Genomic DNA, 131,418 nt, shown 5'->3' with positions numbered 1-131,418 from the left:
TTTCCCCCCCTATCCTAACAATAAGTCTCCCTTTTGTTGGCTAAAGGATCTTAGCCAAAATGTTACCATCTCGCGCGACTGCAATCAATCTCAGTCTCGTTGTTTTGCGCGCCGTTGCAATATTGCGAAGATTAATTAATTTGTATTAACATACACACAAGCACACACACACCATCTCCTCCACATAGTGCGCAATAACTGATGTTCGACTATAATTAATCAAATGAATTACATGAGCGAAGGACCCCTCACGGGGCAATAATCATATGCGTAACAACAGTAACAACAACAACGAGAGGAACATGGAAATCAAATCAGAGGCCAGGGAATGCGTTTGCATGTCAATTACATCTGGCGTCGCACATTCACCTCCTCCCCACCCCCCCGGAAAAGTCCTTCCCCTAAACTGATTTCCCGGACCCAGCTAATATTCAAAGTCAATCGGTTAGAGCAGGCTCATGAACTTGATGAGCGCGCAAGCGGAGGGGATTCCCCAATTATTCATGCCCGACGATTGTATGCAAATCGAATTGCCAAATTCATAATTGGAGGGCAGGAGAGTAGCTTTAGCTCCCTTTCTGCCAATTTCATGGCAAGCATGTTGCCATTTGCTTTTAATAGTTGATAAGCCTGAAAAAAGAAAACGAAGAAATTGAATTTGCAACGAATTGAAATTTGGAATGGATTTGAAGATACATATGTCTTTAGGTTTTGTATTTTGGTTCTTTGTACAAGTTCTTGGGGGAAATACATCTCTAAATGCAGCAGCTGTGTTTATTTTTTGAATTAAAATTTATATGTTTTAAATTCATCTATTTTTTTATGCAATAAAATGGTTTTAGAATATTTTTTGTATGGGACGTTTGGGAATATTTTTAAGACTGAAGTGTATATAATTTCTTATCAGGAACATTTCTAATCAGCCTATAGAATTTATGGGAAGATGTTTACCAATTCAATTATAGTATAATTTCATAAACTGCGTTTTTCTATTCTAGCTTCTATATATAATTTCCTACATTTCAAGATTTATTCTATATATCTTTTTAAAAATTAAATGTCAAGGTTAAATTATATAGCTAGAATCAACAATTTCCAGACTCATATACTTGTTTAATTTAACAAAACAAGTCTATAATTAATTTAGACAATTTTATATATTTTTTTAAAGGTTTTATCTTAGTTTTTCTTTCAATTATTCTCTTTTTTTTTGCTATTAATACTTGATAAGCTTGCATAAAGAAATTGAATTTGCAGCGAATTGAATTTTGGATTGGCTTTATCTCCTCTCTTTTCTTTTTTAGAAAAATTTTCCTAACTGTTGGGTTTTGGTAGATTTATGCACACGCAGCTGTGTGTTGTAATTTTTAGCATTCAGATTCATTTCTAGTTTCATTTTTTTTTTTTGGCTGGTTTTGCAAAACCCCCTCACACCCCCCCACGATTTATTGGTCGCGATTTTTTCTATCTTTTTCGAGTGGACGAGAGAGAGCGCGCATTGAAAACGAATCACGTGAAATCTAAATAGCATCATAAATCAGAAAATGGCGGCAGGTTGGAATTCGACTCGCCTCGAGTCAGTTTTTAGTATTCCCGAATTTTGGTTTTCTTTTTTTGTTGGCCAGGGGTTTGGGGCGTTTCTTTCTGGCCAGACAATGATATATGTTGGGCCGAAATGGGCGAAACGCGTCGCACTCTAAGCGCCACTCGCATGTGTATATGAAAATGGCCAAAAGTCCTAAAAAAAAAAAAGAAAATCCCGATAGACGGCGTTTGATTGCGTTCCCAGTTCCCAGGACCACTCAACTCCACAGCTTTTCCGAAAGAGAGACACAAGAGGTAACCACCGTGGGTCATTTGCCCAGCCTGCGACCCGGTGGCAACGGTGGAAAATGTAAATTTCCATTCCCCCCAACTACTCACATTTGGCCCATAAATAAATGTTTGAGGCAAGAGTGGATTGGTTGGACTTCTAGCGGATAGTTTTAGTGTCCTTGGAGACCATTCTGGCCATACCTTATACGCCTCCTTTTTGTTTATTTATTGACGCCACCGTGGTTGCCAAAAAAAAATGTCTATATAACTTATGAGAGCTCAGGTCCTTCCACCATGCGATTGAGATACTTTTTTTTTTCTTCCAAGCCAATTGATTTATGACAAATGCGGTGATTGCCAAAAGGAAAATGGAGATCACTGAGTGTGTCATAAAAATTGAAAAGATTTAAATACATTATTTGATATAATAATATTTAAATTAATTTAAGGAAGTATGCCTAAAATATGTGCATTCCTTAAATCTGTATTTAGCTATTTTGAAATGATTATTCTTGTCAGAAATCAAAGCTTTAGGATCTCGTAAATTAAGTAACAAAAATAAGTCATCTTAAAGATTTTCTGGGCTTATCATTAGGTTTATAAATCCGATAAGGAAATCTGAAATATATTTTAATAAAAGAAATATGACTTAATTATTTGCATTCTTTTAATTGATATTTATCCATATTTTTAAATAGTAATTTTTTCAAAATTAAAACTATATAACAATTTTCAATAAAGTAACGAAAAGCAGTCATATCAAAGGTTCTCTGGTATTCTATTTATTATTTTAATAAATCTGCATACTGAATTTTAAATATTAAATTACTCAATGGTGTACATTTTTGAATATTTTAATTATGTTATTCCTTTTAAACTATTAAAAAATTCTCTAAACTTAAATTGTTAATTATTAGCACCCTCTTAACCCCCCAAAATTGAACAAAACAATTTCCATTACAACCATTTGCCGGTCATGATTTACAACCCGCAACTGCTGTTGCTGTTTCTACCAAAAACTGGGCCTCGCATAAAACTAAATTGTTTTATTAATATGGAGGAGTATTACGAGGCTATTACTTAGTCACACTCGACCCCCCCCCCCACCTAAAATATTCCCCTGACCCGGGGGCTTCATAAGCAGATTAATTATGCGACTTTTGACTGCAAATGTGGCAGAGAGAGAGAGAGAGAGAGAGCTCGGAAGTGGTCACATGTGGCTGGCAATCTTGATATGGTCGTGGTTCCTAATTAAACGATAAACACAAGTTGACCCCAAAAAGCCGGAATCGTTGGCAATGTTATTAATACATAAATCTGAATATTAATTCTTTTGCTAAATGGCCAGGGTTCTGGGTGGATCGAATGGATTATGAAGTGAGGCCATTTATAAGGCTTTTCAGTAGCTGGCAGTCTTTGTTCGTTTATTGTTCGTAATTAGAATTAGAAATTTTGTGTGTGCGTTGCAATTTCCACTGCCAGCACACACACACACATGTGTGTGTAATCAGAAAATTAAACATTGCCAGCCAACATAATGGTTAATATTGAGCCATATTTGACTTTGACTTTGACTGGCCATATTTCCGCCTTATGTGACGACCATTAAAATGGCTTATGGGCAGCCAGCAAAAATTAATTGTAAAAGTGGCTAGCGAAATTGCATTAATTGCTTAATGTAGAAATTTATATTTAAAAAATACAAAAATGTAAGAAATTGTATTCCCATTATAATATTTGTTAACATGTTTAGTAATTTATGTACTATTTACCTTTTTGGCCAACAAAATTACCAAAAAGTTTCTCCTTTTGTCGCCACAAGAAAACAAACAGCTCAACCCGAATGCTAACCTTCTTGGTATCTCATGAACTCTTTTGCCCAGAAACTAATTGCAATTAGAATCTGATTTAGTTAATTTGTTTACTTTGCGGTTACATTCTCTCTTTCCTGTTGGGATAGAAATGGAGACATGAGAGAAATGAGAGAAAGAAACATGTTGGCCAAGTTGAGATTTATGGATGTGGCTTATTTTGGCATATTTTTTGGCTAACGAAAACTTTAGACATTTGCGGTTACGGTTTTGTTGGATTTTTGCAGAAAGAATTCACACTTGGCAAGCGTAAAAATAATTCGAGATTTATAGCTAATGTAGATGGTGATTAGGCAACGTGGATAAAGTAATTAGCTAATTGATTGGGTTTACTTATTGTACTTAGAAGTACGTAGTTAATGTGTTGACTTGACAAATATATTTTTTACAGATATATTGAAATTATAAACCAATTTTTTTGCAAATCAAACTAATATTGAAATTCTTATAGTAAGTTTTCGTAGTTAAAAATATGACATATGATATTGGTAATCCAAAACTTAAAAAGATACCTGGTTAAGATACAATAATAACAATTATAAAAAATATAAAAATAAGACTTTATTTGTAAATTTATTACTGACACATTCGGTAAAGAAATTTTGAACTTGTAACCTAGCCTTAAATGTAAATTCAATTAATGTTTACTATACAATATTAATTCTTTAATTAAATACTTGAGTAATACCTTTAAACTTCCTTTATTTTCTGCTATTAATCACCATCTTTTCGAATACTTTTCAAACCGATACACTTGATTTATAGCAACTTGCGTGTTTGTCACATCTCGACTACTAAATTACGCTGCTTTTGGCGCACAGATCTAAGTAGGAACATATATCAGGGCCCGGCTTCAAAGTGACGTACCCGGGGTATTACCACAAAGTTGCCGTGGCCAAGCCGGCAAGTTGACAAAGCTTTTAGTGTCAGCTGGGAGGAATCTTCTTTCCTCCTTACCAGACTTTTTATGCAGCCAAGGGACAGTAAAAGGTGCTTTAAACGGATGTTTTTGTTACTGTATGGTGCCGAATATATTATATTTAAAGTACTTAGTTCCTTCTTTATATAAAAAATATATTTTCTAGATAATATTAGCTGTTTTTTAAATACTATATAACATTAGGAACTTGTCTTCTTAAAATGCATTCGATATTCCCTCCTTCAGCGCTCAGCCCTAAAAAGTAGGCAATACTTTTCACAAGACAAGACAGACATTGGGGATCCTCCTTTCAAAGGCGTTTAAAAGCTATAAAAGGTTAATAATGATACAGAAATAAATATATTAAAATTTTAAAAGCTTATTTTAAGTAATTTTAATTATTTTAAAAGTGTTCACACGCATAGAGTCTCCACCGTACTCCCCGCAATGCGGGCCAAGTGATAATTGAATTAGAATATGGCGTCGCATACACGGACACAGACAAACAAAGCTATAACTTGGGTGGAGCAAAAAATTTCAACACATGTGCGATGTCATTTAGGGGTTGGAGGGGGTTGGGAGTTCGGGGTTAGGGGTTAGGCAGGGGTTTTCCTGGGTTTGGGCTTTTGGTTTTTGGGAGTTGAGTTGAGCTCCTCCAAAGAAATATTATGCTTTTAACAATTTTAGCATTTTCTCCATTTACATACATCTTAATTATTTCTCAAGATGGTTTTCCCCACCACTGTGTGTGTGTGCGTGTGTGTAACGGATTATACTCGCACACATGCTTACGCTCCAAAGGGGGTTGTTAAATTTTACTGGTAGAGATTCGTTGTCGTCATTTTTACATTTGCATTTCCAGCTAATTTGGTTAAATGTTTTTAGGTGCTCCCTCTGGTAATAATAATAACTTGCTACTGTCTTCTGCCTTTGGCTGAGCATATTTTTATGGTTTCGTTTTGCAGATTACAAGAAAAGTGAGGGGATTTTGCTAATTACTTTCACCCCACACACTCACACATATGTATGTATGTAGTCTGGTCTTGGGGATTTAATTAGAGCTTACACATTAGCGTCGAGTCTTCATTTTCATTTTCATTTCCATGTGCGGCACTTTCAGCCAATTATTAATTACAATTTAAATGCAAATGCCAAAAATGGGGGGCGCCATCTTGTCGCAGTTTAGTTTTATTCGAATCGATTTGAGTGTGGCCGCGTTAATGATATATAGTATAATTTTCTCTTCCTCCGATCCTTTTCTGCAATTTCACAGAATATCAAAAAGTCGCCTCGTTTCAATTACGGGAATGACAACAAGAACTTCAGATCGGAAACAACCCCTAATTATGTGCTTAACTTACCCTAAATATGATCGGTTAATGATATAGCCAGATATATCACTCGGTAGGGGAATGGTAGGAAAGAAGGGCTGTTCCAGAGGATCAACCCCCTAGTTGACTTTTGGTTCCGGCGAAAAAGTCAATTGGGAAAAATTAATTTGCCGAAAATCCCATTGTATTTCACAGTCAAGCCGAGTGTTTTGCCACGATTTGATGAGGGACTGACAGTGGCACTGAAAAGTAATTTGTGCACTAATAATGTAGCCATTTAAAGGGGAGGAGAGAGTGTGCACTGAGAGAAATAGGGTTTGGGTATAACAAGAAAATCAGTTAACTTTGGAAAATCCCATTTTTGAAATCCTTGAAGTTTCGATAGATCATAACTTGGCCAAAAATGCATTAATTTTAAATCGGAAAGCAGTTTTGTGCTAGTTTTTACAAGGTAACAAAAATCTACATCATTAATTTTAAATGTTAAAAAATTAAATTTTTTGTAAATTTTTTACCATTTTAACGATGTAACCCCTTATAAAAATTTTAAAAATTTGGTAACATTTTTTTTCTGTAGAAACATTACCAGTTCGACTCGGCTGTTTATGCTGATCAAGAATATATATACTTTATAGGATCGGAAATGAATCCTTCACTGTTTTTCTGTCTTCTGACTAAAATTATAATACCCTGAGATGGTATAAAAATACTACCGAAAACTGATACAGTATTGATCATTATAGGTATTTTAGGTAATGTTTTAATAAATTGTTTAAAGTTTGAAATTAAATTATAAGAATGAAATATTTGGGAGCTTGTTTAATTTATATTTCAAATAAACAATATTAGTATTCGCAAAAAACTCTCAAGAGTCGAAAACTCCTATCAGAAAACTGTACTAAAAGCATTTTTGTTAACTGCATTTAACATTAACATTCAGATCTTTTATCACTCTTTTTGAAATCCCTATTTCTGACAGTGTAAAATTCAGTATGTCACTGCGAAATACACCAAACATTTGATACCCTCACGAACTCATATACATAATCGCATTTACACTAATTGGGTGATGGTGATCAATCAAATAACATAAAGCCGTGTCTCCTCTGAAAGATGCAACAGCGGAGTTTGGAGAATGAAGAACGGAACGTTGCTCATCTTAAATGCTCTGCCTCTCTCTCTATCCTCGAAACTGAACCGATTTCCGGTTGTGGCATTGTGCGAGCGATACCTGAATTAGATTGTCCATTTGGTGGAAATCATCCCCTTGTCAAAAACGGAAGCAGTTCAGCAGTCCTGCGCAGCTGAAGTTATTTTTTGGGCTGTGCCACGACCCCTAGAAACGAGATTGCCCGGGTTCGTTCGTCGTGTGTTGTCACCGCTGCCATTATCCTTGCTAATTTCGCAGCTCAATGGGTCTTTTGGAAAAAGGCTATATGGCATTCTCTTTATTCTATTCTATTTTTTTCCCTGGGTGATCTTTAATTGCGCAGCTTGGCCAGCGAATTACAAGCAGCGAACCGCTTAAAGTGTGATAAATGTGTTTTTGAAAGTCCACAGAATCGGGTTGATTGTCTCCTTATATTCCCTTCTTCATATATTTGTACCTTTTGAGCATAATTAGTCAGGATTCTGTTTTGTTGCTTTTTAATTGGATTTTCTAGGTGATCTATGATATGTTTACCCAGGAAGATGTGTGAATATTTTGTAAGGAATATTTGTAGATATCTAATTAATCAGGATATTGTCTTGTTTATTTAAATGCTGCACAAATATGCATTCTTAATAAAAGTTCACAAAGAACGTTCTTAAAGAAATATTAAAGAAATGTACTTAAAGAAAGTCGACATTAACATATTAATATTTATTTAAAAATATAAAAATGTGTTTTAAACATTTTCTGTAAAGAACATTAACATTATCCACCATTTTATATTTTCTTTATGCTTTTAAATAACCCGTATGTGATCCATACATTATCTCATGAGTGAAAGCAAATCAAATCGCCTGGAAAAAATGTTTCAAAAATGTTCTTTGCCAATCTACCCAAAAAAAAAATAAAATCATAACATCTGCAATTAATCCGAGACAAAGCCAAAAATCCCATTTAAGGTCGAAACTGTCGCGTGAACACAAATTGATTTTTATAGATATTTATAGATTAAAAATTTTCCACATAAGCACCCAGAAAAAAAAGAGAATACCATTTGCTGGATAAATGTATGCCATTATTCGATTCTTTTCTTCCTTTTTTTCCGGCTGATGCTCTGCTCTTATTTTTTTTGCTTTCTCTGCTTCGATTTCCATTGGATTTGCAACCCTCATGTGTGATAGATTATATGAACTCGGAAATTGCAACAGTGGCAAATAGCAAAGAGCAGGCAATACCCTTCCATCTCATGTGGGTCTGACTTGCTCGAGGGGGCCCAGCCCAGCCCATTAAATTAAAAGGCCATAAATTATGGGATGGCTTTAATGTCAGTCGAAGATTTTCCAAGAGCAGTGTCAATTGCATCTATCGATTGTCTGTCCCTCAGTACTCTATTCAGTGCCTCTCGTCCTTTCGTCCTTTGTTCTGCAGTTCATTGAGTTGGATAACTATTTTATGGTTGTATCATTGAATATGAAGTGAGGTAGGAAAAGAGGTTGAAGGGTTAAAAATAGGAAACATTTTAAACAAAAAATTAAATTAATATAAATAATTATAGCTTCAGAATAAATGTTGAAAATAAATAAATAAGAAATCTTGTAAAGAAAACTAATTAAATCGTAGTTCTCTTCTTTTCAATTTACATGACATTATAGTTCACAACTTATAAAATATAACTTCCTTTATCTTTATGGCTTCACGCTTTTTTTTTTGTAAATTTTAATGTATTCTGCATTCAGATTTAGTTCTCAAACTGCATCCCTCATCCCAGGCTCATTAATTTTGTTACGTTTTTCATTCACAAAAACAGGGGAAATCCCCAATTAGTTACAGTTTGGCATGCATATTAAGAGTAAAGAAAAATTGGTACCCAGAATATTGAATGTCAATTATCCACTGATTTGGGTCTCGTTTATAAAAATGGACAATTAATAAACTGCCGACCGTGGAGGTGACAAACGTTTAAACAATAGAAATTGATGAGATAGCGTGACGCATGCATTATATGACAAATTAATTGCAATTTGACGCTGCCCAAAATGTCAATCAAAGAGCAATAAATTCCCCAAACACGATGAGAAAAGAAGAGAGCGAGCAGAGCTTAAGGCAAACAAGAGACTAAATATGTACATAGTTGTAATAAAGAAGAGAGAGTATGGGAATGTACACAAAGGAAAATTATATAAAGTAACAAAGGTTCTAAATACGAATAATATTGTTAATTACATACATATGCAAAAGGGTCTTATTGAAATACTTTTGCTTAATAATTTATTACAAAATGAATACCTAATAAATAGAATTCTATAAATTTCTATAGTTTATCTCATTTTCTCTCTCTGTACAACGAAAATAACCTCTTTTTACGGATGACAGAGATAGCCCTAAGCTTAAGCCGAGTAACTAGCGAGCATCAAAGCAATTACTAAAAAAAAAAGAGACACAACTACCGCACACACAAGCAAAGAGAGAGAAAGAGTGGAGAGAGCGACTAACATACACACACAAAGATACAGGCTTACGTTTATACATATATAAAATGTTCAAATCATCAAACAATAAACTCAAAATGGACTCCATCGCTTGTCGCACGTTTCATGCTCATTTTCATGTCGAGCGCGTTAAAAACATGGGGCTAACCCCCCCCCGCACCTTTTCCCCATCTCTCTCTCTCTCTCTCGGACGGACGCTCCATCTCTGTTGCACACATTAGGGGAAACGGAAACGGTATGGGAACGGAACACTGGCCATCTTGCGCATGTCGCAAGGGGCGTGGCCTCCTCCCTGCCAACGTTTCACTCAAAACTCAGACTCAAACCTTCTGTGGTGAAGATAATGAGCTCCGTTCCCTGCGATCCGATTCTTCTTACTGTTTACTGACTGCCCCAACTTGATTACGTTTTGACCTTCTCGTTTGCCGCTTTGTTTTTTTCCTTTGTTCTGTTTGTATATTTCTTTTTTACTCTCTTGTGTGTTTCTTTGTCCGTTTGTTTGCCTCAATGTTGCGACGTGTTTGTTGCATATTTGATAGGCTACTGTACCGTGCGACCCTCGTTTCGGCCAGCTCATTAACAGTCTCCGTTTCCCTTGATTTGGCTTTTGGGTTTTTAATTAAAAAATGTTGGGGATTTCTTGGTTTTTGGTGTTTTTATATTTAGAAGTAGAAGGAAGGGTGTGATTAGAAGTGGGTTTTAGCTTGGAGAGTAAGTTTGGAATGCCAGGGAAATGTAAATTTGTAGAAATATTGTATTATTAGTGAAGAGAAATAAAATGAATATTTTGGAAAAGCAATTAAGAATTAGAAATTATTATTATTTAATTTAATAACAGTCGAACTATTTTAGTCAGTAGCAAGTTTTATTGTATTTTTTTCTTTCTTTTTGTAATACTAATAAATACTAATATTGAATTAAATTTATCAAAAACTTATTTTTATAAACAATTTAAACAGTTTAATTTATCACAAAATTATTATTTCGGATTTTAAAAATTAAACCTATATAGTATTTTAATGCTCTAATTTATTTAAATTAAAATTAATTTAGTTGCTAAAAAAGTCAAATAATAAAGGAAAAACATTTCTTTCACTTTTCTACATAAAACTTATGAATACCTTTTTTACATTATTCTTAAAACACCATAATAAATACTTTAAGTTACATTAAATAGAACTTCCTAATCGCTTTCTCAAAAGACATCGTTTTTTAGGGCCCTCATGGCGTATACGTAATATGCCCTGCTTGAGGCAAAAAACTGTCCCCCAAAACTTGTCCATCTTTTAATAGGCATCCCTCTTGCCTCGTTTCCCCATCTGTGATATCTCCTCCTATTTTATATAAATAGATTGCCCCTACAATGATCATTAAAAACGCATACTCTGACATTGTTTTGCTATAAACATAAACAATAATTCAATTCGCTGCGGAGGATGACAACGACAACGGCATCGGAATAAGGGCAGAAACAGAAGAAAAACACGGCATAATCAATGTCGATGTCTGCCTACAAAGGACTTTGCCGCTTGCCGTTTGGAAACACACCCACTCACAGATACAGATACAGAGACAAGCGATACAGAGATACAGAGTGTGCCAGGGACATCGTATATTACCCGCTCGCAGATAGATATAGAGAGACATCCCCAGGAAAATAGACAGGACATGGGCGAGAGGAAGCGCTCTCGACTCTCGTACATCAGCATTGGAATCCACCCGGCAAAACCCCAGCAGCGAAAACAATTTGGTAAGTTTTCGAATATTTGCCGAAAGTGCGAGCGAGTGAGCGAGAGAATGCTTCTAATCCGGTGCAAGCAGGATAGCTATACTGTGGCCCTCCCTTTCCGGCCCGGAAAAGTGGGGGAGTTGGAGGCGAGGAGTGGAAAAGTGGACTGGAGAGTGGAGAGTCCATGTACAAAGCTTAGAAATAGACAGACAATAAAAGCTTCATGAAGCGACATTGCCGACGCCATCATTTGAGTGAGTGTGCGAGCGAGAGGGCGCACGGTAAAAGGCAGAGCAAGTGAGATGGCAACAGGGACGAGAAGAGCATCCATGAAGTTTCTGTTGATTTTTATCATTTATCGATTTCGAATTTGTGTCGAGGGACAATTTAGTGGAGCGCCCAATCCTGCTCTAGTTAGAGCACTTTAAAAAATATAGATTACTAATACGATTTCTAGTTAAAATTAGTTGGGAATTATAAGAAATATATTGGAATATGATCGATTTATAAGAGTTATTTCTTAAAACGTTATAGATTTATTTTATAGTTTTTAGTTTAGTTTTTATTCTATTCTAATCGATTTTTATCTTTATTTTGTTGAGATAAAGTTTACAAAATATTTTGTTTTGAAAATTTGGGATATATATTTTTGAATTTATAAACATTACTCCCATACATATAATAACAAATTCTTGTGTTCATATATAATTGTGCTTTTTAAGGCGAATTTTTCTATTTCAAAAAACACATTTTTTTAAATTCACGTTCTATTCTGGTAATTATGTACCTTATTTTCTAGATATCTTTGCACATTTTTGTTTAGTGAAATGGTCTATGTTTTGTCTCCCATTTTTGCCTCCACTCCATGGACATTCATGAGGTGTCACCCCGAAATCCGCTGTCCGAAAGGGGTGATGGCCAAGCTCCACAAACTCCACACTTCCCGTTCCCAACTCCAAAAAACTCCGGCCTGTCATTGTCAGGCTAAACTGCTGCCGACTGGAGTACATTTTTGGCCAGCAATCCCGGCGAGAAGCCCTTGTTGGCTGGCTATTTATGGCCAGCACACATTCGAATGCGAATACATAGCAGCCCATCCTGGTAATTCCCCCGAAAAGGGAATTCTCCCCCCTTTCAGTGGGTGCTGCGCCTCCAAACTCGTTATTTTATCGATTTTCTAGGAGTGCTCCTTTAAGGCTGTGCCGTCCTTTTTAACTTTCTTGAAAGAAATCAGAGGAAACGGTGCACTTTTCCTTCTTTAAATTGTGTGGGAATAATGCTGAGTACAAATTTAAATACAGCACAGTTAGTAGATTTTTGTTTATTAAATATTCACAAGAAATATGCTTTAGTTTTAGTTAAATGGTTGTTAGGAAATGAAAGAGTCATTTCCGACCCTATAAATCATATATATTCTTAATCAGCATCAACAGGCGAGTAAACTAGAACTGTTTGTAAAGAAAAAAAATTGACAAATTTTTTCAACATTTTTTAAGGGGTTACATCGTTAAAAATTTTAAAAATTGTCAAAAATTTGATTTTTGTTAAATGTTTTATTCAGTATGCAGATTTATTAAACTGACAAAAACTTACAAAGGACCGCTTTCTGAATTGAAATTAATGGATTTTTGGCTTAGTTGTAGCTATTTAGAATTTGATTTTTCCACAAAAATACTATCGATAAATATCGATTTCAAGAAAGGGTTTAATCAGTTGATATACATTAAAATTGGAAAGAAACTAACTTTGGTAAAGCAATATTAGTTTCCTTTATAGTTTAAATATATATTTACTGACTAAAGACTTAAGGGTATCTATGTATATATAAAATTAAACAAGAATGTTGCTTCCTGAACATGTATTAACTGGATTAAAAAATTAACAACTACAAAATCAACAGGCTCTAAAATTCGCATCCCTTTAAAATCCGATCCAGATCAAGAACTAAGCCGGGTAACACTTAAAATCCATTTAAGTGTATAATTTTAGTGCTCTATAATCTTATGCAAGGCCAAAATTGCTGTTGAGCATTCCTCCTAAAATCCTCAAAAACAATAAAGCAATTAATCAAATTATATTTGACACGAGGAGAACACAAACAAACCGAATTGGCAAGCCCCTCTCATGTTCTGGAACTCGGTTTTGCAATATTTCAGCAAGGAGATTAACACAGGCCTGAGGCCCTAAGTCAAATTGTCCTCCTGGGACACGTTCGCACACTGGCACAGTTTATTGTGTTTGCTTTCTTTTTGCCCGAAATTCTATTAACCTCAGCGTCAATAAGCGGCTTAGATGGGATTTACCTGAAACCCATACGAACCGATCCGAAATTGATCCTCATCCGAAAGAAAACCAGAGACGAGCACGTTCGCAGGACGCCTGCGCAGCTGGCAAAAAAGTATAGGGAGAAAGAAGAAAAACTAAACCTGATCTGAAATGGCAAATTCAAAGGCAATTCACACTTGGACGTCAATTGCTGGAAGTTGACTTTGGGCGCGTACCCAACACAAAAGGTGATAGAAAAACTCACCGGAACTGTGCGGAAGTTCATCCAATTGAAGGGGGAAACGTGCCAGGTTCAATAGGTTCCATGAGTTTGCAGAATTCGCACAGAAGAAGCCGCCTGTCCCCCATTCTTTTCGTTTTTGATTTGAAATTCGAAATACTCCAAGACTCTCTTCCTATGAATATCACGTAATACGGCTGCTGTTTACCGAGTTTGCCGCTAATGGCTCTCCTAGGTAATTATCGACGGTATGCTAATGGCGTTTTGAATCGAAACGAACCGAGTTTGAGGCTCAATCCCCTCAACCCAATGAAAATACAGAGAAGAGTTACGATTGTTTGCCATTGCATTCGCTGTTAAAGCATGATTAATGTGGGTGCTCCATTAGATGCGAGTCAACAATGGCAGTTCGGTAGTTGCAACAGTCAGTGCCAGTGCCCGGGGAGTCATTAGCCAGTTTCAGTTCAATGAGTCCGCGGATAGGCCAAGCCTCACTCTTTTTCTATTCGAGATGGGTGCGTGAGATTCGTTAGTGGTATAGAGGAGTTTTTCCCTCAGAAAGAGGTCAAGGAATATACTTTTAAAGCCTTTTAGATCTCGAGATATCTTACTTCCTGAGGATTTGTACATTTCTAGCATACATTTCTTCTTTATATTTAAAGTTTACCTTATTACCTTAGTCACACTCTTATTTCCTTAAGCACGATTTCATCCTTGACTTCTCATCATTACTATATCAGCTTGTTGCATTCCGATTTCAATTTTTCCCATTATTACCACCTTGGAAGGGCGGCATTCATAATTTAATGATATTTATTGTTATTTCGCCCCGTATCGCCTTCTCGAATTGAACCTGCTTCGATTCCATTCATTCATTCATTCATTGGGTTGTCCAATGTCTTCTACTCATATGCTCACTTGATTGACAGTTAATCAATCTTATGGTTTTAGTTTGATTCTTTTCACACATTTCCCTTACACTCCGGTGACGTTCATTCATACATTTTTTCCTGTTTTCGGTTTTTGTCTGCACCTTGTTGGTCCGAAAGAAATACTTTCGAGTTAATCCTTTTGACTTTGTCCGTTTGACGGATTGTCGTTTGACTGACTGCACAGACCGGATTGACTGCAAGGGAGGAGTGCCTAAAGCAGATTTCCGGTTTGTAATTGTTATGAGTTTTAAGCCATCTGAAGAATCACTTCTTAATTCTGTTGTAGGAGTTGGCTGATCGGATTTAGTCGTAATTCTTGCTCTCCGTTGCACCTTACAATATTTTTTGTAGAGGTGTTAAAGGTTTAAACTAATCCTGATTTGAATAATTATATAAATCGGTGGAGGACTCTGGAGTTTGTATATTATAGTTACAGATTTAATAAGTAACTTGTCATAGTAATAGTTATACTTCTTCACAAATACCTTCAGCACAACACTCTAAAAACCATAAATTGATGTCTATTTACTTTTCCCACCATAAAAAATCACCATTCACATTAATTTTTAATATTTTTCTTTGCATTTTATTTTGTTTTTATCAATTCGAAATAATTAAAATTACAATTTAATTTAATTTAAGTACATTTTACATATTATTATTTACTGCAATAGTTAATCAATCGTCTTTCGCGTTCAGTATCATCATCATCATCATCATCAATATTGTGAATATTGTGTGGCGCAATCTCAGTTAGCATAGTTAATCGTTAATAGTTTTTATATATATATTTATATTTTAAATGTATGAACTAAGGTCGGTTCTAATGCACGAAATTACATTAAAGTTAGGGGATTAGAAACTAAACATACAATATGTAATAAATTCAGTTTAATTTTTGTTTGTGCTTGTGCCTTACCAATTAGCGACGTTAATTAAGCTTTATATTAAAGGTAATTGTTTTTTATTTTTTATAAAATTAACATAAATATTTACACACCTAATAAACAAAGAGATAGACAGAGGGAGGAGGAAAATGAAGTCTTCAGAAGACGGTAAAGTGGCAAAACCTTAAAACTCAAACCCAAATAATTTAGCTGCAATTGTGTTTAGCTGCTGCTGCTGCTGCTTTTGTGGCTGCTGGGTTCTCTAGCTAATTAGCTGGCGCTTTTGAAATTTATTTTAAGTGTATTCCATTCCATTTCATTGCGAGTTTCGTCCGTAGTTTGTAAATTCGTTTTAATGGCGATAATTATCCTGCTGCTGCTGCTGTTGCTGCTGCGAGGAGCCGGAGCTATTGCTGCGACATCTCTTGCTCTGGGCGGGGGATTCCCCCAAGTCGATGCTTTCGTTATCGCTGTCCATGGTCTCGCTGCAATCGCCATCGTTATCGCCACCCATGTCATCCTGTTTCCTCTTCGCGGTGGCCATTTCCGCCGCATGCCGCTTGCGCCATTTGGTGCGACGATTCTGGAACCAAACCTGCAAAACGAAATATAGAAATTTCAACTTAGTAGGGGTTTCCAGCAAATTCAAGAAATTGAGATGAACAAATATAGAGGACAAATCAAACTATCGAAAAGAAGCGGGTTGTTTACCGATAACATCGTTTGGCCTTAAGTTTTGACAAGGAAAAATTTGGATATTTAAAAGAGAGGTTTATCCCTAGCATTAGTATTATTTTATATAGTTTTTCTTAACAAAAGATCTTTATTTTTTCAACAAAATAAAGAGATTATTGAAAATATCAAACATCGATTAATTTTCAGAGTTACAATATTGTTAACATCTTGGAAACATAATCGAAAATCCTAATTTATACATTTCGGTCGATAGGTTAATCGATAAATCAAAGTATATTTCGATTTCTATAAAAAGTTTTGTTATTTAATGAATAAATATATGAATTGATTAGTTAGGTAAATAATATATTCCTTTTGAATAGATACACAGGTCTATCTGAATTTTAAATATCAATATTTCCATAGACCATCCCTAGCTCAAAACTGAAGTTTTAAGTTAGAAAGCTCTCTGCATGTGTAATTAGGCAAGTCACATTGTCAAAGTCATTAAGTGGCCAAGGGGAAGGGATCGAGGGCGTGGGCATGTGGGCCCATAAGTCGCATCATCAACGCCGGTTAACCCTCAATTAAGACAATATTAAGCCCTGGGCATCCAAATGGGCGAAATGTTGCCCGGCAGCAGCAACAGCAACTGTTTCAGCGGCAAAAACTATGCACAAAACCATGACTAACGTCTTTTAGCTGCGCTTCATTTTGCCCCGGCCTCGTTTTCCTCGCTCTGTGGCAACATATGTTGGCCAAAAACCCGTCTCATTTTCCTCCCCTTCCTCTCACTCTCTCTACATCTTCTGGCTGTTTTAAAAGGGGGATTCACCCACCACCCAAGTTCCAGGCACGTTCTGCAGCTTGTTCCTCGTTCCTCGAAAGCGTGTGCTGCCTCAAAATCGGCATAATTTCTACATTTGCCTGATGATGGAGCAGATTTTTGGTAGCTGTTTGCAGTTAGAATCATTAACAAAGCCTATAAATGGCCACTTAGTGTTGGAGTTCTTGTTCTGATTTGGAATTTTTGAATTTAAATGGAAGAATTTGATTTTGATTTTGAAAGAAAGACTTTCTCAGTGATTACAATATCCATAATATTTTATCACAACTATATTCTTCAAGAGTTCCTGCAAATTTCAGTTAATTTCCATTATGTTAATTACCTCGCCCAGACTATGGTCATAACCATTTTTGTTAAACATTTCCCTGCCCTCTCCTAGAACCCATATCCTTAACGAAATCAACGCCGAGAAACAGCCGCCCAAAGGTGCAATTAAACCAGATACAGGATAATTTACAACTTCATTTGCACATTTGTGTAATTATTATTTGCAACATTATGCGAAATAAAAATACAATTAATATTTTCCGTGTGTTACAAGCCGCAGTGGAAAGCAGACAGGCAGTGCCAGTGTTGTGTCTTGGTTTTCCTTTTTTGGGAGGAAAACAACAGACAGCCAACACGGCGGCAACAACAACAGTAACAACAACATTAGCCAGCATCATTAAGGCTGCTTTTCATGGTCATTATTTTTTGGTAACATCTGTGTCCATGTTGTTACGGGATTTGCCACTGAGCCATGGGTAAAAACGGAAAATTGAGCAAATTTGGGGGCAAGTGTTGGTTGGTTGGGCTTCCTCTAGCATTTTCCTTTGGCTTTTCCCTTGGCTTTTTTCCCCACCGCCTCTTTTCATATTTTGTCGTCATCATATTGCGAATGGTGAGTGCGTCATCTAGCACCCACTAAAGCATAGTTGATGTTGCCTTTGGTTGACTGAGATTCACTGACAACAGATTGCTGATGGTTTTTAGGGCAACAAATATTGAATGTTGTGAAGCTAAAGAATTGGGTTTAAATTTAAGATACTTTGAAAAAGGTCCAGGCTATGGAATTGCTTTTAAATAAAATGTTTTTGAAATATTTGTATATATGAGAATATATTAAAATTAAAAATAAGTAGCTCTTAAAAGGACCTGAATTTCGATTTAAGGAATTCAACAAATGTTTTGAAATGCAACTTAACTTCTCTTTTCCTTAAATCACTATACAATCTTATTTACAGTTTTATCTATTTTTTCTTTATTTAAATTCCTTAAATGTAGTTAAATGTTTCCTCAAGAAGTTCTACTAATTTTAAGTAGCCTTTTTTGATACCTTGGGTGTTCTAAAACCTATAATCCTTGACTGAAATTTCACAAATACTTGCCACAAATATTTATAACCACTAAAAATGGTAAAGATCAGCAACTGAACCTTTGGCAGGTACAACCAGGTATAGTTAGCCAATATTCAGGCGGTTTCAGGGCAATGGTCAAAGAAACAGATACACAATTTATGACAGCCAACATGTCAAAGTCAATCAAATATTGTGGCAATCAATTTGACTTGGTCACGTTACGTTACTTTACGTTACGCTTCCCAATTCGTATTGGGATTTATTTATGGCGGCACAGGATCGGGATAGCACCTCCTCCGACAAAAAAGGAAAAAGGATGTTATAAAACATATTCGATTTTGGCACCACAGCGGGAGAGGAGTTTTGGAGTCAGAGTCCGAAGAGTAGGAGGTCCTTTTGTGCCTTTTGTTTCTCTGGTCCCATCATCCGTCAGGTGGGCACCACAGATAAGGATAAAAAAGTGTTATGTAAATTTTCGTAGGAACGGACCAGAGGGGTATGTCAAAACCAAAACCGAAAAAAAAGAAACCCTCGGCATCGAAATATATATGACTCTTTTGGGCAAATTGGAAATTTATTTGTTTACGCGTCCTGTGCGGGGAAGGATACTTAAAAGTCATGAAAATTTACAACATGGCCAATGCCTTTTTGGGTAACATCGACCCTGACAAGTTGGCTCCTACCTCGTTCACCTTTTTCCCGTCTCTCTCCTGTGTTTCTTTTTTTTATATTTTTTATTTGCTCCTATTGGTCCACAGAATTTTTTATTTATTTATTTGAGTATCTGAGTGTATGTGTGCTTTGTAGTTCTGGATCGTAAATTTTCGAATTCGTATGGCCGACTCGCCCTCGCTCCTTATATGGTCCACGCTTTCCGTATTTATGTGAGTTTGTGATTTATTTGATTTTGTATTTTTGTAGCCATAAACTTGAAGCCAACTCACGGTTTGAGCTCTGCCATAAAAATGTATTTGATTTCTGTTGCTGTTACCTTTTTTTTCGGAGTTTTTTCTTGGTATATTTGACTAATTGTTGGGCAACCCTAGAAAATCGTCTTCAAATATGTAAATTCCAAACGTAACCCCCATTCATTAACACACAATCAAATCCATTAGTCGGCCACAATGGAATTCTTTGCTGGTCCGTGGAGGAAAATCAATTAGAGATTATTTCAAATTTCTGTTATGTTTTTTTTTTTTTTGTTTATGAACTCGTCCCCTGTCACTTCACGTCGTCCATTGTCATTGCCAAAACTGTCACTTTTGACAGTTGCCTCGAGTTCGGTTCCATAAGCTTTCATTATTCTGGTGCTAATTATGCGGTCCGCTCTTTGTCTCATCAAGAGTAACAGATCGTAAAGAGGCATTTTAGCCATAATAAAATATTGTTGGCCATCTACGACCGATATCACTTAGCCAGATTCCTGAAAAAGTATTCATTTATGGCAGCCTGAATGGCTTCCTAGAAATGTTGAATAGAATCTTGATTTGCTTTATATATTTGAAAAATGTTTATGCTAAAAGGTTTATGAAAACCACAAAGTGTTTATTTGACAGATTTAACTCATTTCAAAGTTGATTTCACGAAGAGTTAAATCGGTTTATAAATAGTATTTAATTGTTTGAATAAATTTGTTTTAAGAATGAGCTAAGCTAAGTTAAATGTAGACTTTTTGGAGAAATTTGAATTATTTTAGTGACTGAATTTGACCATATTTGTATTTAAGGAATTATTTTTTAACTAAACTAGTTCAAAAATTTGTATTTAAAGGGAACAGAATTTTAGAAAACAAAAGTTTTCCTATCCTACTCTTCCTCCTACTGATTATTTCATTCTATTATAATTTCCAGCTATGCTTGCTCATTCCTCTTATTTAATTAATTCCCCAAAATTATCTTTTGCTTTTGAGCCAATTACACATAATGGCAGCAGACCCTCTCTCCTTCCTGGCCATTATTCCCAAACCACCTTTCTGTGTACTATTTGCAAAACAAAACCCAATCCCAAAGTATTTACATACATTGACTGAACAATCAGGGGGAATCCCAACCCAAAAATGCCATTACATTTATGCAAAACAACAGTTGAGAGCGGGCAAAAATCACGAAAAAGCTATAACAACAAAGCATGCAATAATTTTATTACTCGGACAGGACCTCTTCCTAACTATACCCTCACCCACACACACCACACACACCATACACACACACATGGTATGTCATTAATAATGGCCACAGACGCTATAATTCACTGGGCGGCGGAAGGAAGAGTTCGGAGCGGGAGGAAACAGCTTCGGATTGGGGCTTCCTCTCATAAGAGCGTACAAAATGGCGACCATTTGCATTAAATGATTGCTAAAACGAAAGGACGAAAGGAGTTCGTACTCGCCCCCTTCCTCTGGCTGTGTCCAAAAACGGTTTTAATTATGATAACAGCGCAATTATTCTTGTCAAGATCATTTGGCCAACCGCCCACGTCCATATGCAGACACTGCAAGAAATTATCTTGAAATTCTGTAAACTTTGTTAAAAATTATCTTATGAATTTAAGAAATCAGAAAGAACATGTTATGGCATACAAAAGAATATAATATTGCCTTTTTTATATAAATAATATAAATTCTGCTGTTTTGGATATGATATTAATTGAAATTATTTCTCAATTGAAACCTTTAATTAAGGTGTTAATATTGTAATTTATAAAAAGTTTTTTACCAATAGCTTAAGATGACATAGGAATATATTTTTTTTATATATTTTAATGCTATGAATTCAATTCAAATATATTTAAAGTTGTAAACACAAAGATATTTAAATTAAATGAAAATATATTCGCACAATATTTAGATTACTTATGAATGATTTTTAAATATATATATTTTTTAAATTTACTTATTCATTTTAAGAATTGAAATAGAAACTCGTAGCTTTAAATAAAGATTCTTCTAAATCATATTTTAAATTTTGTATTGTGATTAAAAGTGAGACTTCTGAATTTTATATTTTTTTTACCGAATACGAAACATAGGCTTCTTTGACTTATTATGAATTTCTTCAAGCCCAAAGACGACTCAAATTTCTCTCAGTGCTTTCGGCCACTTTGCATTTTGTCTGTCTGTCATAATTTGCCTTGGCTTTTTGGGGAGGGGCGGCTGTTGTCCGGCTTGTGCCTTTTTGTTTGTCAATTTGCATACTATCATCGTCATGGCTGCTTTTCATACCACTCTCTCTGGCTCTGACTCTCTGCTTCTGGCCAACACAGACACACATACACACACATGGACACACACTAATTGAATATGTATGAAGCTAGCAGGATGTGCTGGCCATCATGGATCTACCATGTTCCCCTTGTGCATTTCGTGCCATCCAGGACCCATCGGGGTCCAGAATTTAATTTACACTCACCCAAAAGTCATGCAGTCATTTGGCATGTCTATCAGGGTGACGAGACGAGGCGAGTTGAGACAGCGCGAAGAGGAAGCGTGGGAGGGGGGAGGGAGGAGGAAAATGTGTGTGGGGGGGAGGGAAAATTGAGAGCCGAAATTCAACCCGAAATCCTGCAGTTTCCATCCATCTCACTGTCCATTTGTACTCGTCATCAGCGCATTCTCCTTTTCCCCCCCTGTTTAGTCCTTAGCACAAAATGACGCATATTTAGCTGCAGCTCAAGCCATCAATCCTGAATGTTCATCTATCTATCTCTATTTCTGTCCCTGTTGCTGTCTCTTTCTTTGTCTATAGCGCTCTCTCTCTCTTACTCTTTCTACGCTGTGCCTCATTCTTTGGCAATTAATCATTTTTCCTCATCATAAACGTGATTTCTTTTCCACTCCTGAACTGCGCCCAGTTGTGTGGCGAGAAAAGGATTTCCCTTTTTTGGGAGGGGGAGAGGAAAATGGGAAATCTGGGGAGGGGGGGAGGAAATGTCGCCCAAATGAGGCAATCATGTCCTTCTAATCAGAAAATCTGATTGGGTAAAGCACGGTCAATAATGGTCAAGTGATTTTGAAGAAGTAAGAGTTATTACAGGGTTTCAGATTGCATTTTTGTTTAGAGGTATTTTTCTGGGAGAAATCTAAAAAGTTTCTATCTTTTTAAAGCTTCAAAAATGAAGCGCCTTTTTATTACCTTTTTATACAAAATATATATAGTTCTAAATATATATAGTTTAATATATAAATATTCCCGAGTTTTTAACTTCTTCTTTCTGTTTACATAAGTTTAAAAACTCTTTGGAACCCAATTAACTTGACCGGCTTACAACTAATTCAAAATTACGAGACCAGCGTGAAGGAAACCACCGCTCAGATACAGATACAGATACAGTTGTAGATACAGATACGAATACGCGGTGTAAGATACAAAATCCCATACGACACACGCGACAGAGACCACGGATGGAAAAACCATGACACGTGCGTTTCCCGGGGTCGGATTACAACAAAAGTTGATGACAACAAATTTGACGACACAAAGGATTTATTTGTTGATAACATTTTCCTCGTTTTTTTCCACAACAATAACAACAACAACAAAAAAAGGGGAAACTTTAAAACGGTGTTTCGAGCGACACATTGCACTAAGCCTTTGGGACGAGGTCGTCCTTCCCGTGGGGGGAGGGAAAATAGGCACCATCGAGACCCATTGGCGCCATTTTGTATTTTTCGGAAATCCACGAGATTTGCCTTTCAATAAAAATGCAAATTTTTTGTGAGAAAAGTCAGGGGGGAAAATAAGCGGAGTTTGTCTTTACTCCTGTCTACCTTTTTTTTTATTTTTGGGAGTCAGTTTCTCTTTTTTTGGGTTCGGTTTCGAGGCAATCAACCCGCCATTTTTATGAGTTTTTAATTTGCATTTGCCAGGGTTTAGGATGGAGTCTCTCTGTTAGGGATAATTCTAAGAATTATATATGTTTTGCTTACCTTAACCTGCGACTCGGACATTCCTAAGGCATAAGCGAGCTTGGCACGCTCTGGTCCGGCCAGATATTTGGTTTGCTCGAATGTCTTCTCCAGGGCAAAGATCTGTTGACCACTGAATGTTGGGCGGGTGTGTTTCTTCTTACCATCCTTGTCATTGGAAGGATGATGCTGATGAGACTGGGACAGATTGGCGGACACTGGAAAGGAGATAAAGAAATATTCATTATAATAAAAGAAGATTTTTAAAGGAAATATATAACTTCAAAGTCAGAAAATGATTAAAAAACTGCAAGTTTAGAGCAGTGAAGTATATTAAATCTTACTTATGAAATAATATATGCTATATATAAGATTCAGTTACTTCTCAGTTCATTAAATCCCATTAAAACCCCTTTAATATTCCCATTCAGCTAGCGCCTACCTTTTTCACTTTCAATATCCATAAAACTTTTCATATTTCCACAATTGAAACACTTTGAGTACCTTGTTTACAAGCATTTCTCCAAAATGTGTACACTTTATGCTGCCGTCTTCTCCCCCTCAAAAAATTTGTAATTATGAATTGTTAAATAATGTCGCATCGTAAAGATGTGGACAAAGTTGTTAGCGCATCCTAAGGGTTGGTTGCAAATCGGTTTCCTTGTTGCGGCACAAAAGTTTTCCCTGACATTTATTAATTGTTTACGAGGCGACAGCTGCTAATTTGAGAAGAAGAAAGTTTTTTTTTTGTTTTGGGGAGACACTGAAAAAGGTGTTTAGGGGTTTTTAAATAATACGAAATGAAGCCCCAAATAATATGTTAAATAATAACCAAAATGATTTCTAAAATGATGCCTAAAATTATATCTAAAATGATTTAAAATATATTTTTGAATTAGAACCTTTGCTTGTATTAATTTTTTTTTTTTATTTTATTAAACAGTAACTCTTTTCTATTATCATTTTACTGTAGTAATTCCTGAACTCCTTATTCTAAATGTTATTAAAGTTTCCCTAAAGTTTTATATCATTCTCTTCTCCTTGCAAATATTATTTTCCTTGAGAATAATAATTGCACACTAATTAATTGAATACAAAATATATTTTCCTCCCAATGAGAGCCGAGAAAAAATCCCTATGCACACGTTTGCCCAATTAACAAACCGAAATTGACCGCAGCAATTTATGGTAGGACGACAAGACGAGGATGAGGGCCAAAAACTTTGCCGTCGTCATCGTCGGGAGCCTTCATTAAAATCAATTAGCCAAAGCGACGACGACGACGACGACCCCGTCGACGGTGGCAGCAGCAAAAGGCCAATAAAAGCGAGGCAAGTGGGCCAAAAACAGACCACGCCCACTCCTCCAGAGGGGTATTATTCAGTGGCGCCGGAAGGGGGGGCCAGCTACGTGCCCCGTTTGGCTCGTAAAGTCAGTCAAGTGGACAGGGGCGTAGAAGGAGGAGGAGGAGGAGGGTGGTCATAAAATTAAACGGTAGCCGTGGGAATGGGCAGTGCAAGAGGGGGTGGCTACTGGTGGGTGGTGGTGGGTTGTCTCTGTGTGTGTGCTTTCAATTAATGTCACCCCATTATTAAATGATCCCTAATTATGTGAAATGATTTAACTAAATATGCACGACGCAAGGGGAACCCAAACCCGGCGGGGAAATGAGTTCCGGTGAAAAAGGTAAAGCCACAGACAGCCGTTGTCCTCAATGCAAAAAATAAGGGAGAGGAGGAGGGTGTTGGGTGTGTGTGTGTTCTGGGTCTGAAACTTTGTGTCCCTTTATGATACTTTGGTGCCATTTGCTCAGAATTATTAATTTAAATTGTTATTTCTAACAGCTTTCATATAGATAAGGTTACTTTTTTTATTGTTGCTAAAAACCATTCACTATGAAAAATTGCTCAAAAAGGGTTGCAAGAGTGTTTTGGTTAGGGAAAAGGTATTGTAATTTAAGAACATATTAAAGTTATTAGTTAAAAAAGAGTTAAACTAAAGTCAGGAAATTAGGGAAAATTTAAAAATTAGCCAGGGGTTTTTTTAAATATTTTTTTAATAATGTTTAAATGAAATAATTTAAGAAGAATATCAGAAAACTATATACTTGTTGAACTATCTTGTTGGGTATATATTTTAAAGTATTAAATATAGAAAGTTACTATCCATATTATGTTAAAGTTATTAAACGGACCCAATTAAGGGATTGCGATTCAATACAAGTTTAATTATTATATATTTTCTATACCCCTCAAAAAATAAAAAACATCTTTTATCCCTCTAATTTTATTATTAAATTTAATTGCTTTCCAAAAATAAGCACGACTTTTCCATTTTCCTGTCAGCTGCTACTCTGTCCCAGTTTGATTGTCCTTCTCGTCGAATTATGAAAACAAAATGCTCGCTTCAAATAAAAATGTGTGTGACATTAAATATATACGTCAGGTTTTATTTTGTTTGGTTTTTTTCCTATATATATATATATTTTTTTAGCTTTTCGCAGACAATTCTGGAGCTTAACAAGTCTTGTCAATAAAGGGGGAATGTTCCAAGGGTAGCTCCCTTTTGGCTGTGGGGGGTCCACTCTGTCCACCAACATTCACATTGTAACAAGCGTAATCCCTTGCAAGAAAAATTGTAGCAGTGATAATTTTTTTTATTCTCTTTCACAAGAGCTCGCAGCTCAGCGGTTGGCAGCTGCGTCCTGCAAGGACCCTCATAAATAACCGACAAATATGAAGCGTTTATTTGCTCATGTCACGGCCCTCAAAAGCAATGCTGCAATGAAAATGGAAATGGAAATGTGTCCTCCTCCTTGTCCCCTTTTTATCTGCTGAACGCCCCGGTTTTTCCGCCGGTTGATTCAGCCAGCAGCGGCAGTTGTCTATAATCGCATAAGTCACCCTGTTGGCATCGCTGCATTTGCACTTTTTCCTCTCGATTTCAATGAGTTTTCTGTATTTTTTTTATATCCTTGCAGGGTATTTTGACTTTAGTTGGAAGCTTGTAACGCTGTCAAGGAGTCATTTCCGACCCTATAATTCATATCCATGATCAGGATCAACAGCCAAATCGATCTAGCCATGTCCGGTCAAAAAATAAATTTTCATAATTTTTTTTCACAATATTATGTGTAGTTTTATCGCTAAAATTTTGAATAATTTGAATTTTTTGAAATGTTAAATTAAGTTTTATTAACCTATTAAAAACGTACATAGGAAAGCTTTCCGAATTAAAATGAGTGCCTATTTAGCTTAGTTATGAGTATTTAAATTTATTATATATCGATAAATATTTAGTTAAAGATATATAATCATTATTTTAGTAATAACAAATAATTAATTTACTCTTTTAAGGAAGCTGGATGAAGTTCATGACAATGGAAATTGGAATTTGAAAAATCAATCTTCACTTTATGTTTTTGTGTAAATTATTTCAAGCACAAAAGTCCTTATTTCAAAACGGGGTAAGTGTATTTTAAATTCGTTTTACTGCACTGATCCTTCCTTTCCTCATTGATTTCCTCTCTAAAGCCAATAATTTTATCGGCATTAATATTTTTTTGTTTTGGGGTGGTAAACTGAAGTCAAGGTGGGCGTGTGCTGTTTTGTGTAAATGTTTCCCTTATTGAAAATATTAAAATGTCATTTATTATCGGTCGTTATGGCAAGAAAATTAAGGAAGGCGTTCATATAACATCATGAGGAATGGGTGTATTTTCTGCCTCAAAGCGGAGACAATTGTTAACAATAAATGTTAATAGAAAAGGAATTCTATGTACAAATTCAGAAACATTGGGAAGAAATTGAGATAGGATTTACATTCGTCTTGAATTTATAAGTTTCTGGATACTAAAATACATTTTAACACTTTGAAATAAAGTTAAAGTCTTGGGGTGTTATAAAACACTTTACTTGGAATTTTAGTAAGCAAATTTAAACACAAATCAAAGCAACTAGCTTCTAGCTTATTTTAAATTTAAACCAGCATAAATAATTTCAACATTCGTTAAAAATTCAACAATAAACTTTTCGAAATTACCAGCCAATTAAAATGTATGTCCTTGTAATAAATCAATGTGAAAAAGGAAGACTCCTTGTGGCAGCCAGAACCTTAATCATTTTCCCGCCTCTTCTCACGTTGATATAACAATCTTGTAAAATCTTAATGCCAATCTGGTTGCTGAGCAGTAAAATTCCACACTCCAACGTACAAGTTGGTGGGGCGGATAATCTGCACCTTTTTATACACATCCCAGGTAAGGGATATATACATATATATATGCGAAATACAGGTGGTCTGAAGCTGGCTCATTAAGTGCCACTGTTGCCGTCTCTGTCTGCAAATGCCTTGTACAATGTTTTATGGCCTGTTTTATGCCCGATTATATGCTTAAAGCACAAGTTTCACCGGGTCCGAGGGAGGGGAAATTCCAGAAGGGGATGACACAGAAAATGCCACTTGAATTTTAATTAAAACGCAACAGCTAGACAGAAGGCTCGTGCCATCTCTTTCTCTACTGTCTTCATTAAGCTTAATGAATTGTGTCAAACGGCGACTGCGGTTGATGTTGCCATCCTGCTCTCCAGCTCCTCCCTCTCTCTCTGTCTCTCCCACACACGGCCCCTGTATTTACTTTTTATGTTTAAGTTAATTATTTCATTAGCAGAATGTGGTTGCCTCGCTTTATTTTAATTTTGTTTTTAATGAATAAAAGGGAAGCTTATGGGTAGTAAAGAGAGAGAGAGAAAGAGACTGTTGTTTTTATAACAAATTGTGGCAGGAATATATAAACAAATGTTGGAGTACACCAAGAAAATTAAGGGAATTTAAGTTAAGCCAAATGTAAATATAATTTACTCTTCTAAAAGTATTTCTACTTATGAAATATTTTGATATATAAAGCCTATGGTTTACCATTAACCCATAACTATTAAAATTATATTACCTATGCTGACTCATTTAATATATAATCAATATTTCCATAATGATAACTAACCTACCCTCTTTTATTAATAATCTCTGATAAGCCTCATTGGGCCAAAACTAACCATTTCAACCAGGGTGTAAGCCAACTTAATCCATTTCAATCATTATGAGTATGAGAATATTTCGCAATGAACTTGCATAAATTGAAAGCCCATAAATTATCATTAATGAATTGCCTGGCAAATATTGATAATAAACAATCAAAAATAATCGCAACGATAACAATAAACAGGTGGAAATAAGCCATGCAATTGCAACCAAATGTAATGAAAAATTCCGTGGCTTAATCAAAGAGTAAATAATGCCGCAAAAAAGCTAATCAAATGCAATTGCATTATTAATAACAAATAAAATGTGTTGACAAAAAAAAAAACCGAAAAAGAGTAGGGCAAAATAAAATCGTAGCACACTTTCGAGGGCAGGCATGCAAATATTCAAATATTCCACGGCCATGTTTGTTAGCAGAAGGAGGTGTGTGTGTGTAGGTTATGCGCACACGCTGGAAAAGCTTTCTTTTTCCTTGTTAACATGACAGCCTACAAGCATATAAACACACACATACACACACAGGGGGAGACCTATATGTTGCTCCATTTCGGGATAGAAAAAGGAGCAGGACCAAAAAAAAAGCGGAATAAAATAAAGCAAAAGCAAACCACCCCATCGTCGTCGTCGTCGTCGTCTTTTGCCAGATAATAATGTGGCAACATATTCTCACAGCGTCTGTGTCTGCCCTTATCTTTCTATATACATTATATATAAACAAAAAATATATATATATTTGTATATATACAGTCAGTCTGCCTTAACATTTCGCTTTCGGCTAAAAGCTTGGAAAACTTCTTTCCGTCTGGACCCAACAGCTGTCGCATCTTTGCAGCCATAAATATGTATATATACAAATAAATAAAAAATAGATATATGTATATATAAGACAAGGAATAGATGTTTATGTAAATAGGGTAAGGCGAGAATGTTTTACGTGGCCAAAGTTAACCAAAACAAAAATGATGTGGAAACAATGAGCCGGTCGCAACATGACAATTGAAACATGTTTTTCAAATTCTATTTTATTTTTATGGCTTGTTATGGTCTCAGTTGGGAATCTCTAAATACATAAAGATATTGATTTTTATGTGAAGCGAAGAAAAGTATAAGATTTAACTGAGAAGCTTTAAGGATAGTCATTCAATTCTGTGAATTATACTTGTTTTTCAAGATGATATTTATTTTCAAAGTGCTTGCTTCACTACTCCTTTTATTTATTTTATAAATAGCCACCTATATATATATCCCAGAACATGAGCTCCTTCTTTTTACACTCCTTTTTCTTCACCTTAAAGTATATCAACCAACCTGATGGCTGCTCTGTTTAGCAAATCAATTAAATCAATATTTGCTTTATGCTACCACAAGCATGAAAATTCCACAACACCTAACGACACACTTCAGAAATCAAATCGAACACAAGATAAACATAAACATGGATCTCTCCAGTCTCTCCCCCTCTCTCTTTTCCTCTGCAAGAAAATTATGAACGATTTCCGAGTTTTTGGGGCCAAGACGACCTTTTCTGCCGAGTCATGGCCGCAATTAAAAGGCAAACAGCAGCAGTAGCCCACAGCACTAAATCAAATCAATTGCCAATGCGAACCAGAAGGCGATCATGACGATCGGAGAGACCGAACTCACTGCCTTCCCCCTTTAAACAAATAAATAAATAAAGAAAAAAGAAATAAGAAAAACGAGTTCCAAACTGGTGGCACATTACTTAATGAGCTTAGCGCGCTCTCTTCGCCTATAAATAGATGTAATAATGAAGTAACCAGATCAGAAAATCAGAAATCAACGTTCAGTAGTAGTAAATTAATTTTTCATATGTGCCCGCTGTTGGTGCCATCATTATCGACTTTTGTGTGGAGTCATTCTGCCAGAGAGATCTCCCTCTGCCTGATCGTGTTAAAGTGATTCCTCAACACTTATTAATGAGTTGGACAATGGGACGGACCTGCCTCTGCAGCCTGCCCCCGTTGTAAGCCATATTGGTAATCACTTGAGATCAGGCCTCGTGATCATTAGTTGGGCATTCGATGCGCTTTGTTAACGGTTTCCCCGATCGCAGTTCAATACCCATTCCAAATCTTTCCCCCCTTTATTTTTGAGCAGGAAGTCCAAATCGCAACGAGGCGTGGCATCTGCTAACAATTGTAACCAAATTACGCGCTCGATTCAACGGTTTCTGATTGCATTGATTTCCGATCGATCCCCCCTGATCAATTGCAAATTAATGTTTGTCAAGTGACTATTGGCATTTCTTTTTTTTAACAATTTTATACGGGAAAGAATACTAATAGGAATACAGAGAAAATTATATATTTGATGTGGAAGAAAATAATCTTCAACTTCAGAAAAGAAAATAAATGGTGAAACTCTTCAACTAATAAAATAATATTGAGAAGTATAAAAATATTCAAAATAGATTTAACAAGAAAGGAAGCTAACTTCGGCACGCCGAAGTTTATATACCCTTGCAGATAGAACTTCTATCAATAAAAAACCATACAATAGAAATGATATATATTTGTGTTAAAAAACAGTGAAGTAATACCTGCTTTCATTGTATTCACCTATACATATTATATTTGCAGTTTTACATTCAAAGACTTGCATTTTTCCTCTACATCAAACGATCGTTTGTATGGCACCTATATGATATAATAGTCCGATTTTCATGAAATTTGACACAAAATTTAAGACTAATATAAAATGCCTATACCTAAAATTTGATGAAAATCAGTTGAAAACTGAAAAGGTTATAAATTTAATTGTATTAATTTCTCGATCGTTCCTATGGGAGCTATATGATATAGTAGTCCGATTTTCATAAAATTTTATGCAAAATTGTAGAGTATAGTAAAATGGCTATATCTCAAATTTGATCCAATTCTATTGAAAACTGAAAAAGTTAAACATTTTTTTGTAAAAATTTTCCGATCATTCCTATGGCAGCTATATGATATAGTCGTCCGATCCGGCCCGTTCCGACATATATACGAGTGAGAGTATATAGAAGGCTAACTACAAAGTTTCATTCAGATAGCTTCAAAACTGAGAGACTAGTTTGCGTAGAAACGGACAGACGGACAGACGGACAGACGGACAGACGGACAGAAGGACAGACGGACAGACGGACAGACGGACAGACGGACAGACGGACATGGCTAGATCGACTCGGCTGTTAATCCTGATCAAGAATATATATACTTTATATAATCGGAGGTGTCTCCTTCACTGCGTTGCAAACTTCTGACTGAAATTATAATACCCTGCAAGGGTATAAAAATTCGAGAGTTAAGCGTTGAAAGAATAAACCTTCACCAAATTTTAATTCTTTCTGAGAAAATAAAGTCATTTACAATCTTTAATTAAATAATTTTAAATACCCATTCAATTGTATAGAAAATTCTGGTATTCAATCCTAAAGTTAAATTCAATATACTAAAATAAGTTTTAAAATATTTGATATTAAATAGTATACCAGTTTTTGCTATTATTTATAAGCTCACTTTTTGATTTTCCATGGGAAAATAAAATTTGGTATGTGTAATACAATTTATTTAAAAATTGAAGTTCTTTTTATATATACTTATGTATAGATTTTCCTCATTTTTTTCTGTGTTCTATATATAATGTTCCTCTGTTACTCACTTGTATTGGAAAGTCTCTCTCGCCACGCTATTGGATTGGCCACCAATCCCTGCAATCCTGGCCAATACAGGTGCGTGCGATCCACAATGTGGCCAGCATGGGTCTTTAGAGGAGCACCTTGGCTCTGAGACAGATACTGGGCCATGCCCGCGGCGGCGGCGGCAATTGAGAAGCGGGGAATCCCAGCTATATAGGATATAGAGAAATAAAAGGGAAAGTTTAATAATGAGTAAACAAATCAATAAGCAACAGATATATAAGTCTACAGTTTATCATATTCTTGATATCTATATTATATTATAAGATGCTAAAAGAATTATGTTGAGCTATTCATATAAATAATCCATATAATTATAATAAGGTTTTTTTTCTGTAAAATCAAATAAATCTTGAAGAATAAACACTACAGAATATATACTCTCAAAAACTTTATAACAATTGCTATTGTCAGCATAAATTGCTCCACTTCATGATCTGTTATATAATCACTATCAAGCCATTAACTAATCCTCAAAAAAAAAGAGGTTTGAGTTTCCCTTTCATGATGATTTTCGCTCAATTTGTTCTCAGCTGGCCAAATATTTGTGCCCACTCATGCTGAACTCACACACACAATCCGGATTTTCAGTTCGAATTAATTAAAAGCCATTAAATAATTTGTCATAAAAAGAATGAGAAACATTTTTGGTGACCAAAAAAAGGAAACTATTGACGAATCAAATCACATAAACGCCCTCGTTAAAAATAATTAAAAATGTTATGGCAAATTGTCAGCACCCTGTCGTTGGCCGCCCCCCTTAGCCCTCTTTTTGTTCATGGCTTACAATTGGTTCACATTTAACTGTCGAAAAATCCGGAGACCAAAAAGATAGAAAAAACAAAAATCATTTTAGTCACAAATACACGTAAAATCTGTCGTAGATTGCCCACGTTTTTCGTGTGTCATTTTGATTTAATTACAAACAATTTGACAACTAATTGCTGCAACATTTAACGTTAAAACGCGTATCTCATTACGTTTTGTGGTAATTTTGCAATTGGATATTATAACCAATTTTTGGGGGGCTGTACCCAATATCTAAAATCTGGCCTGATTAGGTAAAAGGGGTTTTTTGTGAGGGGGGAGCAGCAGCAGTGGCACATAATGACCGAGGGTTGTGATGGGGAATCGGAATTGAAATTGCCTTTATTGAATCATATGGAATCATGCCAAAACCGGATTCGTAAACAAAACACACACATTTTCTTTTATTTGATTTTTTTTTTGTTTGGTTTGCGAAACGAGTTTTTGAAGCATTTAAAATATTTCGCTATTTTTTTTTATAGTGATTGTGTGTGATATCTATTGATTCGTTTATAATATATATATATTTTAATGTTGCATAACAATTTGGTGAATTGAATTGGGTTTTATTGCAGTTAATTGTAAGAGGTTTGAGGAGTTGTTAGCTGATAACATTTGCTAAGGGGTTAAGATGTCCTTAGACACGTTATTTGAAAGGATTATATAATATAATATGATCTTAACAATATCGTGGTTAGTAAAGGGTCCTAGGGAACTATACCATATATATTTATAAAGGTATTAGTTGAGTCAAAAGATTTGTTACAGCCCTCTTTGGTGTGGAGTAAAGTCGTTTGCTTATTTAAAAGAATTCTTATAAGAGTTGTCTTTACATAGACTTCTAAAAATCATATATATGTGTGGTTTTAACAACTTAGGAGTATCGAAAAATATCTAAATGATACATAAAGTTAGCTTTTAATGTTAGTAAAGAAAGTTTTTTTGAATGAGTGAATAAGTAGCAAGTTTCTTTCATATTTTTGAAGATTTTTTTCTTATACGATCGAACAAGGTTATCACTTTTCGAATCTTTTACAATGCAAAACTTAATACAATTATTTATATAAATATAAATGATAATATATATATAATATATATATGTATATAAATATAAATAATAGTTTTATAAACCATCACTCACCTCCTGTTAAAGCACTTAGACCCGCCGATGTAACTGGCGGTGGTTTTGATAGGATCGTATCGATGCCATGTGGGTTGGCCGCTCCCTGGCTATTCGTGGTGGTGGCCGTGGTCGATGAGGATGAGGAGCTGCCTCCCGAACCTCGATCACTGATCAGATGTGAGTTGGGACTGTGGCCGTAGGACAAACCATTTCCCGATCCACCTACACCACCGACACCACCCTGACCGCCCTTCATTTCCGTGGTCATGGAGTGGAGAGCGGCCAGTGGGGGACCAAGGAAACTCAATGGTAGCTTATGATCCAAACTACTGCTATTGTTGTTGTTGTTGTTGTTGCTGAGATGGAGGTGATGGTGTCCAGGATTCCCACTATGATGGGCCAGCGGATTACCGCCATGATGATGATGCTGGAACTTGTTCCGCTGACTGCTAAGATTCTCGGGACTAAAGTCACCCGCTGCCTGAGGCGGCGGACTGGCAGACTCACTGTTCTGGCCAGGATCCTCACCTCCACTGCTCCTTTGACTCAGGGCATACGACTTGGCACTGTCCACACCGGGACTAGAGTTGTGCTCATACCGTGGCGATGGCGAGGAGTCGGAATGGAGACGGGAGGAGGCTAACGGCGGCGGTGTCGTAGATGGTGAATCTGTGTCCTTGCCATGTGCCGCCTTTAGCAGCATCAGTGGACTGCTATTATTGTTGTGACTACTATTATTATTATTATTGTTGTTATTGTTGTTATTATTATTATTATTGGCATACACTGCCGCAGCGGCTGCTGCACTATGATAGTCAGCCAATTGCTGTTGGTAATCCGCCGCCGCCATGGCATGGGCATGGACATCGGCGAATCCGTTGCTCATGGCCGCCGCCAAATGGTGATGACGTTGCGCCGCCGACGGTGGACTACCCTGGGCGGCAGCCGCGAAACTATGATGCCGCATATACGGATTGATTAGGTCCATCTCGGGCGGCGTGTCGTGGTTACTATATTCCAAACACTCTGGTAACTGCGGCGGAAGCTGTATTTGCTGCTGAAGCTGCGGTAATTGCTGCGGTAACTGTCTGTAGAAGCTCGGCGGCAGGGCCAAGTTAAAGGCCGAGTTGGCGGACAGCTGGAAGCTTTGGGCCAGCTGCTTGGCCGCCACCTTGGCGTCCAAAGAGGCCGCTGGAGGCGTAGACGTGGGCGAGGGCGAGGGATTGCTGCTGCTCCCACCCGCCGGCGTTAGGTTCAGGTATGGACTACCCAGCTTGGGATCGGTTGGGGAATAAGCGATATATATCTGAATTTAAGATTAAGTCCTCTGGGTTTTCTAATGCTACTATTTCGGCCAGATAAACCTTAAATAGATTGCAGTTTTATAGTTTTATTTGATCATTCGTTGAATCTGTAGGTGGTTTTCCGAACTTAAATCCCAGATTTGTAGTATATTTATATTAATTTTCAATATTCCGTATTATATTCCGCAATATTTGATCATTTTCCAACATCTGTAGTCATTAAATTTGTTTTATGTTATTTTTTTTTTAGTGGTTTCAAGTATAAGATTACTGGTTTACAATTTCCGTTCGCTTCTTCTAAGATTTTCAAAAGTTTTTTAAAGAGTTTCTAATTTATTTTTAGTATTTCCAGTTTGGAAATTATCCCTTGCAGCTTGGGAAGAATTTTTCAGTTTTGGAACTTCAATTTATTCGCATTTTTCCATAATGAAGAATAGAGTTATATATGATCTTAACATGGGCACTTTTAAGTCTTGCAAGTTAAAGCTTTTTTTTGGTTTTGAGTCTATAATAACCGATCAAAATAGTTTTAAAAGATCACAAAAACTCAAGTTCATATTTCACAAGCACTTTTCAAAAACGATTTCCGATTTCACGTTCAGTTCGTAACTTTAGTTTCCACACTGCAGAAATCCACCGATCAGATTCTCGTTTTGGTATTCCCTTTATTTTTGGAAAAGCGCCGGAAAAGTCGGCTTGAAGACCCCGCGTGTGTTTAGGCCTACTAGAAAATTTCGACTGACTGGCCAAGCGGGCGAATGATTTCGAAATTGACTCAGTCGCACAATCTGGGCATCGTTTCAATCGTTTCCAACCCCTCGCAGCATCGCTATTCGCAAGAGTGCGAGTGAGATGGCTGGATGGGCAACCATCCTGCTCCCACTCTCTGGTGAGTAAATCAGAGCATCGCTCTCTCACTCTCTAGCCACCGCAGGCAGTGTGAACAAGCGGAATGCAGACGGGGAACGTTGGCATTGGCACAAAACGAATGGGAATTTTATTATGTACATCATTAAAATCAACTATTTCGGATTCGGATTGGAGCCTGGGACTGAAACGCCACTGATCCCGGCACTGGCTGTCTCTTTCTCTCTTTCGCGCCCTCTCCCTCTCTGAGTGCATTTTCATGGGTTTTTCCGTGAGTTTCTCTTGCTTTTCCCTGGGATTTTGTGGGTGGCCTTTTTGCCAGCGAACTGCGAACTCTGTTTATTTGTTTAAAAAGCTATAAATATTGAGAACGGTCTCTGTTGATTTTTTTTCGTATGGGTTTTTATTCATTTAAATAATTAAATATTGCGCTGGCAATAAATGAGAGTAATAAATGTTGAAGGAAAATTTAATTTGTGGGTAGTATAAATTGGTTATTAAATATTGAGTGCTGTTAGTCAAAAGGGGTTTTATAATATTTAATATTTAAGGTGAATAATAGGGTTTACAAGTCAAACTGTAAATCATTTTGGAAATAAATAATAAAAGATATTTAAAAATTCTTAGCTATAATAACATATTTTTTCCTATTTTCAACAGAGTTAAGCTTTAGATACTTTAATTTGTAGGATTAATTTATTTCTAAAGTATTTCTTATAATTACTATTTTAACTTATTCAAATAGTTAAAGTTAATACCTCAAAATATACATTTTAAAATCCCTTTCCGGTTCTTTCAACGCCGAACTGAATTAATACGCTAATTAACATTTTAATATTATCATGTGCCTTATGTCTGCGGGTTGGCCTTCAAGAGGGGTAAACGCTTAACCCACCGACGGCCCACGATTTATTTTATGTTTATCTATATAAAAATGCCGCTGTTGCTCACAATTTCCACACATATACACCAACACTAGCAACCGGACAGACAGACGGACATTCAGTTGGTCCACATACAAATACAAAAATGCGCTTCATTTAATAATAAACTACACAAAAATTTTAATTTACTCTGTCGAAGCGGCAAGCGGCCATAGGAACGAAACGGTAAATGGAACCATCAACGGAAGCCACTCCCACAAGAGCGAGAGAGAGCAAGCCGACCATTAACCGTTGAAGCCGCCATTGTTGAATGAGTGCAGCAATGTGGGTGTGAGTGCGAGTGAAATAATGGAAACTCAACGCTTGAGTGAGTTTCTCCACTCACAAAAACACGTAAATTTCCACCACAGCTTGTTGATTTTCGAATGTGTTCCCTATTTAATTGACTTGGCTGCTTTCATAAAAATGTTAACTGCTAAAATTTTAAATCAACTAGAGAATGTCCCACCTTTTCCACTATTTTCCACTATTTATGTGTTTTCTAAGCAGCCCGCATCTTACGCTTTGATCTAAACAATTCAATATAAATTTATGCATGGCACAAAACATGTCATGGAATTTTTCTTTTATCGCACTTAACAGATCTCAAAAAGAAAATAGGGGAAAAAATTTACACTAACAATTATTGGAGGGATTAAAAATATTTTCAGCTATTTTAATGTTTATTATACTTTTATAATCGAATTAAAACAATAACAATTCAAATTTACAATTGTAATATTAAATAAACATAAATTGCTTGTAAAAATAACAATGTTTAATAATAATTAACAAGGGTTTTAGTTCTGTTTTTACACCATAAGAACTTTGGCATTATTTAATGTTTAATGTTAATATTTATTACTATAATATTGTAGTGATTTAATATTCATATTAATGTCAAATTTTATCCAGTGTTTTTACAAGGCCTTTTATAAATTTGAGCCCCACAAAAAAAATCTAGCAAGACACTAAAAACTTGGTTAAAGATAACAAAAAACACAACACACAGTTCTAACTGTGATTGATTTATTGTTTTATTGTGCCAAAAAAAAAGAAGAAGCAAAGATAGGAAACCAGAAAGAGGCTGGAGAGTAGAAGAAATTACAATTTACAATAGCGATAAGCAGAGAATTGAAAATACTACTTCTTGGGGTCTACAGTTTGGCTTTAACCTTTGAGCAAACTCGACTTCAGCGAGGTTGTGTGTCGGGGTAATTAATAAATAATTTGTGAGATTTTTATTTTCTTTCACATGTTGGCCCTAAAAGATCGTAGCTCGTCCGAAGCGAACTGAAAAGTAAATAGCCATGGCTAATGTCAGGGATTGGGCCTTATAGGTGGACGGGAAAGAGGCTTGAAATGGGACACAGTTCATTAAACCGTATATAGAGGAACGAGTTTACTTTTTGAGCAGCTCAAATCTTTATGATTTCATTGTTGCATGTTTCAAGGTGGACAATGGCTACTGGGCATTGTAAAACTCCAAAAAGATGGGTTTAAAAAAAAAACAAATTTCAAATAGTATTGGAAAATTGAATGGAAGTTACGTTAAAACTATTAGGAAGTTGGAAAATTTAAAGAACTTCACTGGAAATAGAAGATCAATATACATCATTATTAAAATATATTAAACAATTGCTTAAAGACATCTAAATGCTTTATTAATTTCTTTATAATGCCCTTTAAAATGGCTATTATTTCTTATAATTATATGAGATAAATAATACCTTAATATAGATTAAATTTTACCTTAAACAATACCGCTTTCGAAACACAACCACCCAAAAGTCTCAATCTCTAGACTTGACCAATCTAAACAAAAATCCAAGCCATCTTCCTCCCCCTACAAATGTAGCCAATATTTGGTCAATAATCCTTTTCCAAATTTGAATTTCCCATTGGCCACATAACATCTGTGACTTTGTAGCACTTTTAACCCAAATCCTCCCATCCCCCGCCCGAAGTCCGAGACCAACTGCTGACCAATCTCTATCTATACACAACAGAATTTTCATTTCACACCTATTTGAAATTTGCTGTCATCTTTGCTTACTGTTATTATTATTATTATGATTATAATGCGATTCGGGAATGAAATTGGGGCAACCGCAGGGGAGAGAGACGAAGACAGGATACGCAGCTGGGACATACACACATGTGTATGTGTTATATATATATATATTCGAATTCTTTTATACTCTGGTTTGGTCAGCAAAACAAATCTCAACATTTTGGCATACAATTTGCATTGTTTGAGATTGTTTTTTCAGCCCCCCTCCAGTTTTGTTTTGTTTTTCTATTTTATTTTTTCGTGCAAAGTTAAGTCGGGTTGATGTATGTCAAAGTTACGTGCGCGTGTTAAAATCCTGTCTAATTTAATATCTATAAATCCCCCGGCTATGACAGCAGAGGGGCCCACGGGGCAAAGGGATAAAAAAAAGGGTTATCATCGTTGGAGGGTTGCTTATCAACGTGGCAAATTGATTTGCGCTCGTTATGCGGTCACTTGGGGTACATTTTTGTTGGTCAAAATTGTAAAACCGAAATTGGCCAAACGTGCGTTACAAATTAATGTTTGTTCGGGATTTTGTTTCTCTCCTTTCACTGCGCTATTATTATATTTATTTATATATGTATTTTTTATTATTGGTTTTTGTTTCCCTTTCTGTTTTTTTGCAAACACGCCATAAACCCTTTTATACTTCAACAGGATGTGCACAGGATGTGCCGCCTGATGCCGAGTTATGTGGTGCAAATGCCTTTGTGGGTGCAGTTCCTTGTCCAGGGGTTGGTCAGGCAATCAATATGGTATTAGTTGGGCTTGTCATTCAATGACATCGATATGGCTTATTGATATTGATAGGAAATCGAGGGGTTAGCTTGTCCACTGGGCACACATGGAAGCGTGCTGTATATACATATAGTAATTGTTATGGGAAATCAATCAATGGAGTTGGAAAGTATTATTTAAAAAAAAAAAATTTGCTGATTTTCTGATAATAATTCGAATTTTTGTAGATTATTATCTTAAGAGTAGTTCAATTTTTAGTTGTAAATATTAAATTTAAATAGGTTTTTCTGGTGTTATCTTGGTTTTAAGTAAACATATCTATTTTTATACACCTGCAGGGTATTATAATTTTCAAGCAGAAGTTCGTATTATATAGCTGCCATCGGAACGATCGAGAAATTTATTTAAAAATTTTAGAACACAAATTATAACTTCTCCACTTTTCAATATATTTCCATTAAATTTCAAATTTGGCTATTTCGTATTATATTATATTTTCGGTATTAATTTTATTGAGATCGGACGACTATATAATAAAGCTACCATAAAAACGATCGTTAAATGTAAGTGAAAATGCAAAACCCTCACTCCCTCTCGCTCTCTTTCGGTATGCCTCTCCCTCTTGCTCTCACTGCATATCGCTTGAGTTATCACTTGCTCTCTCGCTCACACTTTCTCTGTTCTCTTTGCTCGGGGAGTATAAATAGAGGCATTGCAGGCCTGCCGAGCTCAGTCTGTCCGTGGCCTCCCACCTGTTTACATCGTTAGTGATCGTGGCAGTGATAGTGATTCCCCTACGACCCCAGAACTATCATGTGACCAATGCAATACATCTGCATTTATTAATTATCTTATTTCCATGTACCCAAGATCTTAATTTTAATGTAAAGTGATTCAGCAATTTTTATGAAAGATATCTATATTCAACGTTTACAGCCTAACTTTATAATTAATTGTTCATGAATAGTGATTTCTTATTCCTACGATAGTTTCAAATCTGATCCTGACTTTGCGTATATATATATATATTCTTGATCAGCATAAACAGCTGAATCGATCTAACCAAGTTTTATAGAAGTTATGTTTCCTTATTGATTTAGCTTCCCAAATACATATATATTTTTATAATTTATATAAATAAATGGCCTCTTATAGCGTTCTAATCATTTATAATTTATTTCTGTACTTGTTTATTATGAATTCAATTCAAAATCTTCTAAAATAAACATTTCCTGTTCTCCCCCCAGCCTTTAACCTCATTTTAGTACAATGTGAACACTTCTTTAGCAACAATTTTTATGTGCAATCATATTATTCGATATGATACTCTCTGTGACTGTGCCACTTCCGCTTCCGGCACCCTTATGCCATAGCGCTCTCTCGCGTCTCTTTGGCAGACTCATCATCTTTTTATAGCATACTTTTGTGCGCACTCACGTTAGGTTAGAAAATGTCGCCTCTGATTGTTTTCTTATTTGTTTACACATCCGGGCTATTGACACACGCCAAAAGTACAGGAAACAGTGGCAGGCAGATGGAGATGGAGACTGAGACTGAGATGGTGGAGGCTGGCATATAGAACGTGCATGGCATATCAAAAAATTGAAAATGCCCGGACACATGTTTCAATCATTTTCCATTTTTATTTATTGTCAGCATTTATTCTGCTGACACTTTTCTATCTCCATCTCTTTTTCTCTGGCGTTTTCCTGTCTTTGTTTGTGTGTGTGCTTAGAAAACAATTTGCAAATTGGTTGAAAAATCTGCCTTATGCCAAGTGGAAATCTTTGCATGAATCACTAAAACTAAATGGAAATTTATCTGACTGCTGAAATAAATGGTTTATATGGATATTTTTCTGCCGCAGTAATTAAACAAAAATTTTTGCCAACTGTTAATCAGTTTAAGAAACTGGCAGCTGCTGCAGATTTAATTTCTTAAACATGGCTCATAAATTCTCTTTCTACAGCTGGTTTTGGGGGAGGTTGGGTAACAGGAAAAACGTATTGAAATCCATAAAAAGTCAAGGAAGTAAACAGAATGAAATTGGAAAGAATTGGAAATATTGCAAGGGGGTATGTTAACTTTTTCAGAGTGTTTGAGCTGGATAGAAGTTGTGGAAATTTAATTAAATTAAAATATGATAGATAAGGTATTGTTATGTTTAGAAGATTTAGTTATGTATCGTGATTTATTTGTTTTTGTATTATTATAATTTATTTTCAAAGCGTTTATATATTTTGTATCCTATTGAAAACTTTCCACTTCTACAGCTTATACTTTAAACGGAATTAAATCCTTACTGTTTTGCCCCGAAAGAGTAACATGATTTATTAACAAGAAATGGTAATTATATCTCTAGAACTTTGCCCTCAACTGATTACAAGAAATAAAGATATGCTACAATATATATTTTATTTTTCTTACTTCAAAATACCCTTTTATTATTTACTATAAATGTTTTTATTTAAATGTAGTGTATAGTTCTCTTCCATTTTCTTCTTAATTTTTCCCTCCACTTCCATTGCAGTGTTACCAATTTATGTGTAAAGTAAGCAAACGGCGGCTGATTGGGGGTTTGGTCTGTCCACTGGCTTGGCTCGTCTCCATTTTGGCAGAGCCACTCCACCCGGTTTTCCACCAATTTCCCCATCCGACTCCCGGGCCCCAAACAGTTTTTCTTTAGCCACCGCACATTGTTGCTCATGCAATTTCAATTACGTTTGCTGTCGATTTTCGAATACGTTTCGGCGTTTCAATTCGATTTGCAATCCACCCCGGCAATCAACCTTCCTTCCCCCTACACAATTTTCACAGCCCCCCTTTGCCACTTGATTTCAATTAAACTGAGTTGCCATTGGCGCTGACGCTTTTCGACGTGTCGCAAATGCTGCATTCAGTTTTCGCTTTTCCGCTTTTCCATGGCCTCCCAACCTCCGCCTTTTTCCGCCGAAAATTTTCCAAGTTTATTCGCTTGTTTTGCTGCTGTCGACTTCTGGCTGCCGCTGCTTCTTGCCATTTAATTGTTTTTCTTCGTTTTTCATTTCGTGATTTTCTCTTTCGCCTTCGAACTCCTCCACTTGACCACTTGCATTTTATGGCGACGCGGAAAAGCTGTTTTTCGGCCTTCGGTGGAAAGTAGAGCGAGGCGAAGGAGGAAAAGCCATGTATTTGATGATGTTAAGTTGGTATTGGTTGGGTGGGGCAAAAGTACAGTGGATATTATTGATATGGGAGCATAGTTGAATCTGAATTTTGTACTTCTTTTCAATGTATATATATTTAATGATCTGCTAAATTAATTAATAAAGCTAGTCAGAGGTACTAAAGTTCATAACTAGGGATTTCTTAATCATTTAGCACCCTAAATAATATTATTTCTATGCTATAGCATCACAAAAAATAATACTTTTAAATTAAATCGAACTTAAAAATGTCTATTTTTCATCTGAAGTATTTCCTAGCTTCTTTTCACTTATCAATATTATCTATTTACCTTTCAATTATATTTATTATAAAGAATAATATTTATTCTTTATATATTTCCCCAAAAATATACCCATTCTATGCCATAGTACCTCCAGAACCCCATCTAGTTGTCCGAAAATCGCAGCCAATCGGGCGCTTTCCAATCGCCAATCGAGCGTCACAAATAAAAAGCAATGCGCTGCTTGTTTAAAACAAAGAAAATTGCCATTGTAAATAAAATAAAACGAATAATACAAAAACGAGCAAAAGGCGATATCAAAGAATGAGCAAATGGAGAGAAGTAGGAGGAATTGAACACCAAAGAGCCAAGAATAAAGTTTTTCAAAAGCGATAAAAACGAAATGTCGCATATTTTTATGACAAGCAGAGGGAGAAATTTTTGGGGAGGGGTGTAGAAATCGAGGTGAGAGGAAATTCATAAGCACATTGACGCAAATTGAATTTGTTGAACGAAAAACAAGGGTAACTTAACAAATAAAACAATAATATGAATAAACACGTTTAAAGAAAATTTAAAAATACAATATTAAAATATTCATTAAAAAGCTTTGAAAATTGATTATAAGTATATTTATTAGTTTTACTGGACTTATTTTATATTTCATTAGTGTTTTGATTAAATGGTCAATGCAAATATATTCTTGTTTTATGACATTTAAGGATGTTACCCTAATAAAATTATGAAAAAAAAATATCTAAAGTGCATATAATACGAGTACATTATATATGCAGTTATTTCTGTTTAAAAATTATCATTATTGCTTTTATATAGATTTGTTACCAAACAGACTTAAAAATTCTTTAAATATTAATATATTCGTATCACAATTTATTAATAAATAAAACTACAAATAGGTATAATTTGTAGCGTGTTCAGCTCATTGTTTATTAATTTTAGCCAGGTACGCTGGGCATTAGTTGTAATCCCCAGACAGTCACTCCTTCTATAATTATTTCTTATCTATTAACCCACATATATCATTATCAAATTGCTTTCATTGCCGCTCTGGCACTTGTGGTCTAAAGGAAACTTTGCCAACTATTCCAAGTTCCTTGACTTGGCATAATTCACAACCACATATATGTACAGATATATCCATATATACTGAGTATATGGATGCTATAACTCACTCAGTTCGCTCAGTTCAAGTATCCACACCCGAGCACAAATCATAATCCTGATGGCCTCAGATAGAGATAAAGTAATGCGGCTGCCTTCGCTCGCTAAATGGATTTCCCAAAACATTTGCCAAGTTTATGAAAAATAATCACAGAAACAGTGGGCGGAAAAGAGGGGGAAAATGGTGAAGGAACTGGCGGCCTGATCTATATCTATATCATGCAGCGTGTGGCTGGCGTATAAAGTGCTTTTAAAAACATCCCAACGATGTCGAGTTCTGGCCAAAAAGTTTTTGGCCAAGCTTCCAGCTTTGGGGGGGAAATGGGTATGGGATGAGTGAGAGTTCTTGCCTTTGGTGGAAAAGTGTTTTTCATAAGCAATAATAATAATTTCGAGGCCGAATTTTAATTGCACCCAATGGACTCGTTGAAAAAAGGGGACGGGTCAGAGAGAAGCTTCACAATAAATGGCAATATAAAGTGAACCATGAAGTGGAGAAACAAAAATGGGTTAGTTGATTCTATAAGGAATTCTTACCGGGGAAATTTGTTTGGAAATTTTAACTATATAAAAACAATTGTCAAATTTATATTTATTTTAAAAAATATGGATTAAAAAGATATGTTGGGTATGGTTTAGTTGATGCTAAGGTGGGAAATGCTTTGGAAATTTGATACTAATTTCTAAAATGTGTTTTATATGATTTCTTATCAAGATTATAGAAGTTGTCTCATTAAAATTAGATCAAACAAAGTATTTAAGACTACTGTATGAAATTCTACCTTTACACAAAATTTAATTGAGAAGTCTCTTTATTTTTAAAGAATCTAATACCATAATAAAATGCTTTCTGTATTTTTTTAATTTAATTTCTCCTAAATATATCTAATTTAAAAATATCTAAGCACTCACCTTACCCTCGCAAACAATTATTATCCTTGAAAAAGGCTTTTTCATCAATCACATTGGGGATTTCCACCGCTTTTCCTTATGTCTACCAAACACAAATCCATTAAAATACAACGAAATTAATTATTATGTAGGTCTGTCTCGTTGTGCGTCAGGTGGATGGCATGGGTTAAATGGGTTAAAGGGTTCGTTTCGCCTTGTTGTTGTTGTTGTTGTTGCTGTTTTTATGGCCACGTCTATTGCCTTGTCGCGTTTATTTCAACGGCGCCAACTTTCATGCTCAATTAAAACGTTTGTTTAATGAAAACAAATGCGCTTAATTAATAAACACGCATTTTGTGGTTCTCCTTCCGCATTACGGGGCTGTAAAAGCGGAAGCGGATTGTGTAAAAAGGGGTTTTCCCTTCTATAGAAATATCCTTTGAATGTTTTTGGTAATGCAAAAATGTCGAAAACTGTCGCAGCTGTTTACGCCGCGGTTGTTTGTTATAATGGTTGCCTTTGGTTGATATTGTTTAATTACATTTTGTTTTACTTTTATTCCTGCGGTTCTTGTTGCTGAGATTAATAAAAATTAAGTGCCAGCCATCAGTAGGAATAATTTTTAAGCATTTTGGACGGAAGAACACCCTGTTTTAAGGGAAAATCTTTATTTAAAATATCAAATGCATACCTTGAGGCGGCTATGGAAAATCGATTTAGTTCGAAAAATAAACGTTATGATGGTCAGGCGCTAGAGAGGGTCTTGGATCTGAAAGCTAAGGTATTTTTATAGTTTTACAGGGTATTATAGTTTTAGTCAAAAGTGTAAAACTCAATGAAGGAGGCATTTGCGACCCTATAAATCATATACATTTATGATCAGCATCAACAGGCGAGTCAAACTAGCCATGTTTTTGAAGAAACAAATTTTTAGCAATTTTTGTCAAAATTTTATAAGGGGTTAATATCGTTAAAAAAATGAAAAAAAATGGATTTTTTTATTATTAAATTAAGTATGCAGATTTATTAACCTTATAAAAACTAACACACAGAAGCTTTCCGAACTGAAATCAATGGTTTTTTGGCCGAGTTTTATTTATTTTAAACTTTGATTTATATAAAAAATTTGCATATAAAAATATGTTTTTATTATTGATTATTTTATTTAGATTTGTATTCTCTTTATAAACCTAGATACTTATTTTTACATACATAACTCCCTTTAAACTAGTTTGCTTTACTTCCTTCCCTTTGCAACAGTTCTATTAATACTTGTAAATTAATAAACCAGCAGACCCCTTTTATTTTTTCTAGGACTTAGTGTCCGTGTTTTATTCGATGCATAATGCATTTCCGGAACTCTATATCTCCCCTATTTTTGCCCAATTTGCGAACTAGACGAGGCCTAGGCTATGACTTTGGCTTTGATTGCGAATGCGACTGTCGAGTCGATGGAATGGAATCGCTTGGGCAAGGGCTACTCATATTTATTCGTATTTTATTTTATTTTATTTTACCCACTCTGCAGTTGACACATTTGTCGCTCGACTATCGCTCAACTTTCCCAGACTTTCTCACATAGGTCATCAGAAACGATTGCAAAATATATATTCGGTGAATGTCTAGGTGGAAACTTCGATAACATCTCGTATTACCCGGAGCTTATTGCCAACCCCGCTTCGGTCTCTTTTTGTCTACAATTTCAGTGGCGCTATTTTAATTGTCTTTTTTTAGTTTTATTGCCATTTATATTTTTTGTTGGGGTTATTTGGGTTTTTTGTCGTTGTCGGTTTTTTGCAATTGGTGCTTTTTTAATGAAAATTTTGTCATAGGCCCGCACACGTGTCTTATAGGTGATAAAAGTTGGCGGGCCAACAGTGCGTATGCATAATTGATTGTGACTTATTGGGGGTGCATTCTATCATTGCAAAAATATATTTAATTATATTTATGACTATAAATAAACAAAGAATAAATAATATACGTATTTAATTTGACAAAAACAGGTCCGAATTTTGTTGTTTACTCTTGTATATATACCTTCAATCTTAATCATTTTAACACCTATTAAAAAGTCATGTAAACAGCACCGAAAAATTCATATTTTTAGACTTATCATCTTGAATAATATCACCCACAGTCCCCGCAGATCTCTCTTGGCTGTTTCCGTTACTCATTAAACGAAAAGCTCCGAAGTCCAATTAAAATTCATTAAATTGTAAGACGTATTTTCATGTCTTATCAGGGCATTAAATGCCAATGCGATCTGTAGGCAAGGTGTTGAAAAAAAAAATGCTTAATGCGCAAAAAAAAGAAGAAACTAAAAACTGTGAATGAATCGAGGAGTAAACAATATGTATTTTACTTTACAGCAGCCCCATGGAGATCCCACTCAGACCACTGATTAATTATAGTGAGCACTTGTGCATATAGTACTCGTTACTATAAGCATGATAAAGCAAATAAAGAGTGAAGGAGAGAGAGGGAGAGCACAAGGAGAGATTGTGGCAATAAAGGGCAGATCGTCTTGGGTGCCACAGCTGTGGATGCTGCTGCTGCTGCTGGTGGGTCAAGTTCAAGGACAGGCGGTCTGTACATTCAACAATAATAAATGGAAATGAATGGAGGAGGAGGAGGTGCAGCTTTCAGAAATGAGGGTAAGGGGTAATGGGAGCATGTGTACAGGGAGAGAAAAATATATTACAAACAAGTTAGGGAACTTTTAGTAACGGAATATAATTTATATATTTTGTATACTAAAAAGCATTTAAAATTGTATTTTGTTAAATATTTACCTATCTTTCTAATAGAAATAAAAGTAAACCTATTGATAGGTAAACAATTCATTAATTTAAAGCTGGATTATAGATTAAAAATTAGTTTATAAAACTCTATAAATTGATTAAGACCTCTGATCTATTTAATTTCACTTTTATTTCATCCATCTCTTTCCAGTTCTCTCTCTCTCCCTCTCCCCTATCTATCCCTGTCCTGTCTGCCTTGTTATCTTTGGGAAGACCGCGCCCTTTGTAGATCATTGGGTCACTATGTGTGCCGATCCGTCCCTCAGCGTCACTTTACCGCTTGCAACTGGAACACAAGCAAAGGCGGCAAAAAGGAAAATAAAAAAAATAAAAAACAACATGAAAGGAAGCTAACAGCGGTAAGTCGAAGTTTGTATACACTTACAGTATAAAATTTATATTGAAAACAAAAAAGTCAAAAAAGCATTCATAACTCAATAATTAGGATTTTAATTTCTAATTATAATATATATGATTCTTGGCAATCTTATGCCTTTGAGAAGAACATAAATATTCTGATTCTTTAAAAGGATAGTTATTGATATTTTTATACGATATTTTTTGAACAAATCAATGTTTTAAAAATATCATAACTGAGACAAAAATATAAACTTTAAATCGTATATTCTTGTGTTAGTTTTTATTAAGTTAATAAATCTGCAATCTCAATTTAGAATTTAAAAAAATCAAAATTTTTTTAAAATTCTAAGGATGTAAACCCTTATAAAACTTTCGGAAATTTTCGGAAAATTAATTTTTTATGTCTAGATAGATTCTCCTCTTGATGCTGATCAAGAATATATATAATTTATAGGGTCACAAATGACTCCTTCACTGACTAAAATTTATAAAACTCCCTGCAAGGGTATACAAAAAGTGGCAAAAAAAAGAGAATAATAAAAGAATACTGACCACAAGAGGGGCACCCGAAGGCTGTCTTCTTCTGTCTTCTTCCCCGATTCTGCGAAGAAAGGAGGCGCAGAAATGAATTTGCAGCCTCGTGGGGTAATCAAGTGAGGCAACAACTGGTAACGATGCCACTTGTGCTTGTGCGCTCACTCAGACAGCGTGGAGCTTCTTCCATTGTGAACGGTGTCGATGTGTTGTTCTGCATTGGCGCTGCTCCTTGTACCCTATAAGTAGGGAAAATAGACATATGACAGGTGCCCCTAGGGAGATATTTAAATATATTTCAATATTTTATATTTAAATATAAAATAACATGCTTATTTCCCTGTCAAGTATTGAACTCCTTCTTTTAAAGTCTTCCCAAGTATTAGACATTTTTCAAGTTATATTTTTACAGAGCATTTAGGGTACTTCCTAGCTTTTAGGAGGAGCTTCTTGCTCCCGTCTTCTGCCGTAAGCCTCACTTTGGAGTATTCTTAGTTGTTATCAATTGTTGTTGTTGCCTCCACCTCACCTCTCTACCTTCACTCCCCCCTCGCCCCAGTTTGTTGTTGTTATTGCATTTAAGTGCAGCTTGTTAATGCTCATTAAATGTTAAGGGAGCTGTGAGCTGTGAGCTGGCTCTGAGCCGAACCGAGGCGAGACTCTCCAGCTCAGCTCCATGGCACTTGTCAGAGCCTGAGCCCTGCCACAAATTGTGGCAGAGTTGGATCCCCGGAGCTGTGGGCTTTAGTTTCATAAAATGAAGCGAGCCAGAAAGTCGCGGCGGGCGCGTTAAAAAGGAAAACAACTTGGCCTTTCGGCACTAAAATAGTCGGAAAACACCCGAAAAACGATCGATGACACTGTGAATAAAAGTTTCAGCTATAAAATCTATAAGGAAACTAAAAACTTAAACCCAAAATAAGCAAAGGAAAAACTTAAATGTAAATTGAAATATCAAAACAAGTGATACACAGAGGAAAATAATCTCAGTAAAAGATTTTCGCAAATAATTAATCCATATTGTTGACAAAATGAAACCCATCTTCTTAGTGTAACATTTTTAATAGGGTTTAGCTTTTATAACTTCCTGTATCTTCAAGATTGTTAAAAGAAAATGCTCTCATAGCTGTGTTTTCGGTCCTATTTCGGTCCTTGGAAATGTGATTTCAATGCCTATATTTTAAATCCTTTACCCTTTACCTATGGAAAACCCACAGAGTTTTCCAACATTTTGATTTATTCTCCGTGTATCACTTCATCATCGTGATCAGTTCATCATTATTGTGATCATCAACATTGTTGTCGTCGCGTGAAAAACCTGTTCACTTGGGAAAAAGGCTTCGTGTTGTTATTATTATTGTTGTTGTGGCTATGTGAAGCTAATTGAAAAGAAGTATTAACAACGCTGCCTTTTGTTTTTATACCTTTTGATGATTGACTGACCGACCGACCAACCAACACGAAGGAGTCGCACGAGCAACAGGGGGAAGTCTAGAGAGTCTTCTTGTATCTGGCATGGCATAATTGTGGGATCAACCGGCAGCAGAACCAAGTCAGTTAATTAGTAATGCAAAGCCAATGCCTACTCAGTCAGTCACTCAGCCAGGCAGTCATTCAGTCATTCAGTCACTCAGCCATTCAGTCACTCAGTCAGTCATTCAGGCAATTGCTTAGAAATTCGATTTGTATTTCCACTGATCGACAGGATAAGAATTCATCCGTCTCGGAGGAGAGCGTGTGAATCCCCCAACCAGAGATGAAGATACGCGGGAATCGTATCTAATGTGACAGCTGAGGGTAGCTAGATAAGTATCTACAAGATAATAAGAGGCGGTAGGATGTCCAAAAGGATTTATTTATTGGGGATGGAATGGGAAATTGATTTGACAGTAGGTGATGTAGGTAATCTTTTTATGAGTTTAATTTAATAAACTGGATTTATTGGTATTAAAAAAAATAAGAAAAACATACATTTGTTTAGTTATTTAATTCACTGCCTTTATTGAATATCTTAAATAATTCTTATAAATATTTCAATACAAAAAAAAAAGCAAACTAAATACCTTCCTATTATTCAGTTTAACCTTAAGAGTTCCATTTTGTTCCCATTTTAATAAGGAATTATTTAAGTTTTGAATAATAATTATCTTTATGATCTATATTCACTAGAACTCAAAGCAAAAGTAAAATGTTAGGGATTCTATTAAATAAATTAAAGCTTTGTATTAGGAACTCATATTTTCACATTAAATAAGCTCTTTAAAATGAATAGGTTTCAGAATATTTAAATTCTACAAAACATAAACAGCGACTTTCATTATTTTATTAAGGAAAACTCCGAATACTTTCAATATCCCAAGTATTTCCTTAAAGTCCTAAAAAGAAGATTGATTGTGTACCAACAACCGATTGGTCTGTAAACAAACATATCTACATATATCTTTGTGAATGAGATACATCTATTTCCATCTTCCTGCATCTTGTATCTATATATCCTCAACCGATCCAGACGAGCGTGCACACATGCGCATTGTTTGGCTTTAAAACAACACGACCACAACTCTAATTCGCATTAATTTAAAACTCAATCAAGGCAATTAGCGCGCACACTGGAGCGACACTCACGATCGCTTCGGCTCCCACCGGCCCCCTTCTGGTGTTCCTGTGCCCCCTCTTTAATCTTCACCGCGCCACGTCCCTGCCCACACACCGCACACGCATGCGAAGGATTGATGTGTTAATAGAGGATGGGGTGTTAGGGCTATGGGATATCCTGGCAGCTTACTTATAGTTATAAGTTAAAAATTGGTATTAAGTTTTTCATTTTTAAAGTGTTATTTAAAAGTTAAATTATTTCATTTACTATATCCTAAATTATACAAATTAAAGCTTAAAAATATTGTAAGCAAGCTAAGGCCATTATAACATGACCATGTTCTTTCTGAAAAAAAGATAGCATACCTTTTGGCGCATTTTACCGAAATATGTTTAACAGGTTAACTTCAACCTAAATTTTAAATACTTTTTATATAAATTTCTTAGACTTTTGTGAAAGTATTTCGTAAACGGGGATAAGCATATTTAAATATTTATCAAATCTATTATGTTTAAAATAAACTTTAACAGATTTTAAGATTGTTTTAGGGGAACTACCAATAAAGTGTCCTTCAAATTCCAATTTTGACCAAACAAATTCTCCGATTGATTTAAATGTTGGGATGTAAAGAGATATACAAATTAATCATATATGCTGATCAGCCAAATATAAATATCTTTAAAACTATACCTTTAGCATCAAATCAGGAAAATATCATAAACCACTTAATCCGCTCCACAATCACTTCCATCCTCCTTGTCACACACACTGCCCCATCATACCCCATAGCTCCACGACTAATCGAGGGTATCTTACATAAATCTCAGCCAGTGGCAACATTGTAACATAGTCGACTCTGTTGGATCAGACGGAGCGACATCCGGACAGCCGGTCGCACAGCTGATTCCGATTCTCGAGACTCGCTCGCCGCCTGGGCGAACCAGTTATATCGCACTATACTCTATATATGCTATATATGTTATATGGAGTGCAACCTACCTCACGCTGACACGAACACACGCGAACACCGAACACCCCTCACTCTCTCATACCACACAAACACACACTCGTGTACGTACAGCTGTCGTGTGTGTGTGTGGTTGTTGTGTTGCATAAATTTGCCAGAAGTAAACATTTCAATAAGCCTTGGAGGCATTGTTTCTTGGCAAACTTTCATTGAGATTCTATATGCGAAAAAAAGAAGAAGAATAATCGACAAAGATTACGCGCACACATGGGTTCTTATCAGCGGCATGGGGAATACGAGGAAGAGGAAGAAGCACCGGGAGAGCAAGTGTACACAGAGAGCGAGAGTGATCGGGATACAGTGGAGATTCTATAATTGAAATTAAAGAGGAGTTAATATATGAAATTAATCGATTTTATAAATATATATTAATTTTTATTATATTTAAAAGTCACAGAAAATTATTTATATAAATTTCTTTATTATTAGTATAATACCTTTTAAGTTCTTTGATATTGTTTTATTATATTCAATTGTTTTTCTTAAGGAAAAAAAGTTATATTATTCTAAAATCATTACAGAAATCTCTGCTTAAGTTCCCTCCACTAAGGGCATCTAAATGAAATTTGTATCAACAATTTATTTTTAATTATAATTTATACCTTAAGTCAAAAAAGGGTTAACTTTTTTTTTAACTACATAATAAATATTTATTTTAAATTGCAATATATATCTTAACTCAAAGAAAGTCTTAATTAATTTTCAATAAATATTAAAGTATAAATACTTTGCTTTCCAAAATTGAAAGAATTTTATTAGTTTCCATAAAATCATATAATGTTAGAGCAGATTCAATTAAAATTTAAAATATATTACTTTCTTAAGTCTTACTCCAATTATATACATTTCTATTGATCCTAAAAAACCCTATAGTTGCGTGCTCTTTAGGGAAGTTCCCCTGTAAATCTCTCACACAGCGACAGAACATCAGGGGAAGCCGGTGAGCGGGAGCAGCAGGCCCGAAGAACCTTACTCACTGCAAACGGATTCGAACAGCTGGTCCGAAGATCGGTTCGAGATCGGCCACAGATCGATCTATTGATTCGATGGATGGATCGGATCGATCAGCGGAGGCACTGGCACTGGCACTTGTTGCGTGGTTCGGGTCCGGTATCGGTTCTCTATTAAATCACCTCGGACATCGTGAGCGCCCGATCGCAATCGCGATCGTTTTTGGGCTCGGGAAATGTGTGATTGTGTGCGAGTGCCGAGTGATCTTAGTATCTGTGTGTGTGTGTGTGTGTGTGTGCCTGCGTTGGGCTCGGCTCGGCTCAGCTCAGAATTTCCCCCATTCATAGTCAGTCTTTGACTAAGCGTAGCTGTCGTCGCAACCAAGTGATCGTGGAGGAGCCAGGTGGAGATCGGAGATCGCGCTCGGATTGGGATATTGATCGGGATTGGGTACCAGGATTAGGGAGTCATCTCTTTTTGGGGCTTGGAAAGGTGCCACGGTTTATAATGTTTAATATCAAATAGTATTCCAATTAACAATTATGATCGATCAACGAAAACAACAGAGTCCAAAAGTGCAATGTCTGTCTGTGATTAGAAGTTTCTATTGTGTTTTCCTCACCACTCCAGAAACTGCGATTAAAGGTTGCTTTAAATAATAACAACAATCCATATAAATGTGCAATATAACAACTGAAAGTGATGTTAAAATATTTCTAAAATATTTGCAATGTTCTAAATTAAAAAATCAAAGTGATAAGCCAAGCATTAGAGATGCAGTGCAATTAGAAATGTTTACAAATCGGATCTAGCCGGTATAAGGATATAACTTATTGGATTTAAAACGAAAACACCTTAAAGCGGTAAGTGTGATTTGGAAGGTGTAAAAATAAATAGTTATCTGGGATGTAAGATATAGATTTCATAGCGAGAATTTATAATATAGACAATACTTCACCCATTTCCTTCTAAATTACCTAACTCGTGACAGTCACCGAATATCATTATCCATCCATTTCCACATCATAAAAAATTCCGTGAAATAACAAATAAATTTATTAAATATTTACACAACCGCAGTAGTTAATCATAAAATTCAATATGTATAAAATAACATCGAATTCAACTTCAACAAAATATTTAATAAATATATATAACTTTGTGTGTATATATCTTGGAAAATAAATCGTGTTATACTTCGGCAAACAAACGCATTAAATTGCAATTAGCCGCCTCTCAGCTCCAGTTCTCTCTCTTCGCTGCCTCCAAACTCTTCTCACGGCTGTCTCGGGGCTCCATTTATTTATTTATTAATTTTTTCCCCCCATTATTATTTCATATTTATCACCGAGCACGAGCGTTTTCAAGTGTAACGCAATAAGAAGAAATAATAATAATAATAATTTTTTGATGATTTTCTTTTGTTATCAATTATGTGAGAGAGCCTCAAGTTCATTATCATCGTAAAAAAAATACAAACAAAAAAAATCCCCATCAGCTGGAGCCTCTCGTTTTTTGTTGTTATTTCATCTGGTTTGGAGGGAAAAAAACGGATTGTAAATTCATAAAATATCTCCTCTTTCCAAAGTGAATGCCAGTCGATTACGTTTTTATTTGAATTTCTTATATTTTTTGTTTTGGTTCGGATTAATTTTTGTATTTTTGTTTGGTACAAATTGCGAATGCAACGTGCATTGACCGAGGGATTATAATTATTTTGGGGTCGATGTCGATGATGATACATTTGCCTGAGGGTTGGGTCGTTGAGGGGAAACAGTGGGTGGAGGTTATGGGGTTTACATTTACAAATCACAAAAAATCACAATCCACAATCCCTTTAATAATGCATTCTCTTACCTCGTAACCTTTATATTTATGGATTAATAATTCAAAAAATCTGAATATTAAGTACATTTTATTCACTTTTCATTGGCCTGGTTCTACTGTATCGAGTCACACGCCTTCTTACCTTGTTCGGGTGTTATATAAATATCCCTCCTGTTTTTTTGTCCGAAACTCCACACGAATTCCGCGACATTGTTCTGCGGTCATTTTTCACCTTCCTTTTTCGATTGGATTTCGATCGACACGCATTTTGCTGAGGCATCAAAGAACCCAGCTCGGGTGTTGGGCCAAAAATTATTCCTCAAAATATTCAACCTTTGGTGGCGACAGGCTGTCCAAAAAGGCACCTGCAAATAAGTTAAAAAAAAATAAAGACTTTCCAGTTAACAATATAATTAAAACGTAAGTGCGACGTTGCCAAAAAAAAATGTAGAAGAAATAACAAAAAAACCACGCGACGACAGGCCACAAAATGTGACACAAAAACGGAAAACTGAAATAATTTCTACCAAACATTTTTGCAAAATAAACAAGTTTATGTTTTCATCAGAATTTACATACATCTATATATAAATCCGTAATATATATGCCGATTGATTCTTAATTCGGCATTTATCCGTGGCTATTTTTATTGGCACATTTTTCACATTTATGCAAATCGATAATCGAATCGAGAACCCAACGTTTTGGGCCGCTGCGCAGTTACAGAAGACCCGAGCTCAACTCAAACGCTTAAACCGATCCGCGATTCGCAATCCGGAGACCCGACATCAGCAGATTATGTCACTATATATATAGTATACATAAATATATATAGACGTACATATATAGAGTGCACACCGAACTCCGAAAGCCGCACGCCAAGATATCGGCCGCGATATGCTGGCTTATGGCTCATGGTCACGGCCACCGTCGACAAACGGGAAACTTGGCTTAACAATTTCTTTCCTCGGTCAGCTGTTCCCACCAACGTCTCCTGCTCTTGCCAAAAACTGAAAAATACAAGAACAACAAATACTTGGGCGAAAAGAGTTAACAGAGAGTGGTCTAAACAGGGAGAAATAAGGAGAGAGATCTATTAAGAATTATCTATTATTTGAATCTTAATTTATAAGGAAGGGTTGAGGCTTGATATATAAAAGTAAAGTTAGAAAATTAAATTATTATAATATAATTATATATAATTAAATTAATTCTTCATGTATTAAATCAATTTCAGATTGTTTTATTTCCCTTTAAAAAAAATCTTAAAGCCATTCTTACTTTTTGTTTAAATGGGATTCTCTTTCCCAGCTTATCCATTATTATAATAACTATATTTCCGGCATTCCTAGATCCATCTATTATTGAATAACCCCAAATATTTCTAAATATTTCTATTCATCTAAGTCTTATTTATATATAATATTCTCCATGTGTCTACCATTATCAAGACTTTGGCTTAAGCCAGGTTCAATGTACGAACCAACGACGTGCCAAAGCCACAGCGACAAAGTAAGCCTCGCAAATAGAAATAGAGAAATTTTCTCATTAGATTTTTTGCCGTTTTTGCCGCTTCTATTTCTTTTTTACTCTTTTACAAAAAGCCTCGTTCCAAACAACAACGAAACTTGCTTTCCATCCTAGAACCCGACGAAGAACCAAGTTTGGCTCAAAAGCTGGCCTCGTACGTTAGAAAGGCATTAGAAGTTGCCTTTGGCTAAAGAAAAGTGAAAGAACAAGTGAGAGATATAAGATATAAAAGTCAGAGAATTAATAATAATATCTTCATTACTCTGTTAAAATAATATTAAAAACTTGATTAAATAATAAAGAGTATTTTAGAACCTGTAAGATTTATAAGAAAGTGTTTGAGGAACCTGATAAAAACCTTTTTTTTAACTTACAAAGGAAAGAATCTTTTCAAAGATTTTTAATTTTTTTTTTTTTTTTGGCCCTAGACAATATATTTTGAAAGTCTTTCACATTACCAAATATCCAAGACCGATTCGATAATGCCCCATCATTCTTAAAACCATAAACTTCGTTTTCTTTCATATCATTATTTGTGTTGTGGTAAACAAAAAGCCAAATTAATGACTGCAGAACCATCCGGAATAATCAATAAGAAAGCATGAAAACAAAATACAAATAAAAAAAATCGAAATTTTTATTTGCGTCTTAACCTAATTAGGAGAACCTGGCCAGGTATTGTGAAATTCCAAGATCAAAACAGAGTGAAGAAAAAAAAACAAAATACGAGAAAGAACTTTCCCATCGATTCTCGCTTTACATAATAATCGGTTACATAATATGCTTTCTACCCACCGCTGGGTGCTTTCTTTCTCCTTCTTCTTCTTCTTTTGGCCTGGAGCTGGTAGCTGGTTTCCAAGCCGGTTTTGGCCAGATGCTTCCTCCTACCTTTGCTTCTTCTAACACAACTCTAACGATGAGAATGGAGAATGGAGCTGAGCTGAGCTGGCTGGTGGATCCATCTGCATATTAATCAGAGAGCTAGCCAGAGCGAAGAGAAGAAGGGAATTCGCAAGAATTCTTATTAAAAAGCGAGTTTGCGGCTTTGTTGTTCTAACCACGTTGGAAAAGTGAGAATCGCAAAGAACGGCGCACGCGTCGCGCTGAGAAGCGATCTGATGATGAGATGAGGAAGTGATTAGGCCCCCAAGAAGGAAGTGCTTGACGCAGATGTCTATGATTTGTATTTCCAGTTTATATTCTTCCTTCTGTGTTCTCCATATATCTTTTTTTTTATTTTTTGCACAGGCCTATAAACGAATTTGCATTAATAGCCATGGATTTGCCACACCTTTTCCCGCCCAAAAAAATAAAGAGAATCCATGTGAGTGGCGTCACGTAGATAAAGACATCAGTTACCTGACTTCTTATCTGGTTCTTTTGCAAATACTAGGCACTGCTACCAGTTTTATTATTTTTTTTGGTAGCCCAAAGTCACCATGAGGTTTTCTTTTTCGTATTCCGTATATATTATTTGCCCAGCGATCGTGTGTCTATGTGGCCCGGACAAATATTAGAATCGATCATCTACCTATGGTTTACTCAATCAGTTTTTTTCTTATTCATTAATCACTGCGAGCAGGTAACCCCCTCGAGCTATAAATTGGTTACCAGCATATTTATTTAGTTTCTTTTTATATCCGGTTGGCAATAGGAAAATACAGAAAAAAGGTCTCGGAGTCTAATAGGAAAGGGGAGAACCTTTTCTCCTTTAGTCTTTACAAATCCAATAAGAAATATAAACTAGAAGGTTTTATTTACCTTGAATTTCTGGAAAGGAAATGGAAAGAAATAGGGGTTTAATTTAATTTATTTTTGGGCATAAAGTAGTTAAGATTAAGATAGGCCTATATCAAATGACTTTTTGATAATATAGTTTTTGTACAAATACGGGTTTCTTATAATTATTTCTATTTGAAATTCGGTTTATTCCTGTCTCTATATTTAACCTCTTATTATTTATTTAAGAAGTTATTCTATATATTAATTTGTATACTTTTAATATTAATATTTTTAAACAAAGCTTATACCATGCCTTCTCAGTTCATTTATTTGTTTATACCCTTAAGACCTTGTGGCATTTCGGGCTTATTATTATTATTCCAGACATCTAAAGCCAACCCCCTATAAACATTGTATTATATAGACTTTTGCAATCTGACGAAATTCGCAACAGAATCATTACACAAATTTTTCGGCTATTAACCTTGAACTTTATCACACCTGCTGGCTGGGCTTTTTATCTTATCTTGGTGTGGAAACCACGCATAAAGCTTGTTTCTCTTTTTTTTTTTGCTGCCTTGCAGAATAGCCAAGTATTGGGAACCGAGAACAAAAGTGTTATCGCTAGCCTGTGTTGGCAATTATAATGCAAAATCGATGATCAACCAGAAAAAAACAAAAAATGTGTATATAAAGCCAAATACAAATTAGTCGACCGGTTGTCTGGCATCGGGCCGAAACGTTCCAAAACTTAAGGCCAAACTTCAATTAAAAGGCCTAGAATTTGCTGGGGCAACAATTAGCATAAGTCTGGGTCAAGTGGATTAAGCCAATAAGACCCCTCCCAACTTCTATTTATTATATGTTGCAGCGCCCCCATGGTAATGGCCGTGATACTGTTGCTGGCCCTGGCACTGGTACTCGGCTGCTACTGTGTGCTCCATCGTCAGAAGCTGGCCGAGATCTATCTCCGACCACTGCTGAAGGACACGCCACTGGAGGACTGTTACCATGCTGCGCCAATTGAGTCGCCGGAGGCCACGAAAAGAAGACGACGCCGTGGCATCTGGGATATTCCAGGACCCCAAAGGATACCCTTTCTGGGCACCAAGTGGATCTTTCTTGTCTTCTTCAGGCGCTACAAGATGACCAAACTGCATGAGGTGTATGCAGGTGAGTTCAGTTAACAAGAATTTCTTGGTATTTAATATATAATAAATAGAATGGGATAGGAATAAAATAAGCACTTAAACCATATCAATTCTTAGTTGGCTGTTAAAGTTAATTAGTATAATTTAGTTGTACTTAAAAATCACTCAAGAAATAACTCAAGAACTATATAATTCCAGATCTCAATAGGCAATATGGCGACATAGTCCTTGAGGTGATGCCCTCCAATGTGCCCATTGTTCACTTGTACAATCGCGAGGATCTGGAGAAGGTTCTGAAGTATCCCAGCAAGTATCCTTTCCGACCGCCCACCGAGATCATTGTGATGTACCGTCAATCCCGACCGGATCGTTATGCCAGTGTGGGCATTGTTAATGAGCAAGGACCTATGTGGCAGCGCCTTAGATCCTCGCTAACTTCCAGCATCACTTCGCCAAGGATTCTGCAGAACTTTCTGCCGGCCCTAAATGCGGTCTGTGATGACTTTATTGAGTTGCTCAGAGCCCGAAGGGATCCGGAGTCCTTGGTGGTTCCGAATTTCGAGGAGCTGGCCAATCTGATGGGTCTCGAGGCTGTTTGCACCTTGATGCTGGGTCGCAGGATGGGCTTCCTGGCGGTGGACACCAAGCAACCGCAGAAAATTAGCCAACTGGCAGCTGCTGTCAAACAGCTGTTCATCTCGCAAAGGGACTCCTACTATGGATTGGGTCTTTGGAAGTATTTTCCCACCAAAACCTATCGAGAGTTTGCCCGGGCCGAGGACTTGATCTATGAGTAGGTATACACACCTTAACTTGGGCTTCTATAATATTTCCCCTTGAATCTAATCTTTAATTCCCACTAAACTTTAGTGTGATCTCCGAGATCATTGATCATGAGCTGGAGGAGCACAAAAAGTCGGCGGCTTGCGAGGATGAGGAGACGGCGGGCCTGCGCAGTGTCTTTCTTAATATACTGGAGCTTAAGGATCTGGATATAAGGGACAAGAAGTCGGCCATTATAGACTTTATAGCTGCAGGGATTGAAACGGTGCGTATTGGATCTTAATTATAATTTATATATTTTTATATATTTATATATATTTGTTATACTTTTCAGTTAGCTAATACATTGCTTTTCGTACTAAGCTCTGTCACTGGCGATTCGGAGGCCATGCCTCGCATCCTTAGTGAATTCTGCGAATATAGGGATACGAATATCCTGCAGGATGCACTCACAAATGCCACATATACAAAGGCCTGCATACAGGAATCCTATAGACTGAGGCCCACGGCCTTTTGCCTGGCCAGGATCTTGGAGGAGGATATGGAGCTGTCGGGTTACTCGCTTAATGCCGGGGTGAGTTATAATATCAACAATTTAATTCTTTAAGTTTTCTGTCCATCTAATCAATTTTCCTTAAGTTAATGATTTATTAAATTAATATTTTCTTTATAAATTTGTACATATTTCATTCCCAGACCGTGGTGCTTTGCCAGAATATGATTGCCTGCCACAAGGACAGCAATTTCCAGGAGGCCAAACAATTCTGTCCAGAGCGTTGGATTGATCCTGCCACAGAGAACTTTACGGTCAATGTAGATAGTGCCAGTATTGTGGTTCCTTTCGGTGTGGGTCGCAGGACATGTCCTGGCAAGCGATTTGTGGAAATGGAGGTAGTCCTGCTGCTGGCCAAGGTAAGTGGGAACCTTAATTCGTCAAGATCATTATGTTAGATAGCTTGTAATATCCTTTAAGATGGTCCTGGCCTTCGAGGTGAGCTTCGTGAAACCCCTGGAAACGGAATTCGAGTTCCTGCTGGCCCCAAAGACCCCGCTTAGCTTAAGGCTCAGCGATCGGGTCTTTTGATGATCGCAGAGCTGAGGCTGATCTGTCCCAAAACATTGCCTAACCTCGGGCGTTAAAAAATATCTAGGAACTGAACCCACTAAGTGAAGTATAGTGTAAAATATGCATAGAAAAAACCTATATCCCTTATATATCCTTGATGAGCCCAGCATCAGCAGCAGCCTAGTCCTGTGAAGCAATCTAAAGCAATTAATTAAACGCAATCAATATACATTTACATATTTATGCTGACTGGATGTATAGTTCTGTATATGTTTGTTTTTAATAATTACATACAATTATTTTAGTTATTGTTAGAGCTTAAGTAGCAGCAATTGTTTTTGAAAGACTGTTTTTAAGTTTTGTGTTTTGATATCAACAAAGTTCTCTAAATGCTTATATTTCCTGTATATAGTCTTGCAAATTTTTCATTCTATTTGTATGTGTGTACAGCTTAATTTTAATCGTATTTATTCAAGTGTTTATTCTATTGCTATTATTTCGTCTCTATATCTGTGAATATATTTTTGTTAAAAAGAGAGAACTAATATTCATATGAAATGAATTGAAATTATAAGAAATCAAAAGTTAAAAACGAAATATCAAAATGTCTTGTCTTTTCTATGGGATTTATTTAACAAATAAATAAATTATTAATAACGATGTACAGTAAAGTCAATTTTGGTTTAAGAATAAACTATTTATGTAAATTCCTGGGATTTATTTGCTGACTAAACTGCTGACAACTTTGGCTTGAATTTACCCCTTAATTTTCACAGTATATTTGGTTCTTTATTTCACTAAAATCCCCATGTACTGTAATTTCTTAATTAATTAATTAATCATCAACATAAATATCAAGATTTACAAATTTTATTGAAAAATATAAATCAAAACGTAGTCGTAAAACGTAATTAACAGTTTTAATATTTTCTTTTATTTATTTTTTAAATTAAAACCTACTTTTATTTGGTTGAAGTCTTTACTATTAAGGGGAATTTCATATATTTTTTGTACAGTCGTTTACCCAGTTTTGGTACAGTCGTGTCCCCATATTTTGTACAGTAGTGTCCCAGAAGCCACGCTACTTCTTTATTTAGTGGGTTAATACATTTAGTGTTTTAGAAAGTATTTATTACAAAATTTAAACAAAAAATATATAAAAGTCACCCTTTTGATTCTTCTAAATATTCTCTTAATATTCTTTTTTCTTATATTTTGTTCTGGTATTCACTATTAATACAGGGAATTTGCATATATATGCACAGTCGCTTCTCACTTTTAAACTTCATTGAGAAATATTTAATTTTAGTTTCGGTAAAGTTTAAAAAAAAAACCCGCAAATTATTTGGTTTATTTGCGTGACTTTCAGGTGTTAATTTGTAGTGTCGCCGTAAAATTATTCAATATTTGTTTAGCTCTTTAAATCAGAATAGTTACACAGACAAAAATATATGAAGCAAATATTTAAAACTTGATTTTATAGATTAATTTTTCAGTCCTAAATATGTATTTATTATTTAAAGACCATTCCGGTTTCATTTACAATGTTTCTTGAATTTTAAAGCCTCAAACCTGATTAAAATTGGTAGTAAAATAGGCTCAAATAAGGGTTACTTTATTCCGAACTCTTTTTTCCGTGTACGTTTACTCTCTTTGCTTAACTTAAATTCTCTTTCGTGCGCTCAATTTGCTCTTTTTTCTTGGGCTGTGGCTGGGGCTTGTTTGGCGGGCTTTGGAGATTCAGTTTTGGGCTTTCAGTTCCAATAGTTGTTGGCGTGTCGTCGGTTTCAGAGCGTTTCGAAAACCCAATTTCCGTTCCGAGACGCAGTTGAAACTAAAAACTTAGAAATTACTATTTAACGCGCGCGTAAAATACTTCAGTTTGTGCAATTTTAGTGACGGGATAAATAACTCAAAAGCTAACCCCTTTCAAACCATTAGCTGCACTTGTGTTTGCACCTCTAAACGAATATATTCTGAATTTCTGAAAAAATGTAATAAAACAGTAACCCAAATTTTAAAACACAAAAACGAAAAAAGAGAAAAACTAAAACCAGTTTGTCATTTGCTCAGCAGTAACTAATTTTTGTAGTAGAGTTGGAAATGCACTGAACCTCTCGCCGAAAGGGAATTAATCATCTTCAGTGTCGATCTGGAGATCTGCGGAGTCTGTGAGATCGCAGGGCCCCACCCAGAGCTAATTGTACAATAAACAAGGGACAAACAAAAAAAAAAAAACTATATACATCAGAAAGACGATCGCAGCACTTTTGTTGCTGTTGTTTTTCTTTTTGTTAGACATGCTAATTTTGCACAAATTACACAGACACTGGCTAACACACAAATTAGTTTGTTTAATGTGACTGACTCACTCACAATTTTCTCACCGTCAATACGGGCCCCTCCCCTTCAGATGCGATGTGACTTTAATTAGTTGACAAATACTCGGGGTTATTGCAGTAGATATATAAACATATATATTTGATGATGGCATTTAAAAATATATTTAAGAAAAGTTAAGATCTTAGAACTTTATTTGGAAGATTAGAAAAAAAGAAAAATCATAAATAATATATGTATAGGAATAAAAGCAAGACTTTATAATTATTTAAAAGGGAAGCTCTTTGAGCTTAATAGGTGATATTTTAAAAATCATTAGGATTGTTTCTAGTAAACAATTTTTTACCCCAAGTTCATCAAACAACGAATAATTACGATTCAATTGTTATTATTATTCTCTTTTTAATAATATTAAAAGCATATTTATGTTATATTTCACAAACCAATATTAGTTCGCTTAACACTCAATTAAGGGACCTATCTCCGCCTTGGGAATTGAACCCCTTTCAATCCTTTGCCAATTCGCTTTATGGACACTGACCTTCAATGACAGCCCCCCTCCCCCCCCCCCCAGGTGAACCCATGACACTAAGGTAACAACAAAAGCGAAACAAAACAATACGAGTGACAATAACCCCAGTGTACCTGTTAGTGCCTGTAGTAAATCCCGACCAGCCTTGGCCAATTGCTTTGGCATTGAATTCGCCAGTAGCAACCCCCGAGAGAAACTCCCTCGAACGGGTAGCCACCCCCTAAAAAGGGGTAGGGACCCATTCCGCCCACATCGCAAATGTTGCATGTTCACAGCTAAAACAAAGCTCAAGTCGGTGGCTAAAAAGCGGTGTGGGCCTGAATGAGGTCAAAAGCAACAACACTAGCCCGGAGCCACTATTGGCAAGAATATGTATGGTAAAACCATTGCAAAAAAAAGTGCAACCTGAGATTGCTAATTAGACTATGACACTTTGAGATACCCTTTTTGAAGGAAGAAAATTACGAATGACGAAAAATATTAATGTAGGTTTATACATTTTTTTTTTAAATTTAATTTGGTTAAGAGGAATTATTGGTTTTAATATAAAATCATAATGTAGCTCTGATATGTATTATATACATGTTATTTAAGTCAAACTCTGTGAAGGAGTCATTTCCGACCACATAAATCATATATATTCTGGTTTAGCATTAAAATCCGAGTTGATCTAGCCAGGTTCCGGTCAAAAATTATTTTTTCAAAAATTTTCAAAAATTTTTAAATTCTATAAGGGGATACATCGTTGAAATTTTCAAAAATTGACAAAATTTTTAATTTATATTTAATTTAAAATGTAGTATGCAGATTTATTAACCTTCTGAAAACTAACACAAAATTAATGATTTTGTGACTTAGTTATGGTCATTTTAAATTTGGATTTCTCCTAAAAATTATCATATAAAATATATCGATTGAGTGAATAATATGTCTAAAAGCCCGTTGTAGCTAAACGTTTTACATATTTAAATTTGTAATTAAGCTCTTTATTAAATATTAATTAATTATTGAGAACAAATATTACTAAAATGTTAACAAGTTTTTGAAAATTTTAAATTTGTCGAAAATAGATACAAATTTTAATTTAGCATTCAGATTTATTTAACAAATAAAAAGAATTCAAATTAGGGCAAGGGTAAACAAAGTTTGGCTTACCAAAGCTGGCTGCTATTCTTATCTTCAGTTTTAAGTAGGCTTAAACTTTTCTCAGCTGAACCAAATTACCAATTTACTTACCAATAGAACTACCCCTTGGTGAAAGGGTATTTTCCTTGTTTTTGGAAAATGCAGCTGGAAAAATCGCAAAGCAACGCGGCTGCCCTTTCGATGGGAGAGAAAACTTGGGCGCTGGGATGGATGACCAAAGGCAGAGCCAAAGTCAGAGCCCAGAGCCCAGAGCCCAAGTACAGTAGGCGCCTTAACATGTGTACGTGTGCTTCTCGCGGCTGTGCAACCAGTTCTCCGTGTTGTGCATATCAATGCGAGAGTGTGTGAGGGGGAGGCAAACGCAGAAGGCGGACTGGAAAACAAGTTTTGTTGCATTTTTCAATTGCGATTGAGCGCCGAGATATACATATATTCTCAGATCTCACTCTGTAGTTGGCAGGAAATTGCAAATGAGGCTTAATTAAAATGAAAAGCTCCTCCGAGAAGGCAGGAACCAAAACAAAACCAAGAACCGAGCTGTTGGCCAAGTCATTGACCCAAAAGTCGGACGCAGACAGACCAGTTATAGGGCTGCTTTAGATCGGAACAAAAGGAAAAACGAGAACAAGAGTTCCTCCTTTCGAAACGAGGTTAATTCACACTGATGGCCAAAAAGTTAGGCATACCTTTTCCGTTCACAGAAAATCCTCTCTGAGGGCGCGCAGACTCAGTGCAGGTGTGGCTAGTGTTCAAACCTCTCTAAGTCTCTTTCTAACTCTCTTTGATCCTCTCTCTCTTAGGCAAGTTCTCTTTTGGTTTTCCAAATAAAAAACCTGTTCTTCTTGGCCAATACAAATTTGTTTACATTTTTTTTGTGCTTCGTGGCTTGTTGCGTGTGTTTTGTTTGTTTTCTGCCTTTTTTTTAGGCTTTCTTCTTCTAAGCGCCGCCGAAAGAAACTTGTTTTTTTTTCTTGTATTATTTTTCTCTGTTGGTTTTTTGGTTCAGGGGGAGGGTGGTGGTGGTGACTTGAGTGTGGGCCAAAACGTGAAACATTCGTTAGCAACAACACGACACACACATACCAGTTAACACGCAAGCAGTTAAGAGCTGGAATTCCAATCTTTGAGAGCTGCAAACCCGAAAATTAGTGAGGAGTTTTAGTTTCGAGTTTTTATGGTATATGGTATATAGTAGTTTATTTTTAAATATTTTCTTAAATGGTAGAGAATATTTTTGAGCTATAATAAAACTAAACTTTATAAGGTATAATAGACAGAATTTGTCAAGCTTATACATAATGAAAATTATTTTAAAAAATCTATGATTAAATCAAATTTTCAAACCTCTTCAGGGTACTATAATTTTAGTCAAAAGCTTGTAAAATGTAAAGAAGTTATTTCCGACCCTACAAATCATATATATTCTTGATCAGAATCAACAGCCGAATAGATCTAGACGTGTCCGGTCAAAAAATAATTTTTGAATTTTTCTCAAAATTTTATAAGGGGTTACATCGTCAAAAATTTTAAAAAAATGTCAAAAATTTTAATTTTGAAATTAAGTATCCAGATTTATTAACCTCATAAAAACTAGCACAGAAATGCTTTCCATACTCGAATAAATGAATTTTTAGCTAAGTTATGAGATTTTTAAACTTTGATTTTTCAACAAATTCTCATAGAAAAATATCGCTATGAAATATGGTTATTTAAACTTTAGCTTTCCTATGTTAGTTTCCCTTCTTGTTCCCAATTACATTGTCTTTAATGGTTTGAAAAAATTTTTATAAAACAGAGAAAATAAAAACAAACCTCCTTACTTTTGTATTTTGTAACCTTTTTTATAAATAAATAATTACTTAACATTATCTTTTTAACTAATCCGAACAGTAGTATTCTCCGTAATCAATTATTGTTTACCTTTTGGCAACCAGAACCTAGACACTAAAATGTTTATTAACTTTCGAACCCTAAGTTTATTGACAGGGAGTGTCTGTCTTGTCCTCATTTCTTCCTTCCCTATCCCAATTTGTGGGTATATCTTTCCCTTTTCGAACTTTACTACCGACTTTTTACGCAGTGAAAGTTATGCGTGACCCTTTTTTAGGGTTTGAGTTTGTTGGTTTCCAGTTTCATTTCAGGTTTGACTTATATTTTTCTGGTTTTCTGGTTGCATTTTAATTGTTATTTATGGGGTTATACAACGCGGGGTTAACTAGCATAACAGAGTCGTCTCCACCTCCGCACGGTTATTGTACGTGCCTCTGGCTAATTTCTGGCATATTTTTTTTATACTTTGTTCTTTATGTTGCAATTAGCTTCAATCAATGAGAGGGGGACCCAGTGACGACCCAAAACCATGGAGTGATTCCATTGTTGGTTATGAAGTGCTTGAACAACCAGTTCTTCCCCCTAAAATACACAGAGAAAATCATTTGTTATTCTTTGCATGGGTATAAATATAATGGTTTTATGATAGTTTAAAATATGGGTAATATAAAAATATAGGTAGAACGCCTGTCGAAATTTTTAAATTTTCTAAAAAATAAATCCAATGTTGATCTGCTAAATTAAACAAATTTATTTAAATTTATGTACTATTATTATTTCCTCTCTGTACAATTAAACTACACATGTCAAGCCCGTAGTAACGGTGTTCCATAGAAAACCAAAAGAGGTGACAATTGAGGTACACAACTATTGTATCCATTGTGCTTTGGCCTTTAATTAATAAATGAATTGTAATGGAATTATAGATTAAGGTGTCACAGGCCTGCAATCATAGGTGGTCTTAAATATTCATAAGATTTTTGCTATAGAAAAAAACAAGTCGATTGCTCGCATTCCCAGCTCAAATTTGGTATGCATCTCACAACCTTACCACCTCTATGGTATCGAGGGTAGGATAGAATAAACCCCACCCAAAAATTCCCACACATCCGATCGATCCAATGAGATCATCGCTCATATATAGTATATAGTATATATGCCCTTAATCAGTTTGGGCTGCACTTCTAATGCCAGAAGTGGATGTGGGAGACCTTCGGTGATCAATTGACACAAATCCACAACAGAATGTAGTTTTATTTTATTTTATTGCACGCTCCACCGAGCATCCAATAACACACATCCGATAACCCAGAGACGGTGGCCAAATAAGGTCATTCATTTAAGCCCGGACTCTAAAATTCCACCAAAAGAATAAATAATTAAATGTTCCAAAACTGAAGATGCCGTTTCCTTTGTAGGTCGAAAGTGTTTCCCAAAAGAACAACAGAATGAGTTACTTGCGATCGATAGGTACATAAAAACACAGCATATCCGGGAGCAAATGTCAAAGTGAACCAAAATTCAATTGAATTAATGGTGTTATTTAATTAATTAATTAATTAATTGTTTAATAATTATTTTGTGCAGAAATCTCAAGGGTGGAAATGTCGCCGGCAGATGATAATTCCTTTGCCACAACGAATGGCAACAAGAAGGCCACCTACACTTTGATATGTATTAAAATTGTGGAATTGGTAATAGTTATTCCTTAGATATATTATTTTTAAATTAATTATAATATTATTTTATTATTTTACAGTGCCTGCTAATATGCTGCCTGGGCTTGATCGACGAACCGGCCACCAACTCGCACCTGCGAGTGTTCATCACTCCGCGGGTGATGGCTCTGTGCTATGTGACCTTTGGTGCCTTGGTCATCTATACAGCGATCTATCTGATAATGGCACTCTTTGGTGATTTGTGAGTACTACTTAATATTTATTTATTATTTTATTAACAATTAAAAATTTAAAATATTTGGGGGAACCAAAAGAACTCCCTGGCGTACAGCTACTCTATGGTCCCTGGTGGGTTTCATTCTCTTTGTGGCCGTGACCGCTCTGTTGTTCCGGGACTGGAGCACCACCAAGGATCGCAACTACTGGCACCCGAATATGCATCGTCTGGATCTGGTGATGGGTTCCGCTTCGATTTCCTTGGTCACCTCACTGGTCTTCTTGCTGGACATCCTTCTCACCATTCGCTTTGGCGTCCATGGAGATCTGGAATGACATGGACGGACATGGCGTGGACTGTAATATTTATAGCTCCAGCTTAGGTGTAAGGACACACATTCCCCCCAGTCTCCCAGCTAATTAGAATCCCACAAAAACAAAAAAAAAAAAAAAAAACAAGAATTGCCATCATCGAATTGAAAAATGTACAAAAAAGACGACGTCCATGGAGAGAGTTTAAAGTTTTCTACGCATCGCCTGCCCTGTTTTTATGTTTTTCTTTTATTATTTAGCTTATTAAAAAAAGCATCACGAACGTTTTATCTAAACCAATTAATAAGTAAGAATCCAACACGAGTAAAATTTGCTACTATTTAATGTCCAAAATGAAAAACAAACTGCAACTGCATATATTTTCTTAATGTTTTATTGATAAATTACTTATTATTATATACAAAATTGAAACATTAACGATAAAAAAAAGATTTTTTAACTTTTTTAACAAGGCGATAAACACTATTCGTTGTGTGTCATAAAGTCACTTGGATTCAATGAAATATTTCTCAATATCCTGATCATTGTTGATCATCTGCAAGCCATGGAAGGTCTCCTTGATGTAGCATTTACCAGCATCTCCGTCTCCTGGAATAATAATTGATTTAATTTATTTTTCTTAGAAAAAGATTATAGTTTATAACATACCTAAGCTGCCTTCACAAATCCGCTGAGTTAGCAATTTTGCCAAGGCTTTAAATAGCTCCTTGGTGGCTATCTTTCGTTTATAGTAGGGATTCAGCCATTGAACTACGTTTTTACTCACATCGTTCTTATGCTGATTTTTCTCTGGTTTTTTCTTTAAATTGGATGGGTCTTTCTCTTCCGAGGATGAGTCCTTCGAAGGTTTCTTTTCTAATACAGAGTCCTTCGAAGGTCTCTTTTCTGATGAAGAGTCTTTCGAAGCTTTCCTTTCTGCCGAAGAGTCTTTAGAAGCTTTCCTTTCTGCGGACGATGAGTCCTTGGCGGTTGATTCTTTCTCTCTTTTGTAGTCTGCTCCCTCCTTGCCATCTTTTCTGCGGGATCCAGAATCCTTTAAATGCTTTTCTGATTCACTGGAGTCCCTGCCCTTATCCTTGCTAGATCTTGACTCTTTTTGGGAACTCCTATCCTTGTCTAGACACTTTGCATCCTTACTTTCTAACTTATTAGGCTTAACGTCCTTATTATCCAAACTTTCTTCCTTAAGTTTGTTGTTTTCCAACAGTTCTCGGGCTGAAATGAAACCCAGGGTTTCAGTTTTGTAATTTGACTTTTCGAGCTTTTCGTCGTTTTTGAGTTTGTTTTTCTCCAACATTTCTCGGGCTGAAATGAAGCCTATATCCTCGGAGGATTCCTTGCTTTTGTCTTCCTTTGATTTTTGATTGCTTTCTGATTTTGCCTCTTTTTCTTCCAGCATTTGTCGAGCGGTTTTGAAACCAATTGAAGGCTGTTGATCCTGCTCCTCATCGGATTCACTTTTAAAGGAACCAAAGAGATGCTGCATGGTGCTCTTGGCCTTCGTCTTGGGTTCGTGTTGATGGGACACTCTTTTCCGCCGATGAGTGTCATAGCTGCCATCGCCATTCGCCATCAGTTTGTACTTTCTCTCACCAATTATACTGTCGGGCAGGGGATCGAGTTCGGCATCAGCTTCAGGACTATCTTCATCCATAGGTTCATCTTTGACATGATCGGAAGGCGGGTCTTCAGGAGTTTTATTCCCTACATCCTTTTCAGCTTCTTCAGGTTCCTCTTCATTCGAGGAACCCGATGTTGGTTCCTCCTTCAACTCTTTTTTGAAGAATGAGGAAATGGAAGTTTGCTTACTGTTGCTGCTGTCCTGCTTGAAACCCTTTCTCTCCTTTAAAGCTTTTGGCACTTCCTTGAGACTCTGCGGTCTCTGTTCCTCCAGTTCTTTGAGTTTCCGCTCAAAATAGGCCACACTGCCTCCCGTCCAGACGCCCTTTGCACTCGTTTCCGGTTTGGGAATATAATCAGCCAGCAGAGGCATCAGTTGCAACTTTCCTGTGAGTTGTTTAATAATGGAAATCTGCTTGGCTAAGGCATGGCGGTACATATTGGCCACTTTCTGTTGGCGGAACACCTCGTACTCCATGTCCACGGCAATGGCTTCGTAGTCATTGTATTTTAGGACACTCTTCGGCTGCTGTTCTGGTTCATCCTTGCACTTGTCCACATTAGCTTTCAGAGTATCAATAATGGCCGTTAGATACTTCTCCCTGTGAGTGGCCTGGAGACCAGCTATTTTCTTTTCCGTGGCCTCCGCCTGTCGGATGCGAGAGATTTGGGCCGCCGTATCCTGTTCCAGCTGACGGGCAGCGCTAATTTGCTTGCGCAACTTGAACTGTTGCTTAATGAAATCTTCACTTTCCTTTTTGGCCTTCTTTGCCATCGAGGAGTGGGAGCCGGCGCCTTCAGAGTCAGAATCCCCAGATGCATATTCCTGGGCAGCACGCTTTTGGCCAGGGCGTCCACCTTCGTATAGATCCGCACAATCCTGCAGCGAGATATGGGACTTGAAGGTGTCATCCATGCACAAACGGTGGAACATTTCCAGTGCCTTCTCCGCTTTCTGGGGTCGCCGGCAGACATCACACTGGCCGCTGCAGTCGGGCGCCGGATCCCCAAAGAAGTCGGAAAAGAGTTTGTGCCGGCACGTTGTTCGCTCGCAGAATTCGGTGATCTTTTCAAACTGTTTGATGGCTCTCGCCGTAAGCATTTCCTTATCGCCACGACCTCGCGCCCTGTTTGCATCGTTCTGCAGCAGAAATCGTATACTCCGCACATCTTCACGGCCGTAATATAATCTACAAAACGAGGGCAAGCCGTCGCGACCAGCGCGACCCGATTCCTGGTAATAGGCAGCCACATTCTGTGGCACATCCCAATGGATAACGAAGCGCACACTCGCCTTGTCCACGCCCATGCCAAAGCTGTTGGTGGCGCATATAATGGGCTGATCTCCCCGCATCCATGCCTCCTGCACCTCTGTGCGTTCCCCTGTTTTGAGGCCAGCATGATAGGCAACGGCTCCGATACCCTGCTTGGTAACGCCGATCGCCATGCGCTCCACTTGCTCGCGGGTGCGACAGTAGACAATGCCGCAGCCACGCTGGGCTTTCGGTTGCTCTTTGAACTCCTTGGGATCGCCCAGGCAATGCCTGGCAAAGTCCGCCAAGTGCTGGAAGTCATCCTCTATGGAATTCTTGTATACAATGTCGTAGAAGAGGTTCTTTCGAAAGCTGGGTGTGCAGAATTGGGCCACCGGCTGATGCAAATGCAATTGCTTGTATATATCCTCCTTGACCTCCTTGGAGGCTGTGGCCGTTAATGCCAGCCAGGTGATGTCTGGATATTTGGAACGTAGGTCGCCCAGCTTAAGGTAATCGGGCCGGAAGTCGTGTCCCCACTGGCTGACGCAATGGGCCTCGTCCACCGCAAAGTAGGCTAATTTCTTGTGCTTGTGCAGAGTCTGCAGCAGCTCCTGGAAGAACTTGGTGGCCGCCTGCTCCGGTGTGATGTACAGGAACCTCAGACTGGTCTTCACCGCCCGCAGATCCATAATGACCCGGTCACGCTCCTTGGTGCTCATTTTGGAGTTCAGCGAGTCCGCCGGCACTTTCAGTTTGGTCAAATGGTCAATCTGATCCTTGATTAAGGCGAGGAGCGGCGAAAAGACAATGGTTATCTGGTTCTCGGACATCAGGCCTGGCAGCTGGAAGCACAGGGATTTACCCGATCCAGTAGGCATCGAAACATATACGTCTTGCTTTTCTGAAAGTCAAAATGTTCAGGGTTTATTATTATTTTCGAGATATTGGGTAAGACTTCATGTCCCCATATTCACTTTTCACAGCACATCTCACGGCTCGCTCCTGTAGCTCGGACTTGAACTTTGAATGGCCAAAATGCTTCTTTAGCGCCTCGTTGACCGCGCTCTCCTGGATCATTTTGTTTGTTGTTTATTCCTTAACTGCGTTGTATTTCAAATAAACAAAAAATCGGCACAAGAACTCGTTGCCGCCAAAACAGCTGGTCGGCGGTAGGACAATATGACCAGAGAACGGAAGCGTCAAAAATACTTAATATACTAAAATACTGATATACTAATTGATGAACCGCGATGTGGACAGCAATCAACGATTGTCATTGTTTTGAATTAACTAATTAGTAATAATCATTAATCATTTTGTTATTAATGAAATGTTCAAACTTTAAAAAACAACAACACCAATACGAATTTGGGCTTTTCTATTCGATAGTATTCATATTTGGCGCGCATTAATACCAAGTGTTACCGTAGGTAATAATAAAAATCCCTAATTTTGCCAGATCTTGATAGTCTGGCAGCACTGTCCTCGGTCTTTGCCTATATATAGGCTGCCTCCATAACTCTCTGTTTTCTTCGTCAAAAACTTTCATCGCGTAAGCACCTTCTGTGCTGCTTCCTCCGCGGTCTCTGCTTTTCGCGCTTCGCTTTCAATTCGCTTTTCGTCGCGGAGTGTGTGCGTGTGAGTGAGTGTGCGGTGTGTGCTTGTGCCGCTATTTGTTTATTAAATCTACCGCGAAAGCCATGTTGCACTTTAATTGTTACCAAGCTCAAGATGCACACTGAAAAACAACACCAACAACAACAGCAATAATGCCGGCAAACAGCAACAAAGCGGCTTATTAGTGTGTGGACGACCACCGGTGCGTGTTTGTGAGGGTGACGAAAATATTTACCGCAAAAAGGCAACAAACATAACCAAACAACAGCAACAACCAGCCGGCGTAAATTTTATCTCGCTCTCCTCTCTCTCTGTCTTGATCGCTAAAACAAGTGAGTTTCGGTGGTTCTCAAAATGCAACAACAAATGCAACAGCAACAACGCCTGCACTGCAGAAGAAAAGTGACGAAAACGACGGCAACAACAACAACAGCAACCGCCTGCCTTGTGATATGTAGCAGTTATTTACTTCTGCTCGCCACCCACTTTCCGCTTAGCGTGCAAGCGGACGATGGCTCCCACTCCCTCCTGCCCTCAGTTGGCTATCTGGCCGCCCCCAATCCGGCGGGGGGTGGTGGAGGTGTATCCTCGATCATCGATCAATTCAGTCCGAACTGCAGTGCCGTTACGCATATTTTCCAGGCGAGAGGAATCGATGCAAGCGAAATACCACCAAAGCCCAGTAACGGTAAGTGGAGTAAATAATAATACTTGAATTTCTTAATGCAATTAATTTTAGGGGTTGAGTTGTTGTAATCAGTTAATTAAATTGGAAGTAAAATAAAAAATTACGAATGAATAGATTATCATATTTGAAAAATATTTAAAAGAACAAGATAACAAAGACTGTGTTATGATGTTTCTGTTTGTTTACCTTTAAGTTAAATAAATATTAAATAAAAATTTAAAATCCTTTCTTTGTTACTACTTAATTTAAAGAAGTTTACTAGAAGTTTAGCTAGTTATCTCTTATTGCTGACTCTTATAGTTGTCAATAAAATAGTACACATTTTAATTTAAACAGATAAGAAACGAGGTCTTTGCATTGATCAAAGTGCAAAAATATTTGAAGCGGTTGTCAGTTATAGGAAAGAGTATGAAATCATAAATTAAACGAATGATAAGTTTAATCAGGGCCACTGAAAATTGTTTTTCAGCAAATATAAAAAAGATATAAAAAATTGTTCATGTTATATTACAAATCCAAGTTAATTTGGCGTTCTCTCAAAATATCCCTAAAAACTAACCCTTTTTGAAACATGATAATGATATGATGATAAGAATTTATTTTCTCATAAATTCCTAATATTTCATAATATTGCAAAATCTTCAGAGATAACAAACCAGTCTGAATCACTACGAAACAAAGGGAACTCTCGCTCAGATTGGCAGATTCCATGATTCATGCCGCTCCTTCATCTTGAGCTCTTTTATTTTTTGTTTGGTGTGTTTCTTTTTGTGCCAACTGCCCTTTTACGCCTTACGCCCCTGGAAGGAAATAAAATTCCAGGCAAATCAACTCAAAGATGCGAATGAGAAGCAGCCAAAGGTAGGCTCTAAATAAAAGAGAGTCCATCGCCGAGAGCGTGTCCATCCAAGAGATCTTGGCGCATGCGTCTGTTGCTCATCCGAATCCCAGGCTCCTTGCCCCCTCTGCGTCCTATCTCTGTCCAGCATCAAAGGGTTCCAGTTTCCAAGACCAGTCCAAAAGGCAGAAGCAGAGGCAACGAAAAATCTCAAGAAATTCCTTTTTGATGAACAAAAAAAAAGGGAAATAAAACGAGAAGAGAGCAGATATGCATACAGTTGAGCCTCGTTAATGTTGACTACTTTACTGCAGAATTTTGGAATATTTAATGATATAGAAATGGAGTTCTAATCATATTTCATTTTATATTTGCAAATGTTTTATGAAGTTTTAATAATTTTTAATTTAATATTTTATATTCGGTTTTATCCCATTGAATTTTATATATTCAAAATCTAAATGAATTTAATTCCATTATTTTATAAGTTTTTAATTTAAAATTCTTGCAATTTAAGTTGATTTTAATATGAATTTATTTTGAGCAGTTTTCCAAAAATTACAAAAATATCTTCTCAAGATCCTTGTCTTTACTGTAGACTCTATAAGGATGTTGGACTGTAGGACACACTCACAAAAAGGCTCTTTTGGCTGGTGCAAGAGCAAAAATGTTGTCACACCGCTTTTACACACTGTGCTCCGTAGGGTCAAGGGGGCGTTCAAAGGGGTGGGACGGTACCTAGTCTCGGCCTCGATCGGTCCACGGTTTTAGTTAATTTGTATAAATCCTGAATTAATCACGCTTAATTGCAATAAGTTGCTCGCTCGCTTGCTCCCTTCTCTGTTGCCCTTTCGGTCTCTCTGTTTATCGTTCTCCTCGTTGCCTCTCTTTGGCTCTTTGTTTGATTTGTTGCCAGGTAAACTGTTGTTGTTGTTGTTGCAGCCTCTGCCTTTTGGCCGCTCTCCCTTTTCCCCTTGGCCCTTTACCTGCGCCTTACCTTTGTTTATTTTTGGTTTTCAACGTTGCTTGATTGGTTTTCTTCTCTTTCGCTCTCGCACATCTTTCCCATATTCTTTATCTTTTTTATAAACATTTTTTTTTTTGGGCAAATGCATTGCGCACTGCGTTTCGTTCATAATTTCATGGAAATGCAGAGGGGGGTAGGGGTACGGGGTATGGTGGAGATGGGGCACACACACACGGATAGGTAGAGTGGTCAGTTCTCGAGTTCTCTTTTGTGTTGTCTTTGATATTAATCAAGGTGTCATTGAAATCGTTTAAATTATGCAGTTCAGGATTTTTATTCTCTGTCGGCATTTTTATGTGAACCTTTTACTTCCCGATCCGATCCGATCCGATCCTCTATATGCCTTCTCTCTCGTTCACACACACAGTAGTGTGCAACATGTGCACTTGAAATAATAATCCTTAATCCTTGAATTATTAAGTAAAACTAATAGGAAAATTGGATAGCCTTGATAAAGCCATCATTAAATTATACCTAAAACTAAATTTATTTATTTTTATTTATATAGTATTACATACAAGATTGACTTTTATTTTGAAGATAGATTTTATAATGATCTATTTAACCAGAAACTTAAAAAATATATATTTTTCACACATTAAAAAAAAACATTTATGTAGTTTATTAGTCATAAAAATAATTTGTAAATACCTCAATTATTCAAAACATTTTTAAAATTTTAAAATGTTACAAATAAGCTACTATTACAATTGTTTAAATAATTTCTCCGAGTGCCCAGAATCTTTCTTTCTCTTTCGCCGTGTGAGTCATAAATTCTTCTCTTCTCATTTGCTTCTTCCCATACTCATTCTCATTTCCAAACCGATTCTCAAACCCATTTCCCCTGCCCCGTTTTGATTCCAATTCCCTTTCTCCTTTTCATTCACCTGACCCCCCGCTGGCCTCGCCCCTGCCCCTTGCCACCTTGTCCGCCTGATAAGCGCCAGCATTTAGATAAAGTATCCGACCTGTGTTCCTGTTCCCACAAACATTTTCGAATTGCTTAACCGGGAACTACCTTTCGGCAATAGGTGTTTATAGGGTTCTCTGTATCAGTGCTTTGTCGGTTATATATATATATATTTATGTAGGTTAGCTAAGGTGAGGCTGTGGCTGTCTGATAAAGCTCAATTTCCAATTCAGATAACGTTTTCAAAGAATAACCTGACGTAAGCAAATAGAGAGCAAAAGAGTTTTTTCCGATGATAACCAGACTTTTTGGGGCCCTCATATTGTCTAAGGGAAGTTATGAGACTTTTCTTGGTTTACATTTGTTAGAAGAAGAATTGTTTTCAAAGCAAAAATCCTACTAACAGTAAAAACAAATTTAGCTAAATAAGATTCGAAACCATCACCATGTCTATTACTTCTACTCAAAGTGAAATTTCGATCAGTCACGATAAAGTGTTTTTTTCCCAACACATTCATCTTCACATCTTTAGGCGAATTCCTTTCATTGAACCATGAAAAACACCAAACATTGAACCCAAAAAATAAGAAAAAAGCTACGAAAAAACAAAAGACAGGAGATACCTTCCGTGCTGCAAGAGCAACTACAACAACAGCTGGCACTTAAACGCTTCATTAAAGTTGCACTTCCTGTGCCACATCAAAAAGCTGTGTGCGAAGCCCACTTTAACCCCTGCCTCGACTTGACCATCATCATCATCAACATGGTTGGTAGGCAGGCACTTAGCTGAAATTGTTTGCACAATTTAAACAGTTCACAAAACATTAAATCGTTAAAAATAATATCAGAGAGTCAGGCCAAGAGAGAGAGAGACTCAATGGAAAAGCCAGTTTTTGAATGCAATGATCGCCGGGTGAAATACTCTTACCAATTGATCAGAAAAATCTACACTTCCTATAAGGTTTTAAGGTAGAGAAAAATTTTAAAATTCTTATCTATTCGAATTTTTATTAGGCCTTGTTTATCCATTCATATTTATATTTGATTAATGCAGAGTATCTACAGAAAAAAGTATCTTTATCGCAAATTCGATGCAACCAACCGACCATTTCTCACACAGAAAACATTCAACGTTGCTTCCTCTGATTCTCTATCTCCCTCGGTCAGGTTTACCCATCTTTGTCTGTCTTTTGCCAAAAGAAATTTACAGCAGAGCTGATTTTTCATCGGCTGCTGTGGTTGCTGTTTCTGTGCACAGTAAGAAATTGAGATACTTTTGGGATATTTTAGAATGAAAAGTATTGATAACAAATCATTTAAAGATTTTGTAAGGTATAAGCCAAGATTAATAAATATTTTTTAAACTAAATATATAATCAAGTTACGATACATTTCAAAATAAAAAGACTGTATCTTAAAATCACATTTATATCTCGATTTGATTTCTGTTCACTGTTGCTCCACTTTGTTGGCGTCTCCACTGGCGGCAGTGCATCCGCCGCTCCTGTCCCTGATCTCCTCTTACCTTGGCAAACCACCGCATGACTATTAATCATTTTCCAGCAACCAATACTAAATGTTACCATCTCTCTTACTCTCAGTTGGCCCTTTTTTTTCGTCGTTTTATTATTATTTTTTGTGTTTTTTTGTTTTTTGCATTGTCGCATTCCTTGGCCGTGTAAAAAGAAGAAACGAGGCGATCGGTTTATATGGCACTATATCATCATCATCTTCATCGGCGTCGTCGGCGTGTGATCATGTGATATATACTTCTGCAATTGTTGACCATTGTACGGAGGCTGGGTTTTGGGTTTCGATTGGAATGCAGATTAGATGGGGGATCCTTTGGGGTATATAAAGAAAACGAGTAGGAGTAGTTTGCTGTCCTAAGTTATTTTATGAGCTTGTAAAAAGGATAAATGGTAGCCTGTTTAAGATAGGAGATAAAGCATTCCTTAAATCATATTAGAAGGGAGATAAATATGGTTAGGAAAGTACTGAACATTTCTTTAGAAGTACTTTAGTATAAATTAAGAGATTAACAACCACTGATGATCCAATAAACCAAATCGTCTAGCACATGGCCTAACCTAAGGCCCATGATCATGATCAATATCGAACTATTTTGCCATTAATGCGCCATAACAATTACTCGGTGTCTTGGGGCTGCTTTTTAGAACCTATCAAGATCATCAGCGTCTGGCCAGAATGATCTTGAAACCAGCTGTGTGCTGCTATCTGATCCATGGATCGTTTCAAGCATCCCAGACATTTCGCCTACAAAGTCAACACTTGGCAAAGATTTCTCGCACCAGCGAATCCCGAGGAAAGCGGAGGAGATCTGGGTAATTTCGCGTAATTAGCTGACGATGCTGACAGAAATGGGATCTCCCAGGCTGTGACAACAAAAGGCTGCGATCTCAGCAAATTTTCTAAGAATGAATCCTGAGGATTGTGGAGGGGATGTTGGAAATGAAAACGAAACCAAAGCGGAGAGGAGCTGGTGAGCTGAGCGATCCAATCCAACGACTTAATTGCCGGGCAAGTGTCGGAGGAGGATACCAAAAATAGGTAGAGAAGAGAATCCCAGACTCTCGGCCCAGACTCTTGGCCAGCATTCCCAGTCATCCCGTGAGCAGGTCAAACGTGGCCACTTTATGGAGCGAGATAACATTTTGCCTGTGTGGTCTCACCTCCTGTCTCTGTCTGTGCCCCTGTCTCTGTCTCTGTCTCTGTCCCTGTCTCTGTCTCTGGATTTCAACTCCTTAAACAAGTTCTCGGCGCATGCATTCCGAATCCATTTCGTGGCTTCATTCCATCGGAACAGTTGAAGCAATGACTTTCATATATGGCCAACGTTGAAATACCTTTTTCGGGAGTGCAGCCAACCAAGAGAAAAAAAAATTAAAGAAAAATGTAAAAAAAAGGAAGAGATATACGACCTGGCAAAAGCTTGCATTTTGTTTGTTAATTTATTTTTGTGGTTTCCTTGGTCCAACATTGCCTTAACACCTCATTGTAAAGATGGACAAAATGCCTTTCAAGGATATTCCATGGTTTGGCAGATATTTCAAAAATCTTGTAAGATTTTCTCACGCTCTGATTTTGGTTTTAAAACCGAAACCAGTAATTAGTAACTTTAAAAAGGAATTTAAAGTAACTTCTCTATTTATTTCTTTCTTTTACAAAATATGCAATATATTAAATATATTCATACTTATTTAGAAGTTTCTCACGCTTTGATTTTCGTGTTTAAAACCAAAAATTACTTGGTAAACGCTTTGGTAATTACGCAAACCAAAAGCCCAATAATTAGAAACGCCCCAAAAAATAAAACGGCAGCTCTGAATAACAATTACATTTAACATGTTTATTAATAAGCCAGAGGATGGCGGGAAGGGGAAGCTCCTCTTTAACCATTTGGCGGCTTCATTTGACCAAAAAAGATAATTAAGCAGTTAACCAGCTAAGAGCTTGAGAGATGTGAAGCTGTGGCCGGGTCTCAACTACCTTGTTTGGAGGGGAAAAAACTCCCAACTCCGAGTCTTGTCGTAAATCTCCAACCTTTTTAGCTTCACCCACTTTTGAGGCTCGAGCAAATGAAGCATTAAATCGTGCAAACAAACAAGCGAAACAAACTTACAACTACAACACAAAGTTATAAATGCCGACTCTAGATAATAATAGTAGGTAAAGTGCAGGAGAGGCGATGCCAGTGAGCAGGGGGAGTGGCTCCAGGAAGGAGCAGGCGGCGGAGCATTTACATAATGAGCATGTTGTGGGTTAAGACTCTTCCCCAAGTTCTCTTCAGTTCTCCGGACTAGAAATGCCAAGAAAGCAAAGTTTGCAAAAGATTATGGCGTTCTGGAACTGGGAAAACTAAGAGTCTGGAGGTTGGGAGCGGGGTAAAGGCAGTGGGAGGGTTCTTGAAAAAAAAAAACAACATCTCAACTTGGGAAAAAGTTTAAAACAGCAAGCAGCAGACGTAAATTAAATGAGTGGAACAACGATTCTTGGGAAAATTCTCTTGCAAACTAATAACCAGAGAAATGCAAGCAAATAGGGTTTAAGTACTTCAGACATTCATTAAAAATTTAGTTTACTTTAACGCATTTTAAATACAATGTTTGAATAATGGAATTTAAATATAAAATTTTAGTTAAATGTTCAAAGACTATCTTGATTGTATTATTAAATTGTATGAGTGTTATTTATATTTTTGTGTGGGTTTTAAGAGCTTTGTTTATACCTGTATTATTCATTTTGTGAGCAGGTTGCTTTGATATTTATCTTTATGGACATTCTAAAAAAAAGTCTGTAAAACTTATGATGTTGAAATAAGTGTTTATATGAGCAATAATTGTAAATCTGTTTTTATCTGATAACATATAATTAAATCCTTTGACCACATCATTATTAATTACAAAATTTTAGTTATTTTATTAATAGTTATTTTATTTAAAGTTCTTTAAATACTGTATCATAAATATATATATATATTCTGAATACCCATAAAAGCCCGCTTTCTGCACTTGATCTAGAAAATAAACCCTTGAATTAGTTCTCTGTGGCAAATCACTGGCATCTCCTTTAGTGATCCTCATTACCCATTTCGATGCACTGACTCCCTCATCAACCTTTCCTTGGCCTTAACCGAAGAACAGATGCCAAAGCTTCCCATGGAGCAGTGCACTGTAAAAAAAGTGTTAAAATTATACAGTAGTGCCTGCTTTCATTTCATTCACCTATACATTTTATATTTACAGTTTTACATTCACCGTTTTGCATTTTCCTCTATTTTTACAGTTTTTTGTATGACAGCTATTATAATTGTTTTTCTTAAAATTTTCCGATTGTTCCTATCGCAGATATATATATGTATATATACATATAGTCCACCGATTCGCCATGCTCCGATTTATATACTAGTAAAATTATATAGAAGAAAAACTCCATAGTTTCATTCAAATAGCTTGCTCTTAAATTTGTTCCAAAACAAAACTCGCACATCTGGACATATGATTCTCAACTGGTTCTAACATCCCCGGAACGAAGTGACTGCTGCCGGCCAAGTCTCAGAAATGTGTTGTGTTACAAAAGTTGCAAGTCATTGTTTATTAGTGTTTAAAGTTAGTAACTGATACTGGTCATAAATACTTAATGATCATGGTTACTTAATGATCATAGTAACTTAATGATCATAGTCACTTACTGGTCATAGATACTTACTCTTTAGAGTTACTTACTGCTCATAGTTTATTACTGATCATAGTTACTTAATGTTCATTGATACTTACTGATCATAGTTATTGGTTATACAAATCTCGCACATCCGTATATGTATATGATTCCCAACTGGTTCTAACATCCCCGGAACGAAGTGCCTTCTACCGGCCAAGTATCAGATATATGTTGTGTTCCAAAAGTTGCAAGTCATTGTTTATTAGTGTTCAAAGTTAGTAACTGCTCATAGATACTTCCTGCTCATTGTTAATTACTGATCATAGTTACTTACTGGTCATAGATACTTAATTTCTTATGATTATGATTATGATTTTTCAAAAATGACTCTTTCCCAGTGTTACAAGCTGCTGACTAAAACTAAAATACCCTTGCAAAGGTATACACATGGATTTCAAGTTATAAAGATATTTTTTTGCAGTGCATATCCCATTATCCAGACATCGGCGAGGAGTGCCTTTGGTTATTTTCATTGCCTGGCGAGCATGACGAATGCCAAATTGCCGGGGCCAGCGGCTGGCAAGAACCGAAAGCCCAGCTCGAGTTGATTTAATTGGGTCACATGAAAGATTTGTTAATTTGCGCCACCTACTTTGATGGCGCGTTTGCAGATAACACACTGCCCCGGCAAATGGATGCGGATGCTACGCCGGGGAATGCCTCGTCTTGGAATATCAAGATCCAAACCCGAACTCCGACATTGAGTCTGTAATTAATGCCGGGCCACTACGTGCGTGCCTAAAAGTTCATTAAAGACCTCGGGTCCGAGGAAGGGCTTTGCTGTTATCCGCAGGCCCAAGACTCAAGACCCAAGACCCTCGACTCCATCTCCATCAAAGGTCGTTTCCCAGCTCTGTGATCTGGTTTTAGTGTTTTGCAATTACAATAAAATGCAATTGCCTGGCCTGGCCTGGCTTCTGGCCAGCTTCTGCTTCTGCTTTTGCTTCGGTTTCAATTTCCTACAGTTCGTTAAGGGTTCCGTTCCATCTCCATGCAAATCCGCTCCTAACCTTGCCCATTTGTTATGCGTTGTCCTAATCTGGCAAATAATGGTATTCAATTAGTTTTGGTCCAGTTTCTGTTTATTCTTCTTCTTGTGCTCGAGCTCAAGTGGAGGAGATGAATGTGTGTGCTGTGTGTATCGAGGGCAGATTACCCTGGATCAACTCAAGGAGATTGCTTTTGTAAAGGAAATAAGACTCCTTAAGCGGTTTCTTCTGTGCTCTTCTCTTTTCCTCACACTCACTGCGACACGCCATTAAATCTGTTGACAATTTCATTATGACCCCAAAAACCCACCTCCAAGCCAAACACATTAAACGGCCGTTAAAAAAAACATACCCACAAAAAAAAAAATGTTGAGAAAATTAATTTTTGTATATAAAATATTTTACAACGAACAAACCACCGGCGATGAGTCGCACACAGTATTATTCAGAGGTCATAAATTTGTGGGTTTTATTGACCAAAAGCTACCGGAAACCCGTCTATCTCCTTCCACCAAAAAAAAGGCATAGGTGCTGATAATAAAATGAAAACTAATTTTGACAAAGGCAAGGTAACAAAGAGGTAAAAAAAAAACAAAATTATTATAAAAAGGCGAAACCTCAAATAAAAATCAAAACATAAATGCGTAGAAGTCGAAAACGATGAGCGATAAATTTCAGAGACAACAACCCACATGAAGATGAGCTCGAAAAAGACTTGAAATTCGAATCCGGCGGCGCTTGGAATTATAGTTTGAGTTGTTGAACCGAAACGGGTTTTTGAAATCCATCCTACCCACGCATCTACAAAAATGAATGCGGAGATTGTTATATCTCCTTCTGTGGCTGAGATTTTGCATAAGGAAGCCGTCAAAATAATAATCAAGTTATAAAAGTAAATATTTAAAATTCTTATAAACGGCTGTTGCTACCAGGCGGTATTTGTCCTGGGTTAAAAATTGATATAGCTTAATAATAAGTGAACAGCTAAAGATTACGGAATATATAGATAAGTAAACTAGGAAATTTAGAAAAGTTTTAAGTTGTATTTGTATAAATATATCTTTCAAAGTAATCTTACATAAAATCTAGAACCTACAGTATCTGTGTCTCTTAAAGCCTTTTAATAAACTTTCAATTGAGCTTGTTGGATAACTAAAAGGATATAATAAAGTAGGAAGTAAATCCCATAAGCAGAATGACACATAAATTAGACAAACGACTACCCAGTGGTCTTGGTATTGAATTCAAAGGCAAATAAAGACATTTCCGGCATCCTTAGAGGAGAAAGGAGAAAGAACCCAAGATAGAGGATATTAACTATATAGAAAAAGTTGCTGACAAATGGTTTACAATTACAACGCAAACAACGGAAAAAATTCCCGCAAAGGAAGAAATTGTCCTTTTTTTTTTTGTCCTATTGATTTTGGTATTAGGCAAACTAAAGTATCAGTTGTCTTCCCTCTCTCAATTTCTAGATACAAATTGCATTTTGGTTGTTTCTTTTTATCAGCTATTTGTTTTGGCTGTTTGCAACATTCTGCGGCCGTTCATTGAAATCAAATGAAAGAACTGAATCTCTTCTTTCTCCTCAATGCAAACACACAAAACCCAGGCTCGAACTCAAACTCAAAACTCAAATCGCAACTCGAACGCGACTCGACTCGATTCCTTTTTGTAGTTTTACCGACGTCTGCTCGTATGTCCGCATCCTGTCCGTCCGTCGCCCTCCTTCGGGTTACCTGTTTCACAGTTGAGTGGCCTTCCATAGTGTTTGGGATTCTTTATGGTCCCAGGGACCAGAGATTTCAGTCAGAGAAAGAGAGGCGCATATCTTTTGTCGGCATCATCCATCGTTGTAACTCATTTCCATTCATTTTTTTTGCCTTGTAAATTGCACAAAAAGGATAGCGACTCATAAAAGGATATATTGTGCAGGACGAGAGAGAGAGAGAAATAAATAGAGAAAGCTTTAATGTTGATTTGGTTTCTTGATATAAAAGTATTTGAAGGATCTGATAGAAAGAATATGAATGAATGTGATATGTTAAAAATATTTTTAATATTTTATGAAGGATACTTTGTATAGAGATTAGATCAGAGTCTTGTAAATGATGTATAAATGTAATAACTATGGTTTATCAAGCGTAGTTATAGGGTTTAAAAAGTAATCTTTCTTTACCATCTTGAGATGAAAAATATGATCAAAAATTAGTATAACATTGTGTGCCCTCTTAGCTCTTTACACTCCACTGTTGTACCCCCAAAAAAATCAGCTTAAATCTCTCCCCAACTTGGCTTTGATTATTTGGTAATTCAGGCAGCCAAAATTGCGGTTAATAAGCGAGTTCGGGGAGGGGAAAACGAAACTGAATGAAAACAATTCAAAAGGAGATATTTTTTAAGTAAACTGCTCACGCTCACGAGGCGATCGAAGAGTTGGCAAGATATGGCATTAAAGGCCTCCAAAAGATTGGTCTGAAGAATCGTTGTAATGGAGGCTCACCCAAGTCGACTCTGGGACTCTGAGGCGTTCGCCAGGAACTCAACCTGAATTTATGTGTTTCATTAAAACCGTTATAAGACGCGTGTTTTGCGGCCATTAAGGATCGCAGAGAGCCAGGTGAAATAAAAGCAAGACACCACAAAAAAAATGTATATTGAGTAAAAAATGGGAAGCGACATTACAATGTAATGATGTGGCTCCTCTTGTCGGCATTTTACAGATTTTCTTTGAGGTTTTGGCCATTGCTTAAATGCCGGCTCTTGGCCCAGTTTCACTTTTGGGGTTTCAATTAACTGAGATTGTTTTTATCAGAGTTTTTGTTTAAATATATAGAATTTAGCCAATGAAAGATTACTTAAAATCACTTTAAGTAAGTCCTATATATTACCATTAAAATAATATATTTTTCCTGCTATAGATACAATTTCTTCTATATTAACCTTGGGATATTCCCACACAATTTGTTATTCGATTTGCGGTAGGCTCCTCCTCGTCTTGACTTCCTCTATTAGCAGTTCCTCTTACAGATGCCCCAAAAGGTTGTCGGCTTCTACAAGGAGTATAGTTTTTTACCTTATTTATTTTTTTTTAAGGGACAAACATTCATGTTAATTTCATACAAGACTCGGCAATGTCAGGAGTTTTGGATTTTGAGAGTCAGACACGGCAGCAGTCAATTGACGCTTTGTTTTATAACTTCCAAGACGTAAGACAATAAACAACAGTCAGTATCTCAACGCTTACCGCAGCCACTCCCCCACCTGTGCTGCTCCTCTCTCCTCTCCCTCTTCTCCTTTCCCTAGAGAAGGGTTTCTCCAGATATATATATACATATATGTATACCTATCCCCTGTCTATATCTCGCTTATTTTTTGGGCTGCTTAGGTAGTTTTCTGGTGAGTCGGAGGAGAGACTTCTCTTTTCTCAGCAGGTTCACAGGGCGCCGACGACTGGAAACCACCAAAGGTGATGACTGCTGTAATTGTTGTTCTTCTTGTTGTTGTTTCTTGGTAAAAGGTGTTGTGCACACACACACACATCATAGCCACATGGCACTTGCATGGAATTGATGTAAAACGCAACTCTCTGTGGGACTCTCGTCTGTGCATATTTCTTTTCCTCTGAACTTGGGTTTTTCGACTCTTCACATCGAAGCCCCCTTCTTGGGCGAAATGAAAACGGAGAAAAATCAGGAAAAAAAACATGAACAAAATCAACCAGGAGACCCCGGCTAGACTTTTGAAGTTCTCTTAAGGGTTTTTCTTTTTTAGCTCAAAGATTTGTTAGCCAGCGACTTTGAAGGGCAGTCAATTGTCGGAAAATAGATGGTAAGAAAAACATCTTTGTTAAGGTTTCAGATAAATAAAAGTCTTTAAAGCTAAGACTCTGGGAAAAGTATATTGGAAATAAGTTGTAAATATTTAAATCAATACAATTTTGACTCTGAAAATTATAGGAAACCAGAAGGGAAGCTAAATATGCCATTGTAATCTTGAAATTGTAGATAAAACATATTATAACATGGCTAAAAGACATTAATTAGTTAATGTTTTTATGACGAATCAGAATACATATTAATTTAAGCAATAGCTGCCTTCATGGCCATATTATGATCGCATTGTTATACCCTGCAAATCTATAAAAATCCATAAAATTCATAAAATTTAATTACCAAAACAAATACAGCTTTCATCTTATTTTAAGTACATCCTATTGCATGATCTTGTGTACTTAAAACTAATCTCTTACAATTTCAACATTTAATCTAAAACAATTTTCTCTTGTTTTCTTTACAGGTAAGTTTCCAAGTTCTCAAGAGATCATCGTTACTACTTTCGATATGATACCAAGACAGTTTTAAGTAAGTCTACCATTTCCTGTGATCTATCATCAGGCTGGGAAGAGAGAGAGAGTACCCCTCTGGTACCCGGTTCATTAGCAAATCAAATAGGAGGGGAAAAACATTTTTGGCCTGCGGTTGAAAGGCATTCTCATCAAGACCTCAGACTTCTCGGCTCATTTGGGGTTGGGGACTTTAAACCTCAACGCTGGCGGCGTCTGCAAATTAATAATAATCAAGCCCAAATTACACAATGACACGCACTTGATGATGTCTCATCTCGAGGAGGGAACGGACTCGTGCTCGACTATCAATTAGGCACATCTTTCAATCAACTGCGAGACACTCGACACTTGGAGCGACGAGGGCTGGGATTTTGTGTGTTGTTTGTTCTTTTTTATTATTATATACAAAGAATTAGCGCTAATAATTCCCCAACCGGGGGAAGTATGAGTATTTCTTGTTACCGCCAGCAATTACCACACGCCAACGCTTACCCCTCGCTATATGGTACCATCCAACCCTTCATGTTTGGTCCGATGTCAAGTGCATAATAATCATAATTTGTATTTTTATCTTCAGTTTGACAGGTGCGCGGGCTGCGCACTTTTATTCCTCACTTCAGCATACTTTGTTGCGGTCCATAAAATTTTCAAGTCTGCCCCATTGGATATATGTATCTTGGAAATTTATGTTAATCTCGAGCTTGTTGCATGTCATGCCGGCAAATGTCGCTTAATTATGAGGATCGCTCTGTCTTGGTCCCTCTCTAATCATAATCAGTTTTTCAAGTCTCTTTTTTTGTGTCAGTTCCCCCTTTTGGTGTTTATTATTTATGGGTTCCTTGATATTGTTGCTATTGTGGAATGTGGAAAATGTTAATTAAATTGTAATTTATGGAGGTCTGGGAATAGGGTAAGGAGTAGACCTAAAAAGAAAAGGAAATTAGCGAATGGTTAAAATGTTAAGACAGGTTGGAAGTAAGGAGAGTTGGGATATCGCTAAAATGTATCTCAAAGTTTGTCTAGCTTACTTCAAAAACTTGTCTCTTTATAAATTAGGGTTTTTCAATTACTAAGGCAATATATATTTAATTTAAATTAATTAAATTTGTTCTTTTTCCATATAAAAACTTCAAAGTATTCCCCTTCTCACTTCTTTATCTGAAATGAATCAGATGGTATTTGCTCCCTCTAATAAATCATCTGATATTGGGTTACCAACTAGCAAACCAGCAAACAAATGCGATAAGATAAACTTTGTTGCTTCAAGTAGAGTTTTTAGTGCATCATCTCTTGGCTATATGGTTATATATGTATATATTTTCCCTTTGACAACTTCCAAGTCACATTCCACTCTCACGCATTCCATTCGCCAGCGATTTCAATGCTAATTTGTCATTTGCCATGAAGCGTGTCTCCAGAAAAAAAGCCTCCCTGCTCATTAACAAATTATGCAATAAATGCAGGATCCCGAAGCTAACGATGTGCCAATAAAACCAGTTCAGTTCTACCCATTCTTACCCCCATCCTGACCCCTTCTTGGGATCCCTTTTTTTCATTTTTCTCGCCGCCACTCGCACTTAATTAAGAACTTCATTTAGCACCTTTCGAGCAGGATCCGGTTTTTTTCGGTCTCGATGCTAAGGAATTTAATCGCGCTTTGCATATCGCGGTGCTCCTGCAGAACTCTCCCAAAGTCTACCCTGAATCAATATTTTCCTTTCTCACGCTAGTTTTTTTTGTTGCTGTGTGTTTGGACCCACAACTTCCAATGCAGAGGGAGAAGATGAAGTCGAGCTGGCTCTCTGGAATGCAGAGCACAGTTGGCAACAATTTCGCCTGATTGCAGCCGAACCAGGCTGGACCACATGGTCCACACGGTTGCCATGGTAGAGAAGGCCACGTTCCGAGGCCAGTCAAGAAAGAAGTCCAAGTCAGAGTCCCCCAGGTTTAAATGGTATCACATGTCGACGTCGTTGGGTTTTTTTTTGCTTCTCAAGTGCATTTGCATGGCAGCTATGCCATTGATACTCTGCTTTTTAGAGAAGGGGTATTGAGAGTTTTTCTAGTTATACGAATCGATCATCATTTGAATGCCTGAGGCTTGAATTATTTAATAATTTGTATTGCAATATATACTATATATATGACAAGCTTTATCACACAAGTTTAAGGAACGATTAAATAATATATATTGTCATTTGGGGTTTCAAGAGATAGTAACTAAATGCAGTTTAATTCTTCTGAATTGATTTGAATTTCCAAAAAATCAAATATCATATTATTTAACTATAAAGTTAGGGTATTCAGGGATTTCCTTACTTAGCCTTACCTTTTAAGCAGCTGTCCCCCATCCTCCTTTTACCTCCCTTGCCTTGTCGACTCCTGGTACTCCATCTTACGCTGCTGCATTTGATGATAAATAGGCGCAAAGGTAAAAAGCCAAAACGTGAATGCGAATTTCGTAAGTCTCGACTCATGTTCAAGGGCCAAATAGAAGAAGGAAGCCGACAGGGTGAAGAAGGGCTCTCAGATCCGGGCAGGTGGGGCATATATATATACCATAAATATATATATATGTGCATATATGCCGGCAGTCGCCTTTTTTCAAGTGCAACCCGGAGCATAAATGGAGGCGAGAAAGGCAGTCGAGGAGGCGGCGATTCAAGTGCTTCTCTTCCTGACTTTGACTCCTTTTCGGAGCTGCTATTGCTACCTTTTCACTAAGAAAAATTATACCAGATATAATAAATATTAACGTTTTAGAACATATTAAATGTTTCTCACTTTATAAAGTTTATTTTAGCTAAAGATCTGTGTATTAAATTCAAGAAAATGCTCTTATTGATATACAAAAACTAGAATTTTGTTATAACATTTTTAAAATATGATATATTTTTGATAAAATTAATATTCTCTCTGCATTCTTTTGCTGTTTGCTGCGGGCTGTTTTTGTTTTATGCGCTGGCATGTTTGTTTGTCAACCTACACCAACAACACATCCCGACAGGAGCAGCTGTTGCCGGCAAACATTTGCAATTCCACGGGGAAGAAGGGCGGGCACAGGTGGGTTAACCAGGGGCGGATCCAAAGGTGGAGGAGGAGGTGCGGGGAGAGATTGGGAGCCACATTGGTAGTCAGTCAGGAGGCGCAGGCGCTGGCACATGGCAATATTTCATTACCCACGGGCAACTTCTATCCCCAGGATCGGAGGGAAGCAAGCAATGTCGCTCTGTTGTCGTGTTGTATGTCGCTGCCTCCGCTTTTTATACGCTTTGTGCCGGCATTTGTGGCCCTTCCCCCCCGCCCAACTTTTATTTGTGTTATCTGTTAACTTGGCTATGAAGATGCAACGCTTACGCAGGGGTTTCCTCCTTTTGTTGCAGTGGGAAGTTGCAATCGGGGATTGTCAATGTCGCCAGAGCCCACGATTTCACAGAGTGTGTTCGGTGTGTGTGGAGTCAAGGAAGTCAAGGAATGCCAAGGGATTGTGTCAATGGTTGCGTTGATAGCAAATTTATGGTTTGTTAGGTGGAAAAAAGATGCAAGAGATAATCATGGCAATAACAAGAATTTACCATAAGCTATTGGGAGGAAATTGCTATATTGAAGTTGGGCCAAAGGACTTAAAAATCGGAATATATATTAGTTTCTTCATCATGCTGAAGATCTGTAAATGCACAAATTATTCTTGAAGTATATTTTGCCTATTCAATTCTTATATGTTTGGTTTTCTGTTAATTTTATATTGAATAATTTAAATAAATGCCTTAAACCTTTGTTCTAAGTGCTATTATGCTGTTTACATCATTCATGTGGTTTTAGTTACCTTTCACTTCTTAGGGTACCTTTGAATAAACTATCTTAAATAAGGTAATTGTTAATGTTGCTTTGCTAATTTTCCCTTTAAATGTTTCCATCATTTTTAAACTTTATTGATATCTACAAATTGCAGTCAAGTTTGCTGAATCTTTACTCTCTCCTAAGCTCAACTTCTGGAAATTCCTTCGTTTAATGTTCCTCATTCTTTAGCTTTATTGATATCCATTGGATTTGCCGCCTCTCTCGGCGCTTCTCATCCATTCAACTTGGCAACATTTCAGGCTCTTTGCACCTGTCGCAGAGACAGGTGGTCGGACTTCGGTTGGGCCTTCCATCTCCCCAATACTATATAACATATATACTATGTACCATATTGCCACGCCCCGTCTGATGGCATGACGGCTGGCATAACTTTTGCCACTTGCGAATAATTTCCATACCGCCGTATCCATGAGGCGGCGACAATAAAAACAAAAACGAGACAGAGCCAACGAACAGATGCAAAGTTTTTCTTCATCCCAACTTCCCCACCACAAACTCTCTGTTCCCTGTTTTTTACGCGCATCTGCAAATTAAAAACGCATTTTATTTTATGTGTGGCAACAGCGGCAGCAGAATACAAAAAAAAAAAAAAGATACAGAAACCAGAGGACCAGGGACTTTGACAATAAGCAAGGTGACTACACTGGGAAACAAAGTTTTGTGGCATAGTGAAGTTGGGATTAAATCGGGAACTGATATCAGTTGGGAATGCATAAAAATATTAGCTTAATATCATAGAAACTATCTAGATCTTATATCCTGGTTTTTCAGTAACCTTAATAATCACAATTTTAAGTTACTATACGATACCTTCCTTCCTGAATGTTGCATAAATTCGCTACTTACTTTCCATACAACATGCCTCCTTTTTTGTGTGTGTGCCCGCGAGTGTACAAGTGAGGAGAGGCTTAATTGTTAGGTTGTGTGTAGGATACACGACACAACAACACTCGACAACAATGAGGATGAGACTGAAGGGCCACCAGGGGCGGGACGGGTATTGGGGGAAGCCCTGTTGAAATCAAAGCTTTGTGATGCCGACACGATGTGTGGATGATGATGACAGGTAGCCGAGTGTTTAATTTATGTCTTTTTAAGCACTTTACTTGCTCGCCTCGGAGACAGATACTCGGATGCCTTTAGCTTGGATACCAAGCAACCAACCATCAGAATCCATAAGTTTTTCTTTTTTGCCTCTGCAGTTTCAAGTTGCATTCATCTGGGTGGGTAGATGATAAAAAACACAGATGCTGAGGCAGAGAAACTTCAGCGAGTGGGTATTTTTCTATTAATCAAAGACGCTGAAGGCCGAGATACATTTGTATCTTTTGGCAGGCGAGCGATAGTCGCTGCTCAGATACTGATTAATAATAATTAGTTTGACGTTGAGTCCTCAAATATGCAGCGTTGATGGACAGTTATCGCGTTAAAGGTGTTTTTAAACTCAAGGTTAGTTAATGGTACAAAAACTAACTAAACTTTCAGTATTTCTTGTTCTCTTAAAAGTAGTTTAATTTTCCTTCACCATTGCCTAGATTTTATAACCATAAATCCTCCTCCAATCTAAGAAGCATTTATTATATTTTATCCTGGCCACTAAAAGCATTATTCCCTCCTAAAAAAATAGAAGAAAATGTATAAATTTCTGCTTTTACTTCCGCTAAATAAATGCTACGACTCCTTTACCATATCCACCGCTGAATATTTGAGATATCCTGAGGCCATTAATAGGCGCGTACTCAATGTTCGGGTCTGGGATTATTAGGCCTAATCATGCAATATTCCACAAAGGGACGAAGGGCCAAAAGGTGTGCTAGAGCGCTACGAATCTGTAACAAAAAGCAGGAGTTTGGTTACCAGGAAGAGGCGTTACCCAGAGCCCAACAATGGGAGTTGAAAGGGATAATGCGTAACGCAGAATAGAAACCCAGAATGAATGGGAACCGAGAGCGTTTAATGCGCTCATTATGGGAAGCATTATGAAATCGACCAGCAGCCCCCGCACACATTTCATCGGTGAAAAATCCAACAGAGAAAATCCAACTCAATGCGGCGCAACGAATCCACTCGAGTTGACACTTTTCCAACTTTTCCAACTGCCACTGACAGCTCAGAGGAAAATGTGTCAATTTGCAGTAATCTAATCTGTGTGTGCGGTCCTCTCTCCTACTGCCGCTTTGCCTCCTACCTTTTCTAACCCGAATTCCATTGAATTACAGAGTAGTTTTTTCAGTTTGATAATGTGGCGTTTCAATTTTAATCAATTATTATATATTACATTGTTATCTTTTTGTTTTTTTTTTTGGCATTTTGTTTGTACAAATCGATCAAGTGAAATGAAAGTGGCACACACACCAAATACAAATCTTAACAAGAAAGGAAACTAAATTCGGCATGCCGGAGTTTTGTACACCCTTGTAGATTGATATTCTATCACTACAAATTAATACATTATTAATGATATATAATTATCTTATAAAAAAAAATAATGTAATGCTATTTTTCTCTATATTTAATTATCGGTTGTATGGCAGCTATATGATATAGTAGTCCGATTTTTAAAGCATATTACACAAAATTCGAGAATAATTTATTTTGGTTATATATTAAATTTGATGAAAATCTGTTAAAAACTGGAAAAGTTGTCTTTTTTCTCATAACATTTTCAGATTGTTCCTATGGCAGCTATATATAAATGTGTATATATAGTCCACCGATTTGGCATGCTCCGATTTATATACTAGTAAAATTATATAGAAGAAAAACTCCATAGTTTCATTCAAATAGCTTGCTCTTAAATTTGTTCCAAAACAAAACTCGCACATCTGGACATATGATTCTCAACTGGTTCTAACATCCCCGGAACGAAGTGACTGCTGCCGGCCAAGTCTCAGAAATGTGTTGTGTTACAAAAGTTGCAAGTCATTGTTTATTAGTGTTCAAAGTTAGTAACTGATCATACATACTTACTGGTCATAGATACTTACTAATCATAGTTACTTATATGTCATAAGTACTTACTGTTCAAAGGTAATTAATGTCCATTTATACTTAGTGATCAGAGTTACTTACTGATCATAGTTACTTAATGTTAATTGATACTTACTGATTATAGTTACTTAGGACTCATACAAATCTCACACATCTGAACATATGATTCCCAACTGGTTCTAACATCCCCGGAACGAAGTGCCTTCTGCCGGTCAGGTCTCAGAAATGTGTTGTGTTACAAAAGTTGCAAGTCATTGTTTATTAGTGTTCAAAGTTAGTAACTGATTATACATACTTACTGGTCATAGATACTTATTGATCATAGTTACTTATATGCCATAAGTACTTACTGTTCAAAGGTAATTAATGTCCATTTATACTTAGTGATCAGAGTTACTTACTGATCATAGTTACTTAATGTTAATTGATACTTACTGATTATAGTTACTTAGGACTCATACAAATCTCACACATCTGAACATATGATTCCCAACTGGTTCTAACATCCCCGGAACGAAGTGCCTTCTGCCGGTCAGGTCTCAGAAATGTGTTGTGTTACAAAAGTTGCAAGTCATTGTTTATTAGTGTTCAAAGTTAGTAACTGATTATACATACTTACTGGTCATAGATACTTACTGATCATAGTTACTTATATGTCAAGTACTTACTGTTCAAAGGTAATTAATGTCCATTTATACTTAGTGATCAGAGTTACTTACTGATCATAGTTACTTAATGTTAATTGATACTTACTGATTATAGTTACTTAGGACTCATACAAATCTCACACATCTGAACATATGATTCCCAACTGGTTCTAACATCCCCGGAACGAAGTGCCTTCTGCCGGTCAGGTCTCAGAAATGTGTTGTGTTACAAAAGTTGCAAGTCATTGTTTATGAGTGTTCAAAGTTAGTAACTGATAGTTACTGGTTTTAGATACTTACTGATTATAGTTACATACTGGTTTTAGATACTTACTGTTGAAAGATACTTACTGATATACTTTATATGGTGGTAAACTTCTTTCTAAAATTATAATGCCTTGCAATGGTATAAAATTCAGGGGAACGATCTCAGTTTACTTTGAAAATCCTCAATTAGTTGTACACATAAATCACCTAAAGTTGTTGAACAAGTTGCTGTTGTTTTTTCAATAATTTTTTGATTTGGGTTAAAGATTTCGTGTCAATAAATAAAGTGACAAGGGAGGAATGGTAGGAGTTAATACTGATAGTTTGAAAAGTATTACAATTGGGAATTAAGTATAGAATTTGATTGGTTAAATAATATAATTTATATCCCAAAAGTAGCTCAAGATCCACTTAAATGCAGTCAAAGATTTATGACGAGATTATTGCAATTTCCTGTTTCATTGATTATATGTATGTACATTCTATATGCATAGATACATTTGTAAATATCACATCTATGTGCCAGAAAAGATTAGATCATGGCTGCCCGGCGATGACAGCTATATATTTTCTATAAACGCTAAACACAAATGCTGAAATTTGCTAAACATTGCGAGTGTTACTTGTGGATTTCGGTTTATTTGAATTACCTGAGATCACCGCCATTTGATTCATAGATATTTAGATACAAACAGCTGCAGCCAATCGATTCCCTTTTCTAATTGTTTATCTCACCGATTTCCCAAGACCTGAACTACCGATGAAATATATAAAATGTGCTAATGGATTAATTAATTACCTGTCCAAAAGGGAAATAGATTTCGAACCCCAAAAATTCCTGTTTCACTCGATTCTGCTAAGAGTGAGAACATGCTTCGGTCTGTTTACATTTCCCCAACAAAAAAGTTCTCCATCCAAGCATCATCTCTACGACTGGGACAAGGGGGCAACAAATATTATTTGATTTTTTAATTGTCGACATAAAATTGTCTGAGCGAGGCAGCAGAATGTGTTAATGGTTATAATCGGATCCCAAAGATCTCAACGAGTCTCCGACTGGGACTCGATCTCGACCCGGTCTCCCTGGGTTCCTATAATGCACACAATTTGCCAAGTCATATCCTAAAGCGTCGGAGAGCCATCATTGCCTGTTATTAGTTAGCAAAGGCGATGATCTTATCATTCCTGAACAGAGTCTGGTCTGGTTTTCTTCGTTTCGGATACGGGTTCGGACTACAACTTAATTTCTGTTTGGTCTGTCAGTGGGAGCATCGCATCTCTCCCTGAATAGCTTCATTGATTGCGATTGTTTGATTGTTCAGCTCAGATCGAAATAGTTGTATATCATCCAATCACGTCCGGTATTTCTGTTTAACCAGTTTTTGTAGTTTTCATTTCATTTCCCCCCGTGTTTTGGGTCTGTATTTCCAAGCAACCTGCAAATTAGACTGGTTCTTAATGGCTTTTCAATTGAGGCATTAAATTATTATTATTATTGCTGTCGGCTTATTAGGTGGATTTTGGTTTGGTTGACATCTTTATGGCGTGAGAGAGTTGAGGGCATGATTGGGGATTTTTAAATGATATAGAAATCTGTGAAAGTGTATGTAAACCTAATAAGTCATAGGGTTCAGTATTTATTTATCTTTCAACTCCTTTTTAGTACTCCTTCGGAAGAGTTTTCCTTCACTCATGTTTAGGTTATTCTTCCCTCAACTTCCTCCAAACGTGGACTTCATTCCATTCTGCCCAGCAATTTCGCCCTGGCATATTTGAGGCCATTAAAATCCCACTTTAGTCTTAATAAACTAACACCCAGACAGATCAAAAGGCAGACGGATCGGCAGCGAGTTGTACTAAGCTAATTATCCTGCCAGCACGTAAAGCACACACAGAGGCAGTGGGCTTTGGGATCGGGATCGGGATCGGGATCGGAGATCAGGAACTGTAAGGCAATGGCGATGGCGATCTATTGCCCCCACATGCATGTCCAGCAACGCCCCAAATGCTGTCATAATTGCCCCCAGAGAACCAGCTGGGCCTAGAGAGCGAGATAGAGATTGCCTCTTGATCATTTTATAATACCAACACGTACAAACGTCAATTAAATAAATACAAGATACCAAAAGCGTTGTAAACGCCCCGAAACGCCGGCCAGATCGTGGGCCATGGCCCAGACAGACACCCAAGAAAAAGAGATTCATTCTCAAAACCGGCAAAGCGATTCATAAATTTATACACTGCAGTGTAAAAGTGCCAGGATATTTACAATTATATTTAGTATTTCAATGAGCTAACTTTAAAGAGTTTCTAAATGAATATAAACAAATGTTTGAATCCTAAATAAACTTAATTTGAAGGCAGTTTCATTTGCTTAAATAGAGTTTAATAAGATTAAAATCAAGAGAAGCTTGGGACAAAGTAATATACAAAGCAATTAATAAATAATATCAATAAGTGGATAAGCAATCTGAAAACCTATATCCTAAGGCAACTAAGACTCTTCACAAAATTAAGACCACATAAAGTAAGTTACCCCAAATTGAACTTAACCAAGTGCTCGTTCTTAACCCATTAAAATCCCCTTGTTTGCAGTGTAATTTTCCCAGTTCTGTGACTGGCTGAGGAATGTGCTCCGGCTGGAGTTCGCTGCTGGTTCCCCACCATCTTTTCCCCTCCCCTCAGTTATTTTTGGTCTAGAACTGGTTTTTCTTTGGATGCGGCTCCCCGTGGCGAGATGTGTTGCATCTTGTTCGGGACTTCGGACTCGGTATCTTGCAGTGGCAACTTCCTGTGGACGAGTTCTGAGCAAACTGAAGAGCTGCAATCCGCAATCCGCAATCCACGACTGCAAAGGAATTGTCATTTGGCAAAATTTAATCAAAGTGCTTGAGGTCAGGAGGAGAGTTACCAGTGGCCACTCGAGGCTTTTCATCATTTATTTGCCCACTCAATTAGCCCGATGGGTACCTCTCCGTGCGATCATCCTCCAGTTGGCTTTGTTCTCCTTCACTGTGTTTATTTGGTTTATCTCTCCACAAGTATCGAGAAGGAGGATGAGGAAGCCAGCAGGCCTTCTGGTTAAGATCCACAAATGGCATAAAATATACGAATTTTTGCATTCCCCCCAATGAAATGATAAATGGTGAATCAACTCTAGCACACAGAACGCCCCATTGATTATTCATTTCGAATCGATTTGATTATTCGATCTTCGATGTCTCTTAATTGTCTTGATTCGCTTCCTAATGAATTTTTAATCATTTTTCATCTAACCTCCTCCTCCTCTCAAACCTCCCTCGTATGCAAATTAATTTGACACAATTCATATATTATTTCTGTGGTCAGAGAGCGGTTGGGATTGCTCAGTTTTGTTCCGCTTGCGTCATGCGAAATCGATATTGATTCTATATATGTATTAAAAATTATATTACAGAACACAGTTTGCTGGAAAATATATATATGATTGGGCAGGAAATCGGGAGTATATATAAGAAAAGGCATTAAAGGAACGTGTGTTTTCTGCTGAAAAGAAATATTATATAATATATAAACTAGTTTATAGTACAGAACATTTCAAGTGTCATTTCCCAAGACGTAAATCCCTCTATTATTTAAAATATATATTGTAAATATTCCATAAAATCTTTAAAAAGATTTTTAAGAACTTTCTGGGGGTCTGGCTTTGGCCCCGCAGTGCAACCACCTCGAATCTTTCAGCTCCACTTGCCGTTATGGAGTGCAACACCATTCAATTTCGATCAATTGCCATTGATTGATATCGAGAAGGCACAGAGAGTGGATGTTGCAGCTGTTGATGCCACAAATCGATGGCTGCTGGACTTTCCTGCTGGCTGCTAATTAAAACAGCTGCAATTTGCGCCCCAAAGACTGTGGGCATTTTGTAATAATACATAGTGTAGACCCCAAAGAACAATTGTTCCAACACCCAGCCTCCCCCGCCTGAGGCTCCTGCTCTTTGCTCTCTCTTTCTGAATGGTGCTAAATTATACAACAATTTATGTGCAATAAATTTTGTTTTAATGCTCACACTCACAGAGAGGCATCATTGACTCCGCAGTCTTTGGGAGTTTCAATAAAGAAAACTGCAGGCAAATTCATCTAACACGGAGGAGTGCAAAACAATGTAGTTACTCCATGAGGCAGACCTCTTTTGTATAACTTCTTTGTTGCATTTCAATTTAAATAAATGTCTTTGGTCTGCATTCGAGTGGAAGCTTTATGAAGAACACAAATGATGATGACGATGCGGAGAATGCCATTTCTCTTCATTTGCATCTTGTCAGGAGCAGCAGAAGTTCTTTTCTGTTGAAATCCGAGAAGTGGGAGCATAATAGGCAGCTTAAGTTAGCTTAAGAAGCTTAGTAAATAAGACCAAGGATTCAATTGCAAAGAGGAAATGCTAAAATAATACTTTAAGACAGTTATGCTGAGAGATTAAGAGTGTCCAAATAATTGCTTATCTTTAAAAGAGGATTATTAACTTAGTTTATATATCTTAAAGTTAGGAACAATTTATATTACCTAAACCTCAGCTGCAAATTAAATTTCCTGGTGAAAAAACTTAACTTTACAGCCTGATTTAACCGAAATACTATTGTAAAGCTTAAACTTTAAACGGTAGCTATTAAATATTCAAGAAATTGTAATAAATTTGTAACAAATTTGCTAGCTTGTCGCCAAGTGTCGTGATCCATCATCATCTTAATCCTATGTTCCCTCCGGTTAGTTCTCCCCACACACAAGCACACATGATCCCTCGTCTGGCATATCCATAAATCGTTGAAACTATTTTCTTGAGAATTTACAAGCAGAGCAAAGCTGGGAGACGGACAACGCCCACTTGTGGGCCAAAGGAGAATTACGTTATTAAGTCGGCAACAATTTATTTAGTTTAGTGCACTTGTCATTAAAGATAATTTATAAGTGGTGGCAGCAGACACAGACGGAGCAGAGTCTGTATATATAATCATAAGAGTATCTTGAATGGAGGAAGCGTGGGCGTTGCGTTGTCTAAATATAATTGGGGTTTCGGTTTCCAAACAGGGGGGCAAAGATACAAAGAATAAGAACACCGACAACGTCAAGTATTTTGTGGTTTCTGTTGCAACTTCTCCCAGTTCAAAACGAGCCTCAAGTGATATCTTTATTTGATGGGCTTTTAAGTGCTATAAAAAGTCGCGGTCTCTGCGACATTTGACCAAGAAGCTCTCCAATTTGCCCATGTTAATTTATTCCCCCTGCTCTGCCTTGCCTGGAAAAGCCCGAATTTCTCCTCTCAACATTAAATGGCCATAAACTGTCAAATAAAGCCCGGTTATTAGTTGTTCAAAGCTCATTAAGTATGCGCCTGGCCAAAGAAAAAGACAAACAGAAATGTGTATGATTAATAATCATCATCGTCATCGGGTCATCGGGGGCTCATCAGCATTGGGGACCTTAAGACAAAGTAGGGGCCAAGCCCACAAATTATGTTGTCACATGCGAACCTCTCCGGGCGGCGTTCCTCACTTTGGCATTCTCGTTCACGCGTCTCTAACAGGATTATGTGGCATGCAACATTAGCATTTTCGGTTGTCTGTATACCAGATATATTTTTATATATATATAGTATATAGCTACCCATCCTTTCCCTACTTTTCCACTACCTGCTGAAACATTGCCTAATTTGTTGTCGTCTCCCATATATTTTTTCTGTATGTTGTTCCCGACCTTTTCACCGCTTTTGTTGCCACTCACAGCTTGACTTTTTAGGTTGCTTTCCTCTCATTTTCCCTCTTTTTTGTTTTGGGGAATTTATGCTCGATTATGTCCACATGGATTTTATAGAATTTATTTCTGGACTCCTCTGTTCCATCTCTGGCCCAGCCATCGATTATTGATTTAATTAATTATTAACGCTCCGTGTGTGTCTCTCGCACAGTTGGTGTTGTTGTTGCTCTAATAAATATTAATAAAATTCCATTTAAGATTTTCTTTTATTGAAAATGGCTCTATATGGCATTGGAAACCCCCTGAAGAGGGTCTTAAATGGTTTCTCAAGAGCGAATCAATTGTCCGTTAAGAAGTTACACAATCTGAAATTGAAGTTCACCTGTTGTTTGCTACGAAGAAATTAATAATTTTCCTCCCTGGTGTGTTCTAGTTCAAAGAAATGAGATCACTAGAAGTGTGTAAGTGTGTGTACTCTGTGACTCATTTGTGAGATACATTTCCTATCCCAAAGATGCCATATCTCTTACCAAAACCACAAGACAATAGTAGGCCCTTGTCTTGCCTTAGCTTAGCTTTCATTTGATCGTTATTGAGTGCAACTCTTTCCCAGATTCATTACAAAAACTGAATGAGGAGAGTGAGGGCTAAAAAGATCGTGGATCCCACAAAATTAAATCATTTATGGGCTTTAAAATTTAGGCAATTTATTTCGCTTCACCGCGTCTCTCTCTTGACTAAATTGTTTTGTGGTCAACAGCAATTTTGACCAGGGGTAGATTTGGTTATTATATTTTTACCTCGCTGCTCTTTTTTCGCTTTGAAGGTATATTGAAGAAATCTCAGCTTTTTATGGATTTTGCGGTTGGGAGAGCTCTTGTGGTTTTGCCAAAGGTTGCAGGCTTCAGGCTAAAACGGGCTAAGAGCCGGGCTTAAATGTTCTTTTATGGCTTAAGCGCAGGCAGCCAATTGATTCGATGACTCGTCATTGTTAACATTTTTAATTGGTACACAAAATATGCTGCTCGTGTTGGCTTGGAATAAAAAAAGGAAAAATCACTCACCGCCTGACAGCGACACGTAGTCAATGTCTTCGACGTTGCAAAAAATAAAATAGTACAAAAAACTGAACCGCAGGAACGTGCTTTGAATAAACACACACAGAAACTGGACGCTGGCTGCATTCGGTAAATCTCTGTCTTTTCTCGCTCAGTTTTTTATCTCGTGTCCAAAATCGAATTTAAATCCAGTCAAAACATCAACCAGGCCATATAACGTGTCTGAATTTGGCTTTTGCGGCACTTTTTTGACCATGGCCTAAGCTGTTTCTCCCAACTCTCCAGGCCATCTCTCCCTTGCCTTTCTCCCCAATTTAAATTGACGCCCGATGGTGGCAAGAATGTGAATTGAATAATATTGAAATTAATGCTTATTGAAACGCTGTGCAAATGGGGCTATAAAAATAAAAGGTTATTTGAGTTTAGAATAAAGTGGAAACGAAGACATCAGTTGGTAGAATTTGCATTTAATTCAGTTAAAGATTTTATAGGTATTTTAAAAACATGTTATTCAGACCTTCATTAAACCTTTAAAGACACAATATGACACCTAATGTGATCCAATCAAATGTCTGATACCATTCCATAATTCGATTAATAAAACACACAAAACAACACACAATTTTTCCCAACTCACACACAACTGCTCGACCATGACAAATCATCGGCTGACAAACAGAAAGACCGATGAATAAATTGCAAATAAATGCGAGAAGAGGAAAATAACGTAATAAAAACAAGAAAGGAATTGAACTTTGGTTAAACGAAGATTGGATACCCTTGCAATTTAACTTAAGGATCGAATAGAAAATCGATATTTTTGTAGTAAAATGTTTTCCAAAAATCTAAGTTAAAAAACGCATAACTAAGCCAAAAAAAACATTAATTTCAATTCGAAAAGCTGTTCTATGCTAGTTTTTAGTAGATTAACAAAGCTGCATACTCGGTTTAAAATATAAGAAAATTGAAATTTTTATCAATTGTTGCAAATTTTAATGATGTAACCCCTTATCTTATTCTTTGAAATTTCGAAAAAATTGCGAAAATTTATTTTTCGGCCGGATATGACTATATCGACTCCGCTTTTGATTCTGATCAAGAATAAATATGATTTATAGGGTCGATAATGACTCCTTCACAGCGTTACAAGCTTCTAACTAAAATAACAATACCCTGAAAGGGTATAAAAAAAGGGAAAAATAATAATAATTGTCATATGGCGAGGTAAACAAAGACAGAATTTCGAACTTGGGCCAAGTTGAGCGGTTGGTTTCCTTTGAAATCGAACGAATTGAATGCCATTTCTCAGCTATTTCTGGCTGATTTGTTTGTTTTGGCCGCTAGCCCACCGCCACCGCCACCTCATCACCTCGTTCTCCTCCTCCATTGGAGTTTGGTTCATTCAAGCGAAATTAATTAAACAATAAAATTTGATTAATGGCATTGTTGGGAGCGTGTGTATATGTTTTGGTCCCTGGAAAGCCTCTGTTTAACCTGTTTGCGTCGCTGTTGGCCCCAAAAATGTGTACAACGAGGCGTATGAGCAATGTTCACAGAGCCAAAAAATGTCGCCTGTAATTAGAGCAAAGCAAATTTAGTGGAAACTTGTGGATAAAAAAAAATAGGAAAAATCTTGCTCTATTTCAGAGAGTGAGTATTAAAGGAGGCTTGGGAAAATCTGCTATGCATTCTTAAACATAAATTTCAATTCTTTATGCCACATGTTGTGTGTAATGTGGAAGTTTGTTAGATTCCCTTCTTGTTCCGGGAACTTTTCTGCTTGAGTTGTAGTTTTAATTCTTCCAACTTTTTCGCCCTTTTTTTTGTTTCCCAATTAACAGATGTTTAAGACGCCTAATTACGCCCAGGGAGAAATGTTTGTTTTCTTTTTGCGGCTATTTCTGTGCACATTTCTTTCGAGTTTTCTTGCGATGAAAAATCTTTGCACATTTCAAAATTGTCACTCGGTTGTGAGATGAAGATGGAGGAGGTGGAGGAGTGCTGAAAGATGCAACTTGGCCTCAGACATCTTGGCAGCCAAACAAATGGCTAAAACATGTGCAAAACTTTGCAAGTTCCGTCCGACGAGGCGTCGTCACTTCATCAGGCAAAAAGCCTGACGACGACCTCCAACCCCATCGACCAAGGAAGACTTCTGGAATCATTTTTCTAATACCCTGTACTTTTAGAAGGGGAGAGTATGTTGTTTATGGTCCCAGAATATTTGTATTATTATGATTATTTGATTGTTTTGATAACTTAGGTTCTAGTGTCTAATGAATCTATATCATTTTGCAATAAACGTAGTTCCCGGGTATCTAAAAGTCGGGGCATTGGTTCCCTATTCTTACAACCCGCTCTCTTTTGTTCCCTCCCTCCATCTGTTTACATGAAACGTGTTTGCAACATAAACATTCCGTATTCCGTATTCCGTACTCCGTATTCCGTATTCCGTACTCCTAATTCCCCTCTCCCCCCTTGGAGTAATTTTAATTACGCCTAAAAGAGCCGCCTAGCAGCCGCATGAAGAAAGCTGAGAAAGAGCGAAAAGCCAGCTGCGAAGAAAAGGAAAAATCTCCCATGCAACATTTTAGCCTACGTTTTGTGTAATTACGGTGGAAAATGTGGAAAGGAGGAAATTACGGGGAATGTGAAGTTTTGCAGGCCGCATGAAAAGGTGGAGCTGGGTTAAATGCTGCATATATGTACATATGTGCACCCAACGGATACAGAATTAACAGTCGACGCCTCCGCTCTCCGGTTCATTATTCATCTGAATGTGGCAAAATGAACGGTTTTCATAAAACTTTTCAAACGGCAAATAGTCCACAGAGAAAGACATTATGTCTAGGTGAAGATTATAAATGAAAGAGATTTATAAATAGAGATATAAACAGTTGCTGAAAGTTGTAATTAAGCAAAGGGTATAGGAGTTTAGTTTATTTTTTAAGAGAGAAGAACTCTTTATAACAATCCGTTTTTATAAGAACCTTTTTTTAACTTATGTCCGATTAGGCAAACTCTTAAAGTTCCTTTTAAATTCATAACTATCCCTGGAGACAGACGGGTGGTCGTGATCCCATTCCCAATCCAATTTCCAAATCCCAGTCCCAAAATGCTGAAACTTTGTTAAATTAATTAAGTGCGAGGCGATGGGGCAAAGTGTGCCAGAGGAAGTAAAGTCAATATCCATCGCAGTGGTTCAATATTTGTAAAAATTTCAGCTTCACTCTGCTTTTTTCTTTATTTCTTTTGTATTTTTGTGTGTAGCTATATCTCTATTTGCCTCGATCTTGTTCCCGGGTTCCCGGCGGGTGGCAACGATTGAGTTATATGTGTTGAAAGTGCGGTCCACATGCAGTCCGAGTCGGAGGCGTGGAGTTTGTCCGGTTCCGTAGTGAAATAATGTCTGGGTTTCCTTCAACTACTCCAACATTTGTTTATTTCTATTTTCGGGGGCTTATGGAGTGCAGTGAAAGAGGCATAAAAAACACTATATGTATATGTATTAGGAAACCGAAAAAAGCAAGCCTGTTCTCTCTTTAAAACAATTGAGATTTAATTGCATTTGGCTGACCTGAAAAGGAAAAAAATAAAATAAACGCAAGTTTGTACTACTGAAAAAGGGAGAAAATGTTGCTGTAACAAGAGAAACCTTGCTGTGTGTTGACCCAATAAATTACACCTCTCCCCCGGGCTCATTATACGACTTCCAGCCAGATGTTGCTGCTGGAATTTGAATAATATCCTAGCAGCAAAGGAAAAAAAATCATTTTCAATTTACGTGCGAATTAAAAACAGAAACTTTTGCTGCCGCCGCTTAAAGGGAAGGAAAAGCCCAGTGGGTGGTTGGTAGGTTTTTCAACTGAAATGGTGGTGGTTGTGATTCCTTTTTGCCCTTTTTAGCCTGCTCTCGCTTGCTGGGCGCCTAATTAAAACTCATTACCATAAGCATAAAACTTGAGCAAGCAAATTTCCATCATCAAAACTGTTGGACTTAAAAAAAAATGGGAAGCAAAACAAAGGCATTGTAATGAAGAAGAAGCTAGCTCTAGCTGGGAAGTGCACTATAAAAAATTTAAATATCTTGTATGATATTTTTTGAGGTAGAAATCTTGTTTTACTTAAACCTATATTTTCATATATATTTTTTAATGTAAATGGATATATAATTTTAAGGGAAAATGGAAAACAAGCAAGAAAACTGTACAATACCTTCGTATTTTACAATTCAATTATGGGATAAGTTAGTTAGTCTGAGGTTTATAAATCTGTTTACTCAATTTAAAATTCAAAATTTTTTTTAATTTTTTAAAAAGAGAACATGTAACCCCTTATCCCTTATTCAATTTCGAAAATGTATTTTTTAACCGAACTTGACTATATCGATTTGTCTTTTGATTCTGATCAAGAATATATTAATATATTTTATAGGGTCGGAAATGCCTCCTTCACACCATAAAAAGCTTCTGACTAAAACAAAAATACCCTGCAAGAAGGATATAAGTATAACTTAATATAAAATAACAATTTTTTAAATTGTACAAATCGAAATTAAAGTATAATTAGTTTTTTATTAACTTTTTCTTTTATTCCTCATTTTACTTAAATTTTTCCCTTCGCAAAACGGAGGTTTTCCTTAAGCAGACGGAAAATTGAACTCGAAAAGAGAATTAGAAAAGCCAACTGGCCGGCAGGACTCACAGGTTGTTTAACCTTTTCTTTGGCTAATGCAATTTCCTTGCCAGACGGCGACAAATTTGTTGTTGTTTCCTTTTATTTAGTCCTTTTTTTTTTGTTGAGAGGGTGACTCTGGTGAACTATCCCCCTGCTGGCTCCTGCCACCCCATGTCCTGGCGGAAAGTGAAAGCTACATGCGTGCAACGACCCCTTTCACAGGCTCTCTCTCTCTCTCTCTCTCTCTCTCTCTCTCTCTCTCTCTCTCTAATCTCTCTCGTCGTCTCTCTCTCTGGCTGTCTGGCTATTCATTCTCCCTTTTTGCCGCACATTTACGAGCACATTTTTCTTGGCTGAAAAGTTTTCGTGCACGTGTGTGCAACAGTTTCGAATTCGTCCTGCCGACGAGTCCTGGGCGCCTGGTCGCGTTGCCGGCTCGCATTTTTGTGCCTCGTCAAAAAGGACGAAGCGATGAGTGAGAATAGAATCTCTCTCCGTCTCTCTTTCTCTCTCCTCTACGCTTTTATAGTCGCCATTGAAACTCGACTCAAAAGTAAAGTTTTCCCTGCATTTTCCGACCATTGATAATGCCCAGCTAGGGAAAAGATGAAAGCGGGGGAGGGTGGCAAGTGTGTGGAAAGCCGGGTGGTTGAGTTTTAGTTTTTTGGCGTCTGCCTTTTGTCCTGTCTGCAAACTGTTGTGTGTTTCTTTGTTGCCTTTTTGCCGGTTTTGCTTTTTGGTTTTTGGTTTTCCACTCACCCAACAACAGTTTCAAATGTGTGTGTTTTTGTTGTTTTGCGCACAAGTGTGCGGGCCTGGGAAATGGAAGTGGAACATTTCCGGCAGGAATTGTGCAGCGGAAAATGCATAAATATATATAGTACATATGCATATGATAAGAATATCTTTGATTCTGTGTTTAAAATAAAGTTAAGGGGGCATATAAAAGGGAATATATTTATATTTAAGTTTTTGTTTATAAAGTTACTTAATATTTATTGAAAGTATTTAAGTACTTGACACATTACAGAAACGGTTTTCTTTTAATTAGAAAATAAATTTAAATAAATACGAAAAAGTAAGACAATCTCTAAACCTATTATATATTATTATATAGCTCTTGAAAATTGCTTTAAATTCGGTTAATTGTTTCTACAAAATACTCTTTAATTTCCTCAAAAGTTTTTAATTTAAATCTAAAATTCAACAAAGAAATTAAGACAAACAATAGTTCTGTCGCATTCCGGTTGCTTCCGCAATTAAAATTCTGTATCCTTGCCGCAAAAAAAACACCTCACACACCCATGGTAACACACCAGCAAAAGCAGTTTCGGTTTTCCTTTGTTTACGAAAACTACGAAGAGGGTGTGCAGTTTTCCCAGCCGGGTTTCCGTGTCAAGCATCCTGTTGAGCATCCCGGTTAGGGGCAACTTTTAGCACTTTTAAAGAGTCCTTCGCTTGAGAGATAAGCTTAAAGTTAACCTTGGGAGAAATGCCCGCCTGCTGGGAAATTCTGAGCTCCCGTTCCCCACTCACCCCGAACTTATCGCTGCTGGATATTTGGGATATATAATATATATATTTATTCTATGCTTGCATATTGACTGCGCTACGCCTGCTAAACTTTCGCACCCTTTTAAGTGACGCCCTCGGGGGTTGACTCTTCGTCCTCATCGTCCTTCTCGTCCTCGTGCTCATCGTCTGTCTGGGGCAAGTCCTGCGTTTGTTGATCGTTACAGTAAATCATTTGAAATGAAATTTCACTTCCACTTGATGGGAAGTCATGCACGCAGAGAAAAAAAGATAGAAATGTTGGGGTTTTAATCCCCTAAAATTGTTAAAGAATTGATCCTTTTAATTGGTTGGTTTCCTTTAAAGAAAAAGAAAAGTATATTCTCAAACATACAACTTCTCAATCATAAAGTTTGTTTAAGAATTTCCAATTCAAATGTTCCATGAAGTTTTCCTTAAATTTCAATCACAGTTTTTCCTGCCTCTTTAACTCCATTTTGTAGCTTGAAAAGTACACTTTTCCTCAGTGTTCAATCGCATTTTTTCCTGGCCCTTTTGCCACCCTCCTGGTAACTAAGTGGATTGCGCGTGGAAATGGGAAAACATGTGACCAGCTCTCCCACAAGGGCAAGGGGTGGTGTTTGTTGCTCCCCAAAAACCTTACACTTTTCCTGGGTGGTTTTTCGGTAACTTGGATTTTTTTTTTCCTGGCTTCTTTTTGGCAAGCCCAAAGTTTTCTATTAGACAAACGGGGTGATTTCCACAGCGTCAGCTAGAATAAAAAGGGAAACTTGCCTCTGTGTGGCGGCATATCGGTAAGTTGAGGTCATTTATTATGCTCATGACACCTTCCATCCTTCTCCGTTCCGGCTTCCTTTTTTTGGGTGATTCCCCCTCCTGCTGCCTCTGCCGCCTGGCAACATTTGTTATCTGGGATCCCCCCATCATTTTCCATTTCCCCACTTCCCATTGTTGTCTGCCGGCAGCAGCAGGGCAAAATTATGCAGCAATTCATAAAAATGGCTGGCAGAAGAATCCCCATTGCCGTTACTTTAATGCCATTATGTTATTTTAACATAGATTTTAGCTACGGTCTATCGATTAGATCCAGGAAAAACCTAGAGAGAGAAGGGGGTCACCAAAACCAATCCTAATCGGCCGATGTGTGTGGTGTTTTTTGTTTATGGCTGTCATTTTGCGTGAAATTTTAATGGATTTTTCTTTTTTTGGCGAAGGGAAAAGGAGTAGGAATTATGATCCTGTAGGATCTCTGGGGGGAACAATTTTATGGTCTGATGATGGCCTGATTGAAAAGCGAAATATGCTTATTTTATTGGTATTTGGAGGTATTAAAAAATAATCCTTTAATACCTATAAATACCCATAAAACAACCATATTTTTACTTATTTAATTTGAGTAATGAATAGATCATTTATTTCCACTATAATCTCCTCATATTTCATATTTCAATTATCTGCTCAGTGTGATCTTTATCCCTTGTCCCTATCAAATCTTAAGCCGTTTTATCTGCCACAATTTCAATTAACTCAAATGGTCTTTAGACCCACAAATCCCAGCCAAATGCCATTGTCATGCCAGTCACATAGCCACAAAGAACTGAGAGCTCCGCGACAGACAATTAAAAAGGGAAACCACACAGTGACTGTGGGCCAATTTAGATAAGCCCCCAGGATCTAGGGAAGCAGGACTCACAGGACTGCGACTCCCCATTCGAAGCTCTATCTGTGCGCCACACTCAATTCATATCTTGTGCAACATAACAATTAGCAGAGGCCATAAAGCCGGAGCAGTGGAGCACAGACAATAAAAGGAGGAGGAAGTTCTGGGGGGAACATTTTATTGGGGGCCCCCATTGGAAGTAAACTCTGTTTACATTCGCCTGTCGAAAAAATGTGCACTAAAGTATCTAAATTTATAAGGGAAATAAACAAACCGAGCAACACTCCATATACTGCCCGGTATCTTGTGTGTGTGCACAGCAGATGATGCATTTAACTGGGCAGCAGCAATTTATGAGCGCACAAAAAACAAAAAAACAAAATGAACAGAATATAAATACAAAATTCAGAATTAGATTTTTCGATTCGAAAGGAACTTCCAACTTGTTTGCTTTCAATTAGTGCCGAACTTTCGGATCGTTGATCTGGCCCCGAGAATTATCTAAATAAACAGGGAACCAGGAGGCAGAGGCAGAGGTACAGCGGCTATAAAAAACCTCACATAGAGGTAGTCGTTGCAGGGAACTAATGCATATTTTCCTCTAATTTTCTCTCCAAAAATGTGTTAAATGTTTGCGTAAATAAAACCAGAGAATGGGAATAAACTCTACAGCTTCTCCTCCAGCTACTGACACGCCCGTATCCCAACTCCGTTTAGGTTTTGGGTTTGAGTTTGGTTTCAGGTTCTGTTTCGGGTTACTTGCATTCGCCGGTAGCCGCATTTTGTTTGTTTTTTTGTTGTTGTATTTATTTCCAATGAATCGCTGTTAGCTGGTTAGACTTTGGTTTTCACTGTTTGGTATTCAGAATTTGGTATTTGGTTACCATGTCAAGTGGCAAGTTGCACTTGTGAGCCGCACAGTGTGCGAGTTCCCGGAATGTGGAAGTGTATAGAGATGGCAGCTATGTTGCCTCATTAGACTTGCTCTGGAAAATGAGTCTAACGTTTAGGCAAACAAATATCAGATTGTATTAGAACCTTGAAAAATGGTTAAATGTGTGTTAAGTTGATTAACAAAAGAACAGAGTTAAAGTATAGGGAACATAATATTAAAAGGAGTGGAAAGAAAAGTCACAGGTTAAGGAACATGAAATATAAATGGTAAGGAGATCTCTACATATTTGAATAGTTAGTTACCTTCACAAAAAAAAAGATCCTTTATCTAACTCTCTATTTGTATTTTTACAGAACGCGTCCTCCGTTACTGTGAGTCACCATCGGTGGGCACCTGCTGCACCTACGGCATGGAGACCCGAATGGCGATGCAATCCCGCCAGCAACTCGAAAGTCATACCAAGGATCACATCTCTCGGATGTCGGGGATCTTAGGAAGCAAGGCGACCAAGTTCAAAGGTAGGTCACATCAACGAACCACTCGAACGTGTCACAGATTCGGGGTTTTTTTTGTGTGGAGTGTCAAGTGGTTCTGCCCGCCAGATCTGATCTATGGATTCCAGATCAAGATACAGAGATGACAATGCTGATGATGATGATGATGCGGGCCTCGAGTTACAGACAATGTCAAGTGGCAATGACTACCACGACAATGCGGATGTGGCAATGAGTTTGTTGAGTATTTTTGCCATTCGAAGCGGATGCAGGCCAGAAATAAAATTAAACTCTAAACAAACACTAATCGAAGCGGATGTACCTCCCCTACGATCTCAATCCCTGTGTAAATACTCGACTAATTTCTACCTTCCCCTTTTGCAGAAATCTTCACTGCTCTTTTGAAAGAGTCCAGGACGCAGTTCAATAGCATGTTCATCCGTACCTATGGTGTGATCTATGAGCGAAATTCGTATGTCTTTTCCGATCTGTTCAAGGAACTGGAGACATACTTTGCCAACGGGCGAGTGGATCTGCTGGAGGTCATGGATAAGTTCTTCAATACGCTGTACCAGAAGATGTTCACCGTGCTGAACACACAGTACACCTTTGACGAGAAGTGAGTAACATAATCTAGACGTAATCGAGACCGAAACTTCCAAGCGAATCCGATTTTAGAGGTCTACAGATAAAGAGGCCTAAAGACAAAACGTGTGAAACCGCAAAGTGTCTCAGCTAAGTCTGTCTCTGACTGACTGACTTGGCTGGCGGTCGAAACTTTGACATGGGAGGTGTGCGATTTCAGTTAACGATTCCGATATACGAGTACCCAACATATATCCTATAAAGAGAGCTCCAAAGTTGCTCTGGTTTTTACTAGATTTTTTGATTGCGGTTGAAACGATTACAGAGAAGCGAAAATGAGGAAGTTTAAAGGGGACTAGGGGAATACCCTGGAAAGTAAGGAAAATATATTTAAAGGAACTAAAAGGTGTATAAAGATCTGGAACCAATAGATTTTAAATTAAATTAATAAGAAGAAAATACAATTTAAATAAAACAGAGAGAGAACTATCTTAGGGAAACCGACGATTAAGTTGCAGTTTTCAATTGAATTATAGCATCGACTTGACTATTGATTCTGATCAAAAATATATGTGATATATATAGGGTCAGAAATTACTCCTCAAGGGTATAAATATAATAAAAGAGGTACATAATCCTATAAATGATCAAATCCCTTACGATTAAGATATAATTATATTACAAAAACATCTGTGGGCTAAAAGAGTCTCATCATTTTCAAAGCTCTTTTGGTAATTAGAAATCCCTATCAATGATCTTAAATAGAAAACTATCAAATCAATGCCTTGATCAGTCTCAAAATCTTCATGAAGACATCCTTAGATCTCTATACAACCCACTATATTATGCTACCTACTACATATTATTCTCGCCAACGATTTATTCATTCCAAATCCCAGATAACCCACCACCACCTAGGCCTGGTCATAGTGACTCCCCATTCCAAGCCAATCCAATCTCATAACCAAAGCCAAAAACCAAAAACCGCACTTTATGCCAGTTCCTGTGTGTCAGCTGCTCGCATTTCCGCACAAAAATGGATGGCGTTGAGCGAAAATTGCGCCCACTTGGCTCATTGCCCTGGAACGGAAGGTCTCCGGTAACCGGGAACGACGACGACGACGACTTGGCCAAATGACTTTTTGGCCGGTCGCCTGTCCTGGCCTCCTCCTCCTCCTCCTCCTCCTGCTGGTGCCTCCTCCCCCCTCCTTTTGGGCTGGGCTCGTGTTACCCACGCGCTTTCCTCCAATTGATGCCCCGCTGCTGACTTGGCTCCGTCTCCATCTCCGTCTCCAACTTCAACTCCAGCGATTCGCTTTTATTGTCATCGTTTTAGTTTGTCGTACGTGCTTTGGCACGTCGTCCGTTTATTGCCATTGGACAGCGGCGGCAGCGGCGACAACAACAACGATGTCGCGTAATTGCCGCCACTTGCCCGGCTCCCCGTCCTTCCTTACACTCTGAGAAAAATGGTATATTAAATCTATAATTCAAGGAAAAATTGTGGAGACCTTTGGGCTTGAAAATATGTGATTTTGTTTGGATTTTAGGAACTGAATACCTTTGAGAGTGATATTTATGAGTTAGGTAAAGTTCTATATCATTTTTATACCCTTGCAGGGTATTATAATTTCAGTCAGAAGTTTGCAACGCAGTGAAGGAGGCACCTCCGACCATATAAAGTATATATATTCTTGATCAGGATCAACAGCCGAGTCGATCTAGCCATGTCCGTCTGTCCTTCTGTCCGTCTGTCCGTTTCTACGCAAACTAGTCTCTCAGTTTTAAAACTATCTTAATGAAACTTTGTAGTCAGCCTTTTATATACTCTCACTCATATATATGTCGGAACGGGCCAGATCGGACGACTATATCATATAGCTGTCATAGGAATGAACGGAAAATTTTTACAAAAAAAATTATAACATTTTCAGTTTACAACAGATTTTTATCAAATTTGAGATATAGCCATTTTATTATACTCTACAATTCTGTCTAAAATTTTATGAAAATCGAACTACTATATCATATAGCTCCCATAGGAACGATCGAGAAATTAATACAATTAAAAATTACAACAATTTCAGTTTTAAACAGATCATCATCAAGTTTGAGGTGTAGCCATTTTATATTAGTCTTAAATTTTGTGTAAAATTTCATGAAAATCGGGTGACTGTATCATATAGGTGCCAAACAAACGATCGTTTGGTGTAGAGGAAAAATGCAAATCTGTGAACTGCAAATATAATATGTTTAGGTGAATGAAATGAAAACAGGTGTTACTTCATTGTTTTTAATCATAAATATAAATAATTTATATTGTAGGGATTCCTACTCATAGAAGTTCAAGATAAGTACACTAATCATATATTAAAAACTTATTTTATGTACAAAAAAACATGAATAATTTTCTTAATACCTTTAAAGTTAGCTAAGAATTAAGAGGTCAAATATTAAATATATCATAACTAAGCCAAAAATGCAATAATTTCAGTTTTTATTAGGGTAACAAATCTGCATACTCAATTTAAAAATTAAAAAAATTCAAATTTTCGTCAATTTTTCACCATTTTAACGATACCCCTTATAAAAATTTAAAATTGTCAAAAAATTTGAAAAAATTTAATTTATGCCGGACCTGGCTAGATCGATTTGGCTGTTGATGCTGATCAAGAATATATATGAATAATAGGATCGGAAATGACTCCTTCACTAAATTTCAAGCTTTCGACTGAAAGATAGGCTTTGCTTAATTATTTGGTACATAGAGCGCTCTCCTCTGCGATTCTCAAGGCTTACACTTAAGCAAGGCTCTAGCTAGAGGAAGTTTAGTTTTCTTCTTCTTCTTTTATATAAATTACTAATTTAGTGCTTGGTGGTTGATAGACTTTGATCAAGTGGATGTGGCAACCATGGCAAGATCAAGTCGGCTGTTGATGCTGATCAAGAATATACATGAATAATAGGATCGGAAATGACTCCTTCACTAAGTTTCAAGCTTTCGACTGAAAGATAGGCCTTGTTTAACTATTTGGTACATAGAGCGCCCTCCTCTGCGATTCTCAAGTCTTATACTTAAGCAAGGCCCTAGCTAGAGGAAGTTTAGTTTTCTTCTTCTTCTTTTATATAAATTACTAATTTAGTGCTTGGTGGTTGATAGACTTTGATCAAGTGGATGTGGCAACCATGGCAAGATCAAGTCGGCTGTTGATGCTGATCAAGAATATACATGAATAATAGGATCGGAAATGACTCCTTCACTAAGTTTCAAGCTTTCGACTGAAAGATAGGCTTTGCTTAATTATTTGGTACATTGAGCGCTCTCCTCTGCGATTCTCAAGTCTTACACTTAAGCAATGCTCTAACTAGAGAAAGTTTAGTTTTCTTCTTCTTCTTTTATATAAATTACTAATCTAGTGCTTGGTGGTTGATAGACTTTGATCAAGTGGATGTGGCAATCATAAAAATTATAGTTTTCTTAATTAAGGTTAGACGTTAACAAAATATCTCTTGCTAATTGAAACCAAAACAAGGCCCAAAAAGTCAAGATGAAAATATGGTTTTTATTAAATTATTGTTTAATTACCATACCCTTGGCCGTGTTGACTAGCTTATTATTGATCTCGAAAAGTCTTCCAAGCTCTCTTTAAGAGCCGTGATGATCATGACGAGCGGGGATATGGTGTCATTTATTTGTTTATAGTAAAGTATTCTTAACTCCCAAAAATAGTTTATTCAGCACAACTTACTAAACAAAGAACACAACAATGGTGATGATCGAAACTGCTCAATATAAAATATATATTAAAATAAGTTGATCTATATTTGTAAAAAAATTTTTTAAGAATTGGTATGCTTTTAAGTAACATAAAGTTAACATATTTTAAGCAATGCTTGTATATAATTTTTGCAAAAGTAATTCTTCACACAAAAACCCGCTCGTTTAATGTAGAGGAAAAATGCAAATCTGTGAACTGCAAATATAATATGTTTAGGTGAATGAAATGAAAACAGGTGTTACTTCATTGTTTTTAATCATAAATATATATAATTTATATTGTAGGGATTCCTAGTCATAGAAGAAGAAGTTCTATCTGCAAGGGTATATAAACTTCGGCGTGGCGAAGTTAACTTCCTTTCTTGTTATCCTATCAAGTTAATTAAAAACTTCAAGATTAAATTTCCTTTAAAAACCCCTTCGATTAATTAATTATTTCCAGTGTAAAACCCCCTTCTTATTTCTGTTTGTTGCTGATGTTTGCTCTGTGCGGTTGGTCGGTCGCTTGAACAGCGCTGGTTTTGCCCTCAGAATGGATCACATGCCCCCAATGGTTGAACCCCTCCCTGCTCCACCTCGACTTGCCTCCTCGGCTCACTTAATGAGGGGGTAGCTCAAGCAGTTAGTTTTCTGGTAGGTGGGGGGGTTATGGAAACTATGGGAAATCAACGGGTGTCGTTGTTTGGGCATAACTTTGATATGCGATATGGCCAAAATATGAAGCGACAAATGGAATGGCACATAAAGAAATGGAAATCATGGAGAGGGGACAGATATAGGAGCTCCTCTAGAAGCTTAGAAGGTTGTTTATTTAAGGGGAATTACTTTAATAATATTTTTCAAGCCCTTATGGTAATTAAAACTTAAATAGAACTATAGTGTTGCCCCTAAAAAAAAATGCAATATAATATTTTTGTTGACAGATCATTTTGATAGGAAAATACTTTATATATAGTTTGTTTATTTACCTATTTAATAACGCATCAATTACACTATATAGTCCTAGAGTAATTCCTTTTTTTATATCTGATAATATCAATATAATTTCCTAGTTCCAAAACTCCTCAAACCACCCTCCCATCAAGGAGCTGGAGCAGCTGGTGCTGCCGCTTCACTGATCTGTCACCTCGGCGAATGCAACTTGCAGTAATTTCTAAATTGTTTAGCCTAAGTAGAGAGAGGGCCAACTGGCAACTGCCAACAACTGCTGCTGGTGGTGGCTCAAACTGGCGACTTCTTGACCATAAGGCCGAGGGCAGCCGTACAAGTGCAATGACTGTCATGCCTGATGGCCAAGTTGGAGCAGAGGTGCTATTGGGAGCTGCAAATGCTCCAGCACATGGTTGGAGCAGCAACTATTTTTATGTGTTTTCCGCATAAAAGTTTTAGTTGTTGTGGGATGAAGTCAAAGGCAAGGCATAGCAAAGGCATTGAGCCATGCCATTTACAAGCGGAGATTTCCGCTGCTGCGGCTGCACACTCGATGGAAAATTAATGAAAATATTTTCCCTAAAACATTCCGTACTCATTTTTCCCCTTTCCCCTTTTCCAGCTACATGCGATGCGTCAGCGAGCACATGAAGGAACTGAAGCCTTTTGGCGATGTGCCGGATAAGCTCTCCGTCCAGATCAAGCGCTCCTTTGTGGCCACTCGGACTTATGGCCAGGCCCTGGCCACGGCCTCTGAGGTGGCCAAGAAGGTGTTGAATGTAAGTAGCAAGAAAGCATTTAAGCTCTTACTAATTCTTAAGTAATTTCCAGGTGCGTCTAAATGCCGATTGCACGGGTGCCTTGACCAAGATGCAACACTGCGGCGCCTGCAAGGGTTACACGGAAAAGCCCTGCACCAACTACTGTGTGAATGTGATCAAGGGATGCCTCCACTTCCAGCACGAATTCGATTCCGAGTGGGAGAACTTTGCCCTGGCCATGGACAAGGTGGCCGAGCGTCTGCTGGGATCCTTCAACATTGTGATGGTGGTGGAGCCCCTCAACATCAAGATCTCCGAGGCCATCATGAACTTCCAGGTGAGATCTTGCAGGAATATCTAAAAAATTTATAAATTATATCATTAGCATTAGCATAAACCAATAGCAATTTGTAACTCGTTTTTTGGGGCCCAGAAGCAGCTGGAAGGCCTAAGTTATGTGCGCATAAAACTGTCAGTGCGTGCGAGTGGTTTATTTGCGTGTTGGTTCTTTAATTCGCATACATTTTAAACGAGTCTCCCCCCAAAAAAAAGAGTAATATTTGGGGAAATCCACTCCGAGATGGTGGCAATTGATAGGAGTCGGAGTTGGTGACGGGTCAGAGAAGATATTTATGAAGCTAGGGAGCTTGAGAATCAAAGAATTATTCTATTTGAATAAGTAGAAAATAGTTGAGAGCTTAGAGATTTATATTATATATAAAAACTTCTTTAATAATACAAAGAACTTTATCAAGTATGATTTATTTAGTATTTATATCACTAAAACTAAAACCAAAACCTCTCAATCATATAAATATTCTGTCAAAACTAATGCATATATTTATGCATAGAAAGCATCGGAATAATTTACACTCGGTTGGCCATAACTTATTGAATTTTGATTACTGCAATATTTTAAAACCCCTGCTGGCCTTTCTCCCCTCTTCGAGTTCGTTGGAACTATCGCTTGACTTTTGTTTTGTTTGCCATTTTTACGATTTATTTGCACAACATTTGGCTCGCATATGAATTTAATTTATATTTCCATTTAAAATTTATACACATTTCTTTATTCAACCGCTGGTTCTTCTGTTTCGTCTGTCTGTTTGTATCTACATAACATATATCTATTGCTGTTGTTTGTGTTTCGCTGATGTTGTTGTGCGGCATTTGGCTTTTAATGTGTTTACTTTTTGCCCGTGCTGACGGCCCCATAAAAGGCCAAAAAACAAATGCAAAATGCGAAATGCGAAATAGTATTCAATTTTAATTCAGATTAGCTTTTTTTTGAACCGACTCCGACTGACGAGGAACCGCTTTTAATGATTGCCATCAGGGTCGACAGTTATGATGAGGGGGTAACCCCACTCCACTCCTGCCCTGACCCAAACCTCGTAATTAGAGGAACTGTAAACGGTTGGGAACTGACACCGGTGATATGGGTGAGCTGATAAGGAGAGGTGACTCTTCTCCGAGTCGCGAGAGGTCTCTGCTCGCTCAAGTGGCCACTGATGATGGGCCATAATGAGTAGCCGCTTGAAATCAATTCTTATCTACGGAATGGGTCAATAAAAAGCAGCTATAAATAGCCATTTAGGAGCCACACACTCGACGGGGTGTGAATGGAATTGCTGTTGATTGTGGCGCAACTGGTTTCGAGATCTAAAATTAAAAGCAAGCTTTCTAATTTATATAATAATTTCAAAGATTAAATTACATATCAACAATGGCTTTCACATTTACTAACATTAAACTTTTACTTTTCCCTGCAGGATTCTGGCCAAGACATCACCAGCCGCGTGTTCCAGGGCTGCGGCAGACCCAAGCTGAAGAAAATGAAGCGTTCCATTAACCCCAAGCTGCAGGGCGTCCAGGTGCTCAACGCCAAGAGTCCTATGGAGGCGGACACCCTGGACATTGATGCCACGCTGGATGAGGCCATGGTGCTGAGAGAGCGCCGAGCAGCTGAGCCAGGTTCGCAGGAGAGCTCGGGTCAGCAGTCGCAGGAACAAGGTGGAGCAGGAAAGGGTGGAAATGGTGGAGGAAACAATGGCAATGGCGGAGGAAACGGTGGCAATGGAGGCGGCGGCGGCGGTGGCAACAACCGGCGTCAACAGCAGCGTCGCAAACAGCAGCAACAACGACGAAAGCAACAAAATAATCGGGACGACAACGATGACGATGATAACGAAAGCGGAGGCGGTGGACGAGAACCAATCCTAGACAGGATCGTGAGGGATATACGGCAGCGGGTGAAGGACTACAAGAAATTCTGGTCGAACTTGCCACACTCCGTCTGCAGCAACGAGGATATAGCCTCCAGTTCCGATGTGGATGGCATGTGCTGGAATGGTCATACCATTGACAGGTGAGAATTGATATAGATGTATATAGAAAGAGTCTTAGTTAACCCAATTTCTCCTTGCAGATACATGCACTCAATAACCACCGAGCATGGCTCTAATCCCGAGTTCAGTGGCAATCCTGCCAGCACCAAGCAAACCGCTCAAATGTCCTCGCAGCTGGCTCATCTGAAGAATGCCATCAGTCACCTGCGCAATGCCTATAATGGACAGGATGTAGAGTGGACTGAGCTGGGTAAGAATCCCTCACAGATTTGATCTTTGGAAACCTTTTTACTTATAAACCATTTATTCTTACAGAAGAACCCTATACGGGCAGTGGCGCTGGCTCTGGCTCCGGCTCTGAGGACGATGAGGACGACGACGATGGCTCTGGCCTGGGTCCATTTGAGCCCAGCCATAAGCCAGATGTTGATCGTCCCACGGTGGATGCGGACAACGATGACGACGAGGATGGAGCCCGGCCGCAGGTGCCCACGCATACATCACGGCCCACGGGCGGAGTGGATGATAAGAATCCATTGATTCACACCACCCACTTTGACCAGGATCACAACACAATCGAGGAGGATCATGGTCAGCGCGGCGGCGACGATGAGGATTCAGATGAAAGCCATAACGACATCGAAGATCATCGCTCGTCCAGTGCTCCGGAGAAGATGACGCTCCGCCGTGCTCTGGTTGTCTACCTACTGCCGCTGTATATGGCGTGGTTCGGCGGAGTCTGCGCCGATTTGCTGTGATTACCCAACGTGCGAAGTGCATCCCCCTGCACCTACACCACCCACACCTCTCAGTCATTCATCCGTGAAGCAAAATGTTATTAGCAGAACTACAAGCATACGAAACATGCAACCCCTACATATATACGAAATGCGAGTCCAAAATTTTATAAAAACTTTTGAAAGAAGCAATCAAAACGCGAAACGAGATAGGTAAACCAGGCTTTCGAACTTCTTTTACAGTCGTTCCAAGAACTAAAAAGCTAAGAATCGTGAAAATCCATGAACTGAAATCTAGAAATTTCAAATTCTTGGCGACCGTAAAAATCGGAAAATGGTTTGATTTAGAGCGTAGAGTAGAGAAGTTTTTTGAGGAGAGAGAATACGTAACGAGCCCATATTCTAGTTTTAGTAAGACCCGAAGAGCCCCTGTGCCCCCACACCCCTCATTACCCCCTAGATCTAAGCGCGAAATTGTAATTTGTAAGTCGGAGTGCGAGTGAGTGATGAGTCGAGTGTGTGAATGAATGAGTGAGTGCCACGGAGTGAGTGCCTGTTCAATGTGATCGTTTAGCAAAAATTAACTATAAATAAACACTTTAGCCCCTAGAATTGACACATAAATACAATATTTAATTTGTATTATATTTATATATACAAAAAAAAGAAACACGCAAAAACCAATTAGCGCCCGAACACGAACAGCAATAACTAATGTCTAACTCTAACTGATAACGCCTAAGCCTAAAATTATTATAATTACGTTTAACTTTTGGCCATAGAAAAAGCGTCCGAGCCACAGCTTTTGTTCTTTGTAATTTTTGTATCTTTCGTAGACAACAGACGTATGTAGCCCAGACCTTTGCCAGCCATTTGTAAGCGCATTTCAAACTGAAAAACAAGAAACAAACAAAACACACAGTTTAAGCCTAAATGCATTTTATTTATTTTTGATTTTTTATCAGTTTTTATATTGTATGTATTAAAACGAAATGGAACAAGAAAAAAAATACAAAAAATAACAATGAAATTATGATTGTGTTTTATCTTAATAGAAACATATATTTTAGTTTATATTTTTAAATATTTAAAAATTGCCGTTGGGTGCTGCCACCTGTGCAACATTGGGAATTTTTATAAAAAGAAAGCAGTGTGGGGGTATTTATAAACTCCTAGGAGCGTATTTTTATCAAGCAGTGCATTAGCTCAGACATGAACCTTAAAAACTATTTAGGACAAAATTTTGGATTTTGTTTAGAACATGCTAAACTTACCTTTAATAATGCAGAAATACATAAAAATGGTTTAATATTTAAAACAAACACAGAATTCTTTTTAATTAATTGTCGTCATTGTTTAAGTTATCAGAGTCATCAACAATTGGGGAGACCTCTTCGGCTTCTGTTGCAACTTCGCCATCTATTTCACGCTCCAATAGATTGGTATCCCCAGAAGCTAAGATATAAAATAAAATATGATATAAATAAAATAAATATTCAATATGAATTGGTTAGTTAACATCTTAAACTTTTCTTCCATATTTACCACTATCAGATCCGGCTTCTAGGGATCCCATTTCATTGCCTGATATGTTTTTCTTCAATAAGTTTTGCTGACGATCTAAAATATAAGATTGGTTTAGCCATCATCTTAAATTAGTTTATCCTTCATGCTTACATTGATTATAATGGGTCTTAAAGTATTCGAGTCTTTCTTCTAGTTCTGTGAGTTCCGACTTAATTTCCATTAAAGAGGGAATATCTGATGTTAGGCCGTTCCCCAAAATCGAATGAATCACTGTAATGAATTTACTCCCTAGATTCTTGAGTCGATCGTTAAATTCTTGAAGAAAGTTTTTTATATTCAGCAGCTGTGACTTTTCCATGGCTCGCCAAAAAATAAAAAATATTTTAATATATGAAATTATTTTCAGCTTGGAAGAAAGTTTTCTGGCTGCTTTCGAAACTCAGATGAAGGGTAATGGTATTTGCTACGGTAATCGCACAGACTACTTTGACTATGACATTTTTTTCCTTGAGAACTCATATTTTGTTTTGCATTTTTATTCTTCAATTCGATTTCCAATTTAATGACCAATTTGACTGTATTTGTTCTCTATGCACCAAAAAATGAAATTTAAAATTCATTCACGCCGGCGGCCGGCGAGTTGAAGAGCATGAAAACTCCGAGATCGCGGAGAAACAAAACAATCTCGAGATCTTAGCCGCTCTATTCCCTCCGTTTGTATCTTGTATCTTGTGCTCTCCGAGCTTCTTTGGGTGCGAGGGGAGCTGCGTGGCGGCTTTTTCAGTGAGCTGACGAGCGGCGAACGGTAAACAACAACTGCTGGCAGACGCGAAAAATATAGACGGCTATAAAAAAAGTTTCGAAACGAACGGAAAACCTGGAGCACCAGCCCTCCCATTGCTTGCATTCAAAAATGTATCTATGAGATGCGCGAATCTCAAGGCAATGCAAAAAATATATAAAATTTGAATAATTACGCAAGGCGCGGCGCACGTGAATATGTTCGGTCGGTAGATTAATGGAAGTGAAATGAAAAGTGGAAATTGAAGCGAAAGTGGAAATTGAATTGGAATCTAAGCTGTGATCATCACCTTGATGAGTAACCAATTAGTGCGAGTGAAAGACGACGATAGATAAGAATATTCCGGGTACGTTTCATTAGGCAAAACATTTAAATTTCATAAGCAAATATTTGAACTTCTTGTCGGTGCTCCACCGGCGCTGTTCCACTGGCCAAGTTAACGTTTGACTTTTAAGACCCCATCGCCTTCTCCCCAGCGCCGTTCATCTTGTATTTACAGCTGTTCGATGGAAACCAGTTTCCAAACCAACTGACTAGCTAGCTAGTGTTTCTAATGATATTTGTTTTTTGGGCCGCATCAAACCGCTGAAAGTCTCTTGTCTTCTAACTGCAGTAAGACTCGGACTCTTACTCGTTGCGGTTGAAGGTTGGTTGCTTCACATTGCGGCCCATTGTCTGGGCCTTAAAATTGATTTGGCTGTGCCTCGTTACCCGCGCAATTATCAGACAACCGAACAACAGTTGTCAGCTGTGTCTTCTATTCAAAACTGAAATTACTGACATTAAACGTACGTAAATGGAGAGAGAATTAAATATATAAATGAACAACAAGATAAAAACGGCGAAAACATTTCTTAGTGATATTCTAAGACATTTTCCGCTTATCGGAATAATTTGATTAACCTTAGCAGGTTTCCTTTTTGTATTTAAAATGATATTTTCTATTTAAAAAAAAACTCGTATTTACAAAAGGAAAACTTTAGGGACAACTATTTTAACGCCACAGGGGACTACAATTTTAATATGAAACTTGTGCAGTAGTCATTTCCGACCCTATAAACCATATATATTCTTGATCAGCATCAGCAGCCGTTCTAGCCATGTCCGGTCAATAAATAAATTTTTGACATTTTTCCGAAAATTGAAAATTTTATAAGGGGTTACATCATTAAAATTGGCAAATTTGGCAAAAAATTGAATTTTTTAAATTTAAAAACTGAGTATGCAGCTTTGTTAATCTACTAAAACCTAGCATAGAACAGCTTTCCGAATTAAAATTAATGATTTTTTGGCTTAGTTATGAGTTTTTTTAAACTATGATTTTTGGGAAAAATTGCTTGTTTTTATACCTTGTTGCGGGTTTGTATAATTTTAATCAGAAAATTATAACAGCATCAACAAACGCAGTATGCAGATTTGTCAGTGCTATAAAAACATGCACAGAAAAGCTTTCCGAATAAACATTAGTGCTATTTTGGCTTAATTATTATGTTTGGAAAACTCCGATTATTTAAGAAAAATTGTCTGTTTTTATACCTTTTCGCAGATTATAGCTTCAGTCAGAAGATTAAAACACAGTAAAGGAGTCATTTCCGACCCTATAAACCATATATATTCTTGATCAGCATCAACAGCCCTGTCGTTCTAGCCATGTCCGGTAGAAAAATAAATTTTTGACATTTTTCTGAAAATTGAAAATTTTATAAGGGGTTACATCATTAAAATTGGCAAATTTGGCAAAAAATTGAATTTTTTAAATTTAAAAACTGAGTATGCAGCTTTGTTAATCTACTAAAACCTAGCATAGAACAGCTTTCCGAATTAAAATTAATGATTTTTTGGCTTAGTTATGAGTTTTTTTAAACTATGATTTTTGGGAAAAATTGCCTGTTTTTATACCTTGTTGCGGGTTTTTATAATTTTAATCAGAAAATTATAACAGCATCAACAAACGCAGTATGCAGATTTGTTAGTGCTATAAAAACATGCACAGAAAAGCTTTCCGAATAAACATTAGTGCTATTTTGGCTTAATTATGATGTTTGGAAAACTCAGATTATTTAAGAAAATTGTCTGTTTTTATACCTTTTCGCAGATTATAGCTTCAGTCAGAAGATTAAAACACAGTAAAGGAGTCATTTCCGACCCTATAAACCATATATATTCTTGATCAGCATCAACAGCCCTGTCGTTGTAGCCATGTCCGGTAGAAAAATAAATTTTTGACATTTTTCTGAAAATTGAAAATTTTATAAGGGGTTACATCATTAAAATTGGCAAAATTTGGCAAAAAATTGAATTTTTTAAATTTAAAAACTGAGTATGCAGCTTTGTTAATCTACTAAAACCTAGCATAGAACAGCTTTCCGAATTAAAATTAATGATTTTTTGGCTTAGTTATGAGTTTTTTTAAACTATGATTTTTGGGAAAAATTGCTTGTTTTTATACCTTGTTGCGGGTTTGTATAATTTTAATCAGAAAATTATAACAGCATCAACAAACGCAGTATGCAGATTTGTCAGTGCTATAAAAACATGCACAGAAAAGCTTTCCGAATAAACATTAGTGCTATTTTGGCTTAATTATGATGTTTGGAAAACTCAGATTATTTAAGAAAATTGTCTGTTTTTATACCTTTTCGCAGATTATAGCTTCAGTCAGAAGATTAAAACACAGTGAAGGAGTCATTTCCGACCCTATAAACCATATATATTCTTGATCAGCATCAACAGCCCTGTCGTTGTAGCCATGTCCGGTAGAAAAATCAATTTTTGACATTTTTCCGAAAATTGAAAATTTTATAAGCGGTTACATCATTAAAATTGGCAAAATTTGGCAAAAAATTGAATTTTTTAAATTTGAAAACTGAGTATGCAGCTTTGTTAATCTACTAAAAACTAGCATAGAACAGCTTTCCGAATTAAAATTAATGATTTTTTGGCTTAGTTATGAGTTTTTTTAAACTATGATTTTTGGGAAAAATTGCCTGTTTTTATACCTTGTTGCGGGTTTTTATAATTTTAATCAGAAAATTATAACAGCATCAACAAACGCAGTATGCAGATTTGTTAGTGCTATAAAAACTTGCACAGAAAAGCTTTCCGAATAAACATTAGTGCTATTTTGGCTTAATTATGATGTTTGGAAAACTCAGATTATTTAAGAAAATTGTCTGTTTTTATACCTTTTCGCAGATTATAGCTTCAGTCAGAAGATTAAAACACAGTGAAGGAGTCATTTCCGACCCTATAAACCATATATATTCTTGATCAGCATCAACAGCCCTGTCGTTGTAGCCATGTCCGATAGAAAAATAAATTTTTTACATTTTTCCGAAAATTGAAAATTTTATAAGGGGTTACATCATTAAAATTGGCAAAATTCGGCAAAAAATTGAATTTTTTAAATTTGAAAACTGAGTATGCAGCTTTGTTAATCTACTAAAAACTAGCATAGAACAGCTTTCCGAATTAAAATTAATGATTTTTTGGCTTAGTAATGATTTTTTTTAAACTATGATTTTTGGGAAAAATTGCTTGTTTTTATACCTTGTTGCGGGTTTTTATAATTTTAATCAGAAAATTATAACAGCATCAACAAACGCAGTATGCAGATTTGTTAGTGCTATAAAAACTTGCACAGAAAAGCTTTCCGAATAAACATTAGTGCTACTTTGGCTTAATTATGATGTTTGGAAAACTCAGATTATTTAAGAAAATTGTCTGTTTTTATACCTTTTCGCAGATTATAGCTTCAGTCAGAAGATTAAAACACAGTGAAGGAGTCATTTCCGACCCTATAAACCATATATATTCTTGATCAGCATCAACAGCCCTGTCGTTGTAGCCATGTCCGATCGAAAAATAAATTTTTTACATTTTTCCGAAAGTTGAAAATTTTATAAGGGGTTACATCATTAAAATTGGCAAAATTTGGCAAAAAATTGAATTTTTTAAATTTGAAAACTGAGTATGCAGCTTTGTTAATCTACTAAAAACTAGCATAGAACAGCTTTCCGAATTAAAATTAATGATTTTTTGGCTTAGTAATGAGTTTTTTTAAACTATGATTTTTGGGAAAAATTGCTTGTTTTTATACCTTGTTGCGGGTTTTTATAATTTTAATCAGAAAATTATAACAGCATCAACAAACGCAGTATGCAGATTTGTTAGTGCTATAAAAACTTGCACAGAAAAGCTTTCCGAATAAACATTAGTGCTACTTTGGCTTAATTATGATGTTTGGAAAACTCAGATTATTTAAGAAAATTGTCTGTTTTTATACCTTTTCGCAGATTATAGCTTCAGTCAGAAGATTAAAACACAGTGAAGGAGTCATTTCCGACCCTATAAACCATATATATTCTTGATCAGCATCAACAGCCCTGTCGTTGTAGCCATGTCCGGTCGAAAAATAAATTTTTGACATTTTTCCGAAAATTGAAAATTTTATAAGGGGTTACATCATTAAAATTGGCAAAATTTGGCAAAAAATTTAATTTTTTAAATTTGAAAACTGAGTATGCAGCTTTGTTAATCTACTAAAAACTAGCATAGAACAGCTTTCCGAATTAAAATTAATGATTTTTTGGCTTAGTAATGAGTTTTTTAAACTATGATTTTTGGGAAAAATTGCCTGTTTTTATACCTTGTTGCGGGTTTTTTATAATTTTAATCAGAAAATTATAACAGCATCAACAAACGCAGTATGCAGATTTGTTAGTGCTTTAAAAACTTATAGCACTAACAGACTGCGATTGTTGACTCTGTTATAAAATTCGGACTAAAATAATAAAATGTTCTGTTTTTATACCTTTTTGCTGGTTATTATAATTTTAGTCCGAAATTTATAACAGCATCAACAAACGCAGTATGCAGATTTGTTTGTGCTATAAAAACTTTTAAAAAACTTTTAGCACAAACATACTGCGATTGTTGATGCTGTTATAAATTTCGGACTAAAATTATAAAATTTTCTGTTTTTATACCTTTTTTCCGGTTATTATAAATTTCGGACTAAAATTATAAAATTGTCTATTTTTATACCTTATTTGCGGGTTTTTATAATTTTTGTCCGAAATTTATAACAGCATCAACAAACGCAGTATGCAGATTTGTTTGCGCTATAAACACTTATAGCACTAACATACTGCGATTGTTGACGCTGTTATAAATTTCGGACTAAAATTATAAAATTTTCTGTTTTTATACCTATTTACTGGTTATAATATTTTTAGTCCGAAATTTATAACAGTATCACCAAACGCAGTATGCAGATTTGTTTGTGCTATAAAAACTTTTTAAAAAATTATAGCACTTACATACTGCGTTTGTTGATGCTGTTATAAATTTCGGACTAAAATTATTATAACCAGTAAATAGGTATAAAAACAGAAAATTTTATAATTTTAGTCCGAAATTTATAACAGCGTCAACAATCGCAGTATGTTATTGCTATAAGTGTTTATAGCACAAACAAATCTGCATACTGCGTTTGTTGATGCTGTTATAAATTTCGGACAAAAATTATAAAAACCCGAAAAAAGGTATAAAAACAGACAAATTTATAATTTTAGTCCGAAATTTATAATAACCAGAAAAAAGGTATAAAAACAGAAAATTTTATAATTTTAGTCCGAAATTTATAACAGCATCAACAATCGCAGTATGTTTGTGCTATAAGTGTTTATAGTAGAAACAAATCTGCATACTGCGTTTGTTGATGCTGTTATAAATTTCGGACAAAAATTATAAAAACCCGCAAAAAGGTATAAAAACAGACAATTTTATAATTTTAGTCCAAAATTTATAATAACCAGAAAAAAGGTATAAAAACAGAAAATTTTATAATTTTAGTCCGAAATTTATAACAGCATCAACAACCGCAGTATGTTAGTGCTATAAGTTTTTTAAAAGTTTTTAAAGCACAAACAAATTTGCATACTGCGTTTGTTGATGCTGTTATAATTTTCTGATTAAAATTATAAAAACCCGCAACAAGGTATAAAAACAGGCAATTTTTCCCAAAAATCATAGTTTAAAAAAACTCATAACTAAGCCAAAAAATCATTCATTTTAATTCGGAAAGCTGTTCTATGCTAGTTTTTAGTAGATTAACAAAGCTGCATGCTCAGTTTTCAAATTTAAAAAATTCAATTTTTTGCCAAATTTTGCCAATTTTAATGATGTAACCCCTTATAAAATTTTCAATTTTCGGAAATATTTAAAAAATTTATTTTTCGATCGGACATGGCTACAACGACAGGGCTGTTGATGCTGATCAAGAATATATATGGTTTATAGGGTCGGAAATGACTCCTTCACTGTGTTTTAATCTTCTGACTGAAGCTATAATCTGCGAAAAGGTATAAAAACAGACAATTTTCTTAAATAATCTGAGTTTTCCAAACATCATAATTAAGCCAAAATAGCACTAATGTTTATTCGGAAAGCTTTTCTGTGCATGTTTTTATAGCACTGACAAATCTGCATACTGCGTTTGTTGATGCTGTTATAATTTTCTGATTAAAATTATACAAACCCGCAACAAGGTATAAAAACAAGCAATTTTTCCCAAAAATCTTAGTTTAAAAAAACTCATAACTAAGCCAAAAAATCATTAATTTTAATTCGGAAAGCTGTTCTATGCTAGGTTTTAGTAGATTAACAAAGCTGCATACTCAGTTTTTAAATTTAAAAAATTCAATTTTTTGCCAAATTTTGCCAATTTTAATGATGTAACCCCTTATAAAATTTTCAATTTTCAGAAAAATGTCAAAAATTTATTTTTCTACCGGACATGGCTACAACGACAGGGCTGTTGATGCTGATCAAGAATATATATGGTTTATAGGGTCGGAAATGACTCCTTTACTGTGTTTTAATCTTCTGACTGAAGCTATAATCTGCGAAAAGGTATAAAAACAGACAATTTTCTTAAATAATCTGAGTTTTCCAAACATCATAATTAAGCCAAAATAGCACTAATGTTTATTCGGAAAGCTTTTCTGTGCATGTTTTTATAGCACTAACAAATCTGCATACTGCGTTTGTTGATGCTGTTATAATTTTCTGATTAAAATTATAAAAACCCGCAACAAGGTATAAAAACAGGCAATTTTTCCCAAAAATCATAGTTTAAAAAAACTCATAACTAAGCCAAAAAATCATTAATTTTAATTCGGAAAGCTGTTCTATGCTAGGTTTTAGTAGATTAACAAAGCTGCATACTCAGTTTTTAAATTTAAAAAATTCAATTTTTTGCCAAATTTTGCCAATTTTAATGATGTAACCCCTTATAAAATTTTCAATTTTCGGAAATATTTAAAAAATTTATTTTTCTACCGGACATGGCTACAACGACAGGGCTGTTGATGCTGATCAAGAATATATATGGTTTATAGGGTCGGAAATGACTCCTTCACTGTGTTTTAATCTTCTGACTGAAGCTATAATCTGCGAAAAGGTATAAAAACAGACAATTTTTCTTAAATAATCTGAGTTTTCCAAACATAATAATTAAGCCAAAATAGCACTAATGTTTATTCGGAAAGCTTTTCTGTGCATGTTTTTATAGCACTGACAAATCTGCATACTGCGTTTGTTGATGCTGTTATAATTTTCTGATTAAAATTATACAAACCCGCAACAAGGTATAAAAACAAGCAATTTTTCCCAAAAATCATAGTTTAAAAAAACTCATAACTAAGCCAAAAAATCATTAATTT

The 131,418-nt window shown here is 36.7% G+C and overlaps 5 protein-coding genes across 10 annotated transcripts; 3 read left to right on the top strand and 2 right to left on the bottom strand.

The window, feature by feature from the left end:
- Positions 1 to 15,304: 15,304 nt before the first annotated feature.
- HGTX (HGTX homeodomain transcription factor) lies at positions 15,305 to 36,128 on the bottom strand. The gene is made up of 4 exons (XM_020950905.2): positions 34,077 to 36,128; positions 32,092 to 32,277; positions 23,416 to 23,612; positions 15,305 to 16,227 (listed from the first exon to the last, which is right to left on the bottom strand). Exons 1-4 carry the CDS (start codon positions 35,044 to 35,046, stop codon positions 15,985 to 15,987), a joined length of 1,596 nt encoding a protein of 531 aa, XP_020806564.2. The 5' UTR covers positions 35,047 to 36,128; the 3' UTR covers positions 15,305 to 15,984.
- A 12,273-nt stretch (positions 36,129 to 48,401) lies between these two features.
- Positions 48,402 to 62,394, top strand: shd (cytochrome P450 family 24 subfamily A member shade). 3 transcript variants are annotated; one of them, XM_020950901.2, is made up of 7 exons: positions 48,402 to 48,609; positions 59,669 to 59,970; positions 60,147 to 60,741; positions 60,819 to 60,996; positions 61,066 to 61,305; positions 61,428 to 61,643; positions 61,705 to 62,394. In XM_020950901.2, the coding sequence occupies exons 2-7, from the start codon at positions 59,676 to 59,678 to the stop codon at positions 61,813 to 61,815; spliced, it is 1,635 nt and encodes a 544-aa protein (XP_020806560.1). In that variant the 5' UTR covers positions 48,402 to 48,609; positions 59,669 to 59,675; the 3' UTR covers positions 61,816 to 62,394. The 3 variants fall into 3 exon arrangements, 2 of the variants coding, with proteins under 2 accessions (XP_020806560.1, XP_020806562.1); XM_020950903.2 differs by lacking the exon at positions 48,402 to 48,609 and adding an exon at positions 53,795 to 54,581; XR_015272945.1 differs by lacking the exon at positions 48,402 to 48,609 and adding an exon at positions 53,850 to 54,581 and having other exon boundaries at positions 60,147 to 60,745.
- A 1,136-nt stretch (positions 62,395 to 63,530) lies between these two features.
- On the top strand, positions 63,531 to 70,135 carry LOC110182761 (uncharacterized). 4 transcript variants are annotated; one of them, XM_020950873.2, is made up of 5 exons: positions 63,531 to 63,677; positions 69,064 to 69,115; positions 69,233 to 69,339; positions 69,405 to 69,565; positions 69,639 to 70,135. In XM_020950873.2, exons 2-5 carry the CDS (start codon positions 69,094 to 69,096, stop codon positions 69,874 to 69,876), a joined length of 528 nt encoding a protein of 175 aa, XP_020806532.2. In that variant the 5' UTR covers positions 63,531 to 63,677; positions 69,064 to 69,093; the 3' UTR covers positions 69,877 to 70,135. The 4 variants fall into 4 exon arrangements, with proteins under 4 accessions (XP_020806532.2, XP_086694818.1, XP_020806534.2 ...); XM_086838692.1 differs by having other exon boundaries at positions 69,064 to 69,154; XM_020950874.2 differs by having other exon boundaries at positions 63,532 to 63,664.
- Positions 69,823 to 73,972, bottom strand: RecQ5 (RecQ5 helicase). The gene is made up of 3 exons (XM_020950876.2): positions 73,724 to 73,972; positions 70,522 to 73,650; positions 69,823 to 70,461 (listed from the first exon to the last, which is right to left on the bottom strand). The coding sequence occupies exons 1-3, from the start codon at positions 73,824 to 73,826 to the stop codon at positions 70,358 to 70,360; spliced, it is 3,336 nt and encodes a 1,111-aa protein (XP_020806535.2). The 5' UTR covers positions 73,827 to 73,972; the 3' UTR covers positions 69,823 to 70,357.
- Positions 73,973 to 74,268: 296 nt separating this feature from the next.
- On the top strand, positions 74,269 to 122,392 carry dlp (glypican dally-like). Its single transcript, XM_020950913.2, has 8 exons — positions 74,269 to 75,054; positions 112,083 to 112,247; positions 112,608 to 112,842; positions 118,139 to 118,295; positions 118,348 to 118,614; positions 120,050 to 120,645; positions 120,706 to 120,875; positions 120,941 to 122,392. Exons 1-8 carry the CDS (start codon positions 74,721 to 74,723, stop codon positions 121,381 to 121,383), a joined length of 2,367 nt encoding a protein of 788 aa, XP_020806572.2. The 5' UTR covers positions 74,269 to 74,720; the 3' UTR covers positions 121,384 to 122,392.
- Positions 122,393 to 131,418: the final 9,026 nt, after the last annotated feature.

This window comes from Drosophila serrata, unplaced genomic scaffold, assembly GCF_035046125.1.
Source record: "Drosophila serrata isolate PLE 108 unplaced genomic scaffold, ASM3504612v1 contig_71, whole genome shotgun sequence".
Classification (NCBI taxonomy): Eukaryota; Metazoa; Arthropoda; class Insecta; order Diptera; family Drosophilidae; genus Drosophila; species Drosophila serrata.
This window is presented reverse-complemented; position numbering and strand designations above follow the sequence as displayed.

Bases quoted from the DNA above. Each gene is read 5' to 3' on its own strand.
- HGTX (XM_020950905.2), bottom strand. From the start codon at position 35,046: ATGGACCTAATCAATCCGTATATGCGGCATCATAGTTTCGCGGCTGCC. The intron at 32,278-34,076 runs GTGAGTGATGGT...TATCCTATATAG, and splicing joins TCTAAGTGCTTTAACAGGAG to CTGGGATTCCCCGCTTCTCA. The intron at 16,228-23,415 runs GTAAGCAAAACA...TTCGTTTTGCAG, and splicing joins TGTCCGAGTCGCAGGTTAAG to GTTTGGTTCCAGAATCGTCG.
- shd (XM_020950901.2), top strand. From the start codon at position 59,676: ATGGTAATGGCCGTGATACTGTTGCTGGCCCTGGCACTGGTACTCGGC. The intron at 60,742-60,818 runs GTAGGTATACAC...ACTAAACTTTAG, and splicing joins GCCGAGGACTTGATCTATGA to TGTGATCTCCGAGATCATTG. The intron at 61,644-61,704 runs GTAAGTGGGAAC...ATATCCTTTAAG, and splicing joins TAGTCCTGCTGCTGGCCAAG to ATGGTCCTGGCCTTCGAGGT.
- dlp (XM_020950913.2), top strand. From the start codon at position 74,721: ATGCAACAACAAATGCAACAGCAACAACGCCTGCACTGCAGAAGAAAA. The intron at 112,843-118,138 runs GTGAGTAACATA...CCCCTTTTCCAG, and splicing joins CAGTACACCTTTGACGAGAA to CTACATGCGATGCGTCAGCG. The intron at 118,296-118,347 runs GTAAGTAGCAAG...AGTAATTTCCAG, and splicing joins TGGCCAAGAAGGTGTTGAAT to GTGCGTCTAAATGCCGATTG.
- LOC110182761 (XM_020950873.2), top strand. From the start codon at position 69,094: ATGAGTTACTTGCGATCGATAG. The intron at 69,116-69,232 runs GTACATAAAAAC...TATTTTGTGCAG, and splicing joins GAGTTACTTGCGATCGATAG to AAATCTCAAGGGTGGAAATG. The intron at 69,340-69,404 runs GTAATAGTTATT...ATTATTTTACAG, and splicing joins GTATTAAAATTGTGGAATTG to TGCCTGCTAATATGCTGCCT.
- RecQ5 (XM_020950876.2), bottom strand. From the start codon at position 73,826: ATGATCCAGGAGAGCGCGGTCAACGAGGCGCTAAAGAAGCATTTTGGC. The intron at 73,651-73,723 runs GTGAATATGGGG...TTTGACTTTCAG, and splicing joins CGTGAGATGTGCTGTGAAAA to AAAAGCAAGACGTATATGTT. The intron at 70,462-70,521 runs GTATGTTATAAA...TTATTATTCCAG, and splicing joins GATTTGTGAAGGCAGCTTAG to GAGACGGAGATGCTGGTAAA.